The 128,720-nt window shown below is 58.1% G+C and overlaps 2 protein-coding genes across 4 annotated transcripts; one reads left to right on the top strand and one right to left on the bottom strand.

Moving 5' to 3' along the window:
- Nucleotides 1-18,168: 18,168 nt before the first annotated feature.
- CAMSAP1 (calmodulin regulated spectrin associated protein 1) lies at nucleotides 18,169-63,223 on the top strand. 3 transcript variants are annotated; one of them, XM_052649741.1, is made up of 19 exons: nucleotides 18,169-18,208; nucleotides 18,376-18,535; nucleotides 31,890-32,152; nucleotides 32,901-33,062; nucleotides 40,419-40,499; nucleotides 41,371-41,403; nucleotides 43,536-43,677; nucleotides 49,109-49,248; nucleotides 49,338-49,434; nucleotides 50,947-51,103; nucleotides 51,515-51,606; nucleotides 52,441-52,525; nucleotides 53,074-55,426; nucleotides 56,334-56,470; nucleotides 56,576-56,784; nucleotides 57,001-57,103; nucleotides 58,348-58,466; nucleotides 58,895-59,013; nucleotides 61,344-63,223. In XM_052649741.1, the coding sequence occupies exons 2-19, from the start codon at nucleotides 18,376-18,378 to the stop codon at nucleotides 61,644-61,646; spliced, it is 4,755 nt and encodes a 1,584-aa protein (XP_052505701.1). In that variant the 5' UTR covers nucleotides 18,169-18,208; the 3' UTR covers nucleotides 61,647-63,223. The 3 variants fall into 3 exon arrangements, with proteins under 3 accessions (XP_052505701.1, XP_052505702.1, XP_052505703.1); XM_052649742.1 differs by having other exon boundaries at nucleotides 18,170-18,208; nucleotides 58,351-58,466; XM_052649743.1 differs by lacking the exon at nucleotides 41,371-41,403 and having other exon boundaries at nucleotides 18,170-18,208; nucleotides 58,351-58,466.
- An 8,836-nt stretch (nucleotides 63,224-72,059) lies between these two features.
- On the bottom strand, nucleotides 72,060-115,272 carry KCNT1 (potassium sodium-activated channel subfamily T member 1). Its single transcript, XM_052647753.1, has 32 exons — nucleotides 115,118-115,272; nucleotides 110,599-110,640; nucleotides 104,269-104,348; nucleotides 103,603-103,702; nucleotides 98,826-98,882; nucleotides 97,455-97,503; nucleotides 97,307-97,366; nucleotides 97,018-97,092; nucleotides 96,867-96,950; nucleotides 96,174-96,268; nucleotides 94,996-95,176; nucleotides 92,309-92,473; nucleotides 91,810-91,946; nucleotides 90,867-90,930; nucleotides 90,647-90,755; nucleotides 90,132-90,240; nucleotides 89,195-89,344; nucleotides 88,683-88,921; nucleotides 88,204-88,438; nucleotides 86,916-87,021; nucleotides 84,130-84,302; nucleotides 83,678-83,749; nucleotides 83,438-83,572; nucleotides 83,226-83,337; nucleotides 79,744-79,845; nucleotides 79,291-79,374; nucleotides 78,941-79,066; nucleotides 78,720-78,740; nucleotides 77,699-78,047; nucleotides 76,267-76,329; nucleotides 73,084-73,168; nucleotides 72,060-72,950 (listed from the first exon to the last, which is right to left on the bottom strand). Exons 1-32 carry the CDS (start codon nucleotides 115,270-115,272, stop codon nucleotides 72,830-72,832), a joined length of 3,735 nt encoding a protein of 1,244 aa, XP_052503713.1. The 3' UTR covers nucleotides 72,060-72,829.
- Between the last annotated feature and the right edge of the window lie 13,448 nt (nucleotides 115,273-128,720).

Raw genomic sequence — 128,720 nt, 5'->3', positions numbered from 1 at the left:
GCCACGCCCCTCAAGACCACGCCCGGGGCACGCCCACCAGGCCACGCCCACCGGGCCACGCTCGCCCTTTCCCCAGCCCAGTCTAGCGCCAGGTTTTCACCTACAGGGCTTTTAATGAGGCTGAGGGCTCCCGCTCTCCAAGGACTGACCAGTCCAGAGCCCGGTCTCAACCCTCCAAAGAGAAAGTCCTCCGCCATCATACCGGGCCTGTCCTCTGGCGCATGGAGAGGAGGCCTGGCCACTGCAGCAGGGGCAGAAGGGGCGGGGCTCACTCTCAGCAGGTGCGGGCAGTGTTTGCTGTGCCCATTCTAGGACCAGCTGGCCCTGGTGGCACTCAGGAAACACTGATGGGACAGCTGGCCCGGCAGCACGTGGGGGTCGTCCGAAGGCTAGGGGAGCCTGGAGTCTGCCTGTTGCCGGGTTACAGTCCTGGCTGGGTGGGTATGGAGGGTGGGCTTCCTCAGGCCCCGCTGTGGCCTCTGCTCCCAGGCCCTGCGCCCTCGCTGCCCCGTGCTGGGTGCTCCACCTCCCCTCCACACCCGGGACCCCTGACGGGCTGCCCCTTCTGCTGCGACTCCCTGTGGGTGTATGGAGGGGGCAGGCCTGGGTTGGGGAAGGATGTGAGCCTGGCATTGGTGTCTGGAAGGCTGCAGGCTTCAAAGAAACCGTGTTTTTCAAGCAGGACCTCCCCCCCCCCCCCGCCCCCTTAGGTGATCCTGAGCTGTCCAGACCTCCAAACTATTCAAAGGGCACCTTCCAGGGTGATGGGGTGCCCAGGGCACCCCACCCACCCTAGGCTTTCCTGGCTTTAGGGGCCAGGTTAGGTTGGGTGTCGTGGCTGCAAAGATGCTTTCCGTGCTGACAGCTGGGGGGAGGCGGGATGCTGCTGGTGTTCAGCACTCCCACCCGTGCTCTCCCCCTGAGAACTGGAATCCAGCACCTTCCTGCTTTGCCCAGGGACTCTGGGCATCACAGCCCAGGCCGCGTGCCCCGGCCGCAGCCCATGTCTGACCAAGCTCAGGCAAGCAGGCATGCCCAGGTTTGAACCATGTGCCCCTGGGCCGCCGCTGAGGGCGGGCAGAGAGGTGCCTGGCCTGGCCGTAGCCCTGGGACTGCAGCTCTACTGGCTGGGTGACATGTGACATCACCTCCGTGACCTCTGCTCCTTCATCCTCGCTGCAGTTGACTGCCTTGTCACGTTGGCAGTTTGAGCCCGGGGCCAGTCTCGGAGTCAAGAGGAACAGCCTTCCAGGCGGGAGGCTGTGTGTTCAGCCCCGCCTGCTGCAGGCTGACCCGCCCAGCCCGGGTGCCCCCTTTCCAACAACAACATCTCACAAGACCAGCACCGGGTTCCCCAGCCTGGCCTGCCCAGAGCCTGGCTCTGTCTCCCCAGAAGGCCTTTCCTCGCAGTGTGACCGACGTGCACTCCACAGTGGCCTCGCCCAGGCCCTGCGCACGTACACACGTGTGTGCTGTCCAGCAGGAGCGTCGGGGCTGAGAGCAAGGTGTGCTCCTAACCTTCGGGCTCCCCTGTGCTGTCTTTCCAGTGACGCAGGGCCTCTGAGTGGCTCTGGACCCCGCGTGGGGACAGGGCCAGCCCTGCTCCGCCAACGTCACACACGGGATCGGGCCCTGGGCCAGGGACGTGGTATCGCTGGAAGCTGGGGACTGAGGCTGGGCAGGCTGAGTGGAAAGAGCCCCTGGAGAGCGGACAGGAAGCTGGGCATCGGATGACCGCCAGACAGGCCAAGATGGAGTTGCTTTCCTTCAGAGAAGAGCCCCATGGGGTCTGTTTCAGGATCTCAGAAAAACCCGTGAGGCACCTCGGAGTGGGTCCCCCACCTCTGTGGAGCGGGGTCTCTGACACCCACCTGCGGCTCTTGCATGAGCTGTAGAGTCAGCGAGGTGGCCGCCGGGCCCGAGGCCGTGGGGGCCACCCTCTCACCAGAACTCACTCTGGCCCTGAGGGCCCTGTAAGGAGCCCCCAGGCCCCGCGGCAGCCAGGCTGTAAGAATGCCCAGGCTGCTTGCAGGAGCCATGGGGGGCACTGAGGGTGATGGCTGGAGTCCCCACCACGCCCTGGTGATCCCAGCCCCAGCGTCTGCGCACCGGCCACTCCTTCCGCCGGGCTTTGGAGCAGGGCCCGTCCGTCCTGACCCCAGGGCCCCGCACGCTGAGGGGCGGTCACTGAGGCCCAGCACGCGCCCGCTGGCCTTTTGGGTGGAACCTCGGGCCCGAGGCTGGCCTGCGTCCTCTGCCCCGGGAGCCCAGGACGGGGGCCGGGGCCTGGGGGTGCTGCTTTCCATGCCCGGGGGCAGGGCCAGGTAAGCACGGACCCTGCAGGCCTTCCCGGCAAGCTGGCCCACCTGGACCCCTGAGGCCATCCTCGGGGAGAGGGGCCACGGGCTTCCTTCTTGGGAGCCAGTCCCGCCTCCTGTGAAGGATGGCCCCCCAGCTCTGACCCTCCTAAGCCTCTCCTGGCAGTGCCCACGCCCCGCACGTGATAGCCAACTCAGCTCCTCAAGTCGGCCCGGGGGACGGAAGTAGCAGCTTTCAGGGAAGGCAGAGGCCCCGCCTTGTGCCCGGGACTCCCCTTGGAAGGGCTGGTTCCACAAGCCCCGCTGAGGGCGGCTGCTCCCTACCCGCACGCCATGCTGTGCCCCAGAGCCACCCTCCCGCTCCCTCACCAGGCCTGGAGCCGCCTGCCCTGGGGACTGGTCCAGAGGCCTGGCCAGCAGACGTGGGGTGGGGGTGGGGCTGAGCCCGTTTCCAGCCCAGGAAGGGGCAGCTGCCTTCCCCTGGGCCAGCAGGTCTGGGCAGGGCCCGAGGGCGCCCAGGCAGTGCAGTGAAACGTGGGGGCTGGGCGGGTTGGAGGGCAGGGCAAAGATGCCGTCACCTGTGAGATGTTAGGCTGACTTCTTCCTAAGAGCATGGAAGGCTGTCAGAGGCCCTCACTTGGTGGTGGGCCGGGGGGGGCTTCTGTCACTGACGCCAAAGCAAGGTCCTCAACCCCGGGGCCCACCTTGATGCCCGAAGACAGGCGCTGACACCTGCGGCGCTTGCCTGGGCTGGCGTCCTGCCCAGACGTCTCTGCACAGACCCGCCCCTCAGGGGTCTCAGCTGAGCCACACCCAGGGCTCCCAGTTTTCGGCCCCTTTCCGAGGCCTGGGGATCTCATCTTAAGACCCTTGAGTCACATCTGCAAAGAGAACTTTTCCAGATGAGGGCGCAGGTTCTGGGGTGGGCGTGGATTTCTGGGTCACACAGCAGCCTCTCCACAGGGAACCCACTGTAACCGGAGGGAAGGAGCGTCCCCGCCCCGCCGCCGACTCGCTGCTAGGCAAGACTCAGGGGCCGGGTCTCCATGCCTTGGGCTGCTCAAAGCCAGGCTGCACTTTCTCCCGGAGCTGGGCCTTCCTGCCGAGAAGGTGGTGGGCGGGATGTGGGCAGAGGCCACGGGGGCGGCTGTTCTCGGCAGCATCTTCTTCCCAGAGAGCGCCTCCTTTGGCTCCAAGACCCCAGGAAAGGGCTGTGGGACCCCAGTCTCCACCAGCAGCCCCTCCAGTCTTTGCTGACAGCAGACGCTGACTCTCCAGGGCCCAGGCACCCGGCTTGCTCTGCCTCTCCTCCTGCACGTCTTCCCACCATCTCCGGCGGCCTTCAGAGCACGGCTCTGGGGGGTACGTGACACACGGTAAACTCGCGTGTGCACACCTGCAAAAACCTCACCTCCTCCAGGCAGCACGCGCTCATCACCGCCTCCCCTGGCCCCTTTGAGAGCCCCTCCCCGTTCCTCCTCTGCGTCCTGTCCCATGGGCTCGTTTGCGTGTGGTCTCAGAAGGACTGAGGCGCCAGCTGTGTGCCCGGAGTTGAGGAGTCGGGCTGCTCTCGGCAGGATTATCTCAAGATGCGTCTCCGCGGTCTTGGTGCCCAGAGCTCAAGCCCGAGGTTGCTGGGTTACAGCTGCCCATCCTCACCCTGCGTGCCTGCTGGGAGGAGTGGGGGGCAGGTTTGAGGGGCAGCGTCTGCTCCCCCAGCGTTCTGTCCTGGCCCTGCCTGGCCTCGAGTGTGACCACTTCCACCTGGGGCGTAGGGGGCCCGCAGCTGCCAAGTGCGGGATTGCGTGGTTCCCCAGGACCACGGTTTCTCCAGGTGGGCTGCAGGCGGACAGAGCCTGGAGGCCAGATGGAAGACCCAGGCACAAAGCTCCTATAGCACACAAGTCCACTCACATGAAACGTCCAGAACGGGCAGAACCACAGGCTGAAAGTCAGTGGATTTGGGGGCTAGGAAGGAGTCTCCCTGGGGCGCAACACAGCCGTGCTGACGCCAGATGGAGGTGGCCACACAGAACCGCGAGTGAGTCAAGCGCCACTAACAGTGCACCGGAAAGTGGTTAATTCATGTTCCATGAATTTCACCCCCATATTGAAAAAGAGAGGAAAAAAAAAAATCCTAGATTGCCTCCAACTTTCTTTCCAGTTACAACTTTTATGATTTTTAAGCCCATCTCACCTGTATCTTTTTTTTTTTTAACCTCTTTTATCATCTATTCAATATCACCAAACTAATAGATTCCATTTCCCAGGAAATTCATGAAAAGGCAACAAAGAGGAGAACGCCCAGGGCTGAGCCCGGGGGTAGGGGGGCCGTGGGTACAGCACCCAGGAGCCTTTCCTTGGAGGCGGCAGGCAGCAGCCGTGTCCGGAGCAGAGGCTTGGGGAGCAGCAAGGGCATCCAGACGGCCAGGGGCAGGCGCTGCCCCTGGAAGGACACAGGACAAGCCCACCAGGAGGAGGCCAACCCCTAAGCTGCCTCTCTGATCCGCGGTGGGAAAAGGCAAGCAGAAAGTCTGGAAAGGGACTTCCCAGGTGGTCCAGTGGTTAAGAATCCACCTTACAACGGAGAGGACGTGGGTTGGATCCCTAGTTGGGGGACTGAGATCCAACATGCTGAGGAGCCACTAAGGCTGTGTGCGGAGGCTACTGAAGCCCGGACACCACAACTAGGGTCTGCAGACGCCACACCGGAAGACCCAACATGCTGCAACCAAGCCCCATGGCAGCCAAATGAATAGCTTTCAGAAAAAATCTGGAAGGAACCCAGTTGGGGTCTCCCGGGTCTCACATGAAGTGTTCACTCTTCCTTCATGTTTGTCCGTGGGTTTCAGATTTCCCACCTGGGCTTGTGGTGCTGTTATAATCAAAATGGTTTATTAAGCCCAGCTTGCATGTTTCCTCGTAGAAGACTAGCGGGTGGTAGATACCTGTGTGCCGTGTGCTAGGTTGCTCCAGGTGTGTCTGACTCTGTGACTCCATGAACGGTAGCCCACCAGGCTCCTCTGTCCATGGGATTCTCCTGGCGAGAAGACTGGAGTGGGCTGGCAAGCCCTCCTCCAGGGAGTCTTCCCCACCCAGGGATCGAACGTGGGTCTCTTATGTCTCCTGCTTTGGCAGGCGGGTTCTTTACCACCAGCATCACCTGGAAGCCCTGATACATTTCTAAGAGCGATACTTTAATACCGTCAAGTGGGGGTGTTGTGGTTTTGTCTCTGCAAGTTTAGATGTGGAAGTAGTGAGACTGAGGGGCATTCATCATGGGCAGAAAAATGGCCTGAACCAGAAGGGGTTTCTGGGGTGCTGCAGCTCACCCACCACGCCGGAGACCCCACCTCGGCTCCGGGGACCCTGTTCAGAGGCTGTAGGGGAATCTGCGTGCAGTGTCCACTTGGGAGAGTGGACTCGGGAGAGTGGGCTCAGGGTGAGCAGCTCTCTGTCCCTGGGGGCACCTGCAGGATATGATGTGACCCAGGGTTCTTAAGCCAGCCAGGCATTTGGGACTCACATCCCCCACTAGGCCTGGTTGGGGGGAGGGGTGCTCTGTGACAAAGGTGTTGAATCGCCAATGAACTAACGCAGTTATTTTAAAAAGCTCACCTCAGGGCTTCCTTGGTGGCCCAGGGATAAGGAATCCGCCAGCCGATGCAGGAGGCTGAGCTCAGTCCCTGGTCTGGGAAGATCACACCTGCCGCAGGGCAACAAAGCCCTGCCCCACAAGTACAGGGCCTGTGCTCCGGAGCCCGGGAGCCCCGAGTCCTGAGCCCAGAGCTCCAGCTACTGAAGCCGAGCGCCCGAGAGCCCATGCCCTGCACCAAGAGAGGCCATCCAGTGAGAAGCCCCTGCCTCGCCACTGGAGAGAAGCCGCGCAGCAGTGAAGACCCAGCACAGCCAAAAATAAATGAGTAAATAAAATTAACGGCTCAGTGAGTTAAGAAGTTCAGCTGGCTCCGCAGGACACGTGGCAAGCAGTCCTGCCCAAGTTTTTGGGATTGCAGGGCAGCAGAGTGTGAAGGACTCGGGGGTGGTGGGGAGAGTGCGTGCTCAGAGGCCAGTGTCGCAGGAAGTGCTGGCCCTGGCCGGAGACACGGACCCCATCACTGGGCTTGGGGGTGACGGAGGCTCGATCCATCCAAGGCGTCCCCACTGCCCCTTCCCAGTCCTGCCACGAGGGCTGGCACCCGGGGCCCATGCTCTGCTGACCAGTGGGGAAGCAGCGTCCATGCACATCACAGCCCGATTGCATCGCAGCCTGGTGGTGGTGCCGGATGGGAGCGTCTGGGCAGCACGAGGATGGGGTGGGCTGGGGGCAGCTCTGGTGGTCTCAGAGGAGCCAGAGCAGCGTGTGTAGCCTGGGGTGTGTCCTGGGCTCACCTGTCCCCAGGAGGTGGACAAGGGGACAGCAAAGGGCAGAGTCAGGGTGGACAGGCTAATCCCAAAAGGGGACCTGGAGGACAAGGAGCAGATGGCTTCTCCCAGGGGAGCAGAGGCGACGGCACGTGGCAATGGTTTCGGTCCTTCTCAGCCCAAACCTCCCGACAGGCTCTCCCTGCCTCTCTCGCAAGGGGGAGATTAACTGTGAATTAATCTAGCTTAAATTGAATTAGCACTTCTCCCTGGGGGAGTGTCTATGAATGGAGGGTCGGGAGGCTGGGCGTCTTAGGCTGAGTGCTGGGGTGTGCGGTGTTTGCTGGGTGGCCAGGTCCCGGTCAGCCACGGTTGTCACTCGAGTGTCCCCAGGACTCTCCCAGAGGTTGACTAGCTGTGGGATCCTCAGGTCCAGTTAGTGCGTGGATGGGACCCCGTGGCAGCACCCCCCATGCTGGGTCTGTGCCCCCTCACTCTCCTAGGGGGCTCCCCCTGCAGTCGTGGTTTGTGCCCAGCTGCCCACTAGCCATGGTGAGCAGGCCATCCTGCCAGTCCTGCCCAGAGGTTCCCATGAGCGCTAAATGGAAGGTCCGGCAGTGAAGCCCTGGGGCAGGTGGCCCGCGGGGGCTGCAGCCTTCAGCTGGGGAGATCGGGTGCATGCAACGGTGTCCCAGCAGGGAGCAGCACGCTTCAGGCCAGCAAAAGGACTGAGTGCTTGGCACGGAGCGGGTGGGCAGAGAGCTTGGCAGAGCTGGCCTTGGGGCTCCCTCCAGCCTTGAGGGGTTCTCTCAAGAGCAGGGGAGCCCAGAAGCTGGGCTGGGGCTGGTGGGGCTGGTCTTGAAGCTGTGGCTGCACAGCTGGGCCCTGGTCTTGCTTTGTTCTTTTCATTAATAGATGTTATTTTTTGGTGGTGTTGCGCTTGTGTGCTAAGTCATTTCAGTCATGTCCAACTCTTTGTGACCCCATGGACTGTAGCCCGCCAGGCTCCTCTGTCCATGGGATTCTCCAGGCAAGAATGCTGGAGTGGGTGGCCATTCCCGACCCAGGGATCGAACCCGGGTCTCCTGTTTTGCAGGCAGATTCTTTACCACTGAGCCACCTGGGAAGCCCACATGTGGTTTCAGGTTCACAGAATATTGAGGGGAGGTACAGTGTTCTCACGACCCACCCCCGGCAACCAGTGTCCCCTTTTAACACCCTTTTAACATCTCACTGTAGTGCAGTGCGTGTGTTCCAGCTGAAGCCCTGCTAACGTGTTGTTATTAACTAAACCCCACCGTTCTGGTAGGATTCACTCTCGGTGGTGCACATTCAATGGGTTTTGACAAATACATAACGACATGTACCCAGGCTTCCCTGGTGGCTCAGTGGTAAAGAACCTGCCTGCAGAGCAGGAAAGTGGGGTACGCGGGTTCAGTCTCTGGGTCGGGAAGATTCCCTGGAAGAGGAAATGGCAGCCCACTCCAGTATTCTTGCCTGGGAAATTCCACCGACAGAGGAGCCTGGCGGGCTGCAGTCCATGGTGTTGCAAAGAGTCGGACACGACTGAGCAGGCACGCAGTGCAATCTACTATTATAATATCGCACAGAGGGACTTCGCTGGTGGCTCAGAATCTGCCTAGGGGACAAGGGTTCGATCCCTGATTTAGGAAGATCCCACATGCCGAGGAGCAGCTAAGTCCAAGTGCCACAGCTACTGAGCCTGTGCGCTAGAGCCCATGAACGAGCTAGCAACTACTGAAGCCCGTGTGCCTGGAGTGCAATGAGAGGCCACCGCAATGAGAAGTCCGCACACGGAGACTAGACACTAGTCCCCCGCTCGTCACAGCCAGAAAGAAAGCCCACGTGCAGCAGTGAAGACCCAGCGCAGCCAGAAGTAAATCAACACGGTTAAAAAAATCGCACCACACGGAGTAGCTTCACTGCCCTAAACGTCCCGTGTGCTCCCCCTGTTCACGCCTCCCTCCCTACTCCTGGCAACCGCTGGTTTTTCACCTGTCTCCACAGTTTTCCAGAGTGTCACGCAGTTGGAAAGTGTAGCCTTTCCAGACTGGCTCCTCCCACCGACCCATGTGTGTTGCAGTCTCCTCCGTGTCTTTTCGTGGCTCGATACCTCATTTCTTTTCAGTGCTGAATAATAGGCCACTGTCTGGGTGGATCGGTTTATTCATTTACCTCCTGAAAAGGGCCTCTTGGTTGCTCCCAAGTCTTATCAGTTAAGAATAAGCCTGCTACAAACATCCATGTGCGGGTTTTGTGTGGACAGGAGTTTGCAGGTCTTTTGGGTAAATAGCCAGGAGCACGCTCGCTGAATCTGTGTCATTTTCATTAAGTGGGATTTGGGGGGGTGGGGCGATGGGTGTTGTTTGGGCATTGATGGAGACAGAAGGGGCAGGCCACCTCCAAGCTACCCTGCCCTCGGCATCCTGGTCCGAGAGATTGGGGGCACCTCTATCCCCCAGCTTTGGCCCCCCCCCTTCCCAGCTGATGCCCGGTCTCCTCTCCCTGGAGCGCTGCTGGGAGGGGCAGTGGGCAGGCCACATCTTGGCATAGGTGCTCTCCACTAAGGACACTGTCGGTGCGATGTGGGGTGTGTGTCAGTCTTCACGGGGCTCAGGAAGCCCTGAGCACCTGTCCAGCCCTGGGAGCCGTCTGGTCTAGGCAGGAGTGTCGGGGGCCAGGTGTCTCCATCAGAAGGACCCTGGCGCAGGTGGCATCTCTCACACGAGCTGACTCATGGGGGAGGCCCCCCCCCCGGTATCCCCCTGAGAAAGTTGCGATGCTTCCTGCCCGCAGCAGCCGGACCTCCTTGAACCTGTCAACACACCTCGCGATCGGAGTGTGAAAGAGGTTCAGTTACATCATGACATTCACCCACAGATGGCCAGAGGGGCCACCCCTGTGACGGCGCCCACCCGGCCTGAGGACCACCTGCACGGGACACGTGACTTGATCTTTAGTTTTCCTTCCTGTCAATCAGATTCCATTGCACCGTAAGGACGTTTGGGCAACAGGACAGGGCACTCGCGCCGTTGCTGCCTCGAGGACTCTAGGGGGAGCGGCTGCTGCTCCTTCTGTCCCAGGAACAAAGGGTTTTCCCCTTTTCTGTCGGAAGCGTTTTCCAGTGAGTTAAGGAAGCGTTTTCCAGTGAGTTAAAGATGCCGGATGAGATAGGATGCCCTCGGCAGCCGCTCTGGAGTCCAGATTCTGCCACTTTGGAACCAGCCTCCTGAACACAAGGCCATGGGCTCCTGAGCCAAGTGCATCGCCGCCCTTCACGCAGGCTCCGGGGTTCCGGCTGCCCCGCAGACCAGCTGGGCTCTAGGTGCTGTTAACGTTCTCGTTTTTTGTTTCACGTTTTAGGTTTGTGTCAAGAAGATAATTTCTTTAACAATGAAGGATGTTTAAAATTCCCTTCCTCTTTTCCTTCTTAATGGAAGTAAGGCTTACACTCAGGAAGTGGTGTGTGGCACCCACATGTATACCACGCCGACGGATGGCCTAGGGCTTTCACCCGGATTGTCAAGCGGGACAGACCTGCCCCCACTTGCAAGCACAGCCCCTGAGCCGGCCCACTGAGTAAACAGATGGTGAAGCAGCAACAGGGAGAGACAGACGCTTCTGTCTCCGTGAAGAAAGTCCCAGCACCTGGAAAGGAATGTGTTGGTCCCCCCTGTGAGTAGGGGGGAGTCAGGAAACAGTCAGGAAACTGTGCTTTTGAGCTCAAGTACGATACAATGAAGACAGTGAGAACTCGCCTCTGTGGTGTGTTTCTGCTTGTGGCTGTGCCGGGTCTCCGTTGCGAGCAGGCTTGTCTGGTTGCGGCAAGGCGGGGCTGCTCTCTTGCTTTGCTGTACGGGCTTCTCACGCATTGACTTCTCTGGCTGCGGAGCCCAGGCTGAGTAGTTGTGGTTCGCAGGCTTAGCTGCATCGCAACGTGTGGGATCTTCCCGGGCCAGGGATGGTACCGTGTCGCCTGTGTTGCCAGGCAGGTTCTTGGCCACTGAACCACCAGGGAAGCCCTCTGCTGAGTCCTGATTCCCATATCATAAAAGCCACTCTCTCAAAGTGCACAGTACAGTGGTTTTTAGTGAGTGACCATCAGCACTTCCAGCACATTCTTAGCGAAAGTCACTCAGTCGTGTCTGACTCTTTGCGACTCCCTGGACTGCCAAGCTTCTCTGTCCATGGAATTCTCCAGGCAAGAGTGCTGGAGTGGGTTGCCGTTTCCTCCTTCGGGTGATCTTCCCAACCCAGGGATGGAGCCCAGGTCTCCCACATTGCAGGTGGATTCTTTACCGTCTGAGCCACCAGGGAAGCCCATAGTCCCCCAGCACATTCTCATCACCCCCGAAACACACCCGCACCCATTGACGGTCACTTGCCCCTGCCCATCCAGCCCCTGCATGCTGCACTGTGTCTCTGGGTCTGCCAGATCCGGACATTTCACATCAATGGAATTGATGCTGAAAGCTTGGCCTCCGGGCACCGGTGCCAAATTGAACCTCAGAGACAGTTTGGGGCAAAGCAGAAAAGAAGAGCTTTACTGCTTTGCCAGGCAAAGGGGGCCACAGCAGGCTCATGCCCCTCGAAACTGTGTACCCCAACCTGGGGTTTCATGGCAGTGGCTCAAGGGGAGGGGGTGCTGATATTGATCAGGCTGTGCAGGGCCTTCATTCCCTGAGTCTGGCCCCGGGTGATCTCCTGAGGAGCTTCTGTGATTATCGACTCATGACCTTCTCTCTGGAATGAGGAAGGCTTCATCGGGCAGTTAACATGGCCTGTCTGTTAAGGGTTTTCTGCAGGAGCGCTGAAGGGGACTGTTGAGTGTGTCCCTTGAGGCAGAACCAGGACCCTGCCCTGAGGCTGCATTCCCTCCCTTCCTTGATCAGCAACCGTTTGAACCTGCCCTTTGGCGCTCAGGGAAGGTTCTGGAGGCTGAAGCTTATTCCCTGCCAACAAGAAATGGGGACACAGAAAAGCTCCTGTGCCCAGGAGCCCCCCAGGGTCCTCTCGGTTTCAGAATCGCACGCTCTAGGGCCTCTCGTGTCTGGCTTCTCTCACTCAGCATCATGTTCTCGAGGTTCATCTGTGTTGCAAGGCCTGTCAGAGCCTTTTATGGCTGAGTGATATTCCATCGTGTGGATGTACTGCGCTTACCCACAACCGCCCATTGGGGGGCATCTAAGCTGTTTCCTCCTTTTGGCTACTGGGAACACAGCTGCTCTGAGCAGGTATGTGCGTGGCATGTGGTCTGTAGGGCTCTGAGGCTGGGGTGCCTCTCCAGGCTCCCTGGCCCCCGCCAGCTACAGGTGACCTGCCACTAACCTTTTCTGTACCAAGTACCCAGTGGGTAATCGGAGGGAGCCCATGGGCCCCTTCTGAGATAACCCCTTCCAGCACATACTGTGAGATGAAAATGGAAATCAGCTGTCTTCAAACATGACTATTTAAATGTTTTTAAATCATGGTAGAGTCATACGTGTGCTTCTTTACCTGTGCCTTAAACGAGCAACTCTGGCCGGGGTCCTGCGGATCAGTGGTGAGCAGCGGCTGCCCCAGGACATCCATGGCTGCCTTCTCTGTGTTGGCACTTCCAGCTGGCAGTCAGCTTCCAGCTAATGTCTAGGCTTATTTGAGCAGGGCTGGCCTGCCTGTTCTTTGGGGGCTATGGAAGCCCTGTGACCTGTGTGAAGCCAGCAGGTAGCTGTCAAGATCCTACACGCTCCACATGGTGCTTGATTCCACAAGACTTCTTCCCTGTTGACATTGTGGGAATCTAACCAAAATCCGTTAGAATTCATGGAATGGAGACTAAAAATAGAGACGGCATTATTTTATTTCGGTAAAGAAGAGGCAGCTGCCAAGTCAATAAAAAGGTTAACTCTGCCTTTTCTTCAGACTGAGTTCTCAGGGGCTCAGCGTAACATGGTCACTACCGTCGCCTGGCCATTGTCTTAGGTCCTAGTTCCAGATGGTCAGGCTGACACTCTGTGCTCTGTATTTCCCCGAATATAGCTGACATTTCACTCGGAGTGTGCATGGGGGCGACTTGGGGGGCGCACCAAGAGAATCAGTGTGAATAAGGAAAAATGAGGGGAGCTTGGGACTTGTGAGAGCCTTGGGGAGAAAGTAGGCAAAGAAACAGAAGCGAGCAGGCATAACCCCCAAGGGCGGTCATTTCTGTTCCTGAGGGTGTGGGAGGGCCTTTGGGTCAACTGGGGTGGTGGGGGAAGAAGCCTCAGAAGCAGAGTTTGGGAGGAGGTAGGTCCGGTACTCTTGCCTGGAAAACGCCATGGACAGAGAGCCCTTGTAGGCTACAGTCCACGGGGTGGCAAAGACTCAGACACGACTGAGCAGCTTCACTTCCCTTCATTTCAGGTCAGGGCTGCTAGCCCGAGACACCCGGTGCTGCAGGGAGTTTCCACCTTTCTTTCCGGGCTGGACTCTGAAGGACCAGGTGCGGCCCTGCGTCCTCAAGCTCTGAGCTGGTGGGTTTAGAGCAGAAAGGAAAACAATAGGAAAAAAACCAACAAAGCTAGGGATCAGTTTTTTTGAAAGTAAAATCAACAACACTTGTGCTAGACTAACCAAGAAAAAAAAGAGGACTCAAATCAACAAAGGCAGAAGTGAAACAAGAGACATTACAACAGATACCACAGAAATACAGACTTGTAAGAGACTACTATAAACACGTTCCCACAGGCTAAATAGCCTAGAGCTTAAATTCCCAGAAACATACAGCATGCCAAGACTGAATCATGAAGAAAGAGAAAAGCTAACTAGACCAATAACGACTAAAGAGATTGAGTCATCAAAAGTTTCCCAACAGGACTTCCCTGGTGGCCCAGTGGCTAAGAATCTGCCTGCCAATGCAGGGGGACACAGGTTCGATCCCTGATCCAGGGGGATCCCACATACCTCAGGGCAACTAAGCTTGCATGCCACAGCTACTGAGCCTGAGGGCTCTAGAGCTCGAGGTCCACAACAAGAGAAGCCACCACAGTGAGAAGCCGGTGCACCACTGGAGAGCAGCCCCCGCTCGCTGCAACTAGGGAAAGCCTGTGCAGCGACAAAGCCCCCACACAGCCAATAAATAAGTAAACAAAAATTTAAAAAATCTCCCAACAAAGAAAAGCCCAGTCCCAGATGGTTTCACTGGTGAATTCTACCAAGCCTTTAAAGAAGAATCAGTGCCAATCCTTTCCAAATTCCTCCAAAAACTTTTAGAGGGGTGAATTCTCTCATGTTCATTTCACAAGGCCAGCATTATTATTATCTTGATAACAATGCTGAATAAGGGCACTGCAAGAAAAGAAAACTATAGACTTATATCCGTGAAGAATATGGATATAGAGATTCTCAACAGGGGACTAACAATAGCACGTTAAAGGATCATACACCATAGTCAAGTGGGATTCATCCCTGGGATGCAGGATGGTTCAAAATATGTAAATCAAGAAACGTGATAAACCGCATTAATAGTAAAAGGTAAAATTACATGAGTATCTCCATACATGCACACACAAAAAGCATTTGACAAAATTCAACGTACTTTTATGTCAAAGTCTCCACAAATTTGGTATAGAAGGAATTTAAGTTAACATAATACAGGGCATATATGACAATCACAGGTAAATCATAGTGGTGAAAGGCTGAGAGCTTTCCTGCTTTTTTTTTAAGAAAGTCTTTGTTTTGGTGGCTTAGCATGTGAGATCTGTTTCCCAATCAGGGACGGAACCTCGCACAAACCCCCACAACAGGGGAAGAGCAGAGTTGCAACCACTGACTGCCAAGGAAGTCCCTCCTTTTAGGATCACAAACAACGGACTCATCCTCTGCTGCCTCCTCCTCCTGTTGTCATCAATCTTTCCCAGCATCGGGGTCTTTTCTAATGAGTCAGCTGTTTGGATCAGGTGGCCAGAGTACTGGAGCTTCAGCTTCAGCATCAGAAAGGATGAGATGATTAGATGGCATCACGGGCTCTTTGGACATGAATTTGAGTAAACTTCAGGAGATAGTGAAGGACAGAGGAGCCTGACGTGCTGCAGTCCATGGGCATGCAGAGTCAGACACGACTTAGCGACATGATCCAGCAATCTCACTTCTGGGCACATATCTGAAGGACATGAAATCACTATCTCAAACAGATATATGCCCCCTTCAAGTTCACTGCAGCAGCATTCAAAATATCTAAGACATGAAAACAACCTAAGCATGGGTGAATAGAGGAAATGTAGTATATGACAAAGTGTATGAATATCGCCATAAAAATGAGGAAATCCTGCCATTTATGACAACATGAACTTACGTTGAGGGTATCATGCTAAAGAAACATAAGCCAGACAGACGGACAAGAACTGCATGATCTCACTTATACGTGGAATCTAAAAAAATTAAACTCATAAAGAGTGTATTGGTGATTGGCAGAGGCTAGGGAGTGGGGGAAATGGGGAGATTTTGGTCAAAATATAGAAAAGCATAGTTAGAAAATGAATACATCTGGGGTGTGTGATGCACAGCACGCTGACTGGTTAACAATACTGCCTCGCATACCTGGAAGTTGCTAGGACAGCGAATTGCACATGTTCTCACCACACACACACATAACTAGGGGACCCGATGGGCGTGTCAGGCAACCTTATTATGGTCATCATCTCACAGTATATGCCTATACACAGGACAAATTATCACATCGCATACCTTACACTAACTCAATATCATGTCATTTATCTCACCAACACTCCACAAAATGATTTGCTAAACTTGAAAAAAAAATTATACACTTTGACCAAGAGGGATTTGAGGCTGGTTCAGTGTCCAAAAGTTATTAATGTGAAGTACTACATTAACAGAATGAGTAAAAATACCACACGATCATCTCCATAGCAAGATGGAGATCACACACCCCACACACACACCAAGCACTTGCTGAAATCCAACAACCTTTCAAGATAAAAACACCCAACAAAACCGGAATAGAAGGGAACTTTCTCAACCTGATAAATACAAACCCTCCCCGCCCCCACCAGTTAACATCATACATACCCTGTGGTCAAAGACTAGATGGTTCTCTCTTAAGAGCAGAACAAGTCAAAGATATCTGCTCTGCTACTTAAAAACATTTTTATTTTGGGGGATATACCATGTGGCATTTAGGATCATAGTTCCTGACCAGGGACTGAACCCAAGCCCCTTACGTTGGCAGAGTGGAGTCTTAAGCCACCAGACCACCAGGGAAGTCCCTGCTCTGCTGCTTCTGTTTAATGTTGTGTTGGAGGTTCTGGCCTGGGTGAGAAGAAATGAAAGGCATCGAGACTGAAAAGGAAGAAGAACAACTAACTCTATTCCCAGAGGTCCAGCATCTCATATACAGAAAATCGTAATGAATCCTCCAGAAGACCGTTATAACTAGTAAGGTTGCAGGAAACAAAGTCAAGGTCAATGAAACCGCCCAGAGTCACCCTCTATCCCTGCTCTTTCTATGAACTCACACCCCAGCCGTCAGGGGTGGTCTCCCTGCTTCCTTCCTGTCCTTCCTACCACCTACTCCTCACCCAGCAACCAGAACGACCCTTCTAAAGGGTCAGTCACATCCTTCCTCCCCATGTTCAAAGTCCCTCCATGGACTCTCCAGGTGGCCCTAGTGGTAAAGAACCTGGCTACCAATGCAGGGATCCGAAGCGACGGTCAAGCCCTGGGTCAGGAAGATCCCCTGGAGGAGGGCATGGCAACCCACTTCAGTCTTCTTGCCTGGAGAATCCTATGCACAGAGGAGCCTGGCAGGCTACAGTCCACGGGGTTACTCCCATCTCAGAGAACGGGCTCAAGGTTCTTCCTGTGCAGAATCTGCACCACCCCTCCCCCACACCTCTTTCCCACCAGTGTCCCTGAATCCTGGGCTCAGCCCCTCCCCTTTTCTTCCATACCAGGCACTCCTGTCGCAGGGTCTCTGCACCTGCTGCCCCCTGCCCAGCTGCCTGGGTACGCTCCTGCTCGTCCTTCAGTTCCTGCAGGTCTTTGCTCAAATGCCCACTTGCAGCTTACCTCGCCTGCCCACCCCCAGATTCATCTACCCTTTCACCTCCTCGCGTCCCATACATGCAGGCACATTCTTTCAGCTTCCTGGAGGCTGAGAGAGGGGCAGGGATTTGTGTTTTGTCCCCTGCTGTGAGCCAGCGTGAGGCTTCTGCCTGCACAGGACTGTTTGTGGCTGGATCCTGGAGCCTGACAGTCACTTGACAACCTGGGTCTTCTCTGGCTTAGGACGCTGGGTGAAGTGCAGGCTGGGAGCCGTGGTGACCTTCCTCCTGGGCCCCTTACTCATAGGAAACTGTCTCTTTTCTGCTGTCCTCCAGGCCTTGGGCTCCGGAAGGCTGGTGTTTGGCAGAGAAACCAGCAGCCCTTTCTTAGGGCTTTCTAAAGTGTTAGGCGGTGGTCCTTAGCTGAGCATCACTTACACAGGAGGTCTGGCCATGTTATTAGCCCAACACAGGCCCTTTGGTGGTGACTTCGTTAGGACGGAGCCAGCCCCTTTTGGAAGCCGTGCCTGAGGCCCGTCGCCAAGGCTACACTCGTGGGTGAGGACCGTGCAGTTTGTCTCAGGTGTCCGGACGCCCACTTTCCCCGGACTCCATGGCTAGTGCCCACGTGGGGCGCTCCCAGGCACGCGTGGTCCAGGCAGGCTCCAGAAGCTGCAGAGGGAGGGGGCTTCCCCGGCTGCCAAGGCCGCGGGGTGGGGGTGGGGAGTGTGTATCCCAGAGGCGGCTCTCGGCGTGGGGTCCCCGAGCTCCCAGCGCACTGAGGTAGGAGGCGCCCTCAGGCTCTTTGGGTTACTTGACTGGAGGTTGGTTCTCTGGGTACCGAGGTCCGCTATGGGGGGAAGGCGGCTCCCCGCGCTGCGATACCAGAGCGTGGGGGGGAACCCCGGGGCTGCTCTGGGGCGCTGGACCGCAGGCGCCGAGCGCTTCCCCAGGTCGCCGTTAGCTCCACAGGAGCTCCGCCCGTCGGGCGGCGGCTGGGGTCCAGCGGTTCGGACGACCCAGCGCCGGGGAAGGGGGAGGCGCGGCCCAGACAAAGGGATGCTGGGGGACCCGCCGGGGCCTGTCCGCCCGCGCGCTCGGGTGCGCGACCCCGCGCCCGCGGGAAAGGGCGGGGCCTCGGGCGGCACCCACTGCGCCTGCGCGGAGGGGCGGGGCGAGCGCGAGCCGGCGCCCGCTGCGCCTGCGCAAAGGAGCGGGGAGGGTGCGGGTCGGCGGCCGCGGCCACTGCGCCTGCGCCGGCCTCGGCGGGGCGTGTGTGTGGTGCGCGCGCTCCCGCCGGTGGGCCGCCTCCTCGGCCGCCGCCGCCGCCGCCGCCCCCGGGTCCGCGCACGCGCCCCCCCGCCCCGGCCCGAGGCCTCGGCCCGCTCCCCCTGCTCCCCGCCCCGGCCCCGCGGGCCCCGGCTCGGCCGCGCAGCATGCAGCAGCAGCACCCGCGGCGGCGGCGACGGCGGCGGCTCTGAGGTGAGACGGCGGGGGCGCGGGCCGGGGCGGCGAGCCGGGGGGCACGAGGCGCGCGGGCGGCCGGTGACCAGCGGCCCCACGCGGGTCCCGGACGCGGCGAGGGGCGCGGCGCCTTTGTCCCGCGCGGCCCTGCGCGTCCCGCGCTGCAGCGGCCCTTTTGTGTGCAGATGGTGGACGCGGGCGGCTGCCCGGCCGGGGAGGGCTGGAGGAGGATGGAGGCCGCGCCCGACGGCGCCGTGGACATCGTGCCGCTGGACCGCTACGACCCGGCGCGGGCCAAGATCGCCGCCAACCTGCAGTGGATCTGCGCCAAGGCCTACGGCCGAGGTGGGCCGGGCGCGGGGGAGGGGCCGTGCCGGCCTGTGTGCGGTGTCCCCGCGCGCGGGGTTGGGGGGCGCCGGTCCCGCAGGTGCGGCGAGGGTCGGCGCGCCCCTGCCCCCCGCGGGCCGCACGCTGTCCTGTGCGGGCGGGAGTCCCGGGCCGCAACCCTTGTGACCCCTGCCCTTTTCCAGTGTGTCCGAATCCCAGCTGTGGGATTCCGTAACGAGCATTCGTTTCGGATGGATCGGGCTTCATCCGAGTTGCTCCCTTCGGTTAATTCCAGTTTTGAAGAACTGGGTACCCTTGTTGCTGGTTAGGCCTTAAATATGCTTAGTGGATTTAAGACGCCCCTATTCTTCCAGCTCTCGCGGTTTTACAGGCCCGGTGATTGTCCTGATTATTGCCTTGGCTCCGAAGGCTTTCTTTGATTAATTTCAGGTGCAAAATCGAGAGGGCGTTCTGTGTCATCTTTCTTTTCATTTGAAGCGTTTGTTTGAAAATTGCCATTGTTCTGGGGAAAACGGTTCTTGTTTGTGGAGTGAGACAGAATCGGAGAGAGAGCTCTTTTCAAAAAAACGAGTCTGGTTGACCGGTTTTGAAAACTTGCTGAACGGGGCGGTTCCCCGTGACAGGATCTCACCGGTTGGAGTGGCCTGTGCTGTGGATGGAGTCGGTCAGGAGCATAGACACGCCCTGGGGATTAAAGGCAGGGCCTCCTTTTAAGTTGGTTTATAGCTACAGAGAGAGCTTCTCTCCCCCTACCCCTACCCTTTATTTTGTGGTTTTCAGCTTTACAATTCTTTTTTATGCTTCCATCAAGCTTTATTCAGTTTCTGTATAGTAGGATGGGGAAACGGTGATTTTGGGGAAAATATGGAATTGGTAAAAAGCATGTATGAAGTTTTTGGGACTTTCCCAGCAGTTCCTGGTGGTTCAAACAGTAAAGCGTCTGTATACAATGCGGGAGACCTGGGTCCGATCCCTGGGTCGGGAAGATCCGCTGGAGAAGGAAATGGTAATCCACTCCAGGGCCATTGCCTGGAAAATCCCATGGACAGGGGAGCCTGGTAGGCTATAGTCCAAGGGATCGCAAAGAGTCGGACACAACTGAGCGACTTCACTTTCTCACTTTTGCAGTCCAGTGGTTAAGACCCTCTACTTCCAATGTAGGCAGCATGAGTTCAATTCCTGGTTGGGGAACTAAGATCCTGCATGCTTTGGAGCAGCCAGGAAAAAAAAAAAAAAGCCTGTATGGAGTTTTAGAGTATGGCGTGAGGAACGGTCATCCCAGAGCGGCTACTCCGGTGTCCAGCCATCAGCTTAAGGAGAAGGACGTGGCTGTTGAACTTTGCAGGGTTTGGGTCCCCAGTCCGTGGCCTCCCCTTACACCTGCCTCATGTCTTGGGTTGACTGTTGGTTTGCTTTTCTTCGTGCACCACGTATTTTCACACCACTGAACTCTTCTGGTTTAGTTCTTCGTGTTTGCGCCTGTCACAGTGACTGCTTTATCCGCATCAGGGTCTTGGATTCCCCCTCGCGTGCTCCCGTGCCCCTGTGCCCCCCTCCTCGCGTGCTCCCGTGTCCCCCTCCTCGCTTTTCCAGCGCTGTGTAGTATTTCACAGGAAGCCTGTTCGCCGTTGCCGGGCGCTGGCTGGCTGGCCTCCAGTTCTGCGCTTCGGCACAGCGCGTTCTCCGGCGTGGCTCTCGGGGCGCATGTGCAGCGTCACTCCTGTGTGTATTTTTAAGACTTTTGCATATGGAGTGGGACTGAATGGTGTACAGACACGAATGCTTCTAAAAAGCCCTCTTGTTTGTTCTCCAATTTCTTAAGCTTAGTGAATGCATTTTTATCCTGTTGCATTTAGCTTTGGCATCCAGCGTGGGATTTGTCAGCTCTCTGGCAATAAATACGCATCTCTCTCAGTGTCAGGATTGGATTAGTTTCGTTTTATTTCCAGGACCAGATCATCCTTTATTACTCGTTGACGCTTCAGGTAATTAATTCGAGAGCTGATGTGAAAACTGGCTGTAAAATTTTGAGATGACTGGGGGTGTGTATTTATAGAGCAGAGCGTGAGCAGGGGCTGAAGGAGACTGAAGGCCATCTGACGTTCTGAGGCTGGGCTGCCTGTTGCCCGTCCGCTGCCTCAGCGCGTTCAAACACTGGATTTCGGGAGGTGTGCTTTCCATTCATTTTTGCAGAATGAGGATGCTTTTCCTGTCTGTACCATGGCATGGGGTGGGGGGGTCACAGCCTGGTGGGAGGTTCCCGGCGACTCAGCGCAGGGTCTTGTCTTTCAGGAGACAGTGGGAGGCGGGGATTTTGGTAGAGGACCGTGTAGATCTTTCCCCCCAAACTCTCTCCTTCATCCAAGGGCCTGTTCTTTGTTTCGTCTGTGGACGCCTCTGTGTCCCTCTCTCGCTTGGTTTTCAGTTAGTTAGAAGTCATGGTTTCAGTCTGCATGCTTTACTTGTCAGTCAGCTCTTGAGGGGGATGATGGCGAGCGTGGCTTACATCTTTGCTTGTTACACAATTGTTCATTGAGTAGCTACACTGTTTGCATAGGAAAGGAAAGCATGTGAACTCTCCGGGGCGAGGCGACGTGCTCTGAGGCCGCCTTGTTGCGTGCACACCTTTTGGGACTTGGGTCTCCCCGGGGCCCACTGTCTGCCGTTTGTCGTAAGTGGGGAGGCTCAGGCGAGCTCACCCTTGGCCGGGCCTGGAGGTGGCACATGGTTGTGCAGAAAGGCTTCCTCCAGCTCTCCTCATCTGTGGCACAGCCGAGAACTGTGGGCCGGCTTGTGCTTTTATTTTTAGGTTCTTCTCTCTTTTGGGGGTGTAACTCTTGTTTCATTGACAGTGTCTTAATGATTTTTTCAGAAATAACATATTGGACATGTTGAAAGTTATTTACTTAAAAGAGTCCTTAGAGTAGAACCTGCTTAGCTGAAATGTTTTTGTGATGTCCTTTTGGGTGAAAGTCTTAGTTGGTCAAGTTTAAAGGGGTGACTTGAAGTTTATTTTACGGTACAGGGTGGACTGGAGCTACTGCATTCCTGGCTTTCGATTTCAGTCCGTGACCTTAGGAACCTTAAAGGTATTCAGGCCTGAGTCTCAGGGACAGTGGGCGAGTGACAGCTTCTGTTACCTCCCGAGGACAGTGTTGAGAAAGTAACCCACGGAAAGCACTGGAAGGCACTCGGTTCTTTGCAGGTGTGCTGCTGTGTGACCGAGGAGCCCTGGAAACCAAGTTGCAGCTCGCCACGGGCTGGGCTGCCAGGACCTAGAGGCCACCAGGGTCCACCTTCCCTTTCTGTTGGCAACTGGGGGATCGGAGGGGCTGCTGGGCTCTCCAGAGCCCGCTACTGGCGAGGGGCTGGCACTCTGGTCTCTCAGCACAGTCTCCTTGTTAACTGCTGACTTGGAAACCACTCTGTGGGACAGCAGGCCGGGGCAGCCTTGAGTGGGGTCTTGAGGAGCAGGCCGCTGGTTGGGTTGAGCCCAAGGCCAGCTCGGCGCCTGATGTTAGGAGCCGAACCCCCTCCCTGTGTGCTCCAGGGGGGTCAGCACTTTCCTTTGTTGTCCGACATCTGGCTGAGAAAGGGAGCACGTGGTCAGCGTTCCTCCAGGCCCAGAGCTGGGGATGAAGTGGCCGCTGCGTCCGTCCCGGGACTGGCTTGGACACGGCCGCTGAGTCACCTGGGAGGCCCTCGTTCATGAGCATGTCGAGGTTTACTGTTGTTGACAAGTTTTTTTTGATATGATTTGTTCAGATGATTGGTTTTTGAGTTTTTCAGAAATATTTTTAAAATGTATTTAGAAAATCAGAGTATAACTGCCTCCAGTGTTGTTCGTTTCTGCTGCACAAGAGCAGGAATCAGCTGCATTGCACGGGTTCCCCTTCCCTCCTGAGGCTCCCTCCCTAGGCTTTGTATTTCCATAGTCTTTTGTTTTTAGCACGGGATTTGGATGCTGCTGGGGTGGGAGGTGACAGGGCAGCCTGGCTGCGTCTGCTCAGTGGGTACTAAGTACTAGGGGGTCAGGGCGCTGGCTGACAGTGTGGCCTGGCTGCCCCTCTGCCTGGGCGTGCTGAGGACTGCCCACATCTGAGGTCAGGGTGCTAATGGTTGTCCCGTTCAGTGCCATGTCTGCAGGACAGAGTCTGTGCTCACGTATTTATCAGGTTGCTTAAAGAGTTGGAACCGCCTTTGAAACAGGTGGGATAGGAAGACTTCTGTCCTGGTGGCTGTACGTGGCTGAATTTTTATTTCTAAAGATACAACCGTTTGTACATGTTCTCTTTCCTATCCTGATGCTGCAAATGAAACACTAACCAAAGAATGTGAATCTGTCTTTAAGTTCAAACTGTCCTGATGCTTTGAATCAAAAGCCTTGGCCATTGGTGTGCTTTAGGCTGTCAAGTTTGCGTAAGTGTTCTTACAAAGAGCCTGCCTATTTTCTTTGTATTCCACTTATCCTCCTGATTGCCCACAGGTGTCCCTCCTGATTGCCCACAGGTGTCCAAGCTGGCTTTCTGGTGGCTGTGTCACCATTTTATGTACCAGTCTCCTTTTTCACTTCCTACATTGAGGAATTCAGATGGCTGTCAGTTTTCATCTAACGGAAAGGTGACCAGGATGGAGCCAGGACCGTGTTCATTTAACCAGTAACAGTCTCACGGCTATCACGGGCATGGTTGTGTTTTGCACTGTAGGAAGTACAAGGGGAGGAGTTACGTGATGCTCTTTCCTTATGTGCTGAAAATTCACATGAACTGTTGACATATACAGAGGAAAATGAAGTAATGCATGATGAAAAACGGCAGCATGTCCTTAGTATAGGACCTGTCTTAAGGCGGAAGATGGAATTGTCAGGTGTTTCCATGGGACCTGAGTGCCTGGGCTGCAGGGCGCCATGGTCCCTGTGGGGGCTGCTTGGAGTGGGGGGCTTCGTGGGGAGGTGGGCTTTGAAGGATGGCGGATATTTGGGTAGTCTACCCACCCCAGGAGTAGAGGGGAGGGCATCTGGCAGGTTCTGTGCAGAGGAGGAAGTGTTTGTAGGCCTGAGTCGATTAACCTTATTGTGACAGGATTTGTGGACCGAAATAGTAGGTGATTAGCGTGGAAACTAGTGTGGGCCAGACTGTTCGCCGGGTTCCCAGCTGGCTAGGGATTTCTTTCCCAATGGGTGCCAGGGAAGGTCTTTGCGTAGGGGCGATGGGTTGAGAGCTAGCCTGGCAAGATGCTTCTGACAGGTTGGAGTGGGAAGGGGCTGTATCAGTGCAATGTCCAGCAGTCCTGTCTTAGGCCATTCAGGCTGCTATAACAAGACATAGACTGGGTGGCTTAAGAACAATAATTTTTCCTCAACGACTGGGGAGGGTGGACATTCAAGATCAAGGTGCTGGTAGACTGGGTCTCTGGTGAGAGCCTGCTTCCTGGTTCGTAGACGCTGTCTTCTCGCTGTGCCCTCATTTGTGGCAAAGGGGTGAGGGAGCCTCCATGGATGGGCTCACACCCCACTCATGGGGCTCCACCCTCATAACTTAATCGCCTCCCCAAAGCCCCGTCTCCTAACACCTTCACCTTGGCGGTCAGGTTTCGTTACATGAGTTTTGGGGGACACATACATGAAGCCCATAGCAGAGCTGATGTCGCTTTGACTTGAAGTACCAAGGTCTTGGCCAGTTTGTCTCCAGTGGGAATTAGGTAGGTTGAGTCAACAGATAGTGAGAGGGCGGAGTCCCTGAGACTGGCTGGATGATGAGGTGGGGGAAGCGGGCAGACGCCGCAGGGTCAGCTGGGTGGCCGCCGGAGCCTGCAGGACCCTTTGGGAGTATTTATAGTCTTCATTGCCTAGAACCTCCCTGCCGTCAGGGCTTTGTTGTCACAGAGCGACGATCTTTGAGTTTATTTCTATTTCTGATTTCTCTGCTGTGCCTTGCCCTCTCTCTGTGACTGTTCATGCTAACTAGTTCACTTAAGTATCCCTCAGCCACTGTCCTCCAGGTGCTTCAGACTCAGGCAAAATTAAACTTGCATCAGTTCGGCTGAGCCTGATGTTGTGACCTGTGGGCCCTTGGTGTGCTTCTCAGGGCTCCCGGAGTGCCAGCCATGGGCCTCGCGCACACAGACCTGTGGTGTGGGACCGGGAGACTGCAGTGCCTGAGAGGAGCTGGTGCCAGAAGCAGGAAGGGAGGGCAGGCAGCTCCCTTGGGGGAATCTGGAATATTCCGTTCAAGAAAGTGAAGCTGAGTGTGTGGCTCAGGTGGGTGAGAACCAGGCCAGGGAGGGCGGGGGCAATGCCGCCTCCCGCAGGCTAAGGGAAAGGCTGGGGTTCTGGTTGGGCTGGAATGTGAGTTTAGCGCCTGTGAGGTAAATGTGGATTGGAGAGACTGCCTAGGGCCAGATCTTGGAATACCTGAAATAGCTGATAGTTGTTTTTTGTTTTTGTATGTGAGTTGGGGAGCCATTGAAGGTTTCTTAGGAGGGAAGAGATGTATATTAAACCTTGGTGTTTTAGAGAAATCTCTGTGGAGTGGGTTCCGGTTGAGTATACAGTGAAGAATCTTATTGGACCTTTGAGAAAACCAATTTCACATCCAGTAAAATGCACCCGTTTGTGAGAGTATATAGTCTGATGAGTTTAAATGGATGTGTTCATCCCATGCACGGGGCCACAAGCAAGGTGAGCCGTTCTCAGCACCTCCAGGGGTCCCCTTGAGCCCCTGCAGTCGGCTCTTTCCCAGAGCGCACCTGAGTCTAGTTTCGCCCGCATCGGGCGCTCTTCATCTGCCTTCCCTTACTCTCCATAGTGTCCTAGGGGTGCGTCCACGCGTGAAGACCTTTTTGGCTTAGTGCTGGTGGTTTGGCTCCCCACATTTTGCGTATTCATTCACTTGTTGATGGACAGACACTTGGATTGCTTTCGGTTCTGTCCGCCAGGGATGGAGCTGCTGTGGAACGTCCCTGAGTGTCTGAGTGTGTGTGGGTGTGTGTCCCCGTTTGTCCCGGTCAGTGCCTGGGTGTGGAGCTCCCGGGTCGTGTGCGCGTGCGCGTGCGCAGAGGCTGTGTCATCTTTTATTTCCACCGGCGAAGCGCGGTGTGAGAGCTACAGTTGCTCCGCAGCCTTGCCAACACGTGGCGCTGTCAGTCTTTCAGCGGAGGCCGGTCCAGTGGGTGGGTTGTGACGCCTCACTGCGGTTTCCCTGCTGACTAATGATGAGTCTTCTTCTTTTTTTTTTTTAAAGTGTGCTTATTGGCCAGTTGAGTCTATTTTCTGTGGAGATGCCTTTTCCAATCTTTGGCGAATTTTTCTTAAAAATAAAAGTTCTATCTTGAGAAAATTGTATACTGACATGTAGTTGTAAGAGACCTTATAGAGAGGTCCTGGTCGCCATTTACCAGACCTCCCCAGTGGTAACTTCTTGCAAAGCCATAATATAATGTCACGACTGGGATAGTGAGGTTGCATAGCTAGATGTTGAACATTCTGTTCCCACAAGGACCTCTTCCCCTCTTATAGTCATACCTACCTCCCTTCCTCACTGCTTGCTTGAGATTTATTTTGCCCCTCTTTTTTTTACCTTCTGGTTTCTTGAGGTAAGGATTCAGACTATTGATTTGAGATCTGTCCACTTTTCTAGCGTAAGCATTTAGTGCTATGAATTTTCCACACGGTACTGCCTTAGCCGCATCCCACGTATGTTATATTTACATCCAGTTCTATGTATTTCTCTTTATTTCTCTTGATACTGCCTATTTGATTCATGAATTATTTAGAAGTGTGATTTCCAGTTGTTGAAATTTTCCTGTTCTGTGTTTTTGTTACTATTTCTAGTCTGATTCCGTGTGGTAAGATAGCATACTCTGTGATTGCCATTCTCTTAAACTTGTTAAGATTTGTTTTAGGGCCCATTTGTTTTGATGCTTTTGAACTGTGGTGTTGGAGAAGACTCTTGTGAGTCCCTTGGACTGCAAGGAGATCCAACCAGTCCATTCTAAAGGAGATCAGTCCTGAATATTCAGTGGAAGGACTGATGCTGAAGCTCCAATACTTTTGGCTATCTGATGCGTAGAACTGACTCATTGGAAAAGACCTTGATCCTGGGAAAGATTGAAGGTGGGAGGAGAAGGGCCAATAGAGGATGAGATGGTTGGATGGCATCACCGACTTGATGGACGTGAGTTTGAATAAGCTCTGGGAGTTGGTGATGGACAGGGAGGCCTGGTGTGCCGCAGTCCATGAGGTTGCAAAGAGTCGGACACGGCTGAGCTCCTGAACTGAACTGAAGGTCTGTTTTGGTGAATACTCTGTGAGCATTTGAAGGAATGTGTTTTCTGTTGTTGGGTGGCGTGTTTTTCACGGGTCAGTCAGATTCTGCCTATGGTTTGTGTTGTTCAGATCTCTCTCCGTGTTGATTTTGTGTCTGACGGTTCTGTCAGTTCAGGTGGGGGTGTTGAAGTAAGTCCCTAGCTGTGCTTGGAGCCCCTAACTATGGCTGACGGCTCTGTGGTGCTTTTAACATCAGTTCCTAGGCTTGTAGCTTGGCGGATCCACACTTAGCGCTGTAAAGTGCTCTTGGTGGATTGACCCTTCACTGTTACGTGATGCCCCACCTTACATCACAGGCTCAGGGGTCTCCCCTGGTGACTGAGTCGGTATTAAGGAACCTGCCTGCGATGCAGGAGATTGAGCTCAGTCCCTGGGTCGGCAAGATCCCCGGTATTCTTGCCTGGAGAATCTCATGGACAGAGAGAGGAGCCTGGTGGGCTGCAGACCAGAGGGTCGCAAAGAGTCAGACATGACTGAAGCAACTTGGCGTACATAATGTTCCACTTTATTTCTAGTAGTTTTCTTTCTATTTAATACTTTATCAGATGTTAATATAGCTCTTCCTTTTTTTTCTTAAACAATATTTGCCTATATAGCCTTTTCTATCCCTTTACTTGCATCCTACTTATATTGTTGAATTTGAAATAATTTTCTTGTAGATGACATATAATTGTATCTATCTTTTAATTCACTCTGCCAGTCTCTGTCTTTCAATGTACTTAGAATATTTACTTTTAGTGTAATTGTTGCTATGTTACCTCTTAAGTCTGAGATTTTATTATTTGTTTTCTGTTGTTCCTGGTTTTGTTTTTTGGGCCTTCTTATGGGTTACTTGACTATTTTTTAGGATTCCATCTTGATATATCCCGTCTTGTCATTTTGGGGTATATCTGTGTAGCTATCTTAGTGGTTTCTCTGGGTATTACAGTATGCATATGTGACTTCAACAGTTGACAGTATTATTTTACCATTTTGAACGAGGTGTGGAAACCTTTTTTCCATTTAGGCTCCTTTGCTCTCCCCACTTTTAAAAGTATTTAAGAGTCATCATCGTCTTGAGTCCCTAAAGGTGTGGGTTGTCTCATTGGGTGTGATTTAGGGAACCCACGGGGAGAAGGATAGTCTGCGTACTCACAATTTCACCTGCTTCTTCACACCCTTTTTCTTCCTGGTTCTCCAGGGTTCATTTTTTTAAAATCCTGTTCTTTCTGCTTGGACGGTTTCCTTCAGCCAGTCCTCTCAGGTTTGGTGTTGGTATCGGTTGGTTCTCTTTTCTCGTTAAAGTTTTTCTTGGTTCTGGGTATGATAGGTGATCTTTGATCGTTTCCTGGTCATTTTGGCTGTTACGTTAGGTGACTCTAGGTGTTACTGAAGTTTTTTTTTTTTTTCTATCATAGTAGGCCGTCTCCCTGCTTAGGCTCAGCATGCAGGTCCCGGCCCACTGTGTGGACTGTGCTTCCAGTGGCAGTTTACTGCTCAGAGCCTTCGTGGTGCCGTTTCGTGGTGCATCTGGGGTTCCCACTGCCCCTGCTGGTGCTGCTTTCGGAAGCGGAGGGTGGCTCCTGGGCTGATTGCCTGGTGCCTCTGGGCAAGGTGGGATTCTCTACCCACAGGATGAGGAGTGTCCAGGCCGGGTGCATGTTGCGGCAGGCTACCCCACACCTTTGAGAGTGTTTCCCGGGCTGCTTGTCATGGTGGGGTCCCACCGCTGGACTCCCCTTGTGCAGGCTGACGAGGGGGTGTCTCCGGCCTGGTGGGGAAGGAGAGGCGCTTCTAGGTTGGGTTCCTGGTGGAGTTGGGTGTTCACGCTGCCTGTCCGTGGGGCTCCCTTCCTACCCCTTGCTGGTTCTGCCAGGATGGCCCGGGCCAGTAGGTGGGACTCCCCTCACCTACCCTGTGCAGCAGGAACGAGCCTGCTTAACTTAGCTTCTGTTTCCAGGCTGGGGGTCAGGAAGTACCAGGCCTGGGTCACCCTTGCTGGGTGCGAGGTGGGAAGACACCCTGTTGCTGTGCTCTTCCAGTCTGGGATCGTCTTCCACCTTCCCCAGTTCTCTGTGGGTTCTCCTGTGAGTTATCTCCAGGGTTTGTGGTTGTGCCCGGTGGAGAGGAGCAGGGAGAGACTGGTCCATGCCATCGTGTCCTGACCAGAGGGCCCCTTCTGGCCGCTTTACAGGACTCTCCTCTGTCTTTGGATTTTACCAGTGTTACAGGGAGGTTCTTTGGTCTGTAGATTTCTTTCTTCTTTTTTTAACTCCTGCTTGGGAGTGTGGATTTTACAGTACTGGAAGCTTCCTGCCGGCTGTCTGTTGGATCCTGTCCCCCCCTTTGCTTCCGCTCCCGTCTTGCCTGCGGCGCTGGCAGCGTTTGCCGTTCCCCTTGTCCGCTGTGTGCAATGTGCTGCTCAGCAGTCCGGTGTGTCCGTGTAGTCACTGTATGTTTCTGTTCTGGATTTTCTTCTTGGTTCTTTTTCTAATCTGCCAAGTTCTTTTCTCTCTCTCTCTCTCTTTAAGAATAATTTCCATTTTTCTGCCAGAAGTCTTAATCGTATCCTGTTCCCTTTCATTAAGAGGAGCCGTCGCAGGTCTGGCTGATGGCTCCAGTCAGGGTCCCCTGGGCCTGTTGCTTCTCTGGGTTTCAGCAGTTTGATTAGGAAGCATGTGGGCCTGGTTTTCTTCGAGTTGGTTCTGTTTGGGTTTTCTGGGTTTGCTGCGCCCGTAAATTGGTATCTTACCAGACGTGGGCGGGTTCTGGGCACCATTTATTCACGTTTTTTCTGCCCCAGGCTCCCCTCGGTGGGAACAGTCACTGGGTCTCTGCTTTTCATTCCATCGTCTTTCTCTCTGCTGGATTATTTCTGTTGATCTGTCTTCAGGTTCACTGATTGTTTTCTCTGTTTTGTTTGTATTTTTAAAGTTTAAGTTAATTTTAAATTTATTTTTATACAATCTTTAAAGGTTACTTTCCATTTATAGTTATTACAAAACATGGCCACATTCCCTGGGCTGTACAGGATGTCCTTGAGCCGGCTTTGTGCCCATGTGTTTTATTTGTAACCCCGCCCCCCGCCGGTAACCACTAGTTTCTTCCCCATACCTGTGAGTTTGCTTCTGCTTTGCTCATCTTTTGAATCTGTCATTGAACTTCCTGTTGATAACTAGATTTTGCAGCTCTGAAGGTTTATCTTTAAAAGCTTATCTGTACATTTATTTGTGGCTGTGCTGGGTCTCTTGCTGTGCTCAGGTTTCTCTCGTTGCAGCGAGTGGGGGCTCCTCCTGGTTGCGGGGTGTGGGCTCTGGAGCATGCGGGCTCTCTGACGCAGCGTAACTACCCAGTGGGTCTTCCTGGGCCCGGGATCCAGCTCTCGTCCCCTGCGTTGGCAGGTGGATTCTTCACCACAGGGCCACCAGGGAAATCCTGAAGGTTTTTTTTTTTAATAAGTTTTAGTTCTCTGTTAATACCTTCTGTTCTTTCCATTCGTTGCAGGAGGGCTTCATGGAGCCTTGTTATAATAGATGCTGTGAAATCTTTGGTGATTCTCTCATCTGGGTCGTCTCAGAGTTGGCGTGTGTTGACCATCTTTCCCTCTGAGAATCGGTCACATTTTCCTAATGGATGGGGTTCTGGACATTTTGAATAGCGTGAGGCTGTTTTCTGGGTCCCTCTGGAGGATATTGGCATTTCTGGTGGTTTGTTTAGCAGCCGGGTTGCAGTAAACCCCATTAGGTTCCAGAACAGACATCTGTTTGCTGTTTATAGGCCGTGGGTTCCGAGGTCAGTTCGGTTCTTTGTGTCTGTCCTGCTCGTGCTTGGCGCAGGAGGGGCTCAGCCGTGAACGAGGATCCCCTTTGAGGCTCCCTCCTGTCCTGGGTTCTTTGCTTGTTCTGTCCTCCCCTCGGCCGGCAGGCCAGGGCCCTGCTCCCGAGCTGCCCGCGCCTGCACGTGGGGAGCTGGTTCTGTCCCTGGGTCTTGCCTGGTGGAGCGGGGAGGGGCGCTGGTCGCTGCCCCCGCTTTCTTTCTCTCCCGACTGGTGTCTTCAGCGAAGGGTGGGGTGCACAGGGGTCCAGAATTAGAAGACCTCTGAGTGCTTGTTTCCATGACCAGCGTGAAGAAGTGAGTGCGTGCTCGGGGAGACTGTCAGCCACCTCCAGAGCCTCTGATGTGGCAGTTCTCGGCGGAACAAATGCTGGTGCTGGCAGGGCTTTCCGACCTACTTGGTCTGGGGTGGGGCTGGACACCGCGGTGTGTTTTAAGGCTCTGTGTCCTGCTGTGTCATGGAGACCCGTAGCCTGCATTTTCCTTCGCCTGGGTGGGCACCTCCTGGGGGCCTCTGCCCCTGCGTGCTCCAGGTCTCTACCACCCTGCCCCAGGCGAGCGAGGTGGCCTCGGTTGACAGGACGGGGTAGAGTGTGGCGCACAGCAACAGGAAGGCACTTCCTTGACCGTCTTTTTAGCTTGGTTGATATTAAAATGGATAACCGATACTTGTGTGAATTTTGTGGAGCTCCAAGCTCTGCTCTCAGCACCGTGACTTACTTACGTGTTGTGATTTAATCCTCACCTGACCCTGGGAGATCGGCCTTCACAGCGTCTGTGATTTGCCCTCGAGGCGAGGCTCTGACCGGCTGTGAGAGGCGCACCTGGTCAAGGCCAGGCTGCTGTACGCGGGTCCTGCTTGCATGAGACCTTGAGCTCTGACGCTTCCGCGTTGAGCTGTGGCTCTGTGTTAACCACAGGCTTGTCCAAATCCTCTCTGTGGCCTTTCCCGCGGCCACCCTGGCGTCCTGAGCCTGGATTGCTGTGGTGTGGCAGACCCAGGTCTGCCCTGGCTCCCGACACTCCTGGTGAATCAAGGGCAAGGTCTCTGCAGACCTTGCCCTGCAGACAGCCTCATACCTGTGTCCCCAGCTCGACATCCTCCAGCCACCGTCCCACCAGCAGCTCCAGGAGGCGGGAAGTGGCGGCGAGTGGCCGGCGCGGCTGCGTTTGGGGGTAATGCCCACACGCGGGGGTCTCCTGTTGCTGCAGATGACATCCCCGAGGACCTCAGGGACCCCTTTTACATCGACCAGTACGAGCAGGAGCACATCAAGCCTCCGGTCATCAAGCTCCTGCTGTCCAGCGAGCTGTACTGCCGCGTGTGCAGCCTCATCCTCAAAGGGGACCAGGTGGCCTCCCTGCAGGGACACCAGTCTGTCATCCAGGCCCTGTCCCGGAAAGGGATTTACGTGATGGAGAGTGACGACACCCCTGTGACGGAGCCCGACCTCAGCCACGCGCCCATCAAGATGGTGAGTGGCCTGGGCGGTGGGGGGCGGCCATGGGGCGGCCTCTGTGCCCCTGCAGCGCAGCAGAGTTGCCCCGAAACTTCGGGCCTGAGACCACCTTCTCTCGGCGGGATGTGGCTGGGCTGGAACGGGGTGGGGGCGGCTTCCCCCGGTGTGTCCCCTGGGCAGTGCTGCCCCACCCCGGCTGTGGTAAACCTAGTTGCATTCAGAGGTGGCGACATGGAGTTGCTGAGCCCACTCTGAGATTGTTTCACGTCTATCTTTTAAGAATTTTCGTGCCAAAATAAAGAAACAGACGCGCCTCTCCTCCCCTGAGTGTCCCCCTCCCCATCCTTCTCCGCAGCTGTTCACCAGCCTGGCGTTTCCGGGCCAGGCTGCTCCAGGTCGAGCCACCTCCTGGCGCCTCCCACGTGACTTTAGCTTAGGCTGTTCCCGGGCGTTCTGTGTTCTCTGGTTTTTGGCCTGGCTGGGGGTGTTTTGGGTTGGGAGGATGTTACGGATTCCCGGGAAGAAAGGGTTACAAGGCGTGAGTTCAGTGTGCAGACCCCTGACTGCCTGGGGTCAGCGGTGGTCACGTGCCCGTCTCGTGTCTTCTCCCTTGGCTGAGCTCTCACGGGATCCTTGGAGAGGAGGATGTGGGGCCAAGCTGACCTGACCCCAGGAGGGCTCAGGTGTGGGTGTGGGGAGGGTCTCTGCCTGACTCTGGGCTGCGGGGCAGGGGAGGGTGACCGACTGCTGCCTCTGCCTGCAGAGCGCCCACATGGCGATGGTGGACGCCCTCATGATGGCCTACACCGTGGAGATGATCAGCATCGAGAAGGTGGTGGCCAGCGTCAAGCGCTTCTCCACCTTCAGCGCCTCCAAAGAGCTCCCGTACGACCTTGAGGATGCCATGGTCTTCTGGGTCAACAAGGTGAGCGTGGGGGCCCTGCTGGAGGCGGGTGAGCGGCCTGAAGCTCCAGGGGTGCCCCGTGGGTGCGGGTCCCTTCTCCCTGAGAGCATCACCTTCCTGTGTGTCCTGCTGAGACGCGACCCAGCCGCCGGCCCAGGAGACTGTCCGCTGTGGTTCAGACAGACTGGCTCCTCCTGTGTGTGCAGACGGAGGGTGAAGGGCTGCCTTGTGTGTTGGTGGTCCCGCTTCATAAATTCCTGCTGTTTTTATCTCAGGCACCCAGTGTGCCTTCATTGAGGTCTCAGTTTCAGAAGGTGTTTTGATTAAGAGGAAAGGGTATCTTCTTGAGCGCTGTTTTCTCCTCTGGCGTTTAGAAGCTCTCAGTGTGACCGTCTGTACGATCCATGTGAAGAATGTTCACTTTCCGTGTTGTGTGGTGATAGGATTCTGCTGGAGCCTGTGGTTATTAAGCCCCTCCCTGCAGACAGGTGCTGCGTGTGGGGCACTGCACTCACAGAGCAGAGGGGCAGACGCGGGGCAGCCCTCGGGGGTGGTGCTCCGTGCGCGGAGCCTGTGCGTTTCTCACTATACAGCTCGCACACGCGTTCTCGTCGTGTAGGGCTTTATCCAGGGTCAGCCGAGGAGCAGGGCAGAGCCTGGCGGGGCCTGCGCGTCTCGGGGAAGACATTCTGCTAGGACGTCTGCTGAGACGGTGCCCCTACTCTTGGTTCCTCCCCCGTGCGGGGGGCGCCTCGGGGATGAGGGACGCCCGGTGAGGTGGGGGCCTTATGCACCTGCCAGCTTCACGTGGAGGTGCAGGTGGGAAGCGCCCCGCAGGAATCTGGAGGCAGAGCGGGGCCTGGCCGGGTGCAGGACGAGGGTCCTGGCGTCTACGCTCTGCCCGTCCGCAGTGGCGGCAGTCTTTCCGATCAGCCGTGAGTGGCTGTGTAGAGATACCTCACGGTGTTGGTCAGCATTTCCCTAACAACTGAAGGTGTTGCTGTGTGTTTTGTTAGGTGTCCGTTCAGATAGTTGGCCCAGGGTTAATGAGGTGGCTTGTCTTAATGAGCTCCAGGAGTATTTCATGCATCTGAAGATCTAGAGATCGGCACCTTCTTCGGTGCATTTTCTTGTGGTTTATTGCTTCAGCGTCGGGGTGATGGCTGGTGTCAAAGCAGATGAGTTGGCAAGTGTTCCCTCCTTTATTCTGTGCAGCAGTTTGTGTTCAGTTAGTATTATTTTGTCCTGAAGCCTTTGATGGATTCACTGCTGAAGCCATCTGGGCTTGGGGTTTTCTTAGTGGGAAGGTTTTAATTATGAATTTAACTTCTTCAGTGTACATGTAAGGTATTTAGGATTTCTGTTTAATTTCGTGTCAGTGCTGGCAACTTGTGACTTTCAAGGAATTTGTCAATTTTGTTTAAATTTTGACTTGATCATCACGTTCATATTTCTTTGTTGTCCTTTCGTGTGTGTATGGTCCGTAGTGATGTCCCCTCTCGTTTCCCGCTCTTAGTAATTTCTGTCTTTTTTTCTTCCCTTTGTTGGTCTAGTTTGTCAACTTTATTAATGTTCTAAAAAACCTGCTTTTGTTTTTTATTTATTTCTCCAGTTATTTTCTATGTAGCGTCTCTTCTTGCTTTCACTGTTTTTTATTTATTTTGAATTTAGTTTTCTCTCCTTTCTGAGTAAAGTAGGAGATTAGTTCTTCTGTGCACTTGTTCATTTTGATATGAATGTGTAAAGTTAGTAACTCCTCGTTACGTGGTGCTTAAGTCGCACTGTGCACACTTGCCTCACATGCTGTGGTCTTCTTTCTCTTTAAGGTGTTTTATTTCACTTGTGGACCCTTGTTTCATCAGTGGGCTGTCTGGAAGCTTGTGGCTTAGCTCCCGTGTCTGGTGGGGTGGCTCTGGGCATTTTGGGGGGCGTTGGTTTCTCATTCTGGCGTGGTCAGAGTGCACTGTGACTGCCGTCCTCCTAGGCTCACTGAGGCTTGTTCTGGGTCCACAGTGTGGTCTTGCCGGGTGTTCGTCGTACTCTCTGCTGTCGGCCCGGCACGCCGCACATGTTCAGGTTGCTGTGGGCGGGGTGCATCTTTGGGGACCTCATGCCCCATCAGGCAGGTTGCCAGAGGAGCACTGGAGTCTCCCGGCGTGGCTGCATCTGCTCTGCCTGTTGGTCGTGCCCGTCCTCGCTTCATGTGTTTTTTGTGTGTTGCTACGTTTGTGCGCTGTTAGGATTTTTCTGTCCTTTTGTGTTCACAAAGTGTCCTTTTATCACAGGTGATGGTCCTTGCCTCCAGCCTTCTCCTGACCAGCACATCTCTTCCCTTCTTTTTTTTTTTTAAATTTATTTGTTTTCGGTTGTGCTGAGTCTTCATTGCTGCGTGTGGGCTTTCCCTAATTCAGGCGAGCTGGGGCTGCTCTCCTTGCAGACCACGGGCTTTAGGGCTCCTGGGCTTCAGTAGTTGTGACTTGCGGGCCTAGTTGCCCCCCGGCACATGGGATCTTCCCGGACCCAAGGGCTGAGCCTGTGTCCTCTGCGTTGGCAAGCGGATTCTTCACCACTGGACCTCCAGGGATCCCCCTTCCTGTTATGTTTAATCTCTCCTTGTCTTTCTGTTTAAAGTGGGTTTCTCACAGATCTCTTCCAGGCAATTGCAGTTTTAGATGAACCGCATTTAACCCAATGCTGGAGATGCCTGGGTTTGCATTTCATCTGCTGCAGCATGTTGTTTTTATTGACGTATGTGAAGAAAATCTGATTTTCCGTGGGCGCATAGTTGAAGAGAACAGTGTTTTCACAATCTTTCCAGATAACCATACACATCATTTTTTCATTCTACCCCAAAACTTGGCTAGTTTCTTGAAGGTTAACCAAAATGTGAAATTCGAAACCATTACTAATGAGCATTTTTTTTTAAAGTTGAGATATAATTCACATGCTGTAAAATTCTCCGTTTTAAAGTGTACCTTTCAGTGGAGTTTCACAGTGCTCACCAGGCTGTGCGGCCGTCACCACCAATTCCAGACGTTTGATCACACCGGTCGCGTCGGCAGTCGCACCCTGTCGTCCCGTCCCCAGCCCCCGCCAGCCCCTCCTCCGCTTTGTGTCTGTGTGGATTTGCCTGTTGCAAACGTTTCATTTAAATGAAGCCTGCAGCGTGTGGCCCCTTGTGTCTGACCCTCCCCGTCTGCCACGGCACTGGCACCGCGCTCGCTTGCTGTGGGACTTAAGAGTGCCCGCTCCTTTTTGGTCGTGTACGCCGCGCTGTTCAGCCGTTCCAGGTTTTGTTTAGCCATTTCTCAGCCGATGGACATTTGCGTTTCCACTTTCTGGCTGCTGCGAATTCTGCTATAAATGTTCTTGGATGAGTGTGTGTGCGGCTGGGTCTTCGTCTTTCTTTGGCTTGTGTCTCGGGGTGGAATTGCCGGGTCGCACGGGCCCTGTGAAGAGCTGGCAGGCTGGCCGCAGCCGCCGCACCGTTTTCCTTTCCCCGAGCACCTGAGGTTTCTAGCTTCCCGTCTCCTTGCTGATACACACTTTCTGCTGCTTTGTTTCCAGCTGTTCTGGAGGGTATGAAGTGGTGTCTCATTGTAGTTGAAATTCACATTTCCCTGATGATGGGCTCCCTTGATAGCTCAATTGGTAAAGAATCTGCCCTCAGTGCAGGAGACTCAGGTTCAATCCTGGGTTGGGAAGATCCCTGCAGAAGGGAACGACTACCCAATCCAGTATTCTGGCCTGGAGACTTCCATGGACTGCATAGTCCATGGGGTGAGAAAGAGCCGCGCACAACTAAGCAACTTTCACTTTCCCTGATGTAACGCGGAACCTCTTTTCATGTGTTTACTGGCCATTTGTAGATCTTTTTTGGAGAAATGTCTGCATGGATTTCACTTTAAAAGCTGACTGTCTTGTTCTTGTTGCAAGGTTTCTTTTATATGATCTAGGTACTAGCCCAGTGAACCTTTTTTTTTTTTTGAAAACCCTTGTAGTAGATGACGTTTGAGAGGTCTTGCTGCTCTTTTCTTTTATGTTTATGTTTAGTTGAAAGATAATTGCTTCACACTATTGTTTTGCTTTCTGCCATGCCATCAGTTCCAAAGAATAGCAAGAAGAGATAAGAAAGCCTGCTTCAGTGATCAATGCAAAGAAATAGAGGAAAAGAACAGAATGGGAAAGACTAGAGATCTCGCCAAGAAAATTAGAGATACCAAGGGAACATTTCATGTAAAGATGGGCTCGATAAAGGACAGAAATGGTATGGACCTAACAGAAGTAGAAGATATTAAGAAGAGGTGGCAAAAATACACAGAAGAACTGTACAAAAAAGATCTTCACGACCCAGATAATCACAATGGTGTGATCACTCATCTAGAGCCAGACATCCTGGAATGTGAAGTCAAGTGGGCCTTAGAAAGCATACTATGAACAAAGCTAGTGGAGCTGATGGAATTCCAGGTGAGCTGTTTCAAATCCTGAAAGATGATGCTGTGAAAGTGCTGCACTCAATATGCCAGCAAATTTGGAAAACTCAGCAGTGGCCACAGGACTGGAAAAGGTCAGTTTTCATTCCAGTCCCAAAGAAAGGCAATGCCAAAGAATGCTCAAACTACCGCACAATTGCACTCATCTCACATGCTAGTAAAGTAATGCTCAAAATTCTCCAAGCTAGGCTTCAGCAATACGTAAACCGTGAACTTCCAGATGTTCAAGCTGGTTTTAGAAAAGGCAGAGGAACCAGAGATCAAATTGCCAACACCCGCTGGATCATGGAAAAAGCAAGAGAGTTCCAGAAAAACACCTACTTCTGCTTTATCGACTATGGCAAAGCCTTTGACTGTGTGGATCACAATAAACTGTGGAAAATTCTTCCAGAGATGGGAATACCAGACCACCTGACCTGCCTCTTGAGAAATCTGTATGCAGGCCAGGAAGCAACAGTTAGAACTGGACTTGGAACAACAGACTGGTTCCAAATAGGAAAAGGAGTATATCAAGGCTGTATATTGTCACCCTGCTTATTTAACTTATGTGCAGAGTACATCATGAGAAATGCTGGACTGGAGGAAACAGAAGCTGGAATCAAGATTGCTGGGAGAAATATCAATAACCTCAGATATGCAGATGACACCTCCCTTATGGCAGAAAGTGAAGAGGAACTAAAAAGCCTCCTGATGAAAGTGAAAGAGGAGAGTGACAAAGTTGGCTTAAAGCTCAACGTTCAGAAAACGAAGATCATGGCATCTGGTCCCATCACTTCATGGGAAAAAAATGGGGAAACAGTGGAAACGGTGTCAGACTTTATTTTTTGGGGCTCCAAAATCAATGCAGATGGTGATTGCAGCCATGAAGTTAAAAGACGCTTACTCCTTGGAAGGAAAGTTATGACCAACCTAGATAGTATATTCAAAAGCAGAGACATTACTTTGCGGACTAAGGTCCGTCTAGTCAAGGCTATGGTTTTTCTTGTGGTCATGTAAGAATGTGAGAGTTGGACTGTGAAGAGGGCTGAGCACCGAAGAATTGATGCTTTTGAACTGTGGTGTTGGAGAAGACTCTTGAGAGTGCCTTGGACTGCAAGGAGATCCAACCAGTCCATTCTGAAGGAGATCAACCCTGGGATTTCTTTGGAAGGAATGATGCTAAGCTGAAGCTCCAGTACTTTGGCCACCTCCTGAGCAGAGTTGACTCATTGGAAAAGACTGTGATGCTGGGAGGGATTGGGGGCAGGAGGAGAAGGGGACGACAGAGGATGAGATGGCTGGATGGCATCATGGACTCGATGGACGTGAGTCTGAGTGAACTCCGGGTGTTGGTGATGGACAGGGAGGCCTGGCGTGCTGCGATTCATGGGGTCTCAAAGAGTCGGACACGACTGAGCGACTGAACTGATGCCATCAGTATGGCTGAGCCATAGGCATACATGTGTCCCCTCCCTCTGGAACCTCCCTCCCACCTCCCAGCCCAGCCCATCCCTCTAGGTTGTCTCAGAGCACTGGTTTGAGCTCCTTGAGTACCCCAGTGAACTTTTTGTACTCTTGTCATATTGAAATCTTTCTTACACTTTTCCTGGCCCTGTTACCCATGGTTTTCTGAGGTTGCACCTTGTCAATGGGAAAGCTGTACCACTGACTTGTATAGATCTTCCCAGTGTTGTCACACCTAATGATACAATATCAAAAGCTACATTCGTTAACATTGCATCAATCCAATCAGAAAATCATTTCCAGGGTAGGAAGGTAATTTATGGCATAATCAAATTTCCCCAAATTTTTAATTTCCGATGTTTAATTGTGAAACATTTTAGACATGCAGAAGAGTTGAAAGAACTAGAGAATGTCCTGTGCCCACCACCTAGATTTATAACTAGTGTTTTACCAGACTTCCTTTATCACTTATCCACGTATATGTACATTCTAATTTATTTTAGAATATTTCTATGTTTACTTTTATCTTTTTCTTTTAAAAAACGTCTTTTCCAACTGTCCCAGTGGTCCAGTAGTTAAGAATCCACCATGTAATGCAGCGGGTGTGGGCTTGATCCCTGGTTGGGGAACTAAGATCCCACCTGCCGCAGGAGCAGCTAAGCCTGTGAGATGCAGCTGCTGAGCCTGCGTGCCGTGACTCCGGAAGTCCATGAGCCGTGATCCCGGAAGTCCGCGCGCCACAACCAGAGAATCTGTGTGCCCTAACAAGATCCCACATGACTTAACTAAGACTCTGATGCAGGCAAATAAATAAATATTAAAAAAAGTTTCTCCCTGTCCTTGGTTTGATTTGTGTGAGTTCCCTTATCTGTGTTCTTTGTTAACGATAAGACATTCAGTTCTGTGGCATTTCATCTGACCATAGCTTTGACCACGTGCCCGTTAGCCTTGTTTTTTCCTCCATGGTATTAGTTTGTAATTTGCCGTTTTGATCTTATCTTTGGGTTAATAATTCCAGAAAATGGTATTTTTATTTCTGTGTGGTTGTAGTAAGTGCTTCCGGGTGTCTGACGATGGTTGCTGGTGTTCCTTTGGTGTCAGGGAGTGTGCGAGCTCCCATCAGGTGTCCGGGGTGGGTCTCAGGCCGTGGCACCGGCGGTGTTCGGTGACGTGGTGCCGCCTGAGCACTGGGGTGAGGCAATGAGGCGGGGAGCAGCGCATAGGCCCCAGGGGGCGCCAGGCCTTTCCCCCTCCTCTATGTCATGGGTCACGAGGTCTGTGTATTTCCGCAGGTGTGTACTGGTCTAAATACTACCTGCATCTGAGAATCAGAGTTCACACAGGCGAGGTGGGGTCTGGGTTGTGAAGGAGGGACATATACCCCAGTGTTGGAAATCAGTCTCAATTGCCTCCCTAATGCATTTGATTTCTTCCACTTTAGGTAAATCTTAAAATGAGAGAGATAACAGAGAAAGAAGTTAAGTTAAAACAGCAGTTACTGGAAAGTCCAGCTCATCAAAAGGTAAAGGGTGAATCTCACTCCTCTGGAATGCTCCATTGCCGTAGCTCCTGGTTGTAGAGAATCGTGTCCGTGTGGGCTCCCTGCTTGTTCTTCCGTTTCACTTGCCAGGCAGGGAGTGGGTGCCCTGGCGCCCTGCCCTGGCGGCGGGGGCTTGGCAGCCCACTGCCCTGTCTTCCAGGCAGGGGTGGCCTAGTATTGAACTTGAACTTGGGAGGGTGGGGGAGCGGAGGGAGGGTGTGAGGGTAACCTGAGGGGAGTCAGCACAGGAGGGGATGTTCCTGGCAGCCAGCAGTCCCCTCGGGGCCCTTGTGGGCCACGCGTCCAGTGGGGGCTTCAGGAGGGTGAAGGTCCCGTGTCCAGTGAAATGAGACGGCTCCATCCTGTTTGTCCCTTTTGGGGGATGGGGGTGCCAAGTGTGTGTGTGATTGAATCCATGTCCTCTGTGTGTGCACACTGTGGCTGGCCGAGGCTGCAGTCCCAGGGCTGCCGGTCGAGGGAGCTCCTCTCACTGCCTCCTGGGCCCTGGGATGCTGTCCGCGGGTCCCTCACCCCGGCCACACTGCCGTGAGCCCCCCTCCTCAGGCGGGCGCAGACGGCTTGCCGAGGCCCTCTCTGAGCGGGCTCGGCGCCTGTCCTCTGTGGGGCCCGGCCCGCATGCCTCCAGAGGCCAGCATCGTGGCGGTGCCCGTGGTGTCCCCTGGGTCCCCTGCTAGTGCAGAGCGTCCCGGGCCACGTGCACTGGGCACATCCCGCCTCTCGGAGGCGGCGCACCTCCCGTGTGAATGTGGCGTGTTGCGTGTGTCTCGTCCGTCCTCACGCGGACCTGCCTGCTGACTCCTCTCCTGCCTTCCTTCCCTCGCCTCCTGAGCAGTCTCCCTCCAAGTGGTACTGGAAGTTAGTGCCCGTAAGTGGACCCCGCGTGCACCCGGCCGCCGTCAGACGGCCGTCTGCCGCCATCACTTGCTTCCATTTCAAACTGCTCGCGCCTGTGTCTTTGTTTGAGTGTCCTCCCTGGTGGTTCGTTGCACCTCCTGCGGGGCAGGGCTGGCCCGCTCTGGGCAGAGTGGACCGTGGCGCGGCCCTCTCAGCTCCAGGGAGGCCTTCTGTAGTCGCCACCCAGAGCGTGGTTTGCCCACTTGCTTAGGTAAACTTGACAGACAGCTTCATGTTTCTCCTTTGAAGAGGTAGTTTCCTGCTTTATGTGATGAACTTCAGGGTCAGTGGCAGGATCCACTCCCTCTCTTGCAGGTTTCAGCAGGCGTGGCCCTTGGCTTGCTCTCCCTGGTGGCGAGGGCGCCGGCGACCGTTCTGGAAACGGACCCAGTGTGTACACTGTTTCCCACGCACAAATACTCGGTGCTCCAAGTGGCGCCCTTTAAAATGAAGTTCTGGAGAACAAATCTTTTCGAAGCTCCCTTATTTTTGCCTGACCCTTTAGTTTAATTGTTTGGGTCAAATCGTCCTTAGGATTCGATTATAAAGGAGATACGGTGGATATAAACCGTCAGTGGGATCAACGTAAAGAGTCCGCTTTGTGGCTGGTGGATAATCTCCCTTCTTTGAAATGTAATAATCACAAAGAAGGGGAGGGCCTTTTTTTTTTTTTTTTGAGTGTTTATATATTTCTTGTTGGAAAGCGAAGGCCAGAGAGCAAACTGGGAAAGCAGGTCCACGCGTAGCAGTGAGGACCGCCAGGCGTGCAGATGCCCCGGAAGGAGGTGTCAGATGGGACGAGGGCCTCACTGGGAGACGTGGCTGGGAGCAGAGCCCCGGGGTCTCCTCCAGGGTAGTCGGTCCCCTCGGCTGCCCGAGCACGCAGCCTGCGCTTTGGCAGCGGGCTGAGTGTGGGCAGGCCCAGGGCTGGGAGCGGGGCCCCCTCGAGGGGCGGTGGCGGCTCCCAGACCCAAGGGGTCAGCGCTTTCCCCAACGCAGACGCACACCATCTGTCCTGAGTGAGAAACCATCCGCTTTCTTGCATGCTGTGCTCTGCCGTGTGCTGTGTGTGTGTGCGTGTGGAGGCTGGTCAGGCGCATGCCTTGGGCTGCACGCGGGAGCCCCTGGGCGGGAGCCTACCCCAGGCTGAGAAACAAGTTCAAAGTCCCCGTGGAGACTGGTGGGAGTGGTGTGCATCGTATGGGCCCAGATGGGGCGTGTTCCGTGCACACGCCGCTGCTGACTGCCCGGCGCTGGCTCTCCCGGGATCGCTGCCGGGGGCTTTTCCTTGAGTTCATTGACTCTTCCGCGCAGCTTCCGGAAACCCTCCGTGAGCAGCACGGGCTTTGTTCCTTGAGCCAGCACTGTGCTCTTCTACGCTGGGGTAAGTGTGGCTGCAGAAATGCCAGGCTTACCGGCACCGCAGAACGTGGTCACCCGGCAGGCGGCCTGTGTGTCCACGCTCCGAGCAAGGCCCAGTTACAGGGCGGCACCTGCAGACGGGGGAGGCTCCGCTCTGAGCACTTGTTCCCTGTCGATAAAGACAGCAGCACAGAAACCTTGGGAAAAGTGCTTATGTTTTTTAATAGCACTTCACGTGCCTTCAGATTCCTGGCCGCCGTGCGCCTGCCCGAGGGGCTGGTGAATGTCCAGGCGGCCTTTGTCTGAGCTGGTTCGGGAGTTTCCCAGGTGCCGTGAGAACGCTGCCTTGTGTTTTTCATGACGCCGAGCTGCTGCTGGCTCTGAGAAGGGCCAGTCACGTGGGTCTTCCCGGTGTAGGGCACTCACCACGTAACTTGTTTCTCACCCGTGGACCATGTGCAGCCCCTGGCAACGTCGGCGTGTGTCCTGCCTCCTTCCCTGGGGTGTCTGGCCCTCAGAGGGAGATGGCCGTGGCGTCCTGAGCAGCTTACCGCGGTTGCCCACTGTGGCCAGGAAGCCCAGTTCCCTGGGTCTGGACGCGTGTTCCAGGCAGAGGGCGTCACCCGACCGTGAGGCTTACGCGCGTGGCTGCCGTTGTTCTGACCGTGGTCTGGCCAGCTGCCGTGGACGCTGGCTGAGCACCGGCCTCGCGCGCAGTGACTGGGCCCCTCTCACCCGCAGGTGCGGTACCGCCGGGAGCAGCTGTGCGCGCGGCAGCCGCCCCACTTCCCGCTGCTGGAGGACCTGATGCGCGACGGCAGCCACGGGGCGGCGCTCCTGGCCGTGGTCCACTACTACTGCCCGGGGCAGCTGAAGCTGGACGGTGAGTGTGGCCTGCGCCTCTGGAGGGGATCTGGGGGGGCCGGAGGACGTTTGGATTGCCAGTGTAAGCGAAGCGGACGGCGCTCCTGGCCGTGGTCCACTACTACTGCCCGGGGCAGCTGAAGCTGGACAGTGAGTGTGGCCTGCGCCTCCGAGGGGACCCGGGGGGCCGGAGGACATGCGGATCGCCAGTGTAAGCAATGAAGCAGGCAGCAGTAACCCCGAGTCCTCAGCGTCGCTGGGGCAGCGCGTGGACGCGTAGATCTGGCAACAGCATGCCTGGGCCTGGCATTCTACCTGGTGGGGAGGGGGGCTGGGACAAATATGGTAGTGCGTTCCCTATCAGTGACTGGACTTAGGTCTCGGGACGGCTAAGAGCCGGTCAGCCCCACTCCAGTCGAGGTAAAGCATCCCGAACGCGGTTTGGGAAGACGAGTGCGGAATCCAGCCTGTGGACACACCATGAGGGGCGCCTGCAGGCCTGGTGTTGGCGGCATCACTGGGTCACGTGTGTTGCCACGGTGCCCGCGCTGGGCCATGGGGAGAGGCGTGAGTGATGACCCGAGTAGCACTGACGGGAACAGGGCTGCCGATGTGGGTTTGCTTTGCACCCTCCTCTCTGATGTGGGGTGGGGCAGGGGCGTGAGCTCCACGGTGTCCTGACCGCTGCTGGACACGGAGTGTCTGCCAGGCTCGTGGCTGGCACAGGGCTGACCGTGGTCCCTCCCCAACCCCAAGCAGACATGCTGGGCTTGGTAGTTTAAAACACACAGCTGACGGTGGAAGAGGGGGAGTCTCAGAGTCCGGGAGGGGGTCCCCATCTCTAGTGAAAACCCCTGGATTGGCACCTGATTGCCCTGGGCCTGGGAGGCCTCTGTGCTTGTGGGGCCTGGGCCACCTGCCATGGGAGCTGTGACTAGCACCCTGGGAGGACTGTGGGGCACCCCCTGCTGGCATGACAAAGCCTGGAGGCCCGTCTGACGCCCAGGCCTGCAGCTGAGGGGGATCTTTCACGGGGTGGAGGGCCACTGGGCTGCATCCTGGGTGGGAAGGAGACAGGTGTGCAGTGAGTTTATGTGAACGAGTCAGGACTTGGGAGACTTGGTCTCACTTAGAGTGCCACCATGCAGGAGTGGGCTACTGCCGGACCCCTGCCCCCGCCTCCGTGGGGAGGCAGCAGGCTGGCGGGCGCAGCAGACAGACAGACTTGTGCAGACGGACATCTGACGGAGCACAGCGTTCACCACGAAGACTTCGGGGGAGACACTGGCGTGGCGCGCTTGTGTGCGTTGGGGTCCCCTGACCCTCGGCACTTCCTGCGGCCGCCTCGGGGCTCACTGGTTCAGTAGTTCTGACTGTGGTTTTGTCCAGCCTGTGTCTCACCTCTCCACCGGGGTCTGGAGGTAGACGGAGGTACTAGGAGCAGAGAGCCTGTGGTGTGGATGAAGCACAAGCCCGCAGGAGGAGAGGGTTGAGGCTCACTGCGTCTGTAGCAGAACTTTAGAAGGGGGTTTTAAAAGCAGCACAGGGTGAGATGACCGGAGGCGCACTTGTGACCTAACTTGTGAGACCGCTTGCTGATGCAGACGGGGGCAGGAAGGCTGGAGGGGCCTCGAGCACACGGGCGCAGGCCCAGGGCTCCAGCTCACAGGGGACCTGCCGTCTTAAACGAGAACGCATGGAGGCGTTACAAGAATGGGCTCGACTAAGGCCACAGAAGAAACCTCGGCAGGTTGTGTCACAACACAGTAAAATGAGAAGTCGGTAACAGAGACGTGCAGCCTCTGTCTCCAGACTGCTAGAATCTTGACTGTGTGGAAACAAAGAACTTACTCTGAAACATTCCGCGCTCTGACTCGGGGTCGCAGTGACTCGGGGTCGCAGTGGGGTCTCCTGGTGGGGGCTCGCTGAGGGCAGGTGTCTTGATCCGTTCAGCTCACTGAGACACCCCATGCTGTTCGGGACAACCTGGTGTTTGGTAGATGTTTGTGGAATAAATGAGCAACGTACATGCCTGAATGCACGGGCCGCAGCTCAGATGGCTTAAAGGGAGGCTTGTTGCCTCAGCTCCAGTACTTTGGCCACCTGATGCGAAGAGGCAACTCTTTGGAAAAGATGGGAGCAGGAGGAGAAGGGGACGACAGAGGATGAGATGGCTGGATGGCGTCACTGACTCGACGGACGTGAGTCTGAGTGAACTCCGGGAGTTGGTGATGGACAGGGAGGCCTGGCGTGCTGCGATTCATGGGGTCGCAGAGTCGGACACGACTGAGCGACTGAACTGTTGCCTCAGCGCGTGTCCTGTACAGCAAGGAGTTTAAAAATCAGTACGCCAGGCTGATCTCAGTGCATTTGACAGTAACAGAAAAACATGCCAGAACGAGCTGAAGGAAGGAGAATGAAGAGTGGCCTTCTGTCTCTGCTGGTCGGAAATCATCTGAGCACAAGGGGAAGCCAGGCTGAGCTGCAGGTTCTTCCCTGGGGAACGTGCCCCCCGGTGTGGGGAGCAGAGCAGGGGGTGCAGAGGAGGCCGAGGGAGGGCCACGGGAGCCCCCGGCACCGACGCCCCCGGCACCAGGAGCAGGGCGTGAGAGGAGGGGCGCGGCCTTTCCCTCCCGGTGGCAGTTAGGGCCTGGTGTCCGCAGCCGCGCTGCCCCGGGTGCTGTGTCCGGGACCGCCGCAGTCCCTGGGTTCCGGCCTTTCTCCTCTCTGACACCGCTGCTCTTTGCTTTACGACTGATTAGTGACTGGGCTGCATGGACATCGGTCTCCTGGTCACGTTTCTAACCCCACAGTGGTCGTCAGATGGAAATTTCTGGCCCTGTTTGTCGGTTGGCAGGTCGGCGTTGCGGTGCAGGGGGCCGCTCTCCTTGCGTCGGGATGGCCTCATGGAGTCTTGCTTCTTTCGGCACACTGACCCATTCATCATCCTTTCGCTTTGATTGTCCCAGATTCCTGTGTGTTACCCTTTGCTTCAGCTAAAGCACTGAGAGCTGGGCAGAGGGGTGCAGACACCAATGCTCTGTGGGAACCTGGCGCCTGGCGTGGCCCACAGACTGTGGGGCAAGCACCACCGGTGAGGGGGGAATGCAGTGGGACCCCACCCCACATGTGCCAAGCACCATGTCTTGGACGAAAATCGTTAAGAGTGGAAAAGCAAAATTTTAAAAACTCGGAAAAAAAACAGGAAAATATTGTCACGACATTGGTAATGGGATGGATTGTTTAAATTACACAAGCACCAGAAAAGATTCCTGCATTTACCCATGTAAAATTCACTGTGGTGACAGAGGACATCATAAAACCGAGCATAAAATATGCACAAAAATGTTCGGAATAAATATAAACTGGCAGTGGACTGCCACACTGATGTTTTGTAACCAGCATACACAAAGAATTCCGACAAATTAGTAGGATTTGAAGAACCCGAGGGGTAGTAAGAGCAGGCTTTTCTCAGAAGAGGCGGTCCAGGCGAGCATGGCCCAGCACAGAGAGAGGCCAGATGCCACGGGCAGGCTGGGGTGTGGCCAGGCCAGGTGTGGGCAGCGTAGCTTGTGACCCTTTCTGGAAGGGTTCCCGGTGAAGAGAACATGCAAGTTTGGTTTTTCATAATAGTGAAAATTGTGGAATCCTAAGTGAAAGTGAAACTTGCTCTGTTGTGTCCGACTCTTTGCGACCCCACGAACTATACACAGTCCATGGAATTCTCCAGGCCAGAATACTGGAGTGGGCAGCCTTTCCCTTCTCCAGGGGATCTTCCCAACCCAGGGATTGAACCTAGGTCTCCCGCATTGCAGGTGGATTCTTTACCAGCTGAGCCACCAGGGAAGCCCGGAATCCTATATAGCCATTGGGAAATTGTGGAAACCTCTTAAAGAGATGGGAATACCATTGTGGGAAAAGACCCTGATGCTAGGAAAGATTGAAGGCAGAAGGAGAAAGGGGGTGGTGGAGGATGAGACAGATAGATAGCATCACCGACTTAATGGATATGAGTTTGAGCAAACTCCAGGAGATGGTGGCGAGCAGAGGAGCCTGGCGGGCTACAGTCTGTGGGGTTGAAAAGAGTTGGACATGACTTAGTGGCTGAACAACAACAAATACAGCTGTTGAATGACAAAATCTGCTCACATCAGCATAGAACTGTTTAGAGACATAATTCCGGGTCTGGGGGAAATAATAGGCTGCCACCTGCTAGGCATGGCTTGTTGTCTTGAGTGCTGTCTGCAGTCAGCCAGGAGCTGTGTCCATGATTCATGGGGCAGGCCTCGCGTGGTGCAGATGCTGCACGCGACAGGTCCCAGGGCTTAGAGGGTGCTGCCTTGGGGCTAGGTGGGTCAGCACTGGGTGCTTTACCGAGAGAAAATAAGATTTGGATCAGAGAAGGAACGATGTTAACATTTGTTCACTCGGTGGAGGGTACCTGGGAGTCTGATCTTTATATTTGTAATATTTCACAATCTGAATTTTAGAGTAAAAGGAACATTTCCTAGCAATATAATTGTTACTCAACTTATGAAAGTTTCTTTTGAGAATTCACAGTGTTAGGGCATCTCCACGTAGGACAGAATTCGAAGATAAATCCCATTTGTGCGTGAGATTTCTAAATCGTTGAAAATGACTTCTTAGGAGTAAAGTTTTTCTAAAGTAAGTTTCTCAATCCTGTTTGTTTATTTACAGGCAGAGTTAAGTTGTCAGGACAGCCACTTGTAGTTTAGCCTTGGGTGGTATCTGGGTGTTCTGGTTGCTCCTGAGGGTGGGCCCACATCCCACTCAAGAGCCTGTTGAGTGGCCCAGCGTGGGTGTCCCTGCTGGAATTTTCTGGCTGAGGGTCTGGCATCCTGCAGAACAGCATGAAATGGAACAGTTGTCCTGCTCTGGGTACAGACAGCCAGCAGAGGGAGGCCGAGCTCTGCGGGCCTCCTGCCTTCTGTGATGAGCAGCGTCCCGTACATTTCTGTGGGACAAGCCTGACGTTTCCTGTTTTATGCTCCCCTTTCCCACCCGTGGACATAGTGTCACTGGAAGGACTCAGGGGAGAAGCTTGGTTAAATGCTCACTGACCTTAGGTAGGCAGGTCTTTATAAACTGAAAGGTGATTGTCACAGTTCATGCTTAAAAGTTAAGTAATTTCTGTATACTTTATAGATGTTAACAGTTAAATTCAGGTCCTGGAGATTTTCCCTATCTTTTTCTTAGTGTTTTCTTTCTATATTTAGCATTACTTGTAATCACTTGTGATGTTTAATAATGCTCTTTACCTTTTTAAATGTCACCTTTACCTTCAATTAAAATGGTTTTCAGTTGAAACTTGTATACATATATGCGCACGCAGATCTGTGTGCCTGCACAAACAGTGTGTCTTTATAATAAATTTATCTTTTATATATAATGTATTTTAGGTATAATAAATTTCACTTTCTATCTATTAGATATCTGCTTGAAGGAGGTGACGTCGATGGCTGACAGTCTGTATAACATTCGGCTTCTGAGAGAATTCTCCAATGAACACCTTAACAAATGCTTCTATCTCACCCTAGAGGATATGCTGTACGCCCCTTTAGTGCTGAAGGTAATAATCAATTATCAAAGCACATTTCTAAAACCATGTGGGAACAAGCTGTCTGCTGTGTCCTTGATCTTTTCTGTGTTTTTTTTTAGCCAAATGTTATGGTTTTTATTGCCGAGCTCTTCTGGTGGTTTGAGAACGTCAAACCAGATTTTGTCCAGCCCAGGGATGTTCAGGAACTGAAGGATGGTGAGTGGCAGACTTCCGTGCATGAGAGTGCTCAGGAGGTGTGCTTACAGGCCCCTGCCTTCATGCCGCAGTGGGGTTGAATCAGGGCTTTCTCTGGGAGCTCCAGGGGGCTTGACGGGCTGTGAGCAGTCTGCCTCCGAAGCCCAGGTCTGGCCACCAGGACTGGCACTGGCACCATCTTTCTTGGCCAGAGTTCTCGGAGCAGGTTCAGGCTGGGCCCGACCTCCACCCCTGAGCCCATGGGGGCTTGAGCTGCAGTGGCCACTGAGGCGTTCGGTCGCAGGCTGGGCCCAGCCGGCCAGCCGCCCCCTGAGGGTTTGGCTGCAGGGCGCTCTGGTCAGCTCCGTCCCCGGGCCCAGTGAGGAGGCTGCATGCTAGGGGTCCATGCACCCTCCCTCGCTGCTCTAGTCTGGCTTGTGTCTTTTGATTTTAGTACTTATTGTTAAAATATTTGTTTTATTCGTTACAAAATATGCCTCAGTTCAGTTCAGTTCAGTCGCTCAGTCGTGTCCCACTCTTTGTGACCCCATGAATCGCAGCACGCCAGGCCTCCCTGTCCATCACCAACTCCCGGAGTTCACTCAGACTCAGGTCCATCGAGTCCGTGATGCCATCCGGCCGTCTCATCCTCGGTCATCCCCTTCTCCTCCTGCCCCCAATCCCTCCCAGCATCAAAGTCTTTTCCAATGAGTCAACTCTTCTCAGGAGGTGGCCAAAGTACTGGAGTTTCGGCTTTAGCATCATTCCTTCCACAGAAATCCCAGGGTTGATCTCCTTCAGAATGGACTGGTTGGATCTCCTTGCAGTCCAAGGCACTCTCAAGAGTCTTCTCCAACACCACAGTTCAAAAGCATCAATTCTTCGGCGCTCAGCCTTCTTCACAGTCCATCCAACTCTCACATCCATACATGACCACTGGAAAAACCATAGCCTTGACTAGACGGACCTTAGTCCGCCAAGTAATATCTCTACTTTTGAATATGCTATCTAGGTTGGTCATAACTTTCCTTCCAAGGAGTAAGCGTCTTTTAATTTCATGGCTGCAATCACCATCTGCAGTGATTTTGGAGCCCCCAGAAATAAAGTCTGACACTGTTTCCACTGTTTCCCCATCTGTTTCCCATGGAGTGATGGGACCAGATGCCATGATCTTCATTTTCTGAATGTTCAGCTTTAAGCCAACTTTTTCACTCTCCTCTTTCACTTTCATCAGGAGGCTTTTTAGTTCCTCTTCACTTTCTGCCATAAGGGTGGTGTTTCTGCATGTCTGAGGTTATTGATATTTCTCCCGGCAATCTTGATTCCAGCTTGTGTTTCTTCCAGTCCAGCGTTTCTCATGATATGCCTAATGACCTTGAAACCATTTTTTTTTTTTTTTGAGAAGTTTGGTTTCATGTAAAACTTTTGTTTTTAGTACTTACAAAAATGGATTTTTTTTCTTAAAGATTCTTCTCGCTAGTGTTGTAAGTAGCGGTAAATAACAAGACTATTCCTATAAAATTGTTTCTGCAGCTAAATCAGTGTTGCACCCCAAAAGCAGCCGGCCCCCAGTTCCCATCTCCAATGCCACCAAGCGCAGCTTCCTGGGCGGCCCTGCAGCGGCGAGCCCGGCCGACCCGCAGCCCCCCGCCCCGCCGCACCACCTGCAGCTCGGGGAGCCTGAGCCTCTGTAAGTCCGGCCTGCCTCCCACTCCCGCCTGTCCGCTATTCCCACTGGGGTCACCTTTTCTCAGGGCGATGGGAAGCTGCGGGGAGTCAGGAGCGAGGACCTCCTCTGTGGGCCCCCCCCCCCAGCCCAGGTGAGCAGCGTAGCCTCAACACAAACTTGAATTTGCTGTGGAAACTTGAAGCCTGTTGTATGATAGGCCTTGACCAGAGGTCAGTGTGTCTCCGAGCTACAGTCCGGATGTTTATCCAAGTTTGAATTCTTGATGTTGTTGGTACATTTTGGGTTCATTTTTACAGTAATTAATTTTCCCAGGGAGTCTGAATCTTTTGCAGGTTGGTGTGATTCATGCTGGTCTGGTTTTGAACTTCAAGGTCGGCAGCTGGTGATTTTTCTCTCCTGTCCTCTGTTTAGGGGGAGGGGAGCCTCTGCTTTTAGCCCATCACACCCTTTACTGCCACTGAGGCAGAAGCAGCAGAAGACGGTGCAGGGAGAGGACCCCCCAGGTGAGAAGCACCGCCCCCCCCCCCCCCCCCCCCGCCCCATCCCTCTCTCTGGAGGTCATTACATTGTAGTTTCAAAACGAACAGATTCATCACGATGGAGCGACGTTGGTTAAGAAGACTGGCAGAACGCTTTCTGCATTTTATTGATGTCCCTTAGAATTTATAGTCTTTACAGTGGCCATATTAAACCTAATGAATTACATAAAGCCTGACGTTACCTCGTGTCAGACACTTACACTTTGACATTCACTGGTTCTTTTAATTGACATTGACATCACTTATTGATAAAGTGAAAGTCACTCAGTCATGTGTAACACTTTGCGGCCCCATGGAAGTCCATGGGATTCTCCACACCAGATTACTAGAGTGGGTGGCCTTTCCCTTCTCCAGGGGATCTTCCCAACCCAGGGATCAAACCCAGGTCTCCCGCATTGCAGGCAGATTCTTTACCAGCTAGTCACCAGGGAAGCCCAAGAATACTGGAGTGGGTAGCCTATCCCTTCTCCAGGGGATCTTCCCGACCCAGGAATCGAACCAGGGTCTCCTGCATTGCAGGCGGATTCTTCACCAGCTGAACTGCCAGGAAAGCCCATCGTTTATTGATACTGCCGTGTAATTGGCATTCTCGTGATTTCATGACCTGGACTGACTTATACGTTACCTCTTGTCGAAACTGGAAAATTGTGTTGGGATTATTTGCTTCCCTGAGCAGTTTTGGTGTGCTGAGTTATGATGCGTTTCCTTGAGAAGTGGTTATTATATTGAAGGAATTTCAAGTGATATAAAACTGTTTACTTAATGCTGAGGTCACTCACTGTTTTCTCCAAACCGCAGACCAGCGACACCGATCCAGTTCCTTGACCCGAGCTGACAGTCAGCCCCGAGGAGCAGCCATAGCATGGACGGAAAAAAAAAACAGGTGACCTGTCCATGTTTCCAAATACATTTCTGCTGGAAATATTGGTTAGTCTAACAGAGCAGTGCCCCAGATGTGGTCCAGGGACCCCAGAATATATCCACAGCGATGCTGCTTTCAGCCTTCTGAGGCCCTGGGCGGTGTGGGGTCACAGCAGCCTGACTCAGGCAGACCCGAGGATCCAGCCAGGGACGCAGCGGAGGCCTCTCCTTACACTCTGCCCTGGCTTGTTTTAGAAAACAGGCCACAGTTCATGTAATGGATTTCTTACCGGAATTTTTAATCGTTTTCAAAACGTCTCAGCTCCAATTCCTAGGGCGATACATATGGACTCGTATTGACGGATCCGCGAAAGTGTGTTGGGATCCTCAGCGTGGTCAAGGGGGGCTGGGCCAGAGTGTCAGGACTGCTGAGCTGAAAGGCTCCTGGCTTTCCTTTGCCCAGGAGAGAGCTGTTTATGCGTCCTGTGTGTAAGAGTAGGGTTCTCTCTCGTGACTTGTGTTCTCGTCAGAGGCATGACGTGTCCCATGGCCTCTCTCCCCGCGTTGCAGGCCTGTGTCTCAGCCAGCGCCCTTTGCCCTCCACCACACCGCGAGCTGTGACATGGACCCTGGTGGTGGTGACAGCGTCAGCCTGGCCCGCTCCATCAGCAAGGACAGCCTGGCCTCCAGCGTCGTCCACCTGACCCCGCAAAACCAGCCCCAGCCCGCAGCCCTCAGGACCGACGGGAGGAGCCTCCTGAGCAACGTTGACATTGAGGACGAAGACGAGGAACTCCTGGCCATCGTGAGGACGGACATGGCTCGCCAGGGTGGTGACCCTGGCCCGATGGCCGGTGCCAGGTCTCCCCAGAGGCTAGCGGACGCCTTCGAAAGTAAGCCCGACAGCTTCTTCCTGGAGCCATTGATGCCCGCCGTGCTCAGGCCAGCCAAGGAGAAGCAGGTGGTCACCAAGGAGGACGAATGTGGAGAGGGGCGGCCCCGGGCCTTCACGTCCAGGAGGTCTGGCGATGGCCACCAGCCTCTGGGGCGGAAGAAGGCACCTGGCAGTCACGTCACTCGGGACTTGAACAGGACTTTCACCCCCATCTCCTGTTCAGAGATGTCTGCAGGCTTTGACGCCGTGCCCGCTGAGGTGGGGCCCCAGGTGGCGGGGGACACGCATGGTGGGCCTCTGGCTGGCAGCAGTTTTGACCCATCGTCTCAGGGACAGTCCGCCGACGGCTTCTTCCTTCATGTAGGCAGAGCCGACAAGGACGCGGAGGGCAGGCTCTACATGAGCTGCGCGCGGAGCCCTGGCGCCCTTGGCCCGGACACCTGGGCTGTCCTGCGGCAGGACTCTGACTCGGACGTCGCAGACCTGGACGAGGCCGAGCAGGACTTTGCCGGCGAGGAGCACCCTGCGGCGAGGGCCGGGTACGGCGGGGAGGAGGAGTCCGCGAAGCTGCAGGAGGACCTGAAGGTGAGGGAGCACGACGACAAGGACGATGCCAGCGGCCGCTCCAGCCCGTGCCTGAGCACCGTCTCCCAGACCAGCAGCGCGTCCATGGCCAGCGGGAGCGCGAAGATGACCAGCTTTGCTGAGAGGAAGCTCCAGCGGCTCAACAGCTGTGAGACCAAGTCGAGCGCGAGCAGCTCCCAGAAGACCACGCCCGATGCCTCGGAGAGCTGCCCGGCCCCGCTGACCACGTGGAAGCAGAGGCGGGAGCAGAGCCCAAGCCGGCCGGGTGGGGACCACGCCAGCCTGCTGGCCTCCGAGCTGCTGCAGCTGCACATGCAGCTGGAGGAGAAGCGCAGGGCCATCGAGGCGCAGAAGAAGAAGGTGGAGGCGCTGTCGGCGCGGCAGCGGCTGCAGCTGGGCAAGGCAGCCTTCCTGCACGTGGTCAAGAAGGGCCGGGCCGACGCCGCCCAGCAGCCGCTGAAAGCAGCGTCCCTCGCAGGGGAGCACGCCCAGCACAACGGGGACGACTTCCTCGGCAAGGAGGAGGGCCGGGGAGCGCTGCTGGGGTCTCCGGATGTGGACGGGGAGGGCCTGGCTCTCGTCCAGCCGCAAAAAGCCCGGGACCCCGCCGGCCTCCCCGAGCTGGAGCGTGGCAAGGCGCTGTCGGCGGTGCTCCTAGAGGACGCTGAGGGCGTGGACGTGGGCGAGTGCGACCTGTCCATCGAGAAGCTAAACGAGACCATCAGCACGTTGCAGCAGGCCATCCTCAGGATCTCCCAGCAGCAGGAGCAGCTGCTGCTCAAGTCCCCCACCATGCCCTCACCCGGGCCCCGCAGTGGCTCCCAGGACCCCAAGGCCAAGGCGGCCATCCACTTTGTTGAGCCGCTCTCTCCAACAGCCCTGACCGGTCACCGCAAGCCCCCTCGCCTCGGTCAGGGCCGGAATGCCCGGTCAGGGAGACCGGCTGAGCTGAAGGTGCCGAAGGAGCGACAGCAGGGTTCCTCTCGGAGCAAGACCCCCACCCCTGGCCTCGAGACTGCCCCCCCACACTTGCGGTCCTTCCCGCCTCAGACGCCCCCCGAGCCGGGCTGGGACGGGCTCAGTGAGCCCGGGAGTGAGGCTGCAGAGAAGTGCGCCTTCGACAGCTACCGACTGCACGACGAGAGCAACCAGCGGACGCTCGTCCTGTCGTCCTCCCGAGACGCCAACGTCCTGTCTGAGCAGGCGGGCTTCAGGGAGGGGCTGGAAGGCAGTGCGAAGGAGGTGGGGCTCAGCACCCTGACCGCACCTGGGAAGGAGAACGTGCTGCTGGACGAGCCCCCGCGCAGCAAGGCCAGCCTCATCGAGGTGGACCTCTCCGACCTGAAGGCCCCTGACGAGGACGGGGAGACGGAAGGCCGGGACAGCTCCGTGGACCTCGGCAGCGAGGGGGACCAGAAGCCGGGGGTTGGCTTCTTCTTCAAGGTAAAGGCTGGCGGCATCCACGTCCCACAGTGGCCAGGCCATCACCCACCCTGGTCATGCGGAGCCGCTGCTGCAGAGGCTGGGGGGAGAGGGGGGTGCCTGTGTGGCTTCCTGGCTGCAGGGTCTCTGCAAGGCCCCAGCTTTCCCAGGGCAGCTGGCCACTCCAGCAGAGCTGCTCCTCGGGCCCCGAAGCAGGAGCTCCGTGTGGCTTTGACGTGTCACGAGGTGATTTCCTCGTGGTGGTTTTCTGACCACGTAAGAATGAAAAGCACTCTTAGTTCAAAGGCTCCGCAGAGCAGGTGGTGTTTGGCCTTTGGGCTGAGGTCGGCTTCTCCCTGTTGCAGTCTGGGAAGGTGGAGAAGCTTCAAGAAACATCCTGGAGCTTTTTCTTCAGGAGGAGAGGGCAGTGAGCCATGAGACTCCTCTCTGTCTTGAGAGCATCTCCTCTGTCCTGGCCCTCGAGGGCGGCTGACACCGACGGAGCGGTGAGGGCCGTCTCGTCAGGACACACAGGCCCCTGCTTGGCGATCGTGCGCTTCAGTTGTAAACACACTTTAGCTCCTGTTGTGGGAACGAGTGTGTGGGTTTCGGGCAAATAGTGTCAGCATCGGCACACTGAATGCTTTTGGAACAGCGCGGCTTGTTTCCTATTTGCTAGCATCTCTAAAGGGGTGCTCCTTCCTCAGTTAAAAAGAGTAAGGAAGCGTCTGGACTACGTTTCCTGTTCGTGGTGCATTAAGCGTGGCCAGGGTTGACGGTGCCGGGGGTCCTGCGAGGGTCCGTCCCGGCTTCTCATAGGTGACTGCAGACGTCCCATCTGTACCTTTAGGGCGGGGCCGGGGCGTGACCATGCTGGGGGTCCCCCGAGGGTCCGTCCGGATGCTCATAGGTGATATCTGCTTTGCAGGACGAGCAGAAGGCAGACGACGAGCTTGCGAAGAAGCGGGCGGCCTTCCTCCTGAAGCAACAGCGCAAGGCTGAGGAGGCCCGCGTGCGGAGGCAGCAGCTGGAGGCAGAGGTTGAGCTCAAGAGAGACGAGGCGCGGTAGGTGACCGAGGCGCCTGCCCGCCGGGTCTGTCATGCCCCCCCGCCCCCAGATTCTGCTGGGCACTGGCGTTAGCAGGACGCCCCGGTCGGTCCTTCCCACAGGCGTAAAGCGGAGGAAGACCGGATCCGCAAGGAGGAGGAGAAGGCGCGGCGGGAGCTGATCAAGCAGGAGTACCTGCGGCGGAAGCAGCAGCAGATCCTGGAGGAGCAGGGCCTGGGCAAGCCCAAGGCCAGGCCCAGGAAGCCGCGGCCCAAGTCCGTACACCGGGAGGAGCCAGGCAGCGACCTGGGACCCAAGAGCGCCTCCCCCCGTAAGCAGGGCCGGGGGTGGCGTGTGGGCCCTGCCCCCTCCGCTCCCCGCCGCCCCTCCGGCTGTCAGCTCCCACTTCCCTTCTCCAAAGTTGGGGCCAAGCACTGGCATCCTCAGGTGCTGAGAGGCGGCGGGCCGGCCCTTCCCACCCCCGTGCAGACGGCTGGTGTGGGGGACGCATGTCTCACGGAAGCGCGCCTTGTCTTGTCTCTGGCAGCTGATAACCTGAGCCGGGCCCAGTCGGGCTCCAGCCTGTCGTTGGCCTCCGCAGCGACCACAGAGCCCGAGAGCGTGCATTCAGGGGGCACGCCTTCGCAGCGGTGAGCAGACGGGGTGCTGTGGGGGTGCTGTGCAGTGTGGGCTGTGGGTCGTCCGGCTGGCCCTGGGGCAGCTCAGGGCCGCGGCAGTGCCGTCGTCACAGGAGCTAATCCCTGTCGCCCAGGCTCACCCACTGCTGAGATGGTTTTGTGTTTGTCCCTCTGTCCCCTTGTTCTCCCAGCCCTGGACATGTTTTTGTTTCTAACCTTTTGAGAGTAGTAAGTTGACAACATTTGTCTTTAAGCAGTTTAGAGCGCGTGTCTCTGAGCAGGGGCGTTGCCTCTCATCACCGTGGTCTTAGACCAGCACTGCCGTTGGGTCCGCAGTATCCTTCCATGAGCCCACGTCCGTGTGGGACGCAGTCTCACTAAGTCCTTGTGCCCATTCCCTGAAACGGGGCCCGCCCCTCGGCAGGTTTCCCCTGCTCCAGTCCAGCATGTGCATCTCGGCCGGGGCCCCGCGGAGAGGGGCTTGTGCGTTTCCCAGGGCAGCCCGTCGTGTGGGTCACTTTGATGTGGGCTAAGGTGCTGTTCCCGGGGGCACTGGCATTTCCCTTTCTGATTAAGGAGTGAGTCAGGAGGAGGAGGTGTTGGGGAGGCTGTCGAAGGTGCTGACCGCCCGCAGGCCTCAGCAGCCCCTGCGGGTCTCTGTCCACGCTGCCCCCACACTGGGGTCGGCCTCCTGGCAGGCAGGTCCCCGCTGTCCTGCCTTGCCGCACCTCCAGGAGCTTCTTGACGCCTCACAGGGACCCTGGACTCCGGTTAGAACTTTGCTCAGGCGGTCTGTTACTGGGACTGAATTCAAGTTTTGCCCACACCTGCCTCCTGGCACGAGTGTGTCCTGCTCCGTGGAGGTGGCCCAAGTGCCACGGCTGGAGACCCCGCCCGCCAGGCCCCTTCTTCCCCTGGTCTGTCCCTGGTCTGGCGGCAGCAGCAGCGTCTGGGCCCTGGTCACCTGGCTCTCAAAGCAGCAGGGCAAGTGCTGCCCTCCTGCTCTGCGGCGCCGCCTGGGGGTGGCCCTCCCCTCCCAGGCCCCTTGGTGCCCCAGGCTTGGCTCTGTCCCTGATGCCATGTTTTCCTGGGGCAGACTGGCCGTGCTCCCCACTGCTGCCGCGGCCGCCAGCCCTTCCTGTGCCGGCGGTGCAGCCCGGCCCGTTTCGGGGTGGCGTCCCACCAGCCGGCACCAGTTGCGGGCGAGAGGAGGTGTGCCTGCCACCCTCCCATCGCTGCCCCGTCCCCCTTCCCAGCAGAGTCGAGTCCCTGGAAGCCTTGCCCGTGCTGAGCCGCAACCCCAGCAGGAGCACCGACAGAGACTGGGAGACGGCGTCCGCCGCGTCCTCACTCGCCTCCGTGGCTGAGTACACAGGTGACAGCCTTGCGCTTGGGGCACGGCGCCCAGCCGCCTCCTGCGGAGACGGCGCGGCGTGGGAAGGGAGGGCACGGCCCTGGAGTGGTGCGCCTTTGCCCCTGCCCTGCTCATGGCTCACTGTGTGTCCGCTGCTAAGGGTTTAAAGTCCTGCTTTTGTGTTTTCTGTGTATCAAAGAAATGGAAATTAGAAAAGGAGTAAGTTCTTACTTACTTTAACCTTTTCCTCAGTTTATTTAAAATCTATAACTTAGAATTCTCTCATAGATTTGAACTGGCTGTTACTCTGCGTTTTCAGAAAGTTATGAACACTCCTAATTTAGCCTGTCTGCTGCTTGGTTTTATAAGATTGTTGCCTTTTGTGTGTGTGCGCGCACGTACGCATGCCACAGATACTCACTTTGCACATCTTGGCCTGCTTTTCACAGGTCCCAAGCTGTTTAAGGAGCCCAGCAGCAAATCCAACAAGCCAATCATTCACAACGCTATATCCCATTGCTGTCTGGCAGGAAAAGTGAACGAACCTCACAAAAATTCAATATTAGAGGCAAGTATCAAAGTCTCACACCTAAGTTCTCATGTAGGGGAAGGGTGTTTGTGAATGAAGGTTTTCCCTAGAGGGGAGAATCCTGATGGCTGACAGAAGAGGCCGCTGTCTCACACGCGTGTGGTCAGGTGTGGGGCACACAGTCCTGTCTGCTTACGCCACTCAGTGTGCCCTGGCCCTCGCTTTCAGCAGACCTCGGATCAGCAGGACGGAGGCCGCGCTGGGGTCGGGCGGGGGCCTGGGGCAGGCCCCCGGGTGGGGAGCGGGAGGCGGGTGGGGCTTCTTACAGGGAAGCCAGCATACTCAGCATGCTGTTGAGTGGGGGGAGGTCTTCGAGCGTCATAGACAGTGTCGGGGTGGAGACAGGGGGCCCAGCTCTGTACTGGGGCCACTGGAGAAGTGGAAGTTTGGGGCAAAATGCTGGTTATTTGTGTCCCCTTGATGCTTCCTCCCCGGGGCCCGCAGGCCTCAGTCACTCTTCATGGTGAGTGGCGGTGGTCTCAGCAGGTGGACAGTCCGGACGGGGAGGGTTCAGGTTAGGACTGGGTGCGTGCCTGCAGCCTCAAGGAGGCTCCGGCTGGGGGCCCTGCTGGGGCGGGGCTCCTCTGCGCCCCGGGTCACCAGCTCCTCAGCTGCCGGCGGGTCCAAGGCGGCCCCGTGGTGGGCACCCATGGGCCGTGCTGCCAGCTCGGCTCGGACGCCACAGCGTGCAGGTGGTCACAGGCCGGCCGGAGGGCGGCTCGGCCCCCAGAAGCCTGTCCACAAAAGCAGTTAGACTGATTCTGACGGGCTGTGGTCAGATGGTGATGAATGGTCCGGAAAGAGTGGAGGGGCAGCATTGGACGCCAGGGCAGCTGCGGCAGGCTGGTCAGCCAGCAGGGTCTCACTGGAAGGGGTCGTTGAGCAGAGGCCTGGAGTCGGGAGGGATCCCGTGCAGCTTTGGGGGCTCCTCAGGCTCCAGGTGGGACTGATCCCCCAGTTTGGGTTGGAGCCAGGGAGCTTGGGGTCAGAGGTCAAGGGGTCACTGCTTTAGGGCCTCTGGGGAGTGGCTGCGTGGGCTGCCAGCCTGGGACAGACCGCGTGAGGGTGGGGCACAGCGGGAGGGCCTGGAGACTGCTCTGCCTCCAGTTCGGCTCGTGTTCAGACACAGCTTTTACGTCGTTGAAATTGCTGGGATTTTGCCTTTTAATTTTATAAATATGTGAATTTATTTAATAGGAAGCCTGTTAGATACTGAGAAGAATAGTATCTATTTGTGAAAAATCAGGTTTTTATAAACAAAAATAGCGGGAGGAGGGGCACTGTTTTGTGTCACAGGGATTTTCTTAGCCCCTGGCTTCCCCTGCCTCTGCGCGCAGTCTTGTGGGTCCTGCAGCCGCTGGACAGCTCCAGTGGACAGGGTGGCGAAGGGGACCAGACGAGGTCTGAGAGGGACGGGGAGGTGTCCTCACGGTGAGCGGAGACGCTCGGAGGGTGTCGGCACCCCGGACCAGGCTCAGAGAGCTGCAGGGTAGGAAGCTGAGCATTCTCAAGTGCGAGCGGTGTCGGGCAACATGTTTTTGCGGTAACGACGTTCTGAGGTTGAGAGCCCGGTGCGGCAGACGCCGTAACAAGGAGGGACCGTCACCCCTGTTCCAGGTCCGTTCTGTGACCGCGCTGGCGAGGGACACGTCTCCCAGCGTGAAGCCCCCTGTAGCGGCGTCAGGGCTGCGTTCCCAGGGCTGCAGTCAGGGCCAGTCTAGCCCCTGGACTAGGGCCGCTCCCCACGCCGCTGCCCTGCCCCTGGCTCTGCAGTCCCCTCAGCGTTTGCCTGCCCTGGTGGTGTCACTTGGAGGGGCTTATCCCGAGGTGGACCTTGGGCGGCGTCTCTCACTGGCAGGATGTTGTCAAGTCCATCCAAGGGGTAGCACCTGTGGTGCTTCAGTCCTTTCTGCGCCTGAAGAGCGTCCCATTTCTGTGCAGACCGGGGCTTGTGCGTCTGTCTGCTGAGGGGCTTCTGGGCAGCGTCAGCCTTTGATCGTTGTGAGTAATGCTGCTGGAGACGTCTGTGCACAAGTTTTCCTTGGATGTGGGTTGTAATTTCTCTGGGGCGCATCCCTGAGAAAAGAGCTGCTGAGTCCCGTGGTGACTGGGTGTTCCAGCTTCCGAACACCTGCCTGACTCGTTTCCACGGCGGCTGCGCCCTTCCCTCTGGCAGTGGGGAACAGGGCCCATTGCCTATCGTCTGCTCCGGCACTTGTCTAGCCTGGCGGGTGAGCAGGCTGTGGGTGCAGGGTCCGACTGTGGGGGCTCACAACTCCACGTCTCCCCGCTTCACGCCCTACCCGCAGGAGCTGGAGAAGTGTGACGCCAACCACTACATCATCCTGTTCCGGGACGCCGGCTGCCAGTTCCGGGCTCTCTACTGCTACTACCCTGACACCGAGGAGATCTGCAAACTGACAGGCACCGGGCCCAAGAGCATCGCCAAGAAGATGGTCGACAAGCTGTATAAGTACAGCTCGGACCGGAAGCAGTTCAGCCTCATCCCGGCCAAGACCATGTCGGTCAGCGTGGACGCGCTCACCATCCACAACCACCTGTGGCAGCCCAAGCGGCCCTCGGCGCCAAAGAAGACTCAGACTCGCAAATGACCCCGGCGCGGCGGAGCCTGCAGACGCACCGGCCGGGTCGATATTTATTACTTTCTTCCTTTTGGGTACGAAGTGTGCAGAATCACAGACCTTTTTCAAAGAGGCTTCTAGACGACAAGACAAAACCCCTCCCTGAGCTCCCGGCACCAGGACGGCAGGTGGGGCCGGGGTGGACGGCCTGATCGGTCCCAGCGGCCGCCCCGTCCCTGCTGCTTGGAGGCTCCCGGCTGCGGCGTGTCCCAGAGCTGCCGGCAGCAGGGTCCTTTTACTTGAAGCTCTCCTTCGGTGTAAACTAAAGTGATCTCCTTGGCTTCCTCGCCTCCCCCCTCATCCCTTCTTGCACATGGCCTGACCTCGCTCCTGCTGGCTGGCTGTGACCGCGCAGGATCACAGGATTGAGACCTGGTGTCGGGTCAGGGTGTTCGAATGTCTGTAGGAAAGGAGTTCATGGTGGGGAGTTGTTTTCATTTGAGAAATTGTATAATATTTATTGATTGTGTCTACTGCCAACGTTTATATCCAATTCTAAGATTTCTGGAAAAAAAAAATTCTTGTTTCTTGCTGCTCAGAAAAAGTTTACTGAAAATAGCAGTTCCCTAAAAGCACTGAAATCTGCAGTCTGTCTTCTGCTAGAATAACGTTTACAAACAAGCGTGGCGGGCTGCCCACCACGCAGTCGCGAGGGAGGCACGGTACTCCGCTGGCGTCCGCCCGGCTGGAGGCGGGCGAGCCGCGCCAGCACAGCCCTCGCCCGGTACGTTGGGGGAGGCGCGCCCATGATTGTTCACTTTAATAAAGACAGATTTTTTGGTAAAGTTGAATATTTTTTACTCTGAGCATGTTTCTGTTAAAAAGGTGATGATGCACTTAAGCTGACAGTTCTTTCTAGTGTTTTTATCACGTCTTCACTCGTCCCGTCCCGATCCTGGCTTCTGGAAGAGCTTCGGGCCCGCCGGGGAGCTTGCGGTCCTCCGTGTCGACAGAGCGTTTGGTCGCGTCGCCTATTCAAACACAAAGTGGTCGTTGGCAGCTGTCCGGGAACCACAAGTCTGCGGGGCGCTCCGGTCCGCCTCCCGACGGTGGGCCTGGTGCTCCTGCCAGCCCCCGGTGCTTCTTGGGACCAGACCTTCGGGCGCGGCCTGCACACGCGCTGCCGGTGCACCTGACCCGCTGACCCGACCGCCGGGACGTTCTGGAGTCACTTATTTAGTTTTGCACATTTTTTTTTTTTTCCTTGGGAGTGTTACTTGAATCTATCTCAAAACTGCAGAAAGAAAAAAAACTGAATCTTCACAGAGAGAAAAAGTTAAGACACGCAAACTGGTAATTCCAACGCAAAGGGGAGTGACCGTGTCCACGAGCACGGAGGGGACGCGGCGGCCTCGCCCTGCCCAGTTGGGTCTTCTGTACATAGGTAGGCCTGTGCGGTTTCTCCAGTGCTGAGTGTTGAAACAGTCCTGAGTGAACTCCTGTGACATGCCGTTCACACGTGTGCTTTATTTCTCACTGTATGTTTGATAATTATATTATTATATTTATTTTAAGAAAGCACTAAAATGTAATAAAGTACTTAACTAATTTGCTTTCTATGGCCAGGTTTGTGTGAGGTTGTCATGGCTGGTTCTGTGGGTCAGGGTCCCCGCTCCGTACTGTGGAGAAGCTTCTGGTGGTTTCTGGCTAACTGCTCTCTTATCAAGAGAAGATGCTCTTCCTTGACGAGGCCAGAACCGGTGACGTTCTGAGCACATTCAGAGTGGTCCTGCTGGAGTCAGAGGAGGTGGAAGCTTTTTAGGGACCACCGATAGGTGCTTCCAGCCCCCGGGCCAGGTGTCCCAGGCCTGCTGAACCTCTGGGCAAACTCTGGGTCTCCCAACACAGTCAGTCGGCTGTGGGGCATCGTGGGGGTTGTTCTCATGCTGGGCGCCCTCCACTGAGCTCAGTGAGGACCTGCGGCACCACGGCCCCTGGGTGCTCAGCCAGGCCAGTGCTCGGGACGTGGGGCCGCACGTGCCCCTTGGGCCCCCTGCACGTTGCAGCGAGCGTCAGACGTGTTCCCACGGCGGGAATTTTCGTCTCTTGGCTGTGGCGGTGAAGTCGTCACCTCTGCCCTGGGACTGGGCTGTGCGCGCCCTGCAGACGTTCCGCCCTCCGGGCAACTGCACGTTTGTCTCGCTCTCACCACAGAGGGCCGGGCAGCCCTTCCTTGCCTTGCAGAATTCCAGCCTGCCACCTGTCCACCCGGGTGAGGAGGTTCGCGTGAGAGTCCTTGGCTGTGACCTGGGATCCCCACAGCCCAGGTGAAACGGGTGAGTGAGCCGCTTACTTTCCAGATAACACGTGCAGAGGCGTTAATGTATCTGTACACACGCTTGCACACGCCAGATGAAGGCTGTCTTCCCGTGTGTCCTTTGACTTTGCACGTCACCACAGATCCATGTCTGATTGGGCTGTTTGGGTCCAAACTCTTGTTTTCTGCTCTGGCACACGGAAAAGTAGCATAATTCCAAGTTTACATCTGCGTTACATGTTTTCTTTTTTTGGTATTGTCTTTTATTTATTATTTTGGCTGCACAGCTTGAGGGACCCTAGTTCCCCGATCAGAGATTAAACCCACGCCCCTGGCAGTGGAAGCAGCGTCCCGACCCCTGGAGCGCCAGGGAAGTCCCTGGGTTGTACATCTGCTCCTTAAAACTGTAGGTGTTACTTGGTGGGGAAAAAGTTACTTGAAATAAAGTCTCTTAAGGTGAACTCGGATAACCTTTCGTAATTGACGCCGACCTACTTGGTGAAAGGCAGTTTGGCTTCTGAGAAGCGGGCATGGGCAGCCTCGAAGCAGCTCTTCTCCCGGTTCATGGCCTTAGTTTCTGGTGGAGGGGCAGATGGGCTGGGCTGCTGGGTCAGGGTCACGGCCAAGTCTATCAGCGTGGGTGGGGTGCAGAGCGCCTCACAGTGGCATCTCGCCAGGCCAGGTCTCGGGTCGGGGCCGTCCCAGGCTGCACCGCACGGGTCTGGCACTGCCAGCAGAGTCGTGTTGCACTCCCTCTTTCGGGGTCTCCGTGCCACGGCCCGAGCTGTGGATCCCATTGAGGTCTTGGGGTGTGAAGTCTCAGGGGCGGAACTTGCCCTGGGAAGAAGCTTGGCTCCTGGCTCCCTCCCCCTTCCTGTGCTCAGCCAGCAGAGGGGTCTGTGTGTTTTCTCTTCTTTAGAAAGAGCAAGTTACCGTTTTCCGAGTTACTTCCTAAATAGCGAGGAAAAGCCACTTTGGCAGGATGAATGATAAAGTGCGGTAAACCATACAGTCCGGTCTCCACGCCCTCACGCCCAGACGTAACTTGTAAGAGGTGGTTTCAGGGGAGCCCTGCTTGGCCGTGAGGGTTTAGGGTTGCTCCTGGTACAGAGGAATAGCAACAGCATAGAACTCAGCTCTCCCATGGAAGTGAAGTCTAGACGTGGTGTTATGAGGCTCAGAAGCTAACACACTTGGAAGCTCATGTCTGGCCCCGTGTTTTCATCTGGTGAGTGGGAACTCCAAGTACCTTTCCGTGGGTCTCAGCTGCACTCGGCCAGGCTGCGTGGGAACGGGTTCCAGCCCAAGTGTGCTGCCTGGGGTTGGGGCTGCTGAGACGTACTCTCGGGCACCTATCTGTACACACGTTCCGTATCTACAGCTTAAAATGCTCTGTGATGTGACTGGTTACATTGACAAGCATGCCGCTCCAGGGACTGAGCTTTGAGATGGGGACTCACATGTCCCAGACGATGCCTGTTCTTTGCTCATTCCTGTCGGGGGCCTGTGGTGGAAGCTTGTGAGCATCTGGGAGGCGTCAGCAGCAGTGCCAGGCAGGCTGAAGCATCAGGGATTTTTTTCCCGCAATTCTCAACTTTTTTTTCTTCTATTGTGCATTTTTCCTTTCAGCTGACAATTCATGTCTTTTTTAATCTATTTAAAAAATTTTTATTTTAAATTACAGGATAATTATTTTACAGTGTTGTGATGATTCCTGCCAGACGTCAACATGACCCAGCCATACCTTCCTGTTTGGTTTTTTCATACATTCCTTTTTTTTAATTTTGCTTTGGCTGTGTGGCATGTGGGAGCCCAGCTCCCTGACCAGGGATCAAACTGCCCTGCAAGGGAACTGTGGAGTCCCAACCACTAGACCACCAGGGAAGTCCCAGGACTTGAATTTAAAGTGTGTTTTTTTCAACCATTTGTCTCCAGTTGAACTGATAAATCTCTCTAGTCTCTTATTTTGTAAGAAATGTGGTGTGGTTTTTTTTGCCTGTTTTTATTCCAGGTGTTAAATTTTCATTGTGTGTAGTACAGTCCGTGTTCTTTTTTTTTTTAATTGAAGTAGAACATACCTACAGAAAAGTAACGAATTGCATGCACAGAACTTGATATAAAGTTTGAGTGTTTATTCTCATTTTAAAATGAGTGGCTCTCAGCACTTGCCACTAAAGTCATCCCTGAAGGCTTTGCTTCTACATTACATCGGTGTCTGGTCCAGTTGCATTAGTAGGAGTCGGTCAGCTGAAGCATGAGATGACGGAAGGGCAGAGCGGCTGTCTGCGGGGTGGAAAGTATGTCCTTATTTCCGTGTCTTTCTTCACACTGGCCTGCTGTTCAGCTTGAGGGTGCTGAGATGCTTCATCCAGGGGGTGGTCGGTGCGCCGGCAGGGCAGTCCCTCTGGGGTGGGTTCCACAAGTTTCCACCGTTGGGCGTCACTGGCCTGGAGCTTATGGCAACTCAGCTGCTGAGGGATAGTGTGTGCCAGGCGTCCTCCGGGCGCCCTGTCCTGGAGCCTCTAGACCGCTGACTAGAAGGACCCACGCTCGCTGGTCCAAGGGTCTTGAAGTTTAAGACACACTGCTGATCTATGCCGCCAAGAGAAGCCGTGCCGTGTAGACTGTCATGTCATTGTCCGGGAGACACCCTGATCTCAGGGTCAGGTGTGTCCGGGGGATGAGGCTCGGGGTGGGGTCCGTGCAAGGACACCTGGTAGACTGATGAATAAAACTAGGTTTCTCTGCATCAAAACCTGGCCAGAGGCCCAGCAACAGAAAATTACGGTCCAGTTCCTGCTGCCGAGCATAAGTCAAGGGAACCCAGACGAAGACATCATGCTCAACAGCATCTAAACAGGAATAAACATTCAACATGAGAGAATGTATCAGCGTAATTTACATGGAAGCCAAAGAGGAAAAGCAGGTGTAGAAACAAGTTGATCACACTCGGTATGTATTATTCAGGATGGAAAGTGCTACAGTTAGAATTCTCATACTCTGATAACACTCAGCAGAGACTTCCAGCAGACCCCACCTTAACAGTGAAGCTCTGGAAGTGTCCCCCGTTAGGTCAGGGTGGAGCCCAGGTTGCTGGAGGCCAGACTTAGTAGCCAAGGTTCTGGATATCTGAGTTGTCATAATAAGGCATCAGGACTAAAGACAGGAAAAGAAATGCCCTAAAGGTCTTTATTAGCAGAGAGATGAAGGGCCTCCTAGAAAAGCGGAGAACAGGTGGTGAGTGTTGGTGGTGAGTGTGCAAGCCAGAGCGCTGGCAGACCAGCAGGTGCCCCGGGCAGAGGCGCCCCAGGAAGTGGGTCACTCAGAGTGTCCCCAGAGGTGTGACAGTTGGAGGTTCAGGCTCCAGCTGTGCAGATGGAGCGCCACCACGTGCAAAGTCCCCGGGGGCCTTTCTAGGGGTTCTTAGCTGCTGATTCAGTGCTGGGCGCTGGGGACCAGGACAGGGAGCCCTGAACACGGCGCCTGCTCTCACCCTCTCTGCTGGGCTCGTTCGGACTCCAAGGCCCCAGCGAGTGAGCAGGGCCATGGGCCCCCACGTGGACTGCAGCCCCTTCGGCAGGGGTTGGAGGCCCGCTGCGGGTGTGGCAGGGAGCCCTTCCCGTGGGTCTGAGCCCAGGAGTCCTGGGGTCTCAGAGATCGAGGTGGCGGGGGGGTTGGTCTGCTCCTGCCTCCAGCTCAGGTCGGCACCTCCAGTCCTCGGAAGGCCCTCGGTGGGCACACGGTTGGCTCACCCAGAACCCCGTGGCTGTGTCACTGGGCATCCCCTGATGTAGAGGAGGGTAAGCATTTTAGAGGTCGACCGTGCTTACGCTTCCTTTCTGGGAAATTCCTGGGGTTTCCTCTGCCCACTTTCAGTTGGGCTGCTCTAACTGGGTGGCTCTCTTTCTTACTAATGCGTAGAAACTTAAAATAATCTAGACAGGGCTTTTCTGGTGGCTCAGGGGGTAAAGAGTCCGCCTGCAATGCGGGAGACCTGGGTTTGAACCCTGGGTTGGGAAGATCCCCTGGAGACGTGAATGGCTACCCACTGCAGTATTCTTGCCTGGAGAATCCCATGGACACAGGAGCCTGGCAGGCTACAGTCCATGGGGTCACAAAGAGACGGACATGACTAAGTGACGAAGCACAGACAAGATTCTTTCTTTATTTGCAGAGCATATATGCCAAGTCGTGGCTTTTTTTTTTTTTTTTTCTTTTTTGCCATGCCACATGGCTTGTGGGATCTCAGTTCCCCAGCCAGGAACTGAACTTGGGCCATGGCAATGACGGAAAGTGAAGAGGAGCTAAAGAGCCTCTTGATGAGGTTGAAAGAGGAGAGTGAAAAAGCTGGCTTCAAACTCAACATTTGAGAAATGTTGATCTCGATCATGGCATCCAGTCCCATCATTTCATGGCAAACTGAAGGGGAAAACGTGGAAGCAGTGATAGATTTTATTTTCATGGGCTCCAAAATCACCGGACAGTGACTGCAGGCGTGAAGTTAAAGCGCGATTGTTCCTTGGAAGAAAAGCTGTGACAGACCTCGTGAAAATGGAAGTGAAAGTTGCTGAGTTGTGTCCGACTCTTTGTGACCCCAGGGACTGTCCATGGGATTCTCTTGGTGTTTCTAAACTGCAGTGGGTAGCCGTTCTCTTCTCCAGGGGATCTTCCCAACCCAGGAATCAAACCAGGGTCTCCTGCATTGCAGGTGGATTCTTTACCAACTGAGCTATCAGGGACAAACCCAGACAATGTATCAAAAAGTAGAGACATCACTTTTCCTGACAAAGGTCCATCTAGTCAAAGCTATGGTTTTTCCAGTAGTCAGGTATGGATGTGAGAGTTGGACCACAAAGAAGGCTGAGCGCTGAAGAATTAATGCTTTTGAATAGTGCTGGAGAAGACTCTTGAGAGTCCCTTGGACTGCAAGGAGATCCAACCAGTCCATTCTGAAGGAAATCAACCCTGAATATTCATTGGAAGGACTGATGCTAAAGCTCCAATACTTTGGCCACCTGATGTGAAGAGCCGACTCACTGGAAAAGACCCTGATGCCAGGAAAGACTGAAGGCAAGAGAAAGGTGGGACAGAGGATGAGATGGTTGGTTGGCATCACTGACGCAATGGACATGGGTTTGAGCAAACTCCTGGAGACGGTGCAGGACAGGGAGGCCTGGCGTGCTGTAGTCCGTGGGGTCGCGAAGAGTCGGGCACGACTGAGTGCCTGAGTAGCAGCATGGCAGTGAAAGTCCGGAGCCCTGACCACTGGGCCCCCAGGGAACGCGCTGGCCTTTTGGGTTTTTTTTACTGTTACTCTTGGTATTTGGAATATAACCCCTTCTCTTGGTGTTTCTAATTGCTGTTCTCCTGGTTAGAGATGCAGGCAGCATATTTCTATGTCCTTGTTGGTCATCTTGCTTTTCTTTTGTGAAATGTCTCTTCAAGTGTTCTGCTTCTTTCCCCTTAAAAGATATATTCTGTATATTAGTGATCTTATGCCTCCAGAGCTTCTGCATTCTCTTGATGGAGCTGTGATGAGCAGAGGTTCTAGACTTCTTTGGCTCCCCGTCCACCTCAGCCCCTCTTGCCGAGGACCCAGGCTTAGCACCAGCTCTTGGGGGAGGCCCTTGGGGGAGGGTTTCCTTGGGGAGACCCCCAACCCACCCTGTGCAGCAGGATAGCTGGGAACCAGCCACAGGTGTTGCCTCAGCACCCAGGGGGGCCGATGGGCTCCCCGTGACCCCTCCATCCAGATTCCTGGAGCTGCTGGGCTGAAGCCCCAGGCCCCAAGCTGGGCTAGAGAGGGGCTATGGATACTGAGAGCGAGTCTGAAGTCCCTGCCTGGCATCCTGGGAGCTGTGGCCTGGGTCCCTGGGACAGTTGAGGCTTCAGGAAGGCTCTCTGGGTGAGCTGTTCTCCACTGCAGAGCCCTGGAGAGACCCTGGAGATAATGGGGGTCCAAGCTAGAGAAGGGATCTGCAGGGGCTGGGTAGTCTCCCTGGAGGTGCCCAGGGCTGGAATGGAGGTCCAGTGTGAACCCATGTGGTCACCTAGAACTTGGGGGGCTGGAGTTGGAGCAGTCCTGGGTAAAGATTTTTATCTGCTTTCTCTGGGCATCCCTGAGTCCTCCAAGACCACCCTGCTTGGCACTCAAGCTTCCAGTGACTTCACCGGGCCTGAACGTGGCCCTGGTCCACCGGCTGCCCTCGAGAACTCCTTCCCTGGAGGCCCCAGCCAAGCCTCTTAAGCCCCAGAGGGGCGAGGCTGGCAGTAGGGTGATGGGCTGAGGTCCCGGATGGCATGCCTGTGTGCACCAGCCCAGCCAGCACGCCTGTCTGGCACCAGGGACACAGCCCTGCGCGACCCACAGGAAGCTGTAGCTCAGCAATCTCACAAGAAAATGCTGCGGTTCCTGAGACGCCCACCCGTCTCAGCTGCCAAGGTGCTGACCCGAACTTGAGCCCCCAGAGGGAAAAGGCACCTTTGCGACCGTTGGTCTGGCCTGGGGTGAAGACGAGGTGCAAATGTCGTGGGGGTGCCCGCTTTGTGGTCGTGTGGACTCCTGCCTGGCAGCCGAGCCCGTGTCCATGGCGGGTGGGCCAGCATCCTCCCAAGGCTGGGCCTCTGAGGGGCTGGGGTGGGGTGGCCTCTGCCCTGTTCCTGACTGCTGTGCACACCTTGTCCCTTTTTCTGCCCGCTCTGCTTTTAATAAGCACTTGGTACGATTCCATCTCCTTTCGTCTCCCAGCTACCGAACGCACTTCTCTCTGAGATTCTGGGTGGTTGCCCTGAGTCTGTTCACACCTGCTCCACGTCCATCCGTAAATGCTCAGCTCTGGGGGGAGGCGGGTGGGCACCTCAGGGCTGGCGTTCCCGGGCCACATCACGTCACGAGCCACAACAGCCCGCTTGTCGCTGGTGCCGTTGTCGTGACCAGCTTTCTACAGGAATTAAAAAAATCAGAGGTGTCTCTCTCATTTTATGTCTGAAAACCCATCAAAACATTGAGAAATGTCTTCTGCTTGCCCAGTCAGGTTGCCTGGATCCAGTCTCAGGCCTTTGCTGAAGCCTCTGCAGGTGGCAATGGGTGTGAGAGTGAGTCTGGGTGTGAGCGTGCGTCTGGGTGTGAGCGTGTCTGGCCCAGAGGAGACCCCATTCGTCACTGCCCATCCTGTGCACCCACAGTCAAGCAGACACCTCCAGGGATCCCAGTCGGATGCCGTCTTCCCAGTGGAGTACTGAGGGGCTGCAACCCCGCCTGGATGGAGACCCCACTCCAGCAGCCAAGGTTCCCTTGGTCTCCACTCCTGCAGGGGCCTCTTCCCCTTGGGGAACTGGCACGTGGCTGCCAGAAGTGGCAGGTGCGGAAGGGAACAGTCACTGGCAGGACCCTGGGAGCCACTGACACCCTGCTGGGACAGACCCTGGCCCCAGAGGCCACCCGAGCCCATGTCAACAGCCTATCACCCCGTCGAGGGCCCCCAAGTTTCCCCTCCTCGATCAGACACCCTTCCTGACCCCCCACAGCCCACACTGTCCCAGCAGCTACCCCCACCCCAGGCATGGAGACCCTCTCTAGATGGGAGGGTCCCGGGCAGCCAGTGGGGGGTGAGCTGGGCGTGCTGCCTTGACTGGGGAAGGGGAGGGTGGCCCTGAGTCATGTCGCTCCCTGGGGGCAGGCCACTCCAGCCGCCGTGTGGCCTGGCCACTCCACCACTGTGTGGCCGGAGCCACACACGCCCTGGGGGCTGGGTTGGTCCTTCCCCTGCCAGACTCTTGGGGGTACTCTGTAAGAGCAAGAGCCCCCAGCTGAGAACCAACAGGGGTGTCTTTGTGCTGGGGAGGCACACAGACCTGTCCCCAGGCTCGGCCCGGAACCCCTGCATGGGGGAGTGCACAGGGGACCCCTGCTCCTGGAACCCCTGCCTCCAGCTGACTTGCTTCCTGCTTTTGGGGAGGACCTGGGCCAGCCACATTTCCTTGGGTTGGGGAACCCTTAGGCGGCTGGGGCAGACCCAGGCCCAGAGCATGCAACCATGGAGAGAATGCCTCACGAGGGGACCTCCTGTCTGCAGAGCGCATCCATTTAATGGAAGTTTCCAGCACTGAGCGTGCAAACCTGTCAGCAACAGTCACAAAGGAACTGAGGTGATGCCCGGAGTCCCTCCCTTGATAAGGAGAAGTCCCTGTCCTGGAGACGTTGGCCGGCAGCCCAGCGGCCACGTTGTGCTTCAGATTTCTTGTTTAAAAGGGCGTCAGATGGTGCAGCTGCAAAAGTTCAGCATAAAAATAGAGGAAAAGGCAGTTGTCCAAGTCTCTTCCACAAAGTCATGGGCTGCAGGATCCCCAGTGCGCGACAGGGCCCCCCTGACGCTTCTCCAGAGCCCGTCCTGCTGTGGCCAGGGGCTTGGCCAAGCTGAAGACCCTCTTGCTTTCCATTTCCTTCTCAAATGAGTGCACAGGGGAGGGACTTGGGCGAGAAGGGCGACCCCCCACCCCGTGGCTTGGCCAAGAGCCACAAGCTAGACTGGTCCACGACTGAGGAAACATGGCGAGTGTTCGGGCTACAGCGTCCCTCCTGTCGTGGTATGAGCCCCTGGCCCGGGCACCTGTCTGATCCACCCCAGCCCGTGGTCCAGCCCGGCTCCTCTCCCTCCGCCGTGGCCAGATCCGGTCACGAGTTGCGGTGCATTTGTGCCAAGGATCAGGGTTGTACAGATTCATAAAAACAGGTTAAAAAGGCTTCCCGCCGGCATCCAGCGGTGCCCAGGGCAGCCCCAGCCCTCATCCAGCTAAGGTCTGCTCCCTCTGGCCCAGTCCCGGGAGCATCTCGGGGTTGGGCGCCGGGCAGGACCCCGCGCTCACACATCACGGGCTTGCGGACTCCGTAAGGCGATCAGAGCTGTGTCTCGTCCCGCGTCTCAGGGTTGCAGGAGGCCAGCTTGTTGCTGCAGCTGCCCTTCTGGCTCTGAGAGCTGCTGGCCACGTGGGCCAAGGGGTCGGAGCGGATGAGATATCTGTGGGAAGGGTGGAGGGCGCTGGCATCACGCTTTGCCCAGGAGGCCAGGCTGGACGCCCATGTGGGTGCACAGCACCAGTCCACGTGGTGAAGGGCAGGGGTCTACACTTGCTTGAGGATGCGGTACTTACACGATGTCATTGGGCTCCAGCCGCGTGTCGGGCGGGGGGTTGATGAGCACATAGGAGAGGGTGTTCTGGTGGTCATTCATCTCGTCTGCGGAGGAGACAGGGCCCGGCGGGCGGTCACCCCTCAGCCCCTGCCCATCTCTGCTCTGCCGGGGCCCGAGGAGCTGGCAGCTCCAGTCAGCTGCAGAATCCTCCTGGCCGTAGGGCCGTCCTGCCCGAGCCCCATCCTGGGGAACCCAGCCTGGCCGGTCCTCCGACCCACGTGGGCCTCAGCCCAGCACTGCATGGGCCGGGAGCAGCCACCACCCCTGCCCATCCCCGTAGTTTGCTGAGTCACCAGCATCTTAGGAGGTGGTCACCCTGAATGTGGAGCACACCTGTGCACACCTCCATGTGTGCATACACCTGCACACACACCCAGCCCAGGCTCATTCGCCCCCTTCCAAGCACCCCTGCCCCATACAGGCCACCCCCAGTCCCCTCCTCAGCTGTCAACCTTGGACCTGCCCTCTGTTTCCCAAGACCTGTCCAGCAGCATCAGCCCAGAGTCCAACTGGCTCACCCTGCTGGAGGTCCCCTCAAGCACGCACGGGGCCAGGCCACTGCCCACCACTGATACAGCCAGTCCAGCGTCCGGCTCTTGGGGTGGCCCCAGGATGTGACCCGCTGGGGTGTGAACTGGTTCTAGAGAAACCCTGGTCACCGCATAGATGTCTCTTTGGCCAACTATGGGGTTGGGCTGGCCACTGTCCAGCAGTGACCCTGCGCTCAGTGAGTGGCAGGAGGTGGATGACTCGTGGCCTCAGTTTACACATCTGGGGATGCCTAAAGGCACCTCCTGACCCAGGACTGGGCACTGGGGAGGGACGGCCCTGGTTGAGGGGGGCGGTGGGTAGGGCCCTGGGTGACCTCTGCCCCGGCTCCTCCCACCTCCTTCTGTCTGCACCGGCCCCTCCCGTCCCGGGAGGGCTCCCTGGCCATGGGAATCAGGGACTCAGGGAAGGTGGGACAGCTGCTGGCGGGCCAGCAAGGGGTGCTGCGGCTCACTTCCCTGAACTGGCGAGTTCAGGGCCGAATCTGACTCGATTCGGGACCCCCCACGGCAGCAGGTGGAGCCCAGCATGCTTCAGGGGACAGCTGGGGTGGGGGTGCAGGCCGAACGGGGGGCGGGGCTCACAGACATCACCTGGTCCAGGCTCGTGTCCCCGCCCAGAAAGGGGACGGCCTGACCCCCACCCCTCCCACCGTGTGGGGTCACCGGTGGGCTTGGCTCATGGAGGCGGCACATGTCCATGGAGGGCAGCAAAGAGCGGGGCTGGGGCAGCGGAGGTGCGGGCAGGAGCGGAAGGCTTTGGTGGACCCTGTACCCCTGAGCACAGCCACCAAGAACAAGGAAAACAGACAGGCTGACAAGGGACAGGGTCACCTGTCCATCTAACCCAGGGGCGGGGCTGCAGAGGGTGGGCGTGGCCCCTGCCTCACTGGACCCACCCCACCCAGCATGGCCCCTGCTTCTGCCCTGCAGGCAGGCGGGCGGGCTATGGGCGTCCCAGCCCAAGCTGGGCCCAGCTTTGTGCTTCTGGGGGTGCTGGGCTGAGAGGTGGTGGGGGGAGGCACATGGGGTCCAGCTGTAGCGCCCGGGGACTGGGTGACCCACGAGGCCCTGACCCTGACTTCCCAGAGGGGGCGGCCTTATTGCGCCTGCTGTGCTCCAGGGAGGGCCTGGTGTGGGGCCGGGGGCTGGCCCATGACCAAGGGCAGAGCTCCCCTGCCTCCGCACCTGGCATTCCAGCCTCCGTGGGGGCTCCTCCCTGGATCCGCAGACCAGTCTCTCGCCAGCCCCTCGGGGTCCACACCACCCCTCTGGAGCCCCTGCCCCAGAACTGTGAACTGGGGGCAGCTGGAGCCCTCCCCCAAGGGGTGACTGTGTGGAAGGGGCTGTCTCGACATGTCACAGCTGGGGGCGTCTCCTCTCTCATTTGCACCCAGCTGGGGGGTGCTTTGTGGTGGCGTCCCCCTGGAGGACCATCCTGCAGCCCCCTGGGACCAGCCTCTCCTCTGGTTTTAGGTCCTAGCCCAGGCACCTCTCGATGTCCACACGCCAGGGGCAGGGGCTCAGTAAACACCACGCAGTGACCCTGTTGCGGGGTCACTGTTGCAGCCACCCTGCCTGCGAGCCTTGGCAAGAAGTAGGGGTGCAGCCAGCCACAGGGAGGTGGCGACCCAGCCCTCCCGCTCGGGGCAGCCCCAGGCTCGGACTCGCGCTGGCCTAGTGGGGTCTGCTGTGAACACGGTCGTGGGTGCAAGTGAGGAAAAACTCAGGGACCCAGGGCGGGGGGTGGGGTGCGGTCAGGGCTCTGCCTCCCGGGCCGCCCCACAGCTCCCCCGCGGTGCACCCCAGAGCTTCTCAATCCTGGGTCTTGTCAGCCCCGGCCATCCTCAGAAACTGGCCCGCCTGAGCTAACACCCACCTGGGCTCAGGAGGCCTGCACAGCTCTGAGCCTGGGGAGCCCCCAGGTAAACAAGGGGTCCCAGCAGTGAGGTCTGGGGCCTGGACTTGGACCCCTGTTGGGGTCGTGGGGCAGGTCTGGGGACTGCGGGGTGTCTTCTTGCAAGATACAGGGGCCCAAAGCAGCACCTGAGTGCCTGGATGAAAATGTGGTACAGTCAGACTTTGTCTCAACTGAAGAGGCCCCCATCTCGTGAAGCCCCAGCTGGGGAGTGGAGGACAACTGTCCACCTGGTTTGGGTGGCCCTCAAAGGCACAGGGTGCTGCAGACCCCAAGGCCCCAGGCACCAGCTCAGGTCTCACCGTGCTCCGCCACGCTGGGGGCACGGGTACCCTGGCCTGGGGTGCTCCGTGCCAGTGCTTCTCAAGAGCTGGGTGGGCTCCCAGGGGCCGGCCGGTGGCTGCCTGCGTGTCTAGAGCAGGGCTTATCTCAGACAACTAAGTGGGCAGAAGGGCTGGGGGCGCAGGGGGCCGTGCTGAAGGCAGCAGTCAATGGGGAGAAAGTTAGGGTCCCTGCAGTGGGGCAGCCTGGGAGCCACGGGGCCCTGCCTGCAGGGACCCTCTCTCGTGTCTCGCCCTGTCTGCCTGCCTGGCCGGGGCGGGCGGCCACCAGGTGGACCGTCAGGAAGGGTTGGCACGCCCCCTATGCCAGACTCTGGCCTCCGGAGCAGAATTACCTTGCAAATATCCCAGGTTTACCCGATTCATGACATCACTGGCTGTTAAATTTGCTACATCCTCTACGGAACACACAGGAAGAGGGACAGACAGAAACAGAGAGAGAGACTGAGGTCAGCAAGCAGCGTGGAGGAGGCGTCTGGCAGAGCGGGGGTGGGAGGTGCACGCAGGCCGCAGGCGGCCTGTCTGTCCCAGACGAGAGGTCGGCTCTTTGTCTGCCAAGCTCTGGTGGGGGCGCGCGGGGGGCGGGGAGGCCCAGGGGAGCCCCGAGGGGCAGGGGCCTGCTCTGGGGCTCAGCTGGGCTGGAGTGTCTACCTGCCAGGGTGTGACATGGGGCCGTGAAACGGGACCCCCACTGGGAGCCTGAGCAACCAGCACACCACCCAGGACGGGGTGACAGCACCCGCCCGGGGAAAGGGCACAGAGTGGACAAGTATGCCGTGCAGCAGGGGCGTGGCTGGGAGGGGCTAGGCGGCTCTCTTGGCTGGTGATCTCCTTGCGCCTGGCATATAGCCAGACCCAAGAGACGCTTGGGCGGCTCTGGGTGAAGCCCGAAGCCGCTTGGTCCCACTTGGAGGGGCTTGAGGGCCCCTGACCCAGGAGGTGAGCAGCAGGTGGCGGAGTAGGGGAGTGGGTGCCCAGAAAAATATAGCCAGGCCCGGGGTGGGGTGTGGGGCAGAGTCCCCTAGAGACGGAGCCTAGCGGAGGTCAGAGCCTCCACCCAGCCTGGGGTGTGGATGAGGCCAGGCTGTGGTGGAGGGGCGGCGGGCTTGGGCCCCTTTCAGCCCCATCAACAGAGGCAGCATCTCTGGAGTGAGGGAGGGGCCGGCCAGTCCCCTCAGGCCCGGCCGGGGACCCCAGCCCCGTTCACGGTCAGAGTCACCAACTTTTCCCCGAATCAAGCTACGGAGAAAATCTGCCGATGACAACAAATGCCCTGGTGGCGCCGCCCTGAAGTCGCGGGAATGGGGTGGCCTTGCCCCAGGAGCAGTGGAGGTCCTGGTGCTGGTCCCCTGACCTGCCCCGCCCCTATCCCGCATGAGCTCCGGCTGCGGGGAGGGTCCGGGAGGGGTGGCCAGGGCTCTGGGGTGTCCCCGCCATGCCCCTGTTCCTATTCTCAGGGGAACATGGTGGGGTCCTGCGTTCCTGATCCCGGCAGGACCGGCTGGAGGTGGCCAATCTGCCCCCTGGCTGAGGCCAGTGCCTTTGGCTTTCAGGGAGCCTGGCAAGGCTGTCCCCACCCACAGCCACCTCCTCCAGGACGGCTGCCTACTGGCTCAGGCAATAGGCATCTTTTTTTCTACAGATGTGGAAACTGAGGCCCCAGAGCAGAGGGTGAATGAACCCTTCCTTGCGGGCCTTGGCGCTGGATCTAGGGGTGCCCCCCTCCCCACATGGGCCAGGAGAGCAGAAAGATGCCCTGCCCCTTACCGTAGCCAGTGGTGGGCAGCCCCAGGTGCTTCATGCGGTTCTTGACCAACTCTGAGAGCTCCTGCCGCTCCGAGCGCCGGTACAGGCTGAGCCGCTGTTGACTGATCCACTCGGCTGCCGCCTTCCCCGCATGCCGGGAGCCCTTGCGGCTCAGCCTCCGCGCCCACGGGAGGCTCTTGCACCGCAGGAGCGGATGCTCGGCTGGGTCGCTGCCCACAGTGTGCCGGCCATGGGTGCTGCCGCCGCCCGTGCCCGCCCGCACGCCCCAGGGCCCCTTTGTCTCCCGAGTGTCCTCGCAGTCCTCCACGCTCACCGAGACCTGGGACTGGCCGGGGAGGAGAGGTGAGGCCTGGGAGGGGAAGGGTGTCCGGGGACAGGGGTGGGGGGGGTACAGGGAAGGGGAACGGGTGCTGGGCAGAGGACCATGGGGACCCACGGAGCAGCTGGGGCAATGGGGAGGACAGTCACAGTTCCAGGGGTACCCCAGGCCCTTCTTCTCTCAGGTGGAAGTCCCTTCCTCTCCCCAAACCCTGGCTCAGGCCCGTCCCTGACTTGCTGGTGAGAGGTGGGCCTCCCTTCACCTCTCTGGGGTTGCATGTTCTGACTCTACCACAGCGGGGTGGGGGTGGGGAACACCCCTCTAGGAGACTCAGTTTCCTCACCTCTGGGGCAGGAGAACAGGGGCAGCCCGATGGTGGGCTGGGACGCACAGAGCCTTGCAAGGCTTGGTGGGTGACCTGGGGGCCTGGGGGGTGTGCAAGTGGGGACAGATGGGGGGAGGAAGGGGTACCTGCCAGGATGGGGGCCGTGCCCTGAGGGGCAGACAGCCTGGGGGCGGGGGGCGCCTGGGCTGCCCACCCTGGCCTCAGTTTCCCCATCTGCACGGGGGAGGAGAGTGATGCTGAGTCCTCTCTGAGCTGCAATTTGGCCGTTGCCACCTGGGAACTTGCTTCCTGACCACACCCACCCCCGGGTGGGGCTGGGCTCAGACACTCTTCGTGGGCTTGAAGGGACCACTAACCTGGGCCCTGAGGTCGTGGGGCTGCAAAGGAAACCAGAGCCTCCTGGGTGCCTGTAGGGCTACTGCCCTGACCCCCGAGGCTGTCTGAGCCCCTCCGTGGGCTCACAACTCGCGGGGGCCCCTCGGTGCTCTCCCCTCCCCCAAAGCAGCCCAAGGAACCACGGGGGTGCCTGTGAACCTGACCCCCAAAGGGCCCGGATCCCCAGGCCTCTGCCCCGCACCTCGGTGGAGAAGACGTGGCTCTGGGTCCTGTAGATGCCGATGGGGATCTCGGCGCTGGAGGAGCACAGCTTCTGGAAGAGGCGGCCGTAGGTGCGGATCCACAGGTCGTCCTCTGAGATCTTCATCTGCAACGCAGAGCCTGGGCTGGGTTGGCCTCGAGCCGCAGAGGCGGCGTTTGCTTCCCCGGCAGGGCGAGGCTGCCCGGCCCGGCCCGCCACAAGCCCCGCCCCTCCACCCGCCCAAGCCCCACCCACCCCGCCCCAGGCCCCACCCACCCCGCCCACGCCCCACCCACCCCGCCCACGCCCCTCTGGCCCCGCCCCGTTCCCCCTCCGGCCCAGGCACTTACAGCACAGAGGTAGCCGGAACCTGGCGTGGTGTCCAAGCCCAGCAGCAGCCTGGTGATGGGGATCATGTAGTCCTTCACGAAGGACTGGAGGAGAAGGGCCGCAGTGAGGCCGGCGTTGTGGACAGTTCCACACCCGCTGGCGGGACATGCCCGCCGGGCACCCACAGTGTCCCCTGCACAGCGTGCCAGCAGACGGAGCCAGGCGGCCTTTCCTGGCCTTGGTAGCTCGCTTGGTCACGCGCCTTAGGTCAGAAGAGATCAGAAACCCAAAGGCTGCCAGGGGTGACCCTAGGCCAGCACCCTCCTGGGAGGAAAGGATGGTGACGCTCAGGGGTGAACCCCTGTGGCTCCCGGTCAGGGACGGGACCCAGAGCCACTCAGTCCCACTGGGTCTCCTGGGGACCCAGGATGGACGTGGCCCAGGACCGGATGTCAGCCAGGCCCCGGGCTGACCTGATACAGCAGTGTGTCCAGCATGCTGATGCTGAAGACGCGGCCGGCGGCGAAGGGCAGGCGGAACATGAAGGCCAGGTTGGAGCCGTTCTCACGCTCCCTCTGCAAGACAGGGGGGCTCAGACGGGCTGGTGCCCGCGGCCACAGCCGCACGGGGCAGGCAGCCCAGGGTGTGTGTATAGGGTGTGTGTGCACGTGCACATGTGTGGGGTGAGTGTATCAGCACAGGCCAGCACATGCCCCCACACAGAGGCCAAGCACCTGGCTCATGTCCCCCAGATACTGGGGGCTGGAGCCAGGAGTAAGGACTCAGGGCTCTGCTGGCGAGAGCCAGGGGCCCGTGCTGGGGTTAATGCCCTGCCGCTGCCACCCTGGGCCCTTGACTCTCATAGAAACTTGTCCTGGAGCTCGTGTCCTGTGAGTGAGGTGGTGAGGACAGCAAGGTGTGCGTGTGAGCAGCAACACGTGTGTCAGCTCCTGCCTCCCCTGTGAGCACAGCGAGGCCCCACATGGATTCCTCAGACCCGCAGCTCAGACCCACACGGTTCCTCTCTCACAGTATCAGACTTCGCGAGTCCGATCGGATATGTGGGGCTGGAGTCAGGTGTTGCAGGGCTCCCGCTGGTGACCGACGGCCCCCCCAAACCCCGCCCGGCCAGGAGACTCCTTTCCTGCATCTTTCCCATTTTCTAGAAGCCAACCATGGCCCTGGGCCCTTCCTCCACGTCCAGGGCTGGCAGGCTGACCTCTGGCCTCCCTCTTGCAAGTACCCTGGTGACGGCATGGGGCCCCGGGGTGAACCAGGGCCTCCTCCATCTCAGTATCCTTCACAGAATCGTGTTCCCCACTCCGTGCTGGTTCTGGGACGGGAACTTTTTTGCTGCATGTCTCCACCGCATGAAGTCGGCCTACAGCTGAGGGGTGGCTCTGAGCTCAGGAAGCCATCCTTCCCTCTGGACCAGGACACGCTCCACACAGACAGAAAGTGGGACGCAGGAGCCCTCCCGGGGCCTTTTCCTGGAGCTGCTTCCTGCTGTGGCAGCTTCCTCCTGCAAACTCGGCTGGTGGCCGGCAGAGCAGACAAACACTGGGGCAGCGGGCCTCACCTCTGTCCCTCCCTAGCAGCAGGGAGCCCGAGGGTGTGCTGGCACGTGGGTGTCCAAGCGGGTAACAGTGTGTCAGTTCTGAGCGGCATTTTGCGATCCCGGAAGAACGAATCACGGACAAGCCCTGGAATCCAACCCGCGTGGCCTGCTGACTCCAGGCTGCACGCTCCCGTTGCACACTATGAGGACCAACGGGGAGACTCGCAAGATCATTAAAGCTGTCGGTTTCCCTTCACTAAGAACAGTGAATGGATTGAGAAGAAAAGACCGAGGGCTGGTCCAGGGAGACCGTAGACGAAGGAAGACTCGAGACCAGGGACGAAGAAAGGCTTGATGTCTCAGTGGCTTCATGCTGCCTGTTCTGCAGTGGCCATGGAGGGACTGGAGGCTGTAGCCCAAGCTCCGAGGTCACAGGTCACAGCGAGACATGGGACGAGCCCTTCTGAGAGCCATGTGGCTGGAGGGAGCAGGACTGAATGGGCAGGCTGGGCCCTAGTCGACGTTACTGTCACAGGTGCCGAGGCTATTGAAACGATGATGCCACCAGGAACCTGAGTCTGGGGACAGGGTGGGCAGTGGCCCAGCCTCTGGGAGACCTTCCTGAGAACCTCCAGGGAGATGCAGCCACTGCCCTCCATGCCTTTCTGAATCCTCCCCCCACCCCCACCCTAGTGCCACTTCGATCTCGGGGAAGCACGTTGATCTGAATGCCAGAAGCATTTCCAATGTTTCTGCAGTTTCCGCTCACGAAATAGGACTTGCCTCATCCAGGCTGTACGTACAGCGTGATGCCATGTTCCCACCCCATCCTCTGTGGAATCTTCTGTGTGCAGAGGTCGGGGGAAGCACCAGCTCTGACCATCTCTCCAGAGGGGGTGGATCACGTGGCTCTGTGCCCCTCTGTTCTCAGCCCCCAGGCACTGCACATGCCTGGCCCTGCCCAGCATATCCATCAGCATGGCCTTCAACCCTGGGCTGCAGCATCCCCAGGTCACACGTGCTCACTTGCTGACTTCTCTCCCCATCACAAAACCAGAGGACGAGGTGGGGAGTGGGCCGACCCTGCCCCTGCCTCTCCCTGGAGGTGATGCTGCAGGGGAAGGTGGAAGGTGTGGTCAACTGGTGATGCCTGCCACAGAGGGCAGAGTAGGGGTGGACTTGTGGTGTCTGCTGTGGAAGGGCAGAGTCTGCTGACGGATCTATTTCAAGAACACTGGCTGAACAGGTAGGGGTGCAAGGCCCATGGGGAACTGGCGGCAAGTGAGGACCAGCGTCGGGATATCAGCCTTGACCCCAGTTCTGTGCTGGTCATCCTGCCTGAACTGGGTCAGACTGGCCCAAGCACCTGGACACAGTCCCAGCCAGGGCTTCTTCCAATGCCCACAGTCCCAGTTTGAGCAGACGGAGGATCAGCTCACGGGCTGGTAGGAAGTGGCTCTGAGTGGGCTCCAACGGGCTGTTGTGTGGGATGCATGCCAAGCCTCTTCCAGGGGCAGGACAGCCTGAGTTCCTTGGCTGCTGACTGAGGCCTCTGGCTACCAATCAAGGGGCTCTGGGGCCACCATGGGCCTCCTGGCAAAACGCACTTCCATTGTCCACCTGGGTTCTGGGCAGGTGGAGCTTCCACGCTGCCCCTCTGTCTGCTTTTGGGGCCAGGCCTGGCCTGGTGTGGGGTCAGCCATGCAGTTGCAAGCTGCCTCCCGACAAGGACCCCAGTCTGGGCTCGCAGGGAATGGTCACTGCCCCCGACTTCATTGGCCGGGTCTCCTCAATAGCAGCCCACCTGTTTCCTGGTCTCACCCGGGGCCACCTGAGCACGGCCTTGCCTCTCAGTGAAGGGCAGTGCTACACTGACCCAGACAGGAGGCTGGGAAGGGCCTGGGGTCCACGAACATGCCAGGGCGGCACCACCGTTCCCTGGAGGGTCCCTGTGCCCCCCAGGCACCTGCTGACCTGGCCTCTGAGCCACTGCGTGACCTGAGGCAACCACTCCCCGCTCTGGCCCCAGGGCCCTCATCTGTGCCAGGATGAACACATCCCTGCCGGTGTCTGACAGAACAGACACGGCTCTGACGCGGGTGTGGTGTCAGCGCTGGTGTCACTGGGCTAGTAATTTCTGGTATAACGAGCCGCCTTGGCCACGCACAAGGCCGGGATGGACCTTGCCTTAGGCGGACGATGTGCCCTCCTGGCCGAGGACCCTAAAGTCTCTGGGCTGCACGCTCGAGAGCTTCACAATGGGGCTAGAACCCCGCCGGAGGAGGGCAGGCACCCATGCCCTCCAGGCCGGGTGCAGGTCCTCAGCTGGGCAGAGTCAGAAGGGGCAGTTCCCGTGGGCGCAGGAGGGGAAGGGGTGGTTCGCGAGGGGCCACTCACCTTCTCCAGTTTGGAGAGAGCTAGAGAGTAGCTGTCCTTGGCGCGAAACTGCATGAACCGCATGTTGGACGGGTGGGTGAGCTCGGTTGTGATGCTGAGACTGGGGAAGAGCCTGGGGGGTGGGTGGGCCCGGTCATGGATGTGGGGAGGGGCTCTGGGTGGGGCCCCTGGCAACCGATGAGGGGGAGCTCAGGGCAGCCCAAGCGCCTCACCGGAACATTGTCTGCACGTTGACGATGGTCTTGGCGTCGGCCATGTAGTCCTCCTCGGCACTCATGGTGCTCTCCTTGTCCGCCACCACCAGATTGTCCGCGTAGATGACGCCGCACCGCAGCAGGCTGTCCAGGCTGTGGGGACACGCCCATGGGTGCGGCCGCCCCCTGCTCGGCCCTGGGCGCCCGCCCAGGCGGAGGGCAGCGGGGCGGGGGTCCTCCTGCCAAGAGGCGCCTTACTTGTCCACGGAGCCCTCCATGTAGTACACCATGGGAAAGCAGCAGATGGCCTCCAGGAAGTGGTGGTCGGGCCTGCGGGCACAGCACAGCCTGCAGGCGTCCACCCGGCTCCCCCATCCAACACCAGTTTTGACCTAAGCAGAGCAGGGGCCCCAGGACCGTGATGGCTTGGACCAGGGGGGCCTTTATAGGCCAACGGGGCTGCTCTTTATTGTCCCCGAGAGGAAACCAAGGCTCTGGGAGGCAGGACAGCTGAGACTGGACCCTGAGCTCTGGGCTGGCAGCCCTCTGGGGGTAGAGGTGCTGGGGGTGCACTCTGGGGGAGGTTCATGGTCATGGGGAGGATGATGGAGCAGCGCCAGGGTGTGGGAGGGGGCAGGCGGGGTGGGGCCGCTTCCCCCACTCCCCGCCGAAGGTGAGGGCATCCGCGCCCTGCCCTCTCTGCCCCTCACTTGTTGTCCAGCAGCAGCACAATGGGGTTGAGCTCCCGGCGAGGCCGGTAGTAGGCGCGCAGCGGCACGATGAAGTTGTACAGCCCGTTGCCCGCTGTCTCCGCCGAGACAATGATCAGCTTGTTCTTGAAGCCGTAGGCCTTGGCGTCTTCGTAGCTGTTGTGCTTGCAGCCCTGGAAGGGGAGAATGCTGGAATCAACCATGGAGGGGGAGGGAGGGTGCTCCAGGGAAGCCTGAGGCCAAATGGCACCTGGTGTCACCAGGGCTACAGGCCAGCCATCCACCATACCCCGCAGAGCGAGCTGGGGCCCTGCGGGGATGGGAAGGGAGGTGTCTGTGTGAGCTTGTGGCCTTAGCAGATGCAGACACAGATGTGTCTGCGTGGACACATTTGTGTTTGTGCACATTTTGTCTTGTGTGTACACATTCTGTAGTGTGTGCACATTTTGTACGTGTGTGCACATTTCTCATGTGTATAACATTCTTTCATGTGTGCACACGTCTTATGTGTATACACATTCTCTCATGTGCATATACACATTTTTGAGTGTGCATGTTGTCCTGTGTGTACACATTCTGTAGGGTGTGCATTTGTATACATGTTTTGTGTGTGTTGTTGCTAAGTCGCTTCAGTCGTGTCTGACTCTGTGCGACCCCATAGACGGCAGCCCACCAGGCTCCCCCGTCCCTGGGATCCTCCAGGCAAGAACACTGGAGTGGGTTGCCGTTTCCTTCAATGCATGAAAGTGAAAAGCGAAAGTGAAGTCGCTCAGTCGTGTCCGACTCAGCGACCCCATGGACTGCAGCCTACCAGGCTCCTCCATCCATGGGGTTTTCCAGGCAAGAGTACCAGAGTGGGGTGCCATTGCCTTCTCTGTACACATACATTTTGTCATGTATGTATACATTCCATAGTGTGTGCATGTGTGTACATGGTTTGTATGTGTGTGCACATTTCTTATGTGTATAACATTCTCTAGTGTGTACACATGTCATGTGTATACACATTCTCTTATGTGTGTATGTATACACATTTTGTGTGTGCATGTTTGTCATGTGTACACATTCTGTACTGTGTGCATGTGTATACATGTGTGTATACACACATTTTGTCATGTATATACACATTCCATAGTGTGTGCATGTGTGTACATGTTTTGTATGTATGTGCACATTTCTTATGTGTATAACATTCTTTTCTGTGCACATTTCTTATGTGTATACACATTCTCGTGTGTATACACATTTTTGAATGTGCATGTTGTCATGTGTGTACACATTCTGTAGTGTGTGCATATGTGTACATGGTTTGTAGGTGTGTGCACATTTATGTGTCTAACATTCTCGTGTGTACACGTCTTATGTGTATACACACGTCTTATGTGTATACACATTCTCTCGTGTATACACATTTTGTGTGTGCATGTTTTGTCATCTGTACACATTCTGTACTGTGTGCATGTGTATACATGTGTGTGTGCATACATTTTGTCATGTGTATACACATTCCATAGTGTGTGCATGTGTGTACACATTTTGTGTGCACATGTTCTGCCCTGTAAATGTTCTGTAGCGTGTGCAAATGTACACATGCTTGTGTGTACATGTTTTGTCGTGTGTGTACATTGTGTTGTGTGTGCATGTGTATGTTTTGTGTGCACACACGTTTTGTCATATGTGTATACATTCTCTCAAGTGTTGTGCACACATTTTGTGTGTGTGTGCACATTTTGTCATGTGTGTACACATTCTGTTGTGTGTATGCCCACTTTCTAGCTCTCTGAGGAGAGGCTCAGATGTAGGGCAGCAGTGGGCACCCCAAATCCCCATCTTGCTTCTAAACATGGTTTCCACTAACAGGAATCAGGTTTCTCGGAGCAGCAGCCAGTCCCAGGACTGGAGTAGGAACAAGATTGGGGGGGCAGGCACCATTAGTTCAGAAGCACAGACATCTTCACAGACCAGGAGAAGTGTCAGAAAGACCTGGAGGCCCTATCAGCAAAACCAGGAAAGTCTGAGTGTCAAAACCAGCAGGATCCGCATAGAAAGCTGATGTTGCAGTAATGCACAGTGGGTTTACTGAGTGAAACAGTGAGTCCACACTGATGTACACAAATGGCTAAGAAAGGGGAAGAACCTCCTCACAGGGAAAAGTGGACACAGTCATGGAAGGAACTGGAACCTGCGATCAATCAACTACAGAGGAAACGCATCAGGGGGTCAGTGATGAGCAGCTTATGTACCCGGCCCCCACGTGTCTCCCCCCAGTGACATCCTGACTGCAAAGGTGAAGCTGTATTTCCTCCAGGGAGACCAGGTGTGGACCCGAACCACGTGCTCTAAGGCAGCATCGCAGGGAGGCCTCCAGAGGATGTGGCACCTCTGGGGGGACCAGCCCCCGCCCTATGCAAAAGCTGAGTTGCCCCCCTTCAGGGATGCTCCACCAAATCGATGACTACGCTCACCAAATACGGGAGAAACCCAGGGAAGGTAGGGGCGAGGAGCCTTGAGATGGAGGCAGGCAGGCATGGCGAGCACGCAGAAGTGGGTCAGGACTGGCTCTGGCCAGAAGGGCAGCTGGACTGTGGGCTGAGGGTCCGACACACACATCCTGGTGCTGGTAAGTGGACTGTGGTCAGGAGAGGCACACTCTCGCCTCAGACACGCATGCAGATGCAGGAGGGAGGGAATGTGTCCCTCTCAACAAAAATAGACACCGGGGAGGTGGACTTGACTCAGGATGTCCTCAGGGTCCCTGCTGCCTCCCCATCTTTGCTGTGACCCACCTTGTCCAGCCGCAGGCAGCAGAAGGGGGCTTTCACGGGCAGGAGGTGGCACAGGGTTGGGGAGCTGCCGATGTAGGGTGAGTTAGGGGGGTAGCCCTTCACATACCTGGAGGGGTGGGAGAGAGAGGAACCTCAGACATGTGCCCTACACCCTGGGTGGCCACACGGGGGCACCAGGCCTCGCAGACCAGACTGGGCTGGGGCACTCAGAGCCTCCCCACAGTCCCTCCCGCACAGGAAGTCCTAGGACCTCTATGTTCAACCCCTAGGCAGGAAGGAGGCTGTGACCAGGACCTCTGTTCCCTGGAGATCAGAGGAGATTCCATGCAATGCACACACACACACAAACACACACATGAGCTCACACAGGCCTGGGAGCCATGGAAGAGCCTTAAGGGGTTTCCCTACCCTGGTGTTCCCAGTACCCTAACGCTGGGGCAGATGCTGGCCCTCGGCCCCTGTTCTACTGGCGGCCAGGCTGGACTGATTGTCCCACAGGCTGCCTCCCACCTTCCAGCTGTCCCCTGAGTGCCCAGTGCAGACATGCGGGGTGATAGGCCGCCAGCCACCTGGAGAGGGGCTGGCCTTCTGCTCGGCCTCCAGTTGGCTTAAGGGCCTCCGAGTGTGCAGGAGCCCTGCAGAGCCCCCTTGATCTTGGAGCCAGTCCCCCGCAGCCTGTCTTTAAAGTACGTTGACTCCACCCCAGGGACAGAGCAGGAGCAGAAAGTGGCCACAGCACGCTGACAGCCCAGCCGGGAGGGACAGGCCGTGCAGGCCTGTGACTGGCCATGGCCCTGGGGTCAGGTGCTGCCTATCTGTTTGGGGCAAGGCCAAGTGGCTGAGACTCCAGGACACACTGGGGTCTTTTCTGTCTCATGGTCTCAGAGGAAGATCTGGACTCAAACCCAGGGCAGCATGACAGCTCATCGTGGGCCAGCAGTCTCCAGGCCTGGACAGCACCTCACCCAGGGCTCCGCAGACTGTGCTCAGAGTGCAGCCGCCTCGGTCAAGTAGGCCGTGGTACTCAGGTCTGGCTGCCCGCCCAGAGTGCGAGGCTGAGGAGGATGAGGGGCGAGGGGGGCACAGCACAGCCTTCCTGCCCAGGAGCTGGGGCCCCAGATTCCACTTGCCAAGCAAGGTCTCCGCAGAAGCTGTTTGGAAGCCTGGTTCAGAGCGTGGGTCCAGCCCAGTGCTGGCGGCCCCTCTTCCTGGGCACCAGGCACGCACACGCTGTGCCTCCCCTCTCCTGTGGAGCGCATCTGTCCTCCCCCCACCCCGAGACACTCACTCCACCATGGACAGCCCCTCGTCCTCCGACGGCGTCATCTCGTCCTCTGACTGGTCACTCAGCAGGTCGCAGGGCAGCAGGGTCGAGCTGTCGGCCACCTCCAGCACCGGCGCGATGCTGGGCCGCCGGCTGCCTGAGCCGTTTTCCGTGGGGAGCGCCAGCTTGCTGCCCCCGCCGCCCCCGCTGCTCGGTGTGGGCCGGCACTCCGTGTTCTGAAGGTCCATGGCCACTGTCCCTAGAACAGAGTGGCTGGACTTGGCTGGCAGCCCCTCTTGGGACTGTCCTGGGGGTGGGGCTTCCCTCCCAGTGCTGACTGTGATGTCCCCACAGGAAGGCAGGGATGACCCCGCCGGACCGATGTGTAAACTGAGGCCCAGAGAGAGGGGGCTTGCCCAGGGTTATGTGCAGGCCTGAGGACCGGGGTCTCCGGGTGGGGCCCCTGCGCGCTTGCCCAGCCGGGAGCGGGCGCCCGGCCTCACCCATGGAGGCGATGATGCTGTGCACGGGCAGGCGGGACGAGCCCTCGTACAGCCCCTGCCCCGCGAAGCCCTTCCTCTTCTGCTTTTCCTCCTGCTTGAAGATGAAGGCCGAGTTCTCCTCCTTGGTGATGTTGATGTAGAAGCAGGTGTCGGAGGCCGCCAGGATGTGCCGCGGGCCCGGGTTCAACAGGATGCTCTTGTTGTCCTCGCGCTTCAGGCCGATGAGGCACACGCCGTATCTGGGCGGACGGACGGACGACGGTGGAGCCCAGAGCAGCCCCTCTCGGGCTCCTCGTGGGGGTCGGGACCTCTTCCCGCTCGACCCGAAGACCCTCCGAGGGTTGGCTCAGAGAGAGGTGCTGGGCGCAAGTCTCACGCTGAGTGGGCGTGGCGTCCGGCCCAGAGGCCCCACCCACCCACCCGACGACGGGCGAGGCCCCGCCCACTTCCGCCTCCGAGTCCCGCTCAGCGCTCCCTCCCTCCCGGCCGGAACAGGGGGCAAGGGGCCGTACTTCTTGTGCGCGTGGAAGGCGGCGTAGGTGAAGCTCTTGCCCTCGTACTCGCGGAAGAACTTGCTGTCTCCCATGCGCACGTGGTAGACCTCGTTGCCCGAGCAGCGTCCGTACATGCGCTGCCACTGCTCTGGCGAGTCCTGGCCTTCCCTGGGGCACGGGCAGGACGTCACCCCCACCGTCGCCCCGCCTGGCCTGGCCGCTTCCAGGCTTCCAGGGCGGGTGGAAGCCAACGTGACCCCTGACCCCGCCCCTCCCATCTGTGGGAGACCAGACCCGGGTGTGGCCTGACGGGTCCCTCGGCCAGTTTTAAAGAGCTGTGAACATAATGGTCCAGCTTTTAGGGGGCTTCAAAAGGTTTCAGAGTCAAGACCGGCTTCTGTGGCCTGTGGGTTCTCTGACATCTGCTTGGTCCCTCCCCGAGGGCCGCCCAGGCCCCACAAGGAGCCAAGGCCACCCGTTGGGGTGTCTTGCTAGAGAGAAGATGGCACCTCTCTGTCCCAGGGCAGCCCCTCACCTCCCACTCTACCTGGGACCCCAGCTCAGGTGCTGAACACCAACGTGCCTTCTCTCACAGGCCAAGCGTGTCCCCCCGCAACCACCCCCCGCCCCTGCCCCTATCGCTGTTTCTAGACTCGGTGGCTCTCCTGAGCCCTACCCCCCCCCCCCCCCCCCCCACCGCACTAGGCCCTCTGCTCCATGGAGGGCCCTGCCTGTGATTCCCTGCAGCCCCAAGGCCGCCCCTAGCTCCCACTCCTCAAGTGGCAAGGCACCTACTGCTTCCCAGCTGGGTCCTCCCAGGTCGCCACCCCCTCCCATCTCGGGCTCCTCACCCCCTCCCATCACAGGCTCCTCAACACATCCCTTGCCTCCAGGGTCTGCTCCTCTCCCAGGCAGCACACCGCATGCCACGTGGTGCTCCCGGGACAGAACTCACTGGCCGCGGGACGTGTGCACCAGCAGGGTGATGAGGGTGGACGTGGCTGGGCAGATGCAGTTGAGGGCCAGCATGGCGTACTTGCACTCCTCCTCGCACACCACATGCTCTGCGGGCAGGAAGGTCAGGGTCACTGAGTGGCTCTCACCATCCCCCACGGTAGGCGCCCCCTTGTCTCCCTAGAAGGCTCCCTCCAGCGCCCCACCTTCCCGAGCCTGTTAATTCTCCTGGCTCTTCTGTGCTTGTTTCCCTGGCTTGGCCGAGAGCTCCAGGGCTGGGGGTGGGGGAAGGGAGCTGGCAACACCTTTTGCCCCCCAGGTGTCCAGGATAGATCTGCTCACCTTAGAGGTGCTCATCAGACGGTGTTCCTGCCCCTCCCCCCGCCCTTGGCCCCTGCCCTCACTGACCCCCAGGCTCCCAGGTGCAGCACCTGCATGGGCTCTGCCTCAACCCCACCCCTACCCCAGCATGCTCCCCTTGGAGCACACGGGTGCCCCCCTCCTGGCCAAACGCACCCGCAAACTTGACATGAAACTTGTTCTCAGGCTTGAGGATCTGGACGTAGAGGGGGCAGTTCGGGGCGAAGTCCTTCACGGCCCAGGCACGCAGGATGGTCTGGTGGTCCTGAGCAGGGAGGCCACGGTCACTGCTGAGGGCAGCCAGCAGGCTGGGGGAGGGGCACTTGCCCTTCTGGCTGGCGGGCAGGTGGGGGGCCGGTGGCCGGGGGGCACTCACCGCCGCGGTGCGGTCCACCTCGTTCCGGCTGCTGAGAATAAAGCAGGCCTCCCCGTTGTCCATCCTGCAAAGCACCAGGTCTGTCTGGGCCGTCAGGACCCCACCTTGCTCTGACCAGCCCTGGACGGGCTGAGGATGGGCCCCTACACACTCAGGGTGGGGCTGGGGCGTGGAAGGGGGTGCAGTTGGTGGCAGAGATGCTGGAGCCCGCCTGCTGTCCTGTGCCCTCCTGGGACAGGCTGCCAGAGGTCTGGGGGTGGCCAGGTCTGCTCCCCTCATGCCCCGCCCCCAGCCCCTGGCTGCAGAAAGGCCGCCTGAGAGAGGGCCCACTTGCCCCAGGGCAGGGAGGCCTGGCGCCTCCCTCCCCATCACCCTGCACCCCCTACTGGTCCCTGTCAGGCCCTTGATTCCTGGGCTCAGGAGATGGGTGGATGGGGCCCCTGGCTACCCAGGCTCCTGCCGCCTTGGCCTCCATACAACCCACATTTCACCGTTTCACCACGAAGGTTACATCAGGCTCTGTAATAAAATGGTGACGAGTGGCAGGGGGATGGGGGGGGCCCTCCGGGGGTGGGTGACCCCCTCCCAGGTGTCTCAGAATGTGCTGCAGCAGATTCTGGAAAGTTCTGTTCACAACTCAGTCTCCTTACCTCAAGTCACCCTGTCACCTCGTCTTTGTAAGAATATCCACCCACAGCCTCAGCTTCCCACCCAAGGCACAGCAGTAGCAGCCCCTGCCTTGCCCCCAAACAAATAGTCAGGCAGGTGGGAGAGGAGCTGGTGTGCTTGCCCAGGAGGCTGTGCGGGGGTCAGTGAGGGGCCCGGCTGGCCTGGACTGGCAGCAGGCACAAAGCTGGAGCTGCCGCCCGGCTGATGGCCCCTCCCGGCTGGCGCAGCGGCTGGCCGGCGCAGGACCGCACCCTCCCCGCACCCGGGCGCTCACTTGGCCCGCATGAGGTCCTGATCCTTGAGCGCGGAGCCCTGGAGGTAGATGACCCGCTGGGACCACAGGGGGATCTGCAGGACCCTGCGAACCTGGATGTCCATCTCCGTGGGGCACAGGATGACGACGTAGTAGTCCTGCAGGTAGGGCACCGTCAGCCCCCTGGCAAGCTCGCCGGCTCCCTGCCCACCCTGCCTTCCTACTGTTTTCACCTCCGTATAGCCTCTCAGGACCCTCGGCCTTCTCTGTGACGGCAGGAAGGAAAGGCAGGACGCCACAGACCCACCCCCTACAATGTGGAAGACCATCCAGACTCCCCCCCACAGGCAGGGAAACAGAGGCCCCGATGGCTCAGGGGGTTCTGGGTCCGGATGGGGCTGTGGGCGGGGCCTCAGCGCAGCTGTGGGTGGGACCATGGGCGGGGCCTCAGCGCAGCCGTGGGTGGGGCCGTGGGCGGGGCCTCACCTGCAGCAGGGTGGGGCCATGGGCGGGGCCTCACCTGCAACCGTGGATGCGCGTAGAACTCGTTCAGAAAGTCCATGAGCAGGTCGATCTTGAGGGAGCTCACGCACAGGATCACATGCTTCTCCGTCTGGGCCCGGTGGCGGCTGTAGTTGCCCCCCGACTTCTGCCGCTCCATCCACAGGTAGACGAGTTCCTCAAACTGCAGGTAAAGCGTGTGAGCGCCAGGTGGCCTGGGGCTCCAGGAACTGCGACAGCACAGGGCAGGGCAAGAAGGCTGATAGCCAGCCCGTGCCGGGCGCGAAGGTTGGAGACCAGAGCAGGCCAGAGGAGGCAGGGCGAGAATGGAGCCCCGTCCCGAGCATGTCCCAGAAGGCCTTGGATATTTGTGGCACAGGTAACCCAAGGGGCCAGGTGGGGGCACAGTGGATGGTCCGGCCCGTGTGCGGGGGTAGCAGATATGCGGCAGGTCCAGCTCCCGGCCCCAGATGGCCAACTGATCGTTAGTGGATGCTAAAGCATGTACTCTGGACATCCAGGTAACTACATGACCTTTGGGTCTCTGTCCACACCTGAGACACATTTGGAGAGACCTGGATGTGTCTTAGGGAATTCTCAGCCACAGAATTAGGAACCCAGACTTCCCATGTGGAAGGAACACTTTGAGTACTGTGGTTCTGAGCCCAAGTCAAGGTTGTGGGTGATTCGAGGCAGCAGCCTGCATCTACTCTGGCCCACACCTCCTGACTATGAGCTTTGCGTGTTAGGAATCCTTTTTAAAAATAGGACGATGACAGAGACATAGAGATGGGCGGGATGAGGGGGATGCCAGGGCCCTTCGGAGCTGTCCGCGGTGCTGACCCCCCCAGGGCTTCCCTCTACAGTCTGATTCCACGTCTGTAGGTGACAGCCAGGTCCCATGAAAGTCTCTGACTGTTTTCAGCCCAAGCACTGAGGTCGTTCATTTTTCCCACGTGATTTAAAATCAGTGCCAGCAGCCACCTCCACTCACGCTCACCTGCTCTGGTCGATGTACTATATTTAGGTTGAGATCATCTCATTGAATTTATTGAGTACCTATTAGGTTCTACTAACAAGACCCTATGGCCTTGAAGCACAGAACTGGGTCCTGCTGGGAGGGGCCAGAGACTCCAGGATGATCCCTGAGACCTGTGCAGTCGGGGCTCTGACGGCAGACGCTTGGGTTCCAGCCCCACGTGGCACAGGTGCGCAGCTCTTCTCCAAAGTGGCCTGACAGTGCCTGTCTCCCAGGGCTGCAGCGAGGGGCAAATGGCCTAGTTGTAAAGGACCCAACAATGACCCCTGAAATCCTGTCCACCCAGAACCTCTGAATGTGACCTTATGTGGAATAGGATCTTTGCAGAGGTAATGCATTAAGATGAGATCAGACAGAATTAGTGAAGTGAAAGTTACTCAGTCGTGTCCGACTCTCTGTGATCCCATGGACTATACAATCTATGGAATTCTCCAGGCCAGAATACTGGAGTGGGTAGCCTTTCCCTTCTCCCAACCCAGGATCTTCCCAACCCAGGAATCGAACTGGGGTCTCCTGCATTGCAGGGGGTTCTTGACCACTGAGCCAGTGGAGAAGCCCGTAAGAGATTAAATTCCTCTGGTTCGAGCCCCCAGCCTTCATTTGTGGGGGGGCTTTGTTCCAACAGCTACAGGAAGCACCACGTGACGACTCAGCCCCGAGCGGGGGGGATGTTGTCAGCTGTTGTCATTGTTACTCTGGGAGGGACATTTACCGGTGGGCGTTTTCACTGTCATCATCTCTAAGGACACTAACTGGTGAACGTGGTTTAAGGAAGAATGAAGGACAGGGGCTTCCCTGACGATCCAGTGGCTAAGACTCCAAGCTCCCAGTGCAGAGGGCCTGGGTTTGATCCCTGGTCAGGGAACTAGATCCCACATGCCACAGCTAAAGATCCTGCAAGTCACAATGAAGATCGAAGAGCCCACAAGCTGCAACTAAGGCCCGGTGCAGGCAAATAAAGAAATAGTAAATAAAAAAAGAAGAACGCCGGATGGTGACTGGGACCATCCTTTTTCATCACTGATAGAGGGTGACACTGGCTTTCCTGGCAGGTACAGGGCACTCTGGATTGGCGGAAGTGGGGAAGGTGTCAGCTGGGGCTGGGGTTCTGAGCTATTGGGTGGGGGTGGGAATGGGGGTGAGGAGTTGAGCTTAAAGTCAGCAGAGGACCCCTGGGTCGACTGGGCCCTGCTGTAGCCACAGTTAGGTGCCTCCCCTGCCCCCATCTCCCCAAACCCCAAGTGTCCACCACGAGGTCTGTCTCCCTACAGTCTGTCCTGATCCTTCCCTGGACCTTTTCCTGCCCTCTTAAGGGCTGCAGGGGGCAGTGCCTACAGCTGCCTGGCCCCGCTCTGGGCCTCTACCTTTTATCTAAACACAGGTGGAGTCCCGCACTGCCCCCACAGTGCTCAGCTGGCAGGTCGGCCTTGGTGACAGGTGACAGGAGACAGGAAGCAGCTGCTGCTGCACCGGCTGAGCGCTCCTGACTCCCAGCCTGAGGGAGACCCCGGCAGCCCCTCCTGCTGCACACTCGGCAAAGGTCCTGGGGAGCCGTCTGAGAGCGCCACTCCCCGCCCCGTCCTGACGCAGCAGCCTCACTGATTACAGACCCCACCAGGAAGCCATGTCCCCCACCCCCGTCGGCGCTGCTCCTGGGCGGGGCTCACCTGCAGCGGGAGCACCACCAGGGCCACGCAGATCATGATGACCACCAGCAGCTGGGACGGCCAGATCTTGGGCGTCACGTCCCCATAGCCCACGGTGGAGAAGGTGACGATGCAGAAGTAGAAGGACGTCAGGAGGGACAGGTTGTCGCCCGCGCGCTCCAGGTGCTGGATGCCGCAGGTCCTAGAGCCGGGGAGGGGCGGCGGTGGGGCCTCGGCCACCCGGCTCCCAGAATGAGGCTCTGCCTGCCCGCAGCTCCTTGTCATTTGTCACCCACACGGCCCTCAGCCCGGGCCTGAGTCCAGCCGGGCGCTTCCCAACCCCGGCCTACAGAGCTGGCACACCCAGCACTTCCCTCCTACCTGACCTTCCTTTCTGGCCCTGAGGCTCCTTTGAGGCCCTTGGAAAACTGGGCACGAGCGTGGACATAGCACTGCGTGGGCTCAGTGTGAGCTTGAGGTCCGAGGGGGCGGATGTGGCCACGCAGGCTGTGAGCCCCACCTGCCACCCACCTCAGAGCCTCATCCTCACCCAGGGGTCAGACGGCATGGGGCACACGCAGCCCCCTGCCCAGCACAGAGCTGGACAGTCCTCCTTGCCACTCCAGTGGCCCCACGTCCTGTCCCCAGGCTGGGAGGTGCTGCTGGCAGGGCTTGGGGAGCCCACAGTACACACACGGGACAGCACTCAGGGACCCTCCCCAGGGTGGACGCTCTGGCTGCAGGGAGGGGGTGGGCTGAATCACCCTGGAGTTTCCCACCCTGCAGACACCCCAGCCTGCTCCACTCAGGTCTGTGTGTTTTTTCGGTGGGGGGTAGGGAGGGTAGGAGGCACGTGGCCTTGGGGCCTCCCCTGTCCTGGCCTGGGGCAGGCATGCAGGGGGACGGGGTCTCCCCTTCAGGCCCCCACCTCTCACTCTGGCGGCTCCCATACCTTATTCTCAGCTGGGCCTTGAGCCCAGGGTCCCCACCCGGCCGAGAGCCAGTGCCCCTCCCCCACATCCTGGACCCTGGAGGAGCTGGACTTGGGCAGCTCTGGTCTGGAACGTGGGCCCTGAACTGCCTCCTGGCCCTCCATCCCGGTCGGGCCGCCTCCTGCCACTCTGAGGCCCGCCCGGCCTGTTGGATGCAAGGGCCCAGGTCTACCTGGGATGGGCGGGCGGCCGCTTGCAGGGACTCACCCCGTGAAGACCAGGCACAGCAGGGTGCAGAAGAGGATAAGGACCTGGTTGAACATGGCCGACTGCGAGCGCAGGATGGCGCGGTGGAAGTCATTCTGCGGGACGGGACACGGTGCCATCAGCAGCTCAGCCTGGGCTGGAGCCCACGGCCCTTCCCGCCGCAGGTCCCGGACACACACAGGTGAGCGAACAGGGGAAGGACTCCATGTGACCTCAGCTCTCTGGCTCCCTGCCATATATAGGCCAGAGGCCGTGATCTCAGCCCCGACCCCTCCCTTTGCAGCTGGGATGGGGTGAGCCAAGGCCTGGGCTGGTGGGTGTGTGGCGGGGGGCGCCCTGGGAGGAAATGGTCCTTGCTCAGCACAGGGGCTGCCATGACCCGGGGTCCTGGGGCCCACCCTCTCTCCTGTGCATGTTCACCCTCTTCCTCCCCCAGCCATGATTCCGGGGTCAGGGACAGGCCTGAGTGACTGTCCCCGGGGCATCAGGGATGGGGCTCCGGCCGGTCAGGAAGGAGGCGTGAGGGCCTCTTCTGGTGACAGGCACGTGTCCGCCGGTCACCGGCCTGGGCACCAAGGGAGCAGGCCAGCTCCCCTGGGCCAGGACCAGGGCATGGCAAGCAGTGCCCAGGGGTCCTGGGAAACCTCACAAAGCTGAGGCAGTGGTGGGGGTGGGGGGCAGGGAGTGGCTTACGATCATATTCTCCAGGGCGTGCTTGGCCAGCCAGCAGTTCAGAAACACAGGGATGAACAGGTTCCGCAGCGGCGGCCAGAATATCTGCGGAGGAGACGGGTCAGGGGGCAGGGGTCGCGGTGGCCCCTGCCTCGGCTGGCGGCTCACCCACCGTGATGATGAAGGGCAGTGTGTTGATCATCTCCAGGATGAAGGACACGCGGAAGATCTGCTCCCAGATGTTGCCCTGGGGAGCCAAGGGGGTGGGCTTCAGAGTGGGTGGAGAGGAGGGGGCACCGGGGTGGGGCGGGGGCTGAGGAGAGAGACAAACTGAGCCAGTGGGAAGTCAAGGGGTGAGACCGAGGGCTGAGGGAAGGGGTGCAAGGGGCTGGAGGAGGGGGCTGGTGGAGGGTGTCAGTGGCGGGGTCCTCCGGGGCAGGGCCAGGCCTGGGGGCACTCACTTTGTAGCTGAGGTAAATGAGAAGCATGGTCTCCAGGAAGCTGATGATGGCCACGATGACCTGAGGTAGGGCGATAACGGAGCCTCTGAGCAGGGCCAGGTGGGCAGCAGGGCCCACCCAGAGCCGTGCGCCCCCACACCCCACTCACCTGAATGGCCCACAGAGCCACCTTCCTCTCCACCCACAGGATGGGGGCCCTGAGGAGAGAGGGAGGTGAGCCCCAGGCTGGGGGTCCCCAGCCATATGGGCCTCCGCCGATCCCAGGCTGCTCCTTGAGCTGGACAGTGGGCGGCAGCCTTGCCCTCAAGGGGCTGAGAGCAGGAGGGGAGGGGGGCTTCCTCTAGAAAGGAGGCCTCGGGCAGGGGCCTGTGAGACCAGGGCCTGAGCAAGGCTGCTCTGGGGACAGGCCTGGCGGCCCCAGGTGGCTACTGTTTCTCATCCAGGTTCCTGTGCCTCTGCACGGGGACTGTGCTGGTCATCCAAGCTCTCGGGTTTCCTGACCTCAGGTCCTTCCTTGACTATAACCCACGTAGCTTCCTTGAGGAGAGTGACATAGGGGAGGGGGTGTTCCTGCCCAGACGCAGCCTCTGGACAAAGGTTGGGGTGAGACCAGCATGAGGGGCCAGATGGCTGAGCTCTGCGCCGACCCTGCCCACCCTCCCCAGGCTCAGGTGGCCAAGGCCTGACCCTTGGGGGCCCTTGCTGCAGCCGGGGTGTCAGGCAGTGACTTTCTCCACCGAGGGACAGAGACTGAAATCCCCAGGCCTTCCTTTGGGCGGGAGTCGGGCTGGGCTCAGAAGCTGTCCTACCCACACTGGGCCAGAAAGGAAGGGCTTCCAGGGCCAGATGTGAAGGGAGGGGCTGGCGTGTCCCTACGTGTCCCTGCGATCCTAACCCTCTTGCCTCCCAGGGACAGGTGACTGGGCTGGGAACAGTGGCCAGGGCCTGGCAGATCCATCCTGCTGCTGTGGAGGGCCACGACTGACCTGCAAGGCTGGGCCAGGGTGCCAGGGGAGCGGTGTGAGTGAGACAGTAAGGCCGAGAGTGGGGCTGTGGGTTTGGGGAGGCTGGAAGGGAGACGCCTCCATCAGGGCCAAGGCCCTGGAGCTCGTCCTAGCCTCCGGCCCAGGCGCCCCCGCTGCTCTGGGGTCAATTCTCACTGCCTGAATGCGGCACCTGCTCTCTTTGGCCAAAGGCTCATGAATTGCAGAGGCAGCAGCCGACCCTCCCTGTCTGTCTCCTCTCACCCAGGGCGCCTGGGGCTGGAGGGCATCACAGAAGGGCGCTGGGCCAAGCTGGCTCCTGGTGACACCCGCTGTCACCCTTAGGTTGCCCCCAGGGTCTTGGGCTGTACCCCGTGGGGCCAGCCCAGTGTTGTTACTGCTCAGCCAGGTCCTGAGGATCCCAGGAGGCTCTCTGGCTGTGACTGGGCATCTGTCCCGGGGGCCCGGGCAGTGTCACCCTCTGGCCACCCCGCCCTGCCCCGGACCTCTGAGCAGGAACTGGGAGGCACACTCACCAGTTGATCTCGGAGGACGACTCGTTGAAGGTGTAATTCTGCTTCGGGCAGCCCCAGCTGTGGAGAGACAGAGCTGGCCCCCACAGCCCTCCCAGCACTGCCCCCCAAAGGGACCAGACCCTTCCAGGATTGCCACGGGCTCAGGGCGTTTGGGCGGCACTCTCCCCAACCTAGGGCCAGGCCCTACATCTCAGATGGGTGTCTGAATTCTAACACTCAGGGACAAAAGCCTGCTTCCACCCCGTAGAGGCTGTATGGAGGGTCTCCGAGGAGGGGGGTCTCTGAGGAGGAGGGGCAGGGGGAGGGGCGGGGGAGGGTCTCTGAGGAGGAGGAGCAGGGGGAGGGTATCTGAGGAGGAGGCTCTCTGAGGAGGAGGGCAGGGATCAAGATCATCCCCAAGGAAAAGAAATGCAAAAAGGCAAAATGGTTGTCTGAAGAGGCCTTACAAAAAGCTAAGAAGAGATTCGAAAGGCAAAGGAGAAAAGGAAAGATATACCCATTTGAATGCAGAGTTCCAAAGAACAAAAAGGAGAGATAAGAAAGCCTTTTTCAGGGATCAATGCAAAGAAATAGAAGAAAACAATAGAATGGGAAAGACTAGAGATCTCTTCAAGAAAATTACAGACACTGAGGGAACATTTCATGCAAAGATGGGCTCAATAAAGGACAGAAATGGTATGGACTTAACAGAGGCAGAAGATATTAAGAAGAGGTGGCAAAAATACACAGAAGAACTGTACAAAAAAATCTTCATGACCCAGATAATCACGATGGTGTGATCATTCACCTAGAGCCAGACATCCTGGAATGTGAAGTCAAGTGGGCCTTAGGAACATCACTACGAACAAAGCTAGTGGAGGTGATGGAATTCTAGTTGAGCTATTTCAAATCCTGAAAGATGATGCTGTGAAAGTACTGCACTCAATATGTCAGCAAATTTGGAAAACTCAGCAGTGGCCACAGGACTGGAAAAGGTCAGTTTTCATTCCAATCCCAAAGAAAGGCAATGCCAAAGAATGCTCAAACTACCACACAATTGCACTCATCTCACACGCTAGTAAAGTAATGCTCAAAATTCTCCAAGCCAGGCTTCGACAGTACGTGAACCGTGAACTTCCAGATGTTCAAGCTGGATTTAGAAAAGGCGGAGGAACGAGAGATCAAATTGCCAACATCCACTGGATCGTTGAAAAAGCAAGAGAATTCTAGAAAAACATCTACTTCTGCTTTATTGGCTATGCCAAAGCTTTTGACTGTGTTCAGTTTAGTCACTCAGTCATTTGACTGTATGGACCCCAACAAACTCTGGAAAATTCTGAAAGAGATGGGAATATCAGACCACCTGACCTGCCTCTTGAGAAACCTGTATGCAGGTCAGGAAGCAACAGTTAGAACTGGATATGGAACAACAGACTGGTTCCAAATAGGGAAAGGAACATGTCAAGGCTGTGTATTGTCACCCTGTTTATTTAACTTATATGCAGAGGACATCATGAGAAACACTGGGCTGGATGAAGCACAAGCTGGAGTCAACATCGCCGGGAGAAACATCAATAACTTCAGATATGCAAATGACACCACCCTTAGAGTTAGAAAGCAAACTGAAGAGTCTATTAATGAAAGTGAAAGAGGAGACCAAAAAAGGTGGCTTAAAACTCAACATTCAGAAAACTAAGATCATTGCATCCGGTCCCATCACTTCATGGCAAATAGATGGAGAAACAGTGGAAACAGTGTCAGACTTTATTTTGGGGGGCTCCAGAATCACTGCAGATGGTGACTGCCGCCATGAAATTAAAAGACGCTTGCTCCTTGGAAGAAAAGTTATGACCGACCTAGGCAGCATGTTAAAAAGCAGAGACATTACTTTGCCAACAAAGGTCCATCTGGTCAAAGCTATGGTTTTTCCAGCAGTCATGTATGGATGTGAGAGTTGAACTATAAAGAAGGCTGAGGGCCAAAGCATTGATGCTTTTGAGCTGTGTTGTTGGAGAAGACTCTTCAGAGTCCCTTTGCAAGGAGATCCAACCAGTCCATCCTAAAGGAAATCAGTCCTGAATATTCACTGGAAGGACTGATGCTGAAGCTGAAACGCCAGTACTTTGGCCACCTCATGCCAAGAGCTGACTAATTAGAAAAGACCCTGATGTTGGGAAAGATTGAAGGCAGGAGGAGGAAGGGACAACAAAGGATGAGATGGTTGGATGGCATCACCTACTCAATGGACATAAGTTTGAGTAAACTCCGGGAGTTGGCGATGGACAGGGAGGCCTGGCATGCTGCAGTCCATGGGGTTGTCCTAAAAGAGTCTGAGAGGCTGAACTGAACTGAACTGAGGAGGGTCTCTGAGAAGGAGGGTCTCTGAGAAGGAGCAGCAGAGGGGGGTCTCTGAGGGGCAGGGCCTCTGAGGGGGCGGGTCTCTGAGGGGGAGGTCTCTGAGGGGGAGGGTCTCTGAGGGGGAGGGTCTCTGAGGGGGCGGGCCCCTGAGGGGGCGGGTCTCTGAGGAGGAGGAGGGGAGGGGCAGGGGGAGAGGCCAGCCGGGTAGGCGAACACCAGCGGGGAGCCCGGGAGGGGGCTAGGGGCTCCACCTGGGCTTGCGGCAGGGGAAGGGCTGTGCGCGGCCAGAGACGGACCTGGAGCCCTCAGGCCCTCCCGGAGGCCAGAACTGCCGAAACGAGGCTGGACAGTGTGTGTGCGACACGGAGAGAAAGCCACGCTCCTGCCCAGTGTGCTAAGAAGCAGGTTCCCTAAGTCACTCCTGAGGAGGAGCTTCCCCAAGCCACTGGGTCGCCCCGCACTGGGAAGGGGGCAGGGGCCTGGCTGCCATGCTAGCTCTGCCCCAGATTACAGCCAAAGCCAGGTCGCCGAGCTACAGGACCTAACTATCAGGGAGTCCCACGGTGGCAGGTGGCTCCCTCCTCTTTTTTCAATTGGTCCATTTCCTCCTGCACCTGAGTCTGTTGTTGCAAACTCAGTACCTATAGGAGTCATGAGCCACCCTTCCATCCATCCACCACCCACCCACGCAGCCATCCTATCCATCTGACCCATCCATCCATCCATCCACATCCAGTGTCCTTACATCACCCACGATCCACCCTTCTATCCATTCATCCATCCGGCCTCCATCCATCCACCATCATCTGTCCACCCCCACCCCATCCATCCGTTCGTCCATCTTCCATCCATCCACCCTCCACCACCCATCCATCCACCATCATCCATCCACACACTACCCACCCATCCACTCTACCCACGCCTCTCCCAGCCACCATCCGTCCGTGTGCTCTCCCACCCACCCACCACGTGCCAGGTGCTGTGCGATGAATACAACAGACCTGGTCCCCCTGGGGGTGTAAAGCCAGGTGCCTCGATGTCTCTGGAGGTGGGAGAAGGTGAGATGAACACAGAAAAGTACTCTCAACGTCAGTTAGAGCCCTTCTCAAACCACCACGGTGGGACCTGCCCTCCCACACTCTGGATGAAGACGAGGTCTGTTCTCAGGAGCAGGTGAAAGAGTCTGGCCTGGCGACCCGCCCCACTGCACGTGGGGGTGGGGAAGATGCAAGCTTGCACAGCGACCTTTCACCCCTGCCTCCTTCCCAACTCAGCCAGCAGGAGCCCAGTGGCCAGGCCCTATCCTCCAGTGAGGAGGGGTAGGATCTGTCTGAGCAGCTGGGGAGACAAGTGACTGACCACATCCTGACTGCAGGGCCCTCAGCCTCTGGACACCCACCCTTAGGGTGAGTGGCAGAACATTTGAGAAAGTCCCCTGCCCACGAGCCCAGAGACCGAGCAGAAGAGGAACATATAAGAAGGAAAGGGTTTCAGACAAACCCCGAGATGCCAACGGCAGGACACCTGCAGCGGGGCTGACGCCTGAAGATGAAGAGCTCTTGGAAATCACAAAACACGGGAGCAGAAGTGAAAACCTCAGCTAGAGGGCTGGAGAGGAAGCCAAGGAAACCCCCAGAAAGAGGAGAAACAGGAGAGAGGACCACTCCAGAACCTTCTGGAACCCCAATCTGGGTATGAGGGAGTCAAGAGAGGCTCCCAGGGCAGATGGGAACCCAGCTGCAGACGAGCCCAGCCCTGCGTGCCCCCAGCTCAGTGTCCACCAGGACCAACGTGGTGCTGAGAAGGGATCACGCCAGGCGTCCCTGAGACGTGACAGACATGGGCACAGAGAGCCAGCCCCACCAGCTTCCAGGGCAGAGAACTGCTTCCCACCAGCAGCGCGAGCAGGAGCGCGGGGCCCTCTGGACAACATGAGACAGGAAGCACCTCGTCCAGCTGTGGGCTCTTAGGCATCCGCTCAGGAGGCGCGGGCACTGTGCCCATGGCCCTGCTGGGAAGCCTCACAGCAGGTGTTCCATGTAAATAAGGGAGAGGCCCCAGGGCTGGGAGGGGCAGGGGGAACCAGGGGCGCCCAGGGAAAGGGGCTCACCTCCTCTCCCCACTGAGGCCTGCTACCCCCACCCACCCAGGAGGAGCTGGGGGAGCCAGAGCCCCGTACCGAGACCCCCGGGCGCCCCTGGGCAGGCAGGGAGGGAGTACCCCAGACCCTCCAGGAGGGCTCTGTCCGGGTGCAGCTGCACGTGCAGCCACCGTCCATGGCAAGGACACCCAGTGTCAGCGCCAGCCTGAGGGCTGTGTCCCAGCCATGGCTCTTGGCGGCGGGGCCTGGGGAGGTCCCACACACAGACCCCTGTGCAAACCCCATCAGCCTCTGTCACGGCACCGGGAAGGCCCAGCCCCCGGCCCGCAGGTCACCCACCATCCGATCCCCAGGGCTGGGTCGTCCAGCAGGACGCGGACAACGTACAGCAGGCAGGTCAGCAGCTTCAGGGAGAAGTTGAACAGCCGGATCCTCAGGCCTGTGGGTGAGGGTGGGTGGGGCAGGCAGTGGTCAGGGCTCCTGGAGCGGCTGGGACTCTGCACCTGGGCTGCTGTACCTGGCTGTCCTGACCAACACTGACCAGGTGGCTCTGCGTTGAGGGGGCTCTGCCAGGCCGGCCTCCGAGAGGCTCCATGCCCTCCTGCCTCATGGATGAGGTGCAGAGTGTCCCTGAGCTGCTGGCCCTGGGGGTGGGCCTGGGGCTTGGGGGAGCAACCTACAGATCTATGGAACAGAACCCATAGGCACACCTCCGCACCCCATCCTGCAGCCCAGGTGGCCAGCCTCCTGCTGGGAAGGCAGGTGGAGGGAGCCCACAGGGCAAAGGGGAGGGCCACACAGTGGTGCCAGGGAGCCCCGTCAGGTGAGGGGCTGAGCTGTGCCCCTGGTGGCCGTGGCTAGCCCTGCCTCCAGGAGGGGCGCAGCTCCCCAGGGTCCTGGCATCTCCCACCCTGGAAGGTGGCAAGGAGACAAGGAGCATGCCCATCACCCCGCCCGCTCCAACAGAGGCCCCTCTGCCCTGCGCCCCCAACAGAACCCACTCACTGGATCTTTGGTTTTTGATGAAGAACAGCTTAAGCCTCTCCTTGAAAGTGTTCTCGTTGACGTAGAACTCCACCTGGACCCTGGGGGGCAGGAAGGTGTGGGCTTGGGGTCAGGGGGCTCCAGCCCAAAGCCCCACATTCCCACGTGTCCCCAGCAGACCTGCTGGCTGGTTGCCTCCCTCCCAGAGCCCAGGGCCCTCCAGGCCCTGCAGACGCGCACTCATGGCCCCCAGCCTGGGCCATCATGGCAGCTGCCAGGACTACAGGTGGCCTGAGTGGCTGGCCCTTGGCTCAAAACACACCATATGCTTTGCACAGAATGTTCCAGAAGCTGATGGCCAGGTGCTTTTCTGGGGGCCCCTGGTGGCTGTGCCTAGAAGCACGCTGTAGCCTGTGGGATGGTCAGGGCTGACAGGGGCCCCTCTCCAGCCGAGGCTGTTGCCCTGGACAATCCTCAGACACCCTGAGCCCCTGGGTGGGCACCCAGCCTCCGGGGAACAGACCTCACAAACTGGCAGGAGCAGCCTGTTGATTGAGGAGGCAAATGGGGGAAGGGCCATCTGGTCACCCAGAGTGAGATGGGGCCTGGGAGGATGGGCCGCTGCCCACACCTTAGGTGCAGGCCCGCTGTGGCCGGCTGGGGCATCGTGTTCCACCATAGTGAGAACTCTGGTATTGACAGCAGGCAGGACGGCCACAGCCCTGCCGCCAGGTTCTTGCGCAGGAAGGGTCTAGCATTGCCTTCCTCCCGGAAGTGGGTCTGGGGCTGGGACCACCTTGCTCTGGGCTGGCACCTGCTGGCCCCCACACGGCCTCCATTCCAGGCTGCCTCAGCTGCAACGGAGGCTGGTCTCAGGACCTCAGAGTGGCCTGCTGGCATCACTGCCATTCCCTGCCCCCTGACCAGACAGAGGCACCGGTAGCCTGGGATTTGGGGTGAGGCTTTGTGCCAGGAAGGCCTGGTCCAAATTACCCAGATGTCAGGTGTAGGCGAGCCAATCCACCCCCAGAGATGTTGTGGAGGTGGGACAAAGCCATCAGGTGAGGCAGCGGCTCACCCACGGCTCTGTGTGATGGTCATGACACACAGAGAGAGGAGGCAGGGACATCCAGCACCCTGGAGGCAGAGTTGTGCTGCCCACGGAATCCTGGAGGGCTGCATGGAGGAGGTGGCGGTTGAGCAGCTGGGATGCAGGACAGTGGTCCACAGGCAGAGGTGAGGGGCACGCTGGCCCCAGTCCCTGCTCCCCATTCTTGCCCCCATTCAGAGCAGGGGCTCTGAACATCCTCCCCCTCTGGCCAGGCTCCAGCTCTGATCAATGCAGAAATTAATGCCGCTGTCACCTTGAAAGTTTCGTGACACCGCTCTGCCAGGGGCTGGCAACCCCATCATCTTTGAGAAGTGTTTAAAATATTCATTGCTCCCCAAAGTCTGTTTGACCCAAAGCATGTGAAACAGACCTGATGTTCTGGCAGCAGCCGTCTGCACCCGCCCAGGTGGTGGACCCGAGGGAGGGGCTGTGGGCAGAGCCCCAGCACCTTCCTGACCTTTGCAGACTGGGGGGGCCCGGCCTGACCACAGCGGCCACCCCTGGTCACAGGGCTCAAGAAGGGCCCAGGGGGAGGGACAGTGGTGTGGGCCTCCCCACTCTCAGGGCAGGATGCAGTGTGGTCAGCGGGGCAGCAGGACAGGCCTCCTGCAGAGCAGGGTCCAAGCCCAGAGCACCCCCTGGACACTGCGCACCCCAGCACATCTCTGTTAGCCCGCTGTGAGAGGGGATGGGCCCGTGCCGCCGGTGCGCCCGATGGTACACCCCAGCCCGCACACCTCTGTGTACCCCACTGTCCGCTGTTCCCAAGCACATTCACTGTACGTCACAGCCCAGCGTACTCCTCACGAATGTGAGTCACTCAGTCGTGTCTGACCCTTTCCAACCCCATGGACTGTAGCCTACCAGGCTCCTCTGTCCAAGGAATTCTCCAGGCAAGAACACTGGAGTGGGTTGCCATGCCCTCCTCCAGGGGATCATCCTGTCTCAGGGAGCGATCCCGGGTCTCCTGCACTGCCGGCGGCTTCCGTACCATCTGAGCCACCGGGGCACTGCTGGCGGCTTCTGTACCATCTGAGCCACCGGGGAAGCCTGCATGGCTCCTGGTACATCCCTGAGCATGCCACTGTGCCCTGTGTGCCCCAGCGTAGAGCACACCCAGCACACCCCACTGTGCATGGCACCCTCGTGCACCCAGTGCGCCCCAGCACAGGGCACTGTGCCTCGCACGGCTCGCCGTACACTGTACTCCAGTACCTCTCTGCACGCCCCATTGCACCCCAGTGTACCCCCCTAGACCTGAACCCAGCCTCTTCTGGAGGTGCTGCCTGGGGCCAGGTCAGTGGAGCTCCCGAGGGTCCCTGGGGGGAGCTGGTCAAAAGCCTTCTCTGTGAAGGAGGGGCTCAGACAACCCGAGCTGGGCTGGGGCCAGGTCAGGGGCAGACACCCCTGAGTGGTGCCCACATGTTCCAAGGGACCACATGCCCCCTCACTCTCCTGCCTGCACAGCGAAGCCTCAAGGAGGGGTCTCCCCGCTCATGCCCTCCACTTGGGCACCCCCCCCCCCGAAAGTCCCTGCCCAGTCAGGATAGTTGATCTGGGACCAGTTACTCCTAGCAATTAGTAGACTAGGAACTGCTCCTAGTAACTGATGTGGACAAGAGACCCACATCACCTGTCAATCCCCTCGCCCAGGCAGCTGTGGACACCGACAGGCCTGGTCTGGGAATCTGAGCCTGGGTGCTGGGGAAAGCCACATAGCCGCCTCCACTGTTTTTCTTCTTCTTTTTATTTTGGCTGCACCGTGTGGCATGGGGGATCTTCCCTGAGCAAGGATCGAACCTGTGCCCCTTGCACTAGAAGCATGCATCTTAACCACTGGACTGCCAGGGAAGTCTGTTGCCTCCACGAGCTGTGGCTGCCCACTTCTCCCACCACAGAACGCAAGTTGCAAGCTTTCCCTTTAACCTGAAGTTTAAGGCGGTGGGTGTAATTCAGCTGAGGGCGTGCTCTTGGCTCAGCAAGGCTCCTGAAGGAAATGGCCACCCCGGGGGGCATGGGCCATCTGGCCTGACAGACAGAGCCCTGATCCTCACCTGCCTGGCCTCACCTGCCTGAGCCACAGCTGCCTCACCTGGGGAACAGGCAGTGACAGGAACCGCCTGCCCCGGGCATCCTGAGGGTGCCTGGCAGGGCTGCTGCAACTGTGGAGAAATCAAAACAGTCTCCTCTATTCCTTGGGTTCTCCCCTGAAAAGTCAGGCTCTGCTGTGCTTAGTTGCTCAGTCATGTCCAACTCTTTGTGGCCCCATGGACTGCAGCCCGCCAGGCTCCTCTGTCCATGCGATTCTCTAGGCAAGAATACCAGAGTGGGTTGCCATGCCCTCCTCCAGGGGATCTTCCCCACCCAAGGACTGAACCTAGGTCTCCTGCATTGCAGGGAGATTCTTTACCAACTGAGCCACCAGGGAAGCCCCCAAATCCAGCTAATCGTTGGTTTTCAGAGGAGGACTAAGTGAGAGAGGACCCCCACCCTTGGCCCTGCCCTGCCACCCTCTCTCAGTGGTGCCAGCGATCAGGGCTGGTTTTGTTGAGACCGACTCTGGCCGACACCTATCACTCACATCACCCAGAGAAGATGGCGCTGTGCTATAAGCCCATGTGTGTGGCCGCAGGTGGCACGTGGTGGATGCCCACCAGCTGTGGCTCGAGGCCCCTTGGTGGCCCCATGGTGGAGCTGGCTGCCAAACCCGTGGGATGCTGCTCTGAGGGGAGGGCTGGGCAGGGGCTAGGAGCTGGGACATGACTAAGAGCTCACACAGCGACGGCCCTGTTAACAAGCTCAAGAGCCCTGGGCAGGGGCAGACGAGGCGTCCACCCCCTATATGCCTGCTCCTGTTCAGCCACTCATTCCTTCAGTGGGCGGCCAGCGGGGAGGGCTGGGCACAGCAGAGGGGCCACTGCTGCTTAGCCCAGGGCGCAGGAAGGTGTCAAGCCCTCGGCAGGCCTAGTTATGGAGCCCTGAGGCTTCCGGGACCCCGCCTCAGAAGGGCCCTGGGGCACCCCCTGGAGTTAGGCCATGAGCCCCAGGCCAAACCCACACCCGTCCCGGGACAGTCCTCAGCCCTGGTCTGTCTGTCCTGCTCGGAGTCAGCAGCTCTCTGACTGTGAGGACAGGGACTCAGGCTGGGCAGCTCAAGAGCCATGCCCCCAGCCCCTCACTGGGCCTCTCAGGGGGCTCCTGCCAGCCTCGTGCCCACACGCATGGGAATGGAAGCCCACCCAGGCTGGGTGCTGGCTCACGTCACCCAGTGGGTTGAAAGACATGGGCCTTCAGGCTCCCCCCGGAGCCCAGGGCTCTCAAGTTTCGGGTGCCAGCAGTCAGCTCTGGCCCATCCCCACATGGCTTGCATTCTAGTGGCCCAGGCCCAGGCCCAGGCTGGTGTGCAGGGTCTTGTCCACACTGGATGGACTGGAGGGGGCCCCCTTGTGCCAGCAAAGTGGCTCGAACCCCACCTACCCCACCCCACGCCCGGAGGGGACCTGCCAGGCGCAGCAGGTGGAGGACGCTGCCGCCCTCCCTGGTTGACTGGGGGGCTGACTGGTGGGCTGACCAGCAGGCTGGGGAGTGGCCTTCCAGGGATTGCTGGCAGGCGGTTCTGGCACAGATGGCCTGTGCCGGGAAGCTGCAAACGCAGGGCCAGGCGGCCGGCCCTGGTGGGAGGGTGGCCAGACACCAGGCACATGGCCGTGGGCAGGCCCACCCGCCTGGCTGTGACAGCCGTGCACTCACATGGGGCCGAGGTCCGGCGGCCTCCTTCCTGGAGGCCTGCTGCGGGCTGGTGGATGTCCAGCAGGTTCCCGGGAGCTCTAGGCAGGAGGCCGAGGAGCCCGCGGGCAAGACAGAAGAGCAGAGACTGGGCCCAAGCGCCAACTCCGAGGCTGGCTATTCTGAGACTGAGCAGAACCTGTGACCTGCCCAGGGGCCTAGGCGGGACAGACACGTGGCCAGCTCCGCTCCAGCTCCTGGGCTGGACCGGCAAGGAGCCAGGCTGGTCCGGTTTGGGGGCGGGGCCGTTGAGCTGACGGTGGCGCTGGGACCACTCTGCCCCCGCCACACCCAGCCCCGTTGCAGATTTGCCAGTGGGGGCGACGGGGGGACACGGGGCTCTGCTGTAGCCCTCCACCCACCCACCACTGCACAGGCTGGGGCACAGGCCAGCCTGCGGCCACAGGCCTCCTTTCTGCCAGTTGCCCCTCCCGGGGTCTGGGATGCCAAGAAAAGCGAGGGCTCCAAGCTGCCAGGCAGAGTGGGCAGCGACCTCTCAAAGTAACAGTGTTGTCCTGGGCCTCCCCAGTACTGGCCTCGCACCTTGGCTGGGTCAGGGCCCCGACAAGCCTCCTTGGGCCTCCAAGGGCCCAGGGATATTTGACCTGCTGGTGACCACGCAGCTCTGGGGCAGAGGACCACAGCCTCAGCCCCTTGGGCAGCTGCAACTGTCCACTCCCCCCTCACCCCGCCAACGGCCTGGGACCTGCCCCAGGGAGCTGGCGGAGGCACCTTCCCCCTCTCTGGTTACCCGCTGCACCACGGCTGGGGGACGGAGGCCCAGGGCTGGCCTGGGTAATGATGCCTGAGCCTCGGGCTGCAGGAGGAAGTGTGGAGAAGCCCCGAGTGGGTGATGGTGGCCGCTGCCAATGGTGTTAATTAACGAAAGGATAATCAGGCCCCGTGTGGTGGCCAATCTAGACGCCCTGGGCGTGAGCAGGTGAGGGGCTCCTTCCCGTGAATATGCCCGGCGGAGGTGCTGAGGGGTTTGGGTCCCAGACCTCAAAGGGCCCTCTGCAGCCCTAACTGAAGCCAGGAAAAGCCTGGAGGGGCTCCCCGGCGGGCTAGCTGGGCCAGGCGCCTGGAGTTCTGGATCTGCACAGGTGGCCGCAGTGGGCTGAAGCCTTCGTTCCCAGCAGTCACCTGCTTGCCTGACCCCACACCAGTACCATAGTGGGGTCCTCATCCCTTCCTAAGGGCTGTCGTCACCACCGTGGGGCTCTGGACACCCCATTTCCCACTCCCAGGCTCCTTCCCAGAGAGCCACGCCACGTTCTGCCCCCAGCCTCAGCCCCACTCAAGGTCCAGCAGTCCTGGCCGTGCCCTGCTCGGGCCCGGCTGCAGGACAGATGGTGCTGGGCGCAGCAGACCCTCCCCCTGGGCAGTCACAGCCCAAGCCCCTTCCCCCAGGGTCTGCTCGGGGCCAGGAGGACACCTGTGAACCAAGCACTTACTGAGACACAGAGGAGTCCAGGCTAAACTCTTCCATGTGAAGCCTGAGGGCGGAATGGAGCAGACACGTCAATGCAGACAGCGGACGGATGGACAGATGGGGGAGCCTGGGCTCCCAGACACAGAGGGAGGACTCGGGCATGGGCCGAGGGGAGCAGGGCACGCCCACGCGCACACCCCCTGGCCCCCTGAGCGCCCCAGAAGCAGCACGGTGCCTGTGGCAGCGCGGGTACATGCGCCCCGCCCCCACCCCGGCGGGACAGGGTGACCCTCCCAGCGGAGGGCACGCAGGACGGGCCCTGCCTGCAGCCAGGCGAGTGGCTGGACAGCAGGTTCAGGAGTGCCCACCGCTCTGCTCTGCACTGAGACTGCCCCAGGCCCCTGTGACCCCGGGGTCCAGGAAGGAGCAGGTCAGCCCCCCTCGACACCCAGGAAGCTGATGGCAGCGAGGGGCGCCCCCCACACAGGAGCCACCAGCTGGACATGACAGTTGGTCTCCTTGTTGTCAAGCCTGCCCACCTCTCCTCGATGCCCCTGCCCTCTACAGGCCCTGGGGCCACCCCACTGCCCTGTCCCCTCGGCTTCCTGGTGACAAGGCAGTCCGATGCTTCTTAGGGACCCCCAGGGGCACCCCCTCTCCTGGGCCAGCAACACATACCTGTTGCCCTTGAGGCTGCCTTGGCCTAGGGTTTTTCCAGACTGGCTGCAGCCAGAGAACACCGAGGTGGGTGTGGCCTGCGCTAACTCGAGACTGGGAGGGAGAAGCTGGTGGGAGCATCAGGAGCTGGGTGGGGGGGGCACAGAGGGCCTGCTCTTTGTTGGTGTCCCTCCCATCTGCCCCAGCATCTCCAGCTTCATGGGGCCTCTCCTTCAATCCTTAAAGCAAACATCTTCCAGAAGAGGAAACCAAGGTTCAGAGAGGACCGCTCCTTCCCAAGGCCACAGGCAGGGAGGAGGGAGCCAGCCTGCTTTGCCTTGTATAGGGCTCTCTGGGTGGCGCCCCAGCCTGTAGCTCTGGGTGCCCCGCAGGTGGGCCGCGTGCTGGCTGGGCCTGCAGAGAGCAGGGGGCGCCTGGGCTTCACTGAGTCTGGGGTCTCTGGGAGCTTCTGACAGGTTCTGCTTAGTTGTCGTCAATCCAGACCCCGCCCCCCCACCGCCCCCGAGGCTGTAGTCTCCCATCCATCTCCTCTCCCCCGTCCCCCACTTGCTCTGGTCATAGCAGTGCTGTGGTCCACAGCGTGTGTGCCCTCAGTCGGGTTTGTGCTTTGTCTTCATGTCTCATTAAATGGTGTTTTTCCCCCATAGCAGTAAGTTGAATTGGTGTATCACTATGCAGTTACAGGAGAAGGCAACGGCAACCCACTCCAGTACTCTTGCCTGGAAAATCCCATGGATGGAGGAGCCTGGTAGGCTGCAGTCCACGGGGTCGCACAGAGCCGGGCACGACTGAAGCGACTTAGCAGCATGTTTATCCAGCTCAGATCCCCTCTGGCCCAGGCACTGCCTGAGTGCTGAGTTGGGTGACAGCTGCTCCCCCGGGGGCGGGAGCCTGGTAGGGCCACAGCCTGTCCCGGCGTCAGGTCAGGGCGGACCAGGAGGAACTCGCTGGGAGCAGGTCGGGGATGGGGGATGGGAGAGAGGCTGGGTTCCTGGCCAGGGGGTGGGGGGCACATGAAGGTGTGGGTCTTCAGGGGTGGAGGGGGGCCCCAGGGTGAGGACTCCTGGGAAAAACCCGGCGGGGGGGAGGGAGGGAGACTTGGGCGGGCCAGTGGGAGGCCAGCCACAGGCGAGGGATCCGGGAGGAACAGCAGGAGAGCAGGGTGGCACCAAGCTCAGAGCACAAGGGGCAGGTGGGCTCAGCACCCAGAGCAAAGTGCTCAGCCGGCCCTGGGCTGGCCAAGGTGCTGTTTCCTGCAGCGCTCACTCTCCCTGCCTGCCGCAGCCCCCACCGTCCACAGAAGCCCCCAGGGCCCCGCACACAGAGGTGGCCCTGGAGCCCCCAGGCCTGTCCTAGGTGGGAGCCAGGCTCAGAGGGGCCGTCCTGAGTTCGGGGTTGGCGGGCGGTGGGGGGGGCTGGCGTGTGTACGGTTGCCCTCAGCAGCCACTCACTGCAGCTGCCCCAGGGGTCTCCAGCTGATTCTGACCCCGCCCAGGCCCTGCACCACCTGCGTGGGCTCTGCCTGACTCCACCCCACGCCCCAAGACCCCACCCCTCCTTTCTGCCCTTCACGAAGAGCCCCCGGGCTAGAGTTTTGCCTTTGTCTCCAACCCTTCCTTCAGCCCAGCTCTGAGCGAGTGCCTTCCTTGGCTGCCCCTCCTGGTAAGGGTCCTGGGTTGGCGAGCCCTGCCCCTGAAGCTGCCCTGGGCGAGGCGCAGACAGCCCCAAGGTCCCGCTCACAGGCCTCCCCTGCTGGCGGCCCCTCACTCCTTGCCCAGGTCCTCCTGTGCCTCCCCTGCCTTCCCCTCCCTGGACCCTCTTGCCCTCTTTCTGCCCTGGGGCTCCCTTGACCTCTGCGAGCAGCCTCCAGTGGGAGCTCAGAGCTCATCCTGGCCTCTGCTGCCCACTGTTCCCCTTGCCCATGTTCCCCCCTCCACGGAGTCCAGGAGAAGGGTGGCAGGGTGGCAGGGGCAGGCGGTGGGGGGCGATCTGGGCAGGGCGTTGGGAGCTGGCCCCTCCCTGTGGCTCAGTCCCCTGGGGGCAGTGGAGACCCCTGCCTCTGCCGTGCTACCTCCCCAGCAGTGGTGAGGCCTCCAGGAGGCTCTGGGCCTCCCTGGGGAGGGCTGAGGCCTGGCTGGCTCCAGACACTGCACGCAGGTTGGGGCAGGAGCTACAGCCACTGGCTCCTCCAGCAGAGGGCACCCACCTGCCTGCTCTGGTCTTTGCAGAATTGAAACCCTGCAAGTCCTCGTCTGCTCCGGAACCTGCCATGGCTCCCCACTGCTTCCGTCTGGAGCAAACTCCACAGCGTGCACCTAATGCTTCCGGAGACGAGCTGCAGGCACCAGCCCCCAGTGCTGCCGGGCTGGCTATGCAGTTGCTCTGAGGACCCTGCCCCTCAGGGGCAGCTTGGGGACCCAGCCAGGCTGCTCACACGAAGGGTCTGTGCAGGACTGGGGGTGGCAGGGGTGGGAGTGAGGGGAGGGCTTCCTGGAGGAGGTGTCCCCGCCAGCGCAGCTCCCGTGCTGCACTGCGGGTTCAGATGCAGCTTGGACAGGACCTGCCATCCCTGCGTCCCTGCAGGAACAGGGACAGCGGGAAGCCAGTCATTTGCAGGGGCCAGGCTGCCGGTAACCAGAGCCTCTGGGCTCACTGCTTCCTACAGCCTCCAGGAAGGGAACGGAGAAGAGAGGAATCTGGTCTCCAGGGCCTTGGCCAGCACTTGCCTCCCTCCTGCCCAGGGGCTGCCCATTAGCTGTATGAGTCCACCAGGAGTGCCCGTTAGAGCACTTAGTCTCCTGCCTTAGCAGTCTCCTCCGGCAAATGGGAATGACCGCGGGGCAGCTGCCCTCTAGGGGCGTGCCAAGGGGCAGGAGATGGGTGCGAGAGTGCGGAGGGTCCAGAGGGCCTGTGGTCAGTGGCGGGGGGCGGGGGGGAGGCTCCCCAGGCACCCGTGCTCTGCCATCTGCCAGGCTGAGTCTCTGCCAACGCCTCCCCCCAACCCTCACATGGCACCACACCCCAGCACCCCAGGCTTTGGCCTTGGCTGTCTCCTCTGCCCGGAAGCCCCTGCCCATCTCCCGGTGCTCCGCCTGCAGGGCCAGTGCCCCAGGAAGCCTCCCCTCTCCTTGTCCCAGCCCAGCCCACACAGGTTTTCGTGCCCACGACGTGTGCCCACATTGGGGGGTCTGATTCATCACAGTTTCCCCCGCAGCATCTAGAAGGGCTCCTGGCACAGGAGAGATGATGGCTAAGAGTTAGTGCTGCAGGCTGAGCCTCAGTGTCCTCATCAGTGAAATGGGGGTGTCATGCTGTGCCCATGCTCGAGGAGGGGCTGGAGGGGGTCGGCAGGACCCTGCCGGGCCGGGAGAACAAGCCTCCTGCACCTTGACTGCCACGAACTCCAGGCACCAGCCCCAGGGAGCCTGAGTCCCCAGCCTGCGCCCCAGCTCCCATCTGCTCTGCGGCTGCCCTGGGCCTCACACTGCTTACCTCTGGAGCGGGACACAGACGCTGGCCCTGCCTCACCCCAAGTGGCTGCTAGGGACCAACATGAGTGTAGCCTCCAGCGGGACAGGGCTTGGGGCAGGGGTCAGCAGGTCCCCACCTCCTTTCTCTCCTCCGATTTCACCTGCAGGCCCACTGCTCAGCCTCTCAGAGCAGGAGGGAGCAGGGGTCCCACAGGCAGACGGGAGACACAACGGGCGGGGCGCTTGGGAGGGGGTCCCCAGGGGAGACCCGGCCGTCCCTCCCCTCCCCGGGGCTGCAAGCAACGCGGCAGGTGCAGCGGAGCGGAGCCCGTGCAGGATGCGAGCGCAGAGAGCAAAGCCCCTCCCGGCGGCGCCCCGCGCCCCCGCCCCTACCTCTGGCCCACGTCGCTGCCCACGGAGCCCCCGCCGCGGGCCGGCAGCAGCGGGCTGAGCCCGTGCGGCTCCTCAGGGGCCGAGGCGCCGGCCGGGGTGCCCCCAGGGCCCGCCTTGCCCTCGGACGGCGAGCGCGGCAGCTTGGCCCGCGCCATCCTGCCGGAGCGCACGGCGGCGGCGGCGGGAGGCGGGGGCGGAACGGGCGCTACCATCTCCGCGCGCCTCCCCGCGCTCCCCGCGCCGCCGCCGCAGTGGAACGGCCGAGGGGGCGCTGGGATGCTGGGGGGCGGTCGAGCTCCTTCCCGCCGCCACCGGGGGCGCCCAGGCTCGGCCCCCTCCCCATCCCCGGAGCTCAGAGGGCGCCTCACGTGGGAGCGGGGCGTCTCGGCGCCCCGGGCTGCGAGGGGCCTGCCTTCCCACGGAAGGAGTAGTAACAGTCACGCTGGCCCGCACGGCGCGGGAGGAGGGGAGGAAGAGTAGCGCGGTGGCAGCTGTGGCTCTTGGCCGGTCACCTCCGCAGGCGGGGGCTGCTGGAGCCGGGGACCCCAGGCGGCCTGTGGGTCCTGGGGACCCGGAGCCACGCGCACCTCCCAGCTTCCACCCCTGGTCGGGTGGGCCCGCCCAGCCCCACGGTCGAGATGGGGGACGCCACTGTCTGTCTTCCCTCCCGCAAGCACTCAGGGGCCGCCGCTGCCCCCCACCTCCTCCCCCAAAGCGTCCCAGGGAGTTCACGAGGCCCTCCTTTACCTGTGTCTGCACTCGAGGCTCCATTCGGAGCGGGACATGGGATCCCGGAAGCGGAGGAGGCAGCTAACAGTCCCGGAGCCCGGTCTGCGACGGACCCCCTCCCTGCCCGGTGTGCTCGGACCATCTCACGCAATAGATAGCTTGAGGAAGTGTGCAGATTTCTGTCCGTTTGCAAAGGGGGAAACCGAGGCGCTGAGGGAGGAAGTGGCTTCCGCTGGAGACCAGACAGGAAGGCAGGGAGAGGCCTCCCAGCTGACGGAGCCTCTGCTCCCTGTTGCCACATTATGTGGCTTTCCTGCCCAATTCCTTCCATTTTTGCAGACCAGGGAGGCCCGGGACTGGGGGGGGGGGTAGAGGTGACTCGCCCAGGTGTTGGTGCTGGGAGGACCCAGGCTGTGGCCTGGCTGCCCTGGAGCCCAGCTGGGTGCAGGGTGCTCAGAGGACAGCTGTGCAGGTTGTCCCCAGGGGGCTCCAGGCCCTCCCGTCTGGTCCAAGCCCTGATGCCAGACCGGAGGCTCCAACTTGGCCAGCTGGCCGGCCTCTATTGCTTCACCCCTCTTGTGGGGCAGCAAACCACCATGGCCCTGCGTGGACAGAAGGTCTGTGAGAGGAAGGTGGGCCTCGGTACACCCAGCTCCTGGCCTAGCCTCCCCCCAGACAGTCAGGATGAAGCCATTGGGTGGTCTCAGCAACACGTACGTGTGCGCTTCCCCGACCACCTTCTGCGTCCTGTCCTGTCCCGAACCGCCCCCACCAACACAGGAGGCGGGACAGGGAAAAACTGGTGTCAGCCACTCCTTGCCCCTCCTGTGGAGGGGGTGACATGGGAGTGGCTGCAAAGAGGGAGGGCTTGAAGCACCTCCGGCCTGCTGGTGAGCAAGACACCGCAGCACCAGTAAAGCAGGGCCAGGAGGGTCGCGGGCACGGGCAGCCTCTCTGGGGCCCCGCTGAGGCCTCTCTGCCGGTATGTCCATGTGAGCCAGGCTGGGACCTGGGACCCTTTGCTGCAGCGCCTTCACCTGGACACACCTCTCCTTCAGCAACAAAATACAAAGAGACTAAACGAGACTAAAACAACCGCGTGCGTGCTCAGGTGGGGCAAATTATGGACAAAAGATGAAAAAAGACCAAAAACCCAATGGCCACATCTGAAGAGCCGAGAGCAAAACCAGGGTGTCAGGAGCAATGCCTCTGTACTCAACACCACCAAAAAGGGGTGGGGGGCCATCTGAACCATCCCCTCCAGCACATCCTGGACACACGCCTACCCTCACCCCATATAACGATCCCCGGGGCGTGCTAAGTCACTTTGGTCGTGTCCGACTCTTTGCAACCCACGGACTGCAGTCTCCCAGGGTCCTCTGTCCGTGGGATTCTCCAGGCAAGAATACTGGAGTGGGTTGCCATTTCCTTCTCCAGGGGATCTTCCCGACCCAGGGATCTAACCCGAGTCTTAACGTCTCCTGCACTGGCAGGCGGGTTCTTTACCACTAGCGCCACCTGGTGAACCCAAGTCAGAAGGGAAATGACAGAGAGGGATGGCCCGGCTGGCACAGAGGCAGACACGGAGCAGTGTCCAGGAGCTGAGAGCTGTGGGACAGGCACACCCGAAGAACTGCCCATGCCCCGGTGGGGGCCCCAGCCTGTCTGAAGTATTTAAAACAAATTTAGGAAATACTGAGAAATAGAATGGTGAAAGGACTGCACATGGAGTTCCAGGACAATAAGGCACAGATGCGCCGCACGCACCCAGCCATCGATCCCACCAATCTACTGGGCTTAAAGGCTGAAGAAAGAATTCTTCAGGCAATAAGAGAGACAAAGCAAATCAGGGGAAGGGAAGAGCACGCTGGCTTCAGGGGCTGGGGGAGGGGGTGAGGAGTGAGTTTAATGGGGATGCATTTCAGTTGGGGAAGATGAAAGCGGTGGATGGTGGTGTCAGCTGCCCATTAAGAATATGCTTAGTGTATTTAAAAACAAAGGCTGGAATGAGAGCCAAAGAAGGGACACTGCACAATGGTCCAGGGCTCTCTGCAAGAAGACTACATAACTGTTGTAAATGCACGTGCACCCAACGTCCGTGCGGGATCGGTCGTGTCCCTGACCCCACGGACTGCAGCCCGCCAGGCTCCCCTGTCCACGGGATTCCCCAGGCAAGAATACTGGAGTGGGCTGCCATTCCCTCCTCTAGGGGGATCTTCCCCACCCAGGGATGGAACCCACGTCTTTTCTGTCAGCAGGTGGATTCTTCACCACTGAGCCACCAGGGAATCCCTAAGTCAACTCTAGTTTGATTCAAAAAATTTAAAAAGACTATTCTATCACAGAACTGTACACTCAAAAATGATTAAGGTGGTGAATTTCATATCATGTGTATTTTTTATGTATTTATTTTTGGCTTGCTGGGTCTTTGTCGATGTGCACAGGCTTTCTCTACACTCTCTAGCCGGAGTACACAGGCTTCTCGTTGCGATGGCTTCTCTTGTTGTGAAGCATATGTGTTTTACACAATTTTTTTAAAAATTGTAAAAAAAAGAAGCACAAAATCCAGTTGAACTGGCTCCCGCTAGCCCAAGAAGGGACAACTGAATATTAGACGGGACGAAGATGGGACTCCCCTGGCAGTCCAGTGAGGAAGACTTCGCTTTCCAGCGCCGAGGGTGTGGGTTCGATCCCTGGTTGGGGAGCTAGGGTCCCACACACCTCACAGCCGGAAATCCAGAACCAAACCAAAATAGGAGGAGGGTGAGCGCACGGCGTGCGGGTCTCCTCTTGCTTCTGTAACAACTACTACAAATACAGGGGCTTGAAACTTGTCGTCTTCAACAGTTCCCGAATTCTGGGTCCTGAAGTCTACACGCGGGCAGGCCAGTTTCCTTTGGAGACTCTGGGGAGATGCTTTTGTGTCTCTTCCAGCTTCTAGAGGCCCCGGCGTCCCCTGTCTGGGGCCCCATCCTCATGTGGCTCTGGCCCCTGCCTCATCCTTCTGTCTCCCTCTCTGACTCTGGCCTTCCACCTCCCTCTTCTGAAAAGCCCTGGGACCCCACGGGGTTCCCCAGGTGGCCCAGGATTACCGCCTCATCTCAAGATTCTTAACTTCGGACTTCCACGGGTTCGGAGTCCACTGCCATTGCAGAGGACATGGGTTCAATCCCTGGTCCAGGGAGATTCCACACGCTGTGGAACAACTAAGCCTGTGCACCGCAACTACTGAGCGCGTGCTCGGCAGCAAGAAAGGCCACCGCAGTGAAGAGTGGCCCCCACCGCGGCAACTCAAGAAAGCCCGTGTGCAGCAGCCAAGACCCAATACAGTCAAGAGTAAATACAACAAATAAGTAATAACTTTAAAACGTTAATCTCTTTCTTCTAAGGTAAGTACTTTTTTTTAAAAAAAGACCCTTACCTTCAGCACATTTGCAAAGCCCCTCTTGTCACTTAAGAAACTCAAAGGTCACACCCAGAAAGCAGAATCCAGAAAAAAACACCCTCAGTTGTCATCCTGTGAAGCTGCTATAATACACTTTGAAAACTAGTAATTAAAGGGAAAGGATTGAGCGTGTTTTCCTGCTTTTTTCAGCAGGAATTATGTCTCAGGGCTTACAACCGGCTCCCATTGATGCAGGAAAACCACCAGTTAAAAGCATGTGGCTTACACTCAAGGAGGGCAGAGCAGAACAGGAAAGGAGCTTGGCCAAGCTGTCCCGGGGGGCTGTCCCCCTTCAGCTGCAACATAGAGGGGGAATGCCTGGTCACATGTTGATGGATCACTGCCTAACTGCCCAGTGCAAGGGCTGGGCTGTCATCACTAGCCAGAGTGTCCATCTGGCCATCTCTAACGGAGGGACAACCAGGACACAGGGCAATGTGGGGACCACAATGGCACTTAAAACCTTTTGCCTGAAACATCCACGTTCCATCCACCAGGCCTTCAGAACCAACATCCAGTTTATGAGAAATACTAGGAGAGGCAGCCGGACGCGCAGACGGCAGAACCTTCTGTAGGACAAGAGGCCTGGCGTATCAGCCACTTGTGCTCTGCGACAAATCACCACCGGCTTTGCAGCTTCTGTTATCTCTTGCCATCCATTAGAAGGCTGGGCATGGCTTAGCTTGGTGTCCTGCTTAGGGTGCCTGAAACCAGCATCAGCAAGGCTGGACTTCCACCTGGAACCCTGGGGGAAATCCACCTCCACGCTCATCCAGTTGGTGGGATTAATTTCCTGGTGGTTGAGGGACTGAGTTTCCCTTTTCCTGTTGTCTGTTGGTGGCTCAGCTCCTAAAGGCTGCCCACATCCCTTGGCCCCTCCATCTTTAAAGCTGGCAATCGTGGCTCAGATACCTCTATGCCTCAAATCTTTTCTTCCATTTCTGGCCAGAGAAAACACCCTGCTTTCAAAGGCCAACTGTGCTTAGAAAGGGCCCCCCCTCCTGTTCATTACCTCAGCCAACTGATGAGTGACCTTACTTATAATGCAAAATTGCCATGGGTATGAGCTTCCAGAACTATCAACAACCTCAGATACGCAGATGATACCACTCTAATGGCAGAAAGTGAAGAGGAAGCTAAAGAGCCTCTTGATGAGGGTGAAAAAGGAGAGGGAAAGGCTGGCTTAAAACTCAGCATTCAAAAAACTAAGATCATGGCATCCAGTCCCATCACTTCATGGCAAACAGATGGAGTGAAAGTAAAAGCAGTGAGGGATTTTATTTTTGGGGGGCTCCAAAATCACTATGGACAGTGACTGCAGCCATGAAATTAAAAGACACGTGCTCATTGGAAGGAAAGCTATGACAAACCTAGACAGCGTATTAAAAAGCAGAGACATCGCTTTCCTGACAAAGGTCTGTACAGTGAAAGCTATGGTTTTTCCAGAAGTCATGTATTGATGTGTGAGTTGGACCATACAGAAGGCTGAGGGCCAAAGAATTGATGCTTTCAAATTGTGGTGCTGGAGAAGACTCTTGAGAGTCCCTTGGACAGCAAGGAGAGCAAACCAGTCAATCCTAAAGGAAATCAACCCTGAATATTCATCGGAAGAACTAATGGTGAAGCTCCAATACTCTGGTCACCTGATGCGAAGAGCTGACTCATTGGAAAAGACCCTGATGCTGGGAAAGATTGAAGGAAAAGGAGAGAAGGGGGCGACAGAGGATGAGATGGTTGGATGGCATCACCAACTCACTGGACGTGAATTTGAGCAAACTCTGGGAGATAGTGAAGGACAGGGAAGCCTGGTGTGCTGCGTCACAAAGAGCCAGTGAGCGACTGAGCTATAACATGAGCCTCCTAGGGCTGTGTGGCACAGTCTGGATGGCGTGAACAACAGAAATCCGTTCTCTCCCAGTTCTGGAGGCCGAGATCAAGTTGTTAGCAGGGCCTGCTTCTTCTGGGGCCATGAGGGAGGATCTTTCCAGGTCTGTCTCCAAATTTCCCTTCTTAAAAAGGACATCAGTTGGACCTTCTCTGGTGGTCCAGTGGCTAAGACTCTGAACTCCCAATGCAGGGGCCCTGGGTTCAATACCTGGTCAGGGAACTAGACCCCATATGCTGCAACTAAATATCCCGTATGCTGCAAGAAAACAGAAGATCCTGTGTGCCACAACTAAGACCCAGCTCAGCCAAATAAACAAAAATAAACACTAAAAAAGACACTAATCATGTTGGATTAGGGCCCACCTTAATGACCCTAATGGCTCTTGTAATTATGTGTAAAGATCCTACTTCCAAATAAGGAGACATCTCACCATCCTCATGGGCTTGGGGATTAGGGTGGGGACCTGGGCAGGCATACCTGGTGGGGGCCATTCTGGATTAAAAGGAGTTAGCGAGCCCTAATAACCAGATGCAACACAATATTCCACGACACAATATTCCTGGATGGAGCAGATCAGCTGTGAAGGTCAGGATGGGGCCACCAGGGCAATGTCCTCCCCAAGCCAGGTATGTGCTGCCCCTGCCTGGACTCTGCCGTGGCTGCAGACCCAGAGCTGGGAGCCTTCTCCCCTTCCCACAAGCCCTCTGATCACCTCACAGGCACCACGTGGGGGTCCCTGGCTTCTCAGGGAAGATGCCTCCTCTCCTGCTGCCCTCTCCAGCCCAAACGTGGGTCTCAGAAGTTAAAGTGAAGAGTTCATCATTCAGTCGTACCTGACTCTTTGTGACCCCATGGACTGTAGCCTACTAGGTCCTCTATCCACGGGACTCTCCAGGCAAGAATACTGGAGTGGGTGGCCATTCCCTTCTCCAGAGGATCTTTCCAACCCAAGGATCGAACCTGCCTCTCCTGCATTGCAGGCAGATTCTTTACTGTCCCTGGTCTCGGGAGATGCCCATAAATGCCACATGAGATATGTGCTTCTCAAGAGAGTCTCCCTTCCTAACAGCAGCCTGGGGACTGGCCTGGCCGCTGGGCTGGGGGGTGGGGGTGGGAGAGGCTTCCCCAGACTGCTCAGCAGCTGGTACTTTTCTGTCCTAGAGGAAAACGAGGTGACTTCTCCCCGACATTCACTGTCCCCCAAATTACTGAGATTCCCTGGTGTGTGTGTATCTTGGGGCAGCTGGAACAAGGGACCATGAATGAGTGACTTAACACAGAAATTTGTTCTCACACAGTCCTGGAGCCCAGAGGTCCAAAGTCAGCATCACTGGGCTGAAATCAAGGTGTCACGGGGCCATGCTCCCTCCAGAGGCTCCAGGGGAGGGCGCTTCCTGCCTCCTCTAACTCCTGGAGACCCCAGGTGGCTCTGGCTTGTGGCCATCACCTGTCTCTGCTCTGTTCTCACATAGCTTCTCCTGTGTGTGTGTGTGTCTCTTCTTATAAGGACACCAGTCAGTGGATATAGGGCCCACCCTAAATCTGAAATCATCCCATCTCAAGATCTTTACCTTAATTACAGCCACAAAGACCCTATTTCCAAATAAGGTCACATTCCCAGGTGCCAGTGGACATGAACTTGGGGGACATCATTCAAAGCACTGCAGGCCCCCTCCTGAGATTCCTCCTCTCAGCTGGAGACCTCGAGCTGGCCTTTTTCCTGCAGGATCAGCCTCTACTCACCAGGGGCCTGCACCTTGTAGGTATGGGGGAGGTGAGAGAAGCAGGCTTTCCCTCCAGGGATCCTGGGATGCCCCAGGGCTTAAGGAATTTGAGATCAAGGCACACCTTAACCCCTGGAGAGGGTACCAGCCATCTCTTTCATAGTGTCCACTTTGTTACGCAAGCCTGTTGTGGATGGAATGTGTGTGTGTCCCCCCCAGAAACTCACACTGAAGCCCCAACCCCCAGAGTGATGGCATTCAGAGGTGATGAGAGTTATTAACAGATGAGGTCCTGAGGGTGGGGCCCCGAGATGGGGTTAGCGCCCTCATGCGAGAACTTGCTTACTCTCTGTCTCTCCTGAGGACAGGCAGGACGGTATCTGCACAACAGGAAGAGGCCCCATCAGGAATCCCCTCCCCGCCTCCCCAGGTTGGCATCTGATCTCAGACTTCCAGCTGCAGAACTGTGAGCAGCAACCATCCGCTGGTGAGGTGCCTGGGTGGGGGTGTTTGTCACTCAGCTGGAGCTGCCTGAGCCACAGCCTGGGCACTCCCACCTCCCTTTTTTACTCTGAGTGCATGGCAGTGGCACATGGTGGGCAGCATATCAGGAGTCTGATAAACTGCAGTTTGAGACCGAAACCGATCATGGTTTCCGAGACCCTGGAGGATGCTGGCTGTCCTCTCACTGGGCATCTGTGTCCTGTTTTGCACTAATTGGCAGGAATTTAATTTTGAGCTGTGCACACAGGTCCCCAGGATGCAGTCTTAGAGGCAAAGAGATGCTCTGGGATGTGCAAGGCCAGAGGGTGGAATGTGGACAAGGCTCCTGGGGACACCTGATTTGCCATCTCAAGAGTCTACCCCAGGATCCCTGGGGTGTGGGCAAGGGGGGGGCCAGGCCCCACCTCATCGCAGAACTGCTGACACCTTCACTGATGTTCTCCTAATCCTGGATTACTGAGAGCGGGCCCGTCTTATTTAGAAGTGGAGACCCAGGTCCAGGAGTCCTGCTGAACGCCGTCAGCGCCCATGGCTGGGTGAGATGACCACATGCTGCTCACGTGCGTGCATTCCCCGTCCCCCGCCTTGTTCCTTTCTCCTCCATCTCGTCACTGCCTATCCTGCCCACTCCTGGCCTCCCAGGTCTGGGGGTGACCCAAGCTCCCCACCCCCACCTACAGGGAGGGAGTTGGGGTAGCAGGGGAGCGTGACCTGTCCCTGGGAGCCCCGGCCGCCCCTCTGTCCACCTCCCAGACCCTGCTCCCTGGCGCGGACCCCAGGTGACAATGGGGCACAGAATCAGACCTGGCCTTAGTCCCCCAGGGGAGCGGGGGATATGCAAGCAAATGAGCCCCAGACCTGGAAAATGCTAGAAAAATCAGGACACTGCCTTGGGACACAGCACACAGACCCAGTCAGGACCCGGCACCTCCCAGGCCTGTCCTGGACCTAATCACACAGAGGAAAAGTGAGTCCCAGAGAGACAGGGACGTCGCGGAGCAGCCTGGTGGTGTCCAGGGTCAGCTCCCAGCTCCATGCACCCAGCGCCCTCGCCACTGTTCTGTTCACGGTGGAAGGACCCTTGGCCTCAGGTGGGAAAGACCTGAGTGGGCACAGGCATTTCAGGCCTGGGCGTGGGGGGACGTTCGGAGTGTTGGGGCCCTGCTGGAGAGGCTACTGTGAGGGCGGCAGCTGTCCAGGGAGCTGGAGCAGCGCCCCAGGGGTGACCAACTTATGCAGGGAGCGGGTCAGGCCTTGGGCCTGAACACCCAGGGCTGCTCTGGCCTGGGGAGGGGCTGTGGTGGGAAGGTGGGGTTTTGGCTTTCGATCTACACTCTGGGGTGCGGGACGTGTCTCCACTAGCACCCACCAGTCCTGTTCCACATGGAGCTGAAGGTGGCAGGGGACCCCCAGCCTGCCTGTCCCCACTAGCCTGGGTCACAGCCATTTCCCAGGCCAGCCGTGTCTTCCGAGGCCTTTGGGTCTGAGATGGACACAGGGCCCTGGCCAGAGCAGGGCAGGGGAAGGCCAGGGCGGGGCCGGGATCCCACCTTACTCTGTCCTGATCACAGCTGAGTGAAAGGAAGGCTCGGGGAGTTTAACCCCAGGAGCCTGAGCTCAGCCCCGAGCAGGGAGAACCCTGGGGCCCTGGGTGGCTGGGTCTGCTCCAGAGCCAGCCTGCTTCAGCCTGGCCAGCATGGAGGTGGTCACCCTGCATGATGACAGCACCCTCCTGGTGCAAGGCTCAGGCCCAGGGGGGGCTGTGGGCCCCAGGCTCTGGTCCTCACCCAGGGTCAGGCCCAGCAGTGACTCCCTCCTCCCCTTCCTCTCTGTGACCCCTCCAGTCCTCCACCCCAGGGGCCAGAGGCTGCACAGGCAGGTCACAGGATGCTCAGAGGTCAACATCATCCCCCATGGCCCCCACCTCCTCCCTGAACAGCCCCTGCCCCTAGGCAGTGGGACCCCTACAAGTGCTTGCCCTCTCGGGTCCTCAGGAAGGTCCTGGGCCTTGCAGGAGCCAGTGGAGAATGGTGTCCCTTCCCTCTGAATGGGCTTCCCTGATGACTCAGATGGTAAAGAATCCACCTGCAACTCAGGAGACCCAGGTTCAATCCCTGGGTTGGGAAGATCCCCTGGAGAAGGGAATGGCAACCCACTCCAATTTCCTTGCCTGGAGAATCCCCATGGACAGAGGAGCCTGGCAGGCTACAGTCCATGGGGTCACAAAGAGTTGGATACAACTGAGCGACTAAGCACAGCACCCCCTCAATCCTGCTGCCCCCAGGCCACCCCACCCCCACCCTCTCCAGGGAGCCACTGGGGTGGGGGGTCACACCTCCTCTCTGGACCTGGGTGCTCCCTCAGAACACCAAGTTGAATTAGCTCCTGGCGCTGGGCAGGGGGGCAGCCTGTGCCCAGCTCCTACTCCCTGGGCCTCGCACCCCTGGCCTCCTGGGCAGAGTCCACCATCTGCTGTCCTAAACACAGGGCCTGTCCCCGAATCCCTGCGCTGCCCTAGGCACCCATCCCCAGGAAATGCCCCGCCCAGAAAGGCTCAGGCTCTGACACAGGCCCACTTGGAAGGGTCTTAGGGGCCTTCTAGGCTCCAGGACCCCTGGGACCCCAGGTGGACCTCGTGGATCTGGGGCGAGGGGAGAGCCTGGGGTAGGCAGCCCTCGGCTTCGCCGGATCCCCTGTCAAAGCCCAGCCCTTGCATCTCTCCTGAGGAACCTGGGGTCCAGTGGGGTCCTGTCCAGGCCCTCAAGGCAGGGGCTACCCCAGGGTCCCCAGAGTACCCCTGAAGGACAGGTGACGGTGCCCCAACCCCTCCCAAAGCTGCCCATGCAGAAATTAGCTGCGTGACTTTGGGGAGCCCTCAGCTGGCCCAGCCCAGACTCCCGGCTAACTGTCCTGGAGGGTCTCAGAGAGCCAAGGAGGGGCTGGGGCACCCTGGAGAAGCAGAGCACCCAGCAGAGCTCCCTCCCAAGGAAAGCCATGGGCCAGAGGGCGGGCTGTTCCTCTCTGCAGGCTGGGGCTGAGTCGGAGTGGGGAGGCAGGCAGGATGGTGGAGGTACGATGGGGAGGTGAGAGTGGAGGATGGGACACACGTGGCGGTGATCAGGACACGGGGTGGGCGGCAGACCCAGGTAGAGCCGAATGGTGCAGGCGAAGGTGCCCCTCCTGCACTTCAGCACCCAAGGCTGCTTCTAAAACTCCCCCACCCCTACCCTGGTCATGCCCGGCTTGCAGCAGCCTGCAGCCCCACTGGAGACTGCTGTTTCAGCAACTGCAGGTGAGGGCTCGAAGGGCAGGCTGCTCCTTGAGAACCCCGTCCCCACCTTGACTCCCCTGCACAGGGCTTCCTAGGTGACGCTAGTGGCAAAGAACACACCTGCCAATGCAGGAGACGTTAAGAGATGCGGGTTCGATTCCTGGGTTAGGAAGATGCCCTAGAGAAGGAAATGGCAACCCACTCCAGTATTCTTGCCTGGAGAATCCCATGGACAGAGGAGCCTGGCGGGCTACAGTCTATGGGGTCGCAGAGAGTCAGACACGACTGAAGCAACTTAGCACACGGAGGCCTGGCAGGCTTTTCCTCTACCGGAGGGGCCTGGCTTTGCCCCTCAGCCCCCTTGGAGCCCAGGGCTGCGGATCCACTTCTGCTCAGCTGAAGGGGAGGGGCGGAGGGGGCGCTGCTCCTGCAGAGACCCCAACTCTGAGCCCCGCCTGCCCCTCCCTGCAGCCAGCCTGGGGGCCACAGCTGCCAACGGTGGCCCCTGCAGGGCGGGGCGGTGGTCGGTCCGCAGGTCTCCCCCAGGCTCCCCATAGGGCGGGCCTGCCTCTCGCATGCTTTGGCTTGTGTGAAACAACAGGGTGTTGCTCAACCTCACAGGGGCGGTCAGGCTATTGTTGGAGGAGCTTAGGGAAACACAGGACCGGCCCTTCCGGGCAGTGCTCTGACCCCTTGAGGCCCGGCCTCCTCACCTCCTTGCAGGAGGCCGGCACCCGCCTGGGAGAGGCGCACACCCCCTGCCCATCCCCCACTAGATGCCCGGCCAGGCCAGGTCCCGGCTGGACAGGCAGCTGGTGACGGCACGCAGGCCAGGAGCCCACCCGGCCGCCCCAGCTCGGCTGCGGTTCTGCCCACCCCAGCCCTTTGCGGATTCTGCCGCTTGTTGGAGATGAGCCTGCAGTGTGACAGCCCTGCTTTCTGCACTGCAGGGCATAGAGGGGCCCCTGCCCCCTACAGGGCATCTCCCTGAGCTGGGGGAGGGCGCTGGTGCCTTGAGTCCATGTTACAGACCAGGACGGGGAGGAACGCAGCCAGTGGCCAAAGCCCCGTCTGAAAAGCGCTTCTCCAATCTCCGTACTGTTTCCTTTTCCAGGCCAGGCTGTCGTTAGCCCTCTGAGGAGGAGGGACAGGGGCGGGGGCGGGCGGGCTGGGAAGGCTTGCCACCTGGCCAGGCCTGCAGGCCCTGAGCCGCGCAGGAGGCCCTCAGACCCCCAAGTCCGGCCCCCAGGACCAGGCACCCCAGGTGCTCGGGAGGGGCCGCTGCAGGTGGGGAGGGGCCCCGGAGATGCCCCTTGCCCCCTGGGATGAAGGCGCAGTGAGCTGTCCCGGGACAGGACAGGGAGCCCCAAGCCCCAGGCCTTGGAGGGTCCAGGTGCCCTTCTGCCCAGAGCCCTGCTCCCCAGGAGCCCCGAGATCTGGCTTAGAGGCCGTGAAGAGGGTCTCCTGGGAACCTGGCTGCCCCCGGAAGGCGCTCCAGTCCTGGCTCTGCTCACCTCCTTGGTTGCCCCTCCCCACCAGGAGAGGCTGGGGGCCGCGGGGGTGCGGCTCCTTCGCCCACGTGGGCCGAGCCCCTCCTCCCCGCCAAGGCCGCAGCGTGTAAGGCTCTGGTGACTCACGGCTGTGGCTTTATTCCCCTGGAGAACAGGAAGCCCACAGTCCTGCCTGCCCACTCACAGCCTGCCAGGAGTCGGGCAGCAGCACCCCCGCTCAGCCCGCAGAGGCTGCCCCGGGCCGAGTGAGAGGGGCCTGGAGAGGAGCCAGGCAGCAGGGACCCAGGGGCACGCCGGGGGGAGGGGCAGAGAGCCCCGCCCCATGGTGCCGAGAGGGCACAGCTCACCTCCCCAGACCCACGATGCAGCCCCCTCTCCCCGGCAGTGCTGACTCACCTGCAGCTTTCACCCTCCTCCTGCAGCCCCAGGAGCCTGTCCTAGGCCCACTGCATGCCCCAGGGGCTGTTCCTGGGGCACATGGATGCCCGCCTGAGCCCCCCAGCACCCGCTGAGTGCACCTGGCCCAGCTGG

This window comes from Budorcas taxicolor, chromosome 11 (assembly GCF_023091745.1).
Source record: "Budorcas taxicolor isolate Tak-1 chromosome 11, Takin1.1, whole genome shotgun sequence".
Taxonomy (NCBI): Eukaryota; Metazoa; Chordata; class Mammalia; order Artiodactyla; family Bovidae; genus Budorcas; species Budorcas taxicolor.
Note: the sequence above shows the minus strand (reverse complement) of the source record. Positions and strands in the feature narration are given on the sequence as shown.

What these genes read in the sequence shown, in the direction of transcription:
- CAMSAP1 (XM_052649741.1), top strand. Translation starts at nt 18,376, where the DNA reads ATGGTGGACGCGGGCGGCTGCCCGGCCGGGGAGGGCTGGAGGAGGATG. An exon ending in TGGTCTTCTGGGTCAACAAG is followed by an intron (nt 33,063 to 40,418) that starts GTGAGCGTGGGG and finishes CTTCCACTTTAG; the next exon opens with GTAAATCTTAAAATGAGAGA. An exon ending in GCAGGGAGAGGACCCCCCAG is followed by an intron (nt 51,607 to 52,440) that starts GTGAGAAGCACC and finishes TCCAAACCGCAG; the next exon opens with ACCAGCGACACCGATCCAGT.
- KCNT1 (XM_052647753.1), bottom strand. Translation starts at nt 115,272, where the DNA reads ATGGCGCGGGCCAAGCTGCCGCGCTCGCCGTCCGAGGGCAAGGCGGGC. An exon ending in TGGCTCTGTGGGCCATTCAG is followed by an intron (nt 97,367 to 97,454) that starts GTGAGTGGGGTG and finishes GCCCTACCTCAG; the next exon opens with GTCATCGTGGCCATCATCAG. An exon ending in CTCTCTCCAAACTGGAGAAG is followed by an intron (nt 79,846 to 83,225) that starts GTGAGTGGCCCC and finishes CCTGTCTTGCAG; the next exon opens with AGGGAGCGTGAGAACGGCTC.